This window comes from Gobio gobio (assembly GCF_949357685.1).
Source record: "Gobio gobio genome assembly, chromosome: 8".
Taxonomy (NCBI): Eukaryota; Metazoa; Chordata; class Actinopteri; order Cypriniformes; family Gobionidae; genus Gobio; species Gobio gobio.
In genome coordinates, this window is record NC_137114.1 from 24,332,676 (window position 1) to 24,476,854 (window position 144,179).

Below are 144,179 nucleotides of genomic sequence, written 5' to 3' on the forward strand. Positions count from 1 at the left end.
TTTTGAGTTTCTATTTATTAAACCAATTTCCTTCATTGTATTAACTAAAATGTTTAATTTCAATGAACTAAAAATTTTAAAGCAACCAGGTTAAACCAACAATATTTTTTACAGTGTACAAGTTCATTTCAACTCTCTATATTACAATTTACATTCAACTGACTTACAATTTTGAGTTGAATCTTGTATAACTTAAATTAAAAAGTAGAAATTGTTAATTTAAAAACGTATTTTGATTTTGAGTTAAATTAACTTAAAAAACATATGTTATTGATCCTATAATTTTTTACAGTGTATTAATTTCCTTTAAAAAAAAAAAAAGACTATTTACATTATGAAAAATAAACATTATTATTAACGACAAAACAAACTGGCTAGAACCAACCTGTTAAATAAATTCTTTGAATTTTTAAACATAATTGTTATATTTAAAAATGTATAAATAAAAACTATTTTATATATAAATAATATTTTTTTATATTTTTATTGAAGATAGATAATTAAAGTGAAAAATAAATTTACTTATTTATAAAATAAAAAAAAACGAAATAGTAAATATAAAAAATAAAAAATTTCGTTTTTGATTGTCATAGGTCGACACCTTTTAATATCGCCATCTTGACTTGGTAAAAAAGCGGGACAACTGCAGTGCTGTAAACGCCAGCTAGACTCAAAAAGTTCATGAGGTCGTCTAAATAACATCAAAAACCCATCACCATCTGAAAATCACAGAAGAAACAGCAGTAAACAGGCTCATGGGTAGATGGCCAAATCCATACTGCACTTCCAGGAAAACACTCTCTTACATTATAAAGCCATATCTGCTGTATATGGCAACAACCATACTGCACTTCCCAGAAAACGCTCAATTACAGTATAATTCCGTATCTGCTCAAACAGAGAGTATCATTAATCTCATAATGATCTGACTGTGGTGGCTGATGCGGAGCGTATATTTCTCTCCAGCACACAGGCAGTCCTTTCACATGGATCACCCCGCTTTGCCCTGTTCCAGCCTCTGGGACGTCACCTCTTGGCACTGCTTGTATTTATACAGGACATTTGAGTGATTTAGATTTATTTGTCACGTTGTCCCTCAGTCGTCGTCAGTAAACGTGGTGTTAGGCCACGATATTGTTTTCTAAATGACTCTTTATCCTTATTTCTCTCTCTACACCTAGCGTTCTTGTCCTTAAGCGATGTTTAGCCTGAAGCTGTTTGCGAAAACTCAACCCACAACAAACAGAATGCTGCACAGAAAGAGCTGCCTCACTTCCTTAAAGCTGTTGTGTCTCCTGTGGTTTCATCAGTTCTGGCGCTCAAGCCAAATCCTCCACATTTCAGCCCGAGAAGATGCTGTTTGCACTGTTTCCCATTTACAGTCCAGATTTTTCTCAGGAAAAAAAAAGTTTGTTTTCGATTGCAATTCCTCCTGGATGCGTCAAACATAATTACATCTTACCAAATAAGGTTTTACAGTACCAACTGTTTATCATACAAAAGTAAACATAATATGCAAAATTATGAACACGATATAGACAAAAAAAAAGCTAAATTGACAATGTTGCAAATGTATAAACAACAAAAGTGTGATTTATAGCCTATAGGTGTGGTTACATTAGCAAAATTTCACAGGCAAAAGCAACCAGGGTTTGAAATTAAAACCCGCCAAATTCAGGTGAAAATCCACCGTGGCGGGTAAGGCATATCAACACACTAGCCAATTTGGCAGGTTAGGATTCATAAATTATGTTCAATCACGTGGCATGGCATCACTATCAAAGCCCTTCCCTTAAAAAGAGCCTCAAACATGAGCAAAACAAAGCGTAAAGACGGACGCACACTGAGAGAAACAACGCACAGCGCCACGTCTTTAAAGAACCCCTGTGGTGAAAATCAAGTTTTTAATGTTGTTTGTATGTCTATGTGGTGTTTTTAATATGCTTGAATTATGTATTGATGTATATTATGAACTATATGCCTTTCTCTACTGACGTTATATGATGTTCAAAGCGTGTGTAAGGAGATTGATTTTTAGAAGGCAGACTGAGATGGCGAACGGGAACATGGTTTGTCAAGTCAAGTCAACTTTATTTATATAGCGCTTTTAACAATGTAGATTGTTTCAAAGCAGCTTTACAGTGTTAAACAGGAAAATAATGCAGCATAATTTTATTCAGCTGTATAGCCATTCTGGAAAAATTTCAAGTATCATACAGTGACAGTGTGGGCTTTAGATCAATAATTCGATCAGTAATTTAGTTTAAATGGTTAATTTAGTTTATTATTTAGATGTATTTCGATGTTTAGTTGAAAAATGTAATGTCCCCAACTGAGCACGCCAAGCCAGAGGCAACAGTGGCAAGGAAACCAAAACCCCATCAGGTGACCTAATGGAGAAAAATAAACCTTGGGAGAAACCAGGCTCAGTCGGGGTGCCAGTTCTCCTCCGGGGTGCCAGTTTGTGTAACATTAGCAACACATTATTAGCCGTTTGATAATGTCAAGGCTAATCATATCAATTACCGTTATGTGTCCGATGTTGTAGAGAGCGATACCTTTGTGCAGCGTTTACTATAGTAACTTTAGTAATGTTGTGCAAGTGGGTCTCTAAGCTGGTGAGAGTGAGGGGAGGCGGGGATACTAAATGAAGAAAGGGTGTAGAGTTACATGCAAGCTATTTTAAGGCATGAATAATTTTTTTTCACTGGAAAAAAACTTTAAATATGTCATTTTGGTGATCAAATATATAGTTTAAGGGATAAAATTACTACAGGGACTACAGGGGGACTTTAAAATTTGAACACCTTGTTTTCAAGATCATAAGCATAATGGCGGTACCACTCTGCGTCGATCGAGATGTCCTAGGATACAAGAGACCACTTTTTCTAACCCGTTCTCATAAATTCGTATGTCCAAGACTTTTGGGCAAAAAGCGCCCTAGCGTCTTTATTGCTACATGCTGATAAACTCAAGGCAGTTATTAGAGAAGTCTTTTTTTTATTATTTGAATGGTATACGCAAACAGTGATTGACTGCCGTAAAGCTGAAGGCAATACAATGATTCAGAATCAGATTTAAATCTAAGCTGTGACATTAATACTCTGGTTTATTTCTGATCATTTTGTTTTGGCTAGTAGAAGTTCTGAATGGCCAGTATAACTTAATTTAGTAGCCAAATTGGATGGTGAGTGGAAAGTTCCTTTCAAACCCTAGAAGCAACGTATGACGCACAGCTCACAAAAAGTTTTAAACCTGGTCTGTTGGTCAACATGGCAAATTCTTTGCAAAATTTTCTGTGTGGAGAAATCTTTCTAGCCTGGCTCCGCCCTCCTACGTATTTCCGCTCAATTTTCATTTTCCTTCAGTACTCTGTCTGGGAATGCGGTATATTCTTAGGTTTTCTCCGAACAAATTTTTACCGGACCAATCAGCAAACAGAGGGAGTGGCTGAGAACGATGACGTTGATGTCGTGCGCTAGTTTGAGTTGTAGTTCAGTAATGAGAAAGATGCGAGCGAAGCCATTCATTCCATTGTGGCACCACTGCCGAATATCCAGAAGTTAAAGCCGGAGCAAGAACAATCTTTGCTGAGTTTTTTTCATGGCCATGATTTTGTGTCCTGGGAAAAGTTTGATTTTCCAGCTCGCTCCATTAGTGGTGAAGGAGTTGGCTGAAGCCCCGGTAATTGTTTTGCGTGCGGTCGGAATGTATTGTCATCATTTACTGGGGCTAGTCAGTGATTTTATTGCAGTCCATCTCCCACCACCCGCGTAAAAATCCCCGGCCGAATTACCTACTCTTTTTGACAAACACCAAGGTCGTGTGGTAATTTAATTGCTGTCCGAATCCACATCTCTGAGTTTTCAAGAATATATCACTTCAAAATTCACTGTTTATATCCTTTTTGAACACTGCAGAGCACCGTGCGGTTGCGCTTCGCTGTAATTTGGATGCATTTCTAGAGCAATATATTTCATCACGCTCAAAAAAATAAAAAGAAGAAAAGCACGTAAACATTTGAATTGGGCCATCATTTATGGCAGCATTTATTCTTATCATACCAAGCATATGATATTTTATTTACAGTATACAATCATGTTATGGACCACGTGAGCAGCGCGTTCCCGATCACAAAACTCTCCCCTCCACCGCGAATAATTCACAATCCGAATGCAGAAGGTTTTATCATTGAGGTGGCTGCACATTTACACTGTAAAAAATGTATAATCTTCCCAACTCAATTTTCTAGTGACTGTTTACATCTAAAGTTTTCACTTGGCCCAAGTGAAATTCTGTAAATGTAATTTTATCAATTGTGGCAAGAGCCTGTTAACATGGGCTCAATTGGAAATAATATGTTGAGCCAATGGAAAAAAAATTATAATCTTCCCAACTCAAAATTTTCTAGTGACTGGTCACATTTAAAATTTTCAATTAGCCAAATTGAATTTCTGTGAATTGAATTTTATCCATTGTGGCAACAGCCTGTTAACATGGGCTCAATTAGAAATATGTTGAGCTAATGGAAAAATGTAATTTACCAACACTGTAAAAAATGTCAGACCTCTCCAATCAAAAACTTTCTAGTGACCGATCACATCTAAATTTTTTAGTTGGCCAAATTGAAAAATTTAGATGTGATCAGTCACTAGAAATTTTTGAATTGGAGAAATGTTTTACAGCGAAACTGTGTGGTTGGTCCAATTAAATATTTTAAATTGTAGTAACAATTGTTTATTTCTCACTGTCCCAAAAGACAAAAATGACTAAAAACATAAATATATTAAGCAAAATACAGAAACAGACAACAGGGTTGACATTTTATCACATTACTTTATTAACAAGTAAATTCCAACACAGGATATTTGGGTGAAAATACCTTATTTTCAATAAGGAAAAACTCTGAATACATTCAAGAAGTCTTCTGCATAACAGGATGTCTTGTTGTGGTGAAGAAAACGCAGCACTGCAAGCTAAAAACCTGCAAATAAAAATAAAAACTAACATTAATGACAAAGCTCCCCTGCATCACATCTGGCAAGAGACAGAACAGAAGTTTCTTCATTATATAATGAGGATGAGACGAATGAATGGACATAAGAAAATCACGAGCTTGACGTGTTTGATATTAAAAGGCAATAACTTAAGCCCAGAAAGAGGCCGACGCCAAACGCACCGTGTTCAACAGTCGCATGCCGCACATATCACACAAATGACTTAATTTCCTTATTACCTATTGTTTTAGACACATAAGACATGAGGAAAATAAAACTATTGGCTACAGGCTACCATTAGATAATTATGTGGTAAACGAGAACACACTCATGAAAACAATGAATGCATGAACTCGTGATTCTACAAAATGTCTTTTAAACTTCATACCCGGTCATAAAGCAAAACTCTGGAGAATAATTTCAGTGCTCAATACTCACCAAAGTCTTTGTGAGATGAATATCTCTATTCTCTTGGGAATGTCTGTTTCGGTCTTCAGCACCTGCTGGTTCGGCTCCGCTTGCGCTGCTGCTCCCACGTCTCCGCGTTTGAAATCTCCACACAAACGGTTTTTTTCAAGCGCATTTTGCGCATGCGTATACCGTTTTTCGGACGGAGGACTTGTTCAGCCAACATGGATTTTTCACTTCGACTTCATAGATTGACTGAGCACAATTAAATATGTTCGGTGAATATACAATTTTAATTTTTAGTGAAGACCTTAAGCTATGATTAGTACAATGCATCTTTTTGCATGGCGATAATTATTTGGAAGTCATTTATTGGGCCAATATGTAATGATCAATTTACACAATTTTTCCCCCCAATTTTTTTTTACTGTGTATTTTTACGGACTTCCATTTGAGAAATAAAGGCGAACGGCGCATGACATTCGTCACAACCAAACGTTAGCGATTGGTTATGGTAGATCCAGAGTGGCTCTTGGCAGATCCAATAGTTTTAAACCTCAACAGAGTACCCGCCTTCAAGGAAGTAAACGCTTGTCAATGGAGAGTGGCCAGATTCTATGTACAAATTAAATGGACGAGAGTCTGGTAGGACAAGGCTAAAATCTTTCACCCTCATGCGTAATTCCTATTGAAATGTTTTGCCTCTGAAAACTCACCATAAAGCTCTAAATTTAACCGTATTGGTCTGCCTATGCCTGTATGGATCAAACACTGGGCTACATATTGTAGCAGTATTAGTCAAATTAGCATTAGCTAAAAGTTGAATGTGTCAAAATAGCTGGACGCACTGCTTTTGACATCAACAACAAAAGATTAGCGTTTTCGCCTGGCAGCAACTGCAATGTTATGGTTGGTTGCGTTTTATTATTAGCATTTAGCAATAGAATTTAGAAATAGCAATAGCAACAACAACAAAAAAAGACTTGTGGCACTTTTAAAAGACCTCCAACCTTTTTTTGGGCAATAACCCCCCCCCCCAAAAAAGTAGTCGCTTTGGGCCACTATGTCTCACAGCACTCTCCGAGGAAGTCCCTTTGAATATGCTAAACACAAATGTTGTATGCTAATATTCATGAGGACGTGACAACCAGACTTAGCATTTCTTCTATGTAGCCAGTAGCTATAAAAAAACTCATCCTGAAAGCATTTAATTCCCAAAATGCACACTCATTTCAAGGGGACCAGGTACGTAGCCTATCCTCTCTAGACTGAAGAATTCAGATGTCTCGTGCCCAGCCTCCATGATGTGGCCCTGGGTAACAAAGTTAGTCTTGTTTGAAAAACAGACTCTAGCTTGAGCAATACTTGCTTTAATTCTCATTGAGGCAGCAAATTGACAGACCTCCTTTAAGATCTTGGCAGGTAATGAAGATTTAATGTCAGAATTATGATCATTAAAAACAAATGACTGATTCTTAGGGCAGATGATAAGCTATTAATTTAACCTCCTCTTCCTGTAATAATGCTGGACAGTCTGCCAGTTATTAGATCATAATTAGCTTGTGCAATTTGCATGGAACCAGAGAAGCATGTAGCCAGGCTGTTGTGTCTCAATATTTCTCCAGGGCTCTGTAGTAAAATGTGCTCGTATATCATGATCTGTTAAAAAACGTATGGCCCAAAAAAAGCTATAGTTGTGGTTGAGCTGGTCTATGTTGAACAAGATGGTTGACAAATGACAAAACGCTGATTAAGCGTGTTTGCGCGCGCGTGTGTATCTCTGGGTGAGCGCGTGTAGCTCTCCAAGTGGCAGCCGGCCATATGGAAGCATGCTGAAATGAACTGGCCAGCACTTTGTTGTGACAATATGGCCAAGCAAACATCAAAGTTTACACTAACGCTCTGATTAACAGTGATTTTCTACATGATAAGTGCTTTTATTCTAGATAATTATTTTAGTTAGGAACAAATTTCATGGTTGTGTCCCCCAACTGATCTGTTTCATTTCGCTTGCGTGTTTGGTCATGGGAGCGATGTTTGTGCCAAAATGTTTCTGTGCGGCCCTGAGATTTTATTATTAATGCATATGCATGCTACTGGTATCCATACGGATATACAGGCATGTTTAGTTAACTAAAACTAAAATGGCTAGAGAACAAACTATAATAAAAAACATCAAAAAAGCAAACAAATGCCAAGAACTAAGAAACTGACCTAAAATACATTTTATGAGAATAATTCACCTCAAGGAAGCGCATACATTTTTTAATGCATATTTGGACATTTTTAAGAGTATTTTTAAGCAGACATAAAAATATTACTTATTACACACACGCACACATACTGTATATATTATATATATAAATTAATATTTACATTATACAAACAGAAAGAAGAGGGCCGGATCCGGGTTTTGTTTCCCTGTCTAGTCTACGGAAATACCAATTGTCTAATAACTAAAAACGTAGAAACTAAACTAAAATGCATTTTCATAATCTAAAAAAATATTCACCTCAAGGAAGTGCATACTTTGGAAATTGTATATTTTAACCAGCATTTTTTAAATGTGGCATTCCAATATTTGAATAAAACAGGTTAATGATTATTATTACTTTCCCCTTACGAAGATGTGCTTTATGATTTGTAAAGTTTTTGGTAACATTTTATTTTACAGTGTCCTTGTTATATATGTTACATGTATTTAGTAATAACAATACATTATGTATAATTACATGCAACTAACCCTAAACCTAACCCTATAGTACGTATGTTGTTAATTAATATTACTCAGTACTTAAATATATAATTGCACTGTAATACGGACAACTTAAAATAAAGTGTAACCAGAATTTTTTCTTTTTTTTTTAAACATAAAAATGCAGTCTCCTTTAGGACATTAAACTAAACTAAAAACTAAGTATACAGAACATTTTTAACCAAACTAAAAGAAACATAAATAGTGAGAACATTTGAATAATACCGATATGAAATTTAAAATTCAAAACTATAACTTTGGTACAGTGTAAAGTATTCTGACACTTTCCCAGAAATAAATGCAACTTGGTTTGATATTTTTTGTTATATAAGGCAATGGCATTCATGCGTTTTTAAGTGCTTTTTTCCCAAAGCACTTTTAGTGCCACTGTATATAACTGATCTTTTTGATTGCAGCGTCTGAATGCACGTGTGTATGCAAACGAGTGTGCGCATATGTGAGTGTGTCCTGTGCCAGCGCTGTGCTAAGAATCTGCTCCCTCAGCGGTTTTCTCTCCACTCACACACACGCCGGAGCGAGTCACACTCCTGGCACTCTCCCCCAGCGCCTCGCGGTTCTGCTCCAGGTTCTACCCGTCCACCAACCTATTAATAGGCAACATATTTACTTTTTGCGGCATGCACTGCACTCACTGTGGCATTCTCCAGTATCTTACCCTTCTACTGGAGCGAACAAGTGCACTTCTACAAGAGGAAGTCACTGCTGTGGCAGAGGTGTTGTGGCACCCAGGCGTGCCCGACCACGTCTCCATCTCCTATGGGTGAGAAATGAGAAGCTGAGAACTCCATACACATACTGGCATGGCATCATAGCCGTAAGCCCCCCTGTTTTGAACATGTCACTTCTTGTAATTAAATGCACTTGCTGTTTTTTTTTTTCTTCCTGTCACAGCAGGAATTATACTATTGCAACTTCACCAAATATAGCTAATTACAAAGAAGATGTTACAGCACTTTAGGAGTCATAACAAGGTGATAACCCATCTTTGAAGCTGGAAGTGTACTTTATCACCAAGACTGTCTGTGCATGTGTCGGCTGAATGCTCACTTGGACTGAATAACAGATTTTGTAAACTGGGAAAGCAAGAGGTGATTGGTTTCAAGACTAAATTTGGGCCGACAAAAACTAACTGATGTTTTAAACTAATTACAGAATTCTTGAAGTCATCTGGCCTTTTTCAGAATAACAGTTAAAAATGGAGTTACGGACCTGAAAACTTAATATGCGGTTGGTAATATTTTTATGTTTTTGAAAGAAGACCAAGGATGCATTTATTCTAACAAAAATGAAGTAAAAACAGCAATGTTATGAAATATCATCATTACTCCGGTTTTCAGTGTCACATGATCCTTCATAAATAATTATAATATGCTGATTTGCTGCTTAAAAAGAAAATCGATGTTTTCAACATTATCAATGTTGGAAACAGTTGCGCTGCTTAATATTTTTATGGAAACCGTGATACTTTCTTTCATTCTGGATTTTTTGATGAACAGAAAGTTCAGTGTTTGAAATGTATTTGAAATAGAAATGTGTAACATTATGAAAGTCTTTACAGTCACTTTTTAGCAATTTTATGCGTCCTTGCGAAATAAAAGTATTAATGTCTTTTAAAACGATAATTTTGTCATTATTTAATCACTTGAATGTCATTCCGAATCGTCATTCCATTGCTGTTTTTGTCATGGAAATCAAAAGGAGATTTTGTGTGTGTGTGTGTGTGTGTGTGTGTGTACAACACTTTTAGATAAACAGTCTAGCTCCAAAAAGGACAAAAAACAAACCAAACAAACACTATAACAGAATGATAAAAGTATCCCATAGAAATCATTTCAACTCTTTTGAAGCTATACGAAAGCTTTGTTAGAAGCTGAAATTTGGGTTGTTATACACAGACACTCTTCCCTTCTCAAATCTCATGGTCACCAACTGTTGTTGAAATGATCCGCGGAAAGAAATTCCATTATTGTGTTCCATGAATAAAAACAGCATACAGGTATGGAAAGACATGAGTGTGAGTAAATAATGGCAATTTTCATTTTGGGGTGAACTATTCATTTCATATTCATCTGCCAAATGCACCAAACTGTTACAGCGCATCTGTATGGCCAAGAAAGATGCAACTGCAAAACTTTCCCACTCCTGCGAACATAATTCCTATGAGTGTTTTCTCAGCAGTGCAGAGAGTCATTGTTTAAAATAGCATTGGTGACAGCACTGCGCGCCGTGTCCTGTTGATTGGAGCGCTGATGGCCCACCGTTTGTCAGCGCTCTCTAAAGCCTCATCGGCAAACAGCAGGGCTCCCTGATTATTTAATTGCTTGTAAGAAGCTCATTAAGGCCTCCTATCCATCATAAGTTGTGCAGTGAGGAAGATCTGTGAGAGAAGAGAGAGAGAGGAAGATTAACACAGCCCACTCCGTCCCTCGTCTAGACGGAGTTTCTTTTCAGCCTGCACATCTTACATGAAGCACTTATAGCATCTTGCAGCATAACATCTTCATAAGTGCGAGCGTAGTATTTCACAAATGACTATATAAGTGCATATTTCAAATGTAAAAAACACTCATGTTATGGTGACAGAGAGAAATAGTGCTGGATTTTGAACCGTGAGCTGGGAATGCTCAACGCATTTGGCCGATTTCCAGTTGTACAAATGCAAGCGTGTCATTTGAATATTTTCTTTCACCCTCAAATTTTAATTTGCATTGACCACAGTTTTAACTTCCTAAAATGGCTGACTGGAAATATGTAAATCATTTTATAAGCTCGCGCACAGGTGCTCGTGCTTGAATCCATACTGGTCCCGATTAAACAAGTTCCCAAGATGCCACTAGGCATGCAAGATGATATATTAAAAATGTATATTATGTTTTGTTTCCATGTCTAGGCTATAGAAACCTTGGACTTGGACAAATCGATACAAATCGAAGGCATGTGAACCTTCAGTATATGGTGTAATGCATTTCACAAAGTTTAAACTTGCATGTAAACAGGTGCAGAATAAGCTCTGGATGCTTGGCATATTAATTGCCGATCATTTGCAAAACGGGCTGGAAAAAAGTCTTTTGCCAAAAGCACGTCTTGCAAGCTTCCAGCTGGGATCGTCAGGGGCAGGCTTGTTGGCATCGTGGCAGCATATGTTTGGTGCCAAGAACACCAACGATTTGCATTTTCTTTATATCAATTTTACAAAGCCGAAATGCTCTCTCTTGTGTAAAAATGATCGGGATTTGAGTGTTGCAATTAATCACAAGTGAAATATATTTGCCGATGAAAAGCCCTAATTCTAGTCGAGATTTTTTTTTTTGTTGCCTATGAGAAAGAGAGAGCAATCAGTTACTTGCATTACATCTGCACTGAGCTCGCAGGCGCACTGTGATGAATGTGCCTTTAAGGCTGTATAGTTTGGCTTCATTTAGACTGGCTTGAAAGATAGAAAGAAAAATAGCACTGTGGTGTATGTGGGGTACTGCAAACACAATCAGTCATTCGTGGGGTAAAGCAAAAAAAAAAAAAAGTTCCTTTGTCTCAAAGACTAAAATGCATGTTTTTCCTAAAACCAAAGCTGAATAGGGGATGGCAAAAGGCCACATTTTGACTATGAAACTTGAGTGCTGCCTACAGAACTTTTGCCGTTTTGAAGCTGAAAACTATTCTGGAGCATTTCTCAATGAATTCAAAGGGCACAGGCGTTATTCAGATGGCAGATTTTGTCATTTTTTTATGTAGTATTTAAATGGCAATTACCAAATGATTTCAAACATATATGTAAATTAACTGATATAGTCAATCGGAATGATTTTTATTTCAAGCTAAAGTATGCAATACTGTGTCAAAATGCACTCAGTCTATGGGAAATGCTAGTCAAATTGACTTTTCTGCAAGTTTTTATGATAAAATTATATATATATATATATATATATTTGCCAGAAAAAGTTCTCACTTCATACAGTTTACGGTTAACAATGTAGCTATTCTAATTAAAAAACTAATGCATATTTGTACATTCAAATTGTATTTTTCCTTGAAACTGTATTGTTTAACTTTCTGTGATGTATTCTACATTGTTGGTGAAAATCAGCAAATTCTGCTGACTGGTCAAGATAATGATCTAGTTTGCATAGATGAGGTTTTTATGAATTATAAATTATAAGAATGACTCATGACAGTCTTGAAACCATCATTAATCGTGTTAAAACTACAAAAGAAAAGTGAATTAATGAGTTGCATTACAATATAATTTCCAAGAAATTAAAGATTTTTTTGAAGAATTTTAGAAGAAACTTTACATTTAATTTATATATATATATATATATATATATATATGATGTGGAAATAATATACACTAAAAATATATAATATATAAAATAAAATCAGCAGAGCAAGACTGAACTACTGGCCCGACTATGCCAACATATATTGAGCCTTTTCGTTTAGAGTGCTTAAGGTGTGATGGGGATGTAAACTATATTGCCAAAAGTTTTGGGACGTCTGCCTTTACATGCACATGAACTTTAATGACATCCCATTCTTAATCCGTAGGGTTTAATATGGAGTTGGCCCACCCTTTGCATCTATAACAGCTTCAACTCTTCTGGGAAGGTTTTCCACAAGATTTAGGAGTGTGTTTATGGGAATTTTTGACCATTCTTCTAGAAGCGCATTTGTGAGGTCAGTCAAGTCATGTTGGAACAGGAACGGGCCATCCCCAAACTGTTCCCAGAAAGTTGGGAGCATGAAATTGTCCAAAATGTCTTGGTATGTTGAAACATTAAGAGTTCCTTTCACTGGAACTAAAGCCTAGTTCAGACTGCACGATCTCATCGGATCACAGTTCTTTTCACACTGCATGACTATCTGGGGTAGTAACTGGGAACACTGCTCTGTCCCGTCCGCAAACTACGTTTCACAAGCAAACACACGAGAGAAGTGAGAAGTAAACAACGCGAGATCACACATGCGTCAGACCGGAGTTCTCGCGTGAGACTGGAATTGTTATTAAAAATATAGACTGCAGTGCAGAAACTTGCTATCCAAATTGTCGGTGCACTGATTTGCAGCAAAAAGGAGAAAAATAAAAAAGATTATGGTGGAGGAAATTGTTGGGGAGACACAAGGAGCAATGATTGCGTTCTGCAAAGAGAGTTGGAGGTAAAAAATAATTTTACAATGTGCGGCTGGTCGAGCAAATGTTTGTGCTTTGTTTCTGTTTAATATAACTGTAAATATATCGGATATTCTGGTCTATAACTCCTCCATGAACCTCCCGCTGCCCTGGATCTCACTCTCTCATTGGCTGTCGGTCATCGCAGATGTATTTTTCAGTCAGAACTCATTTCACACAGCAGGAGTTTGAATCGCAGACAGGTCCAGATATTTAGCATGCCAAATATCTCGCGGGTATCGGCGACTCATCGGCGAGTCTCTCTGATCGCGTCTTTGATAATTCACACTGCGTGATTGTCACTCGCGTGAACTAGCACCGATTTGCCTATGATTTCAGGCATTTGTCTGCGATTTCCCAAAACCTGTCGGCGAGTCAAAATCGGGGCTAAAATCGGACAGTGTGAACTTGGCATAAGGGGCCAAGCCCATTTAGTAGTGAGGAAATTTCACGAAATGTGAAGTCCCCATCCCACAAACAATCAAGTGTTTGTGGGATGGGGACTTCAAATTTTCATTTTCCATTTTTTGATAGTACATTCTATGAAGTAGGCTACCCAAGTATCCATGTCGATGAGAGGAACCCTCAAACTTCGCCGAAGGTTCAGCGCTGAAGTTCAGAGTTTGTCTAATTAAGCACTTTGTTTGCAATAAGCTGCATAATGTCTCAACTGAACTCCCATGGTAACACGAAGATACACTCACAATAGACAATAATTAATGTCCCTAAAAAGAAAAACTTTAAATAATGACCCACAACTTTTTCCCCTTACACCTTGCGTTTTCAAGTTTAATGGGCAAAATCGAGAACATTTTTTTTTCTCTTCTTCTTCTTAGGATAATGATTTACAAAATGCCTCTCATCAAAGAATTCATTAACAAAGAACATTAATTAAAAAATAAATGAGTAAACATCAATATCAAAACCTCAGCACTGTGGAAGTGAATACATTATGTGTGGTAATGATGTTTGAAAGGGATCCTAACACCTCAGTGGGACTCTTTTAAACCCCTTACCTCTCAGGCAGTTGCTTATTTTGCAATCCTTTGTTGTTAAACAACAAAGAGAATGGGCTCTCATAATGTTATATTAATCAGCGGATTAATATTTCAATTTGATTTTCTTTATAGTTGAGGTGCTGTTGGCATTTCCATTTTCCCTCCATATGTGCAGCGGTGTTAAGTAGTATCATTACCATTTCTACCTGGGGGTTCTGGAGATAACAGGCAGCCGTGATAGCTCTATTCGACGCAGCGAGAGCAGCGCTGGGTAGCACCTCATGCATTTTTAACGCCGCTGTTTGCTGCCGCTCTGCTGCCATTCTTTTATAACGCGCTGCACAAACAGCTGAGTCACAGACTTTGTGCTTTGCGCAACATCTAATTGGAACCGAGAGCCTCGATAAAGACGCTTGGCCTCCACACTTAAACTATGACGACCGTAGTTTGAACATAGACGATCGAGACCAGGGGAAAGTACCACAACAATAATAATGTTTACCAATGACGTGACATTAAAGGTATAGTTCGGCCAAAAATTTCAATTCATTCGTCGTAGCTGCTTTTTTGCCCAGTGAGCAACGATTTAAGGCAGGATTTTCAGTGAATAATGACTTTACACAAAGCTATCATCTCATATTGCTTCGGAAAACTACTTTTATCATGCTTTTCTGAAGCTTGACTGTCCTGGTCCTATTCGCTTTCATTGCATGGAAAAGAGCAGCTCAAACATTTTGCTAAACATCTTATTCGATAAGTAATACAGGTGTGTATTTTTATTTAAAAAAAATAAATAAACTCACAATTCTGATTTTTTCCCCTTAAAATTGCATGTTTATTTTTTCATAATTCTGACATTTAGATGTAAACTCAGAATTGCGAGAAATAAAGTCTTGAGATTTTGAGAAAAAAAAAGAGAATGGTGGCTAGATATAAACTCACAATTACTATTTTAATTATTTGATTTACCTATTCTTTATTCTATGATGGAAACAAGCTTCCATGGGTAACTTGCAATTACAGAAATTATCACAATTATTGTTTTTGGTTTAACTATTCCTTTAAAAGGAATGAATCTCACAAACTGCCTCAGATCCTAGACTGCTGAGTCGCAATGGCATAGCTGTTCTGGTAACATTTTGCTTTCCAGTGTTCCACACATTAATGGAACTAACTATAATATCAAGGTATTGTTAAAAGTGGTGTCTTAGTTGCATACAGTATAAACATGGTATTCATTTATCCTGTTATTTCCATGATCCTGGGAGTTCAGGAGTCAGTCGGTTCTCAATCACACTGGTGGCTAATTAGACAGAACTCCTCTCAGGTAACTCTCACGGCAATTACATAAGACCGCATTTCTCATAAACATCAGCCAGTTCAGAATAAAAATAGCATAATTGCAAAACACCTTTTTGACTGACAGCTTTTGATTGACAAGTCATTAGGTAATTGTTCACGACAGCTGATTAGTCCATGACAAGTATTATTCAAATATCACAGCATCTCCCAGGAAACCAAAGCAAAGCAAGTTCTTGTCGGCATGCAAAGTGATACCTCTGTGTGACAAATATACGATTAGATTCATTACATGAAGTATTGACAAGTATGGAAATGATTTAACACTTTTTCCACAAATTACACAATGTGTAAATATTTTCCCTGTGGATTACAGGGGTTTGAGTACAAATTCTGCCAATATCAGTGAAAGATGACTGAAATGAAACTGTGAAGTCCTGAAATGAATTTTCCTTGCGTCTATTAATGTTCTCATGAACTTAAAAACGTTATGCCTATGCTTAAATACTAGAAATTTGTTTTGAAGACGAATATAAAATGTGTAAAATAAATCAAATAAAACAAAATTAAATGAATGTCAAGGAAAAGCGGAATTCAACATCAGGGGCCGGTTGCATAAACCGTTAAGACTAGTCTTACAAGTTAGACATACATTTTTTTTCTTTAAGACTGTTCATAATTTTTTTAAATCAGTTACATAAAATCATAGACTGGCCTAATTTGATACGAAAAGTAAGACTGAATGCCACTTGCCTAACTGCTAGTGGCTCATACTAGACCTTAAGACACTGTCTTAACATAATGGCTTAGTTTATGCAACTGGCCCCAGCTGACCTGCAACAATATTGTTTAAAGACATTAAGATTAAAAATAATAATAACAACAAAATGTATTAAAAAAACAAGGTCCAGCATTCATTTGAAATCCCTAAAATCCAATAAAATAAACATGTGGTGAAATCTATAAACAAAGATGGCAGCTTTTAAAAAGCTCCAAAATAAGTGTCACTACATAATTTCCATACATCCACTTGTTTTGATTACGATATTTAATTATTAATAATAAAGAATGTCAGTAATAATAAAGACAGAGTAACAACATTTTGTTGCTGTTGGTGTACTTCAACTATATACAAATTGTCTGCATTCTTCAAAGTATTAGGATTTCCACAATTGTCTCTACATTTTTCACAAACTCGTGAAGACGCACATTTCAAATGAATTAAAATAGATCAGTGGAGCCACTAAGGTGAAATACAAAAAATGACAATGACCGTTTCAGTTATCCAAACAGCAGTTAGCACCTAAATGTTATCAAATCAAATTCAAATCACTCGCTGACCCAGAGTCCACACAAATAATTAGCCTCCAGTGGGACAGTTAGAGCTCTGTACTATCAGTGACCTGCAGCACACTTGCACGCGGTTCACCCTTTAACAAACACACACACACTTACACACTGATAATGCACCCGTGATAAAGACCCATCAGGCTGAATTGCCCACAGCTGCAGGGCCCCTTGTTGCGCTGGCAGCATTGCCCCTGTCATCGAGAGCGTGCGCCTATCTGACCTGCTAATTTGGAGCATATGTAAGTGCTCTTAAAGTGCCGGGCCTTTTGACATGCCACAAACAGCAGCTGCCACAGCTGCCCTCCAGAAGCTTCATTTAATTCAATTACATCTCTGGGAGATATGTAAAAGAGCCCAGGCTCGGAAAGAGGGTGCAGCCGTCAGGGGCAAAAAAACCCTCCCTGAGCCGATCCACCGGAGTCATTCACCCCGATGCTCACCCGTGTTCGCAAACCGTGCGCACCCAACCCCCATCCGAGGTGTCAATGCCCAGGTGGCTTGCTAGGAAAATGACTGGGTGAGGCGGTCGCACCAACCCCCCTCAGAACGTCACCGCCACCTTTGCAGGGGAGGCCTGGCACCGGTGCCGGGGGGGGTGTTTGGATGCGGGTGGGGGGGTTTAATCAGGGTCATGGCGTCTCCTATCACTCTGATCAGTGCGACTCAGCCCCCGGGCAGCCCTGCAATTAATGCAACTTTCAAGAGAAGAAGGGGGAGATGAATATCCACCATCTGGCAATTAGGGTTCACAGGGCTGAACAACCGATTGTGAGACAATTCTTCATGACACTAGCAAGAAACGGTGCTTGATACTGGCCTGAAGCCCACAAACAGCTTTTGAAAGTGGCGTCCTGTAAAAGCTGGGGCTATTGAGGCGCATCTCTCATTCTTTCAATAGAGGTTTGATCATGGTTCTTCTGTAGCATCTTTTTGGCTGCGTTCGGGGCACGGACCCCCTCCAGCTGTTGGCTGTGGTGGCGCGTGGCTGAAAGAAGCCCAGATCGCGGTGATCAAATTAGCTCCCCCTCCTCACGGGGGCACAAAGGTTGTCAATGCGCTCTGCGTCGCATTTCAGCGGCTCATTGATGTTATGATTACTCATTTAACCAAACAATGAGTGCCAAGCAGCCCTCGTTGAATGCCCTCTCGCGTGAATAGAGAGAGCTGCTTGTTGAAAGATAGTGATTTAATAGGAGAACTGATTCTTTTCAGCTGTTTTTTCTCCTTCTCCTCCCCACGTATTGTGAAACACAAATGGAGGGAGAACAAATACAGTGATTAGCGAGACGATTAATCCCAATTATTTGAGTTGCAAATTCAAGACCTTTGGCAACACCAAAATGTGGGAAACAAGAGGTCTGGGCAAAGTCAAGGGTGGCACGGAAAAAAAGAAAAGAAAAGAAAAAAAAAAACAGGAAATAAGAGGACCCCGAGGTTGAGGTCGGATGAAATAAAGCAGCGAAACCTAGAATTACTTTACAAACACATTCCATTACAAAATGCTTTTTTCACAGCCAAAAGTATAGGTAACTGTACTGCTATTTCATGAAGAGGAAACAATATAAAACCTGACCTCAAGATGATAAAAACAGCAATTAATCAAATGTTAAAATGTATTTAAAGACCCCTTGTGGTGAAAATCATGTCAATGTGGTGTTTTTAATATGCTTTAAGACAAACTATGTGCAGATTTATAAGTCAACACCATTGTGGAGTATTTTGTCCTTAAAACTGCAGTGAAAAAAAGACGCGGTTTGAAATCTTCTGGGTTTCTTACGTCGCAAACTACCTTGAACCAATCACGTCAATGTGTGGGCGGGCTTTAGCAAATCATTAACTGGGAAGCAGGGGAGGCTCAAAAGTTGAGGCTACCAGGTTATCCCGGTATGTTTTTCTTTTTGAGAATCTGTGACGTTATTTTTTTATTTATCAAGATATTTTACATAAAAGATGTTTACATGTAGTCCATAAGACAAAAAAATAGCAGAATTTCTAAAAATGTCCCCTTTCAAAGTTTACATGCCCTTGATTCTTAATACTCTGTGTTGTTCCCTGGATGATCCACAGCTGTTTTTTTGTTTAGTTTTGTGATGGTTGTTCATGAGTCTCTTGTTTGTCCTAAGGCCTAAGCAGTTAAACAGTCCAATGTTCATCAGAAAAGTCCTGCACATTCTTCAGTTTTCCAGCATCTTTTGCATATTTGAACCCTTTCCAGCAGTGACTTTATGGTTTTGAGATCCATCTTTTCACACTGAGGACAATTGAGGGACTCAAACACAACTGTTAAAAAAGGTTGAAACATTCACTGATGCTCCAGAAGGAAACATTATGAATTAAGGGGTGGGGGATGAAAACTTTTGAACAGGTCAACATTTTTCTTATTTTGTTTAAATATAATTTTTTTTTCATTTAGTACTTTCCCGGAAGACAAATTAAGTACAATTGACCTTGATCAAATTCAAAAAAGTGTTCACCCCTGGCTAGAGTTTAATTGCTCAGGACAAACAGGAGACTCGTGAACAACCATCACAAAACAAATAAATAGCCATGGATAATCTAGGTAACGATACACAGTATTAAGAATCATTTTGTATTAATTAGCTTTTTTTTGTTCTTGTAGACTATATGTAAACATCTTTCATGTAAAATATCTTATTCAGGATAGTACTGAATAAAACATAACATGCATTTTGTATGATTCTTCTTATTTTGTTAAAATGATTCACATTCTGCAAGGGGTGTGTAAACTTTTGAGCAAGCCAGTATATGATGTTATGATGAACTATCTTTCTCCACTGACGGTCTAAGTTGTTTAAAGCATTTCTAATGATACTGATTTTTAAAAGGCAGCTTTCTGACTCTGAGATGGCGAACGGGAACATGGTTTGTATAACATTAGCAACACATTATTAGCCGTTTGATAACGTAGTCAAGCAAAACGCGAATGATATACATATAATATTAATTACCATTATGTGTCCGATATTGTAGAGAACGATTACCATTCGATACATGGACTTGTGTACGAGCCTGTATGAGTGAGTGGAGGCGGGGCTCATTTGCATATTCATGTATCCGCATATAGTACATGAGGAAAGGATATAGAATTACATTCAGTCTATTTTAAGTAGGGTTGGGTACCGAAATCCGGTTCCAATATGGCACCGGTACTTATATAACCAGTATGTACCGGACGCAGATTTCGGTTCCTCATTTCGGTGCCAAAATTCAAACGTGCTTTCGCGCTTTGGCTGAGCCAGAGACAGATGCTCAGTGCTCGTCACATCACAACTCATGACAACTATTCAGTGTTTTCAACCACATCATGTTTATTTCAGGTTTCAGACATTTAAATGTTCATAAGTAGGCTACTAGCAAAAAACACACTCTGATGTCTATGGAAGCGGCTATGACAATCCTTTCAGACGGTTATAATTTGACTAACGTTACATGTTTTATTCACATCAGATACATGCACATTATATAGTAACTATATAGTTTACTCTATTCTTCTTCCAGTTCACTTGGTCACTTACTTGCATGTATTTCGTGAGACGAGAATGAACTCAAGTGTTGTAAATCCGACAGATCCGATTCTGAGGCGCAAACTAACATGGCGCCGCCCATTGGGCTTTATAGATCAACTAACACACATTCACTCACACATTTGAACATCAGATCAGTTCGTGACACAGTTAAGAAGTTTGTGAATATTTTGAATAAAAAGAAAAAACGAAATAAACCCGATACAGCAATTGCGGCTGCTGTGTGTCATGTGAGAAACATGACGCGTCGCCATGGAAACATTAAGACGATGCGTTCAAAAATATTTAGCCAGAGAATATGATCATATCTCAAAATAAAGCTGAAGCTCGAAGCTGGTTTGTAGCAGAGCAAGAATACAGACGACTGCTGTTATTACTGTAACTGTTAGTTAGAGTTATATTAGGCTTGTTGTAGTTGGGTTAGGTGGCTTAGGTTTTACTGTGAATTTGTAAATAAGTCAATTATAATTTGTAAATATGTAAATTGTGTTTTGTATTTATTTATATTCATACATTTACGTATACATTAAACTTTTAATAAATGGTTCAATTTAAATGACAAATAAATAAATAAAAAGCCATTTAATGTCGTCCAACTCGTTTTGTGGCCTTTTAAAAAAAAAAAGTATCGGTTCAGGCACCGTTTAGGCACCGGAACCGTTTTAAAAGTATCGGTTTGGCACCGGAATCGAAAAAAACCCAAACGATACCCAACCCTAATTTTAAGGCATGAATTAAAAAAAAAAATCGGTAACACTTTTCATTAAGGTGTTCCCTTTGTTAAGGGTTTATAAAGGTGTTTGTCAATGACTAATAACTCATTTATAAATGGATTGTAAATCGTTGATAAGCAGTTATAACTGCATGAATAAAAAGAGTGACGCAATGCCTGCTGAATAGTGAGCCATTTTTAACTCAAACATTTTATAAATGCTTAATAAATCTCTTTATTCACACTTATTTAACTCAATACCAAATTCCTGATTTATTTAAAGATGCAGCTAAAATAGACTATCATCGTGAGACTGAAGGGTGTTGTATTTGTGGTTCTCATTAATATCTCATGACTACCACTTTTCTTAAAATGTTCCTTACCAGAAGTTACTGTTCTTACCCATGATATCCCACAAAAAGCTCATGATACCAATCCACAGCAGTGTATAAAAACTGATTTCTTGTTTATCAAGGTGAAATCAAACTTTATTTTGAAAAAAAAAACAAGAGCACAACGATAACTTGATGAGATATTAATAATGGATATTTTAAATCCAATATTAGTTAATTTTGAACCTTAATGTAGACACTTGCGAACCATTTATTAATGAGTTACAAACATGTATAACCTGTGAAAGCGAACCTTAATGTAAAGGGGAAACCTGTGAACCTGTTCATTTCAGGAATCTGGTAATTGAGTTAAATAAGTGTGAATAAATACATTTATTAAGCATTTATAAAATGCAAGTTAAAAACGATTTACAATGCATTTATAAATGAGTTATTAGTCATTGACAAACACCTTTATAGACCCTTTACAAAGGGAACCTTAATGTAAAGTGTTACCAAAAATTCAGGGGAAAAAACTTTAAATATGTCATTTTGGTGATCAAAGATGAGTTTTAAGGGATAAACCGATTGACTACAGGGGGACTACAGCAGCTTAAACAAACAAACAAAAAAAGAGAAAATAACCCTGAGCTCAAGGTCAGACAAAATAAAGCAGCTAAACTTATAGCATTACTTTACATTCCAAATTAGTTCAAGACAAAAGTAGGTAGTACCGTCTCTCCATGAAGAGGTAACGTCTTGATTTTAAATATTTTAGGAATTAATAAAAATTTAAATTCTTAAAATTGAAAAAAAAAAAAAATTGTGAACAAAATGTAATCTTTAACAATATTTTTTTTAATTAATTGGAAGATTTGAGCAACAATAAATAAAATATCATCCAGAATCCAGTATACATCTGAACTCCCTACATGCAGTTTAAATGGCATCCCAGGATGCACTTCATAATTGGTCGAATTAACACATTTTGCAGCTGAAAAAAAGGAAAAACATTAACTGTACTTTTTACAGGACAAGATTGAAATGTATTCTTCTTAAATGGTCACCCCCTCACCCCTAGCGTCCAGGTCTGATCTGTTGACCTCGATCTTGCTCTAATTGCCAACGTGCCTTCAGCATCCCGCCGCTGTTGTGCTTCCCCATAAAGGGATAATTACACACTTTGAATTATTAAGCATCATTATCAAAACTCGCGCTTAACTTGTTTTGCTCTACTGTACGGTTCCTCTGATCTTCGGCAATCATTACTTATTAAAGGGACTGGATGCTTTTTCCCAGCTGGAATATGTCGAATCGTGGCTAAATAAAGCAGCTATACCGCAAGCCCTCGGATCTAAACTTCAGTTAAGCGACAAGAAAATATTAGGGTTACTCGCCGCCACTGCCGCCCTGAATAACGAGCAAAAGTCTAGTTATTGGTTCAACTGGATTCATTATCATAGTGGCAGATTAATTAAACTAGTATTTTGAATTGGGTGTGTATTTAACGGAGAAGCCCACTGTTTATAAAGTCTGTTTCTCCAGGGCCCGGCGACAACGGGGGCTGCTGAAGCGATCTCGTGTGTATTCATTCATTTATCATGCCGTCAGAAGGAAAACACTCCGTGAAAAGTTTCAGTCGACATTTGACAGGTCTTATTTTTAAAACATCATTTCTGAAAAGTGTTGGAGAAGCTACTTTTAAACTGTAACTACAACAAACACAAGTAATTGAACTAAAGTCAAGCTACCCTTGTAAGTAGTTAACGATAAGCTAGATTAGAAGTGATTACCAACACTGAAACTAATATCGTTCTGGCACAAAAGGGTTTAGCATGAATAAACTCATTTGTGTGATGCCGTCAGCTTAATTTTCCAAATACGATGAATAAATGTCATATCAGATGGATTATTTGATTGAATCCACACAAAATGTCCACACACAAAAAAAATCTCTAAAATTAATCCGATTTCCTAACATATGAGAGCAGCAATTCAGTTCTTACAATTAATGAATGTGAATTTGAATTGAATTAGCCACACCCCACAGGAAACTGAATTGGAATGATAGGAAGAGTCACAAGTCATCTTTTACATAAGTAAAACAATCAACACTGGTAATTCATTCTGGCAAATAAAGTGTTCTTTTTTTGGTCTACAAAACATAATTTATTAAATATAATGAAATATACAAAATACTAATATCTATCTATCCATCTGCCATAGCTCAACCTCTTACTATCATATACACTAACTGCTAAAATGGTTTGGCAACTTTACAAGGCCAAAACGCATTTCACACACTTTTTTCCCTTATTGAATTATCGCTCTCATGATAAAAACGGGTGATAGCTGATCTTGTCCAAATGGAAACCACATTAACAACACTTGCGTCTGTTTTTCTAAACCCACAGGTGGTCATTTGTGGATATGTGGACCGTATGCTATAACAGACACCTGGTCCTAAATTTAGAAACACTTAAAATGCATTTAGTTCTGCAAATACAAAAAAATCTGCCAGCATCAAAACCTGGAGGGAGAGGAGTCTATTTATGACTCTTCTTGTGAGTTTTAGCAATGAGAATAACAAGGCCAAACTCTTAAAAATGATGTTGAAAACAACACAAACCTGTGTTGTTTTTTAACACATCTTTGTGTCTAGATAAGGACAACACATTCTGTGTTACTTTTAACTCAACCAATATGTTATTCCTCTTAACACAATACGTGTATTCTATTATTTTACACACTAAAGGCCCCAATATACTTCAAGCGAAATCGAAGAACGAACTGGTGTGACGTCATTTCAAACAAAATCAAGCCAGGACAACGTTGTTTTGGGAGTTCGAAACAGCTTTCCGGAAGTTTGCTATGGCTGGTAAACACCTTTGTACTATCATTGGTCCGTGGCGATTAATAGGTGTGCGCAGTGGTTCACGCTTCTTTCACGAGGAAATCTTTTCCAGTTAATTTCTCCTGCTCAGTCCATGGAGGTCAGATGTCTGTGAGTGAAAACCTGAACAGACTGGAGAGCTGCTTTATAGTAGAAAATTAAGTTGTACTTTTGATAAATTGACTCAATGATTATGTTTCCATCACCCTGTTTTTATGCGCATCTTGAAGTATCACATCAGAAAAAAAAATCCCTTAATTTGCTTGAACGTTTTTTACGCTCGCTTGAGGTCCCATGTAAACCCATGTGACTAATCGGCTGTTTCCGCTGATGATGTTTTATTTACTGTTGGTTACTAGGTTACCAATACCACCATCATCTGCTCGAACAACTTGATGGAAAAGCACTCAATTCGCTTTCGTTTTTTTTGGGACTTTGCGTCCCAATTCGTATACTTATGCACTATTCAATGCCGTTTAGTAATATAAACAGTTTGAGTAGTGTGTTTACGCTGAAAATTCCAAAAAGATAAAAGTACACATTAAATACACTTAATTAACCGTCAATGTACGGTACACATTATATGATTTTGGGCTGTCCCAGTAATGGCGAGTTCTGTGGTCGTGGCTCCTAAACGGTGGTTCTATGTCATACAGTGAGAGAGGTTCAAAGACGGCCATTGTCACAGTCTTGCGATCATCTCACAGTGTGTTTGCTGCTACGTCCATGTCTACTGAGTTGCCAATTCAAATCCAACATGAAATGGCATATTGATCAACGCGACATGACGCTTAATCTTAAAACTACTCACCTTAAGCTCCATGTGCAAAATTGGCATGCCAAGTTGGCCTCTTTTCCCTGACCATGACCGCTAGGGTGACCATATTCTCCTCTTTCACTTCCTCCTTTTTTTTGAATGACAAAATAATAAAAATTAAAATTATAAAATTCATACACTACACAGTTGAGTACATAGTGTATACATGCATAGTGTATAGTGCATCATTAGGTACACATGTATCTTCTCGTGTATCTTCCTGACTCCGTCATGACTGCTTCAGGGGTATCTTCCATTCAAAGCTGCAAGGGTTCAAATAAAGACACTTTTTTTAATACACATAACGAATATAGCAAGCTAACGTTAGCTAGAAAGCCAAGAAAAATGTATGCGTCAGAGAGCGTTCTTAAGGCATTTTACACAATGCGTGACAATCGTGAGCTCAGGTCATTTTCAATGAGAGAAACGTGAAATTCCCTCATGCGAATCACGGCATGGCTACAAGGTGTCATTGATTAATTAGATGTGATTCAACAATAAATTGAACAAAAGAAACCATAAAGCTCTTTAAAATGAGTTCCCACCACCGAAATCATGTAGTGTTGGCACGGCCGTGGCTCACACTGCCATTCGTGGGGCAGTTTTCCAGCTATACCACAATGTATAAAATACCCCACCTTGACCGTCTACAAATGATCACAAAATGCATTTTGAAAGCCTCTAATGCCAAATACAGACATTTTCTTACCTCCTCGCATCAGAGATATCCACCAATGATGAAAAGTTGAAGCTTGAGGAAACTCTTGAAGTGACACAGCAGCAATGTGATTAGATGATAATTAGCACATATTGTCTTGGACACAACTGTTGCACTTTTTCTTTGTTTTTAAACACACATTTAACACAAAATGACACAAAACGTGTTAAAATAGTCGCAACAAAAAAGTGTAAAAAATTAACACATCCTTTTTACCTTAACCTACCTGCTGAAGAGGCTCCTTTATGAGAGCTCAGAGTCAGCATACAAACACAAGAAGCTGTTTGTGCACGGGTCTGAACATGGGGTTCGTGTGCCATCATCCAATCAACATTTTCCTGTGGCTTTAGAGTACAAAAAATGTTTCATGTGCCATATAAGATCCCATGCCTTCACAGAATCCTTAAAGGGTTAGTTCACCCAAAAATGAAAATTCTGTCATTAATTACTCACCCTTATGTCGTTCGAGACCCGTAAGACCTCCGTTCATATTCGGAACACAAATGAAGATATTTTTGTTGAAAGCTGATGGCTGAGAAAGTCTTCAGTTAGGCCTCCATTGGCATTCAGTACACTTATACTCCCAAGACCGATAAAAGGCACTTAAAATGTCATTACAAAGTCCATCTCACCACAGTGACTCTACAATAATCTTACGATGCGACGACAATAGTTTTTGTGCGCAAAAAAAAATCAAAATAACACCTTTATCCAGCTTGTTATTGCCTTCCGCGTGTGCCTCCACGACGCATGCGCGAGAATATGACGTAGCGCCGGGGCTCGGGATTCCATGAAATGCACACTTAAGCCCCATTTTGAGCACTACGCCGAGACCTAAAGCACGATCAATGTAGAATCCAACAGCTGAGATACGCGCGTCTTCCTCTGATTGTAAACAAATCACTTCTGGGTCATCTGTCTGAACGCCGGATCTGCGTCATATTCTCGCGCATGCGTCGTGGAGGCACACACGGAAGGCAGTAACAAGTTGGATAAAGGTGTTATTTTGATTTTTTTTGCACACAAAAACTATTGTCGTCGCATCGTAAGATTATTGTAGAGTCACTGTGGTGAGATGGACTTTGTAACGATGTTTTGAGTGCCTTTTATCCGTCTTGGGAGTATAAGTGTACTGAATGCCAATGGAGGCCTTTCTCAGCCATCAGCTTTCAACAAAAATATCTTCATTTGTGTTCCGAATATGAACGGAGGTCTTACGGGTCTCGAACAACGTGAGGGTGAGTAATTAATGACAGAATTTTCATTTTTGGGTGAACTAACCCTTTAATGCCTGAACATTTTTATTAATATTCGTTTTTTAACTAATCAATAGAGCTTGCTTTTTCTTAGCCAGTTAGCATTATGCTAAGCTAAAAGGCTAAGCTGTTAACTTCCTTAGTGAAGGCTAACTAATGCTGCCTTCACGTGCTATCGGAATTATCGTAAATACAAGTTTCCTAGGTAAAAATTGCACATGAACACCCTCCCATTTAAAAATTTGAATGCGATGAGCTCGTAATCACGACTTCAGAAGTGGGAATTATCACATTTCCGATAGGCGGCATAAAAACACAAGAGTAAATGTTTAATTTGGCCATTTTAGCTTTGGTAATATCTGGCATTACCAAATAACGTTAATGAACATTTTTATGATTAAGACTAATTAAATGGTAAAACAATGAATGGGAATGCTAATGATCAGCTCTGGGGGGGGGGGGGGGGGGGGTTACGACTATGCCAAAGAAGAACCATTTTTGGTCCCCCAAAGAAACTTTCAGTGATCAGTTCTTAAAAGAACCATTCTTTCTTAGTGTAAAGAGGATTTTAATAACATAAAGAACCTTTTTTTACTTGATGTTAAACAGGGGTGGACTGGCCATCGGGAGAACTGGGAGAATTCCTGGTGTCCTGGCAGCTGATTTGGCCCGCTGCTCTCTATTTTCCCCTGTATTCTGATGTTAAAGGTTCTTCAAGTAACCATAAATGCCAGTAAAGAACTTATTTTTAAGAGTGTACAGCTTCTTTGGCCTGTAGGCCTAATATTACGGCCTATAAAGAACAGAATTCAGTGAATTGAGTGTGCCACAACAATGTGCTTGTGTACTTGTCTATCTCTGAGCCACAGCAAAAGCAAAGGAGGCCCGTGCCATAAACGTGCACTTGCCTACTCACACGTCTCCTTCGGCACGCACCCGTAGCCAAACTAAACACTGTGCTATCCTCAGCCAACACGTGTCAGTCGCCTCACCTGTAGATCAGCGCTTCCATCCGACAAGTAAAAAAAAAAAGAGCACCACTTTGTCCCTCTCTGTCCCTTCCCCTTAAGGAGCGGTGCGTGAGTCAGATTAAATAATCATTGGGACCGGGGTGCGTTTCACCTTGGGGACATATTGTCCCCTGTCAGTGGAACCTTCGGGGACAGAAGGCGGCTCGGCGGGGGAGCGTGGTGGGGAGCGCTCCGCTCTGATGAAATGGAGCTGGCTTAATGAAGGCATGGCCCGTGGCTTCCGCAGCTCTGCCATATGCTTCGCCAAATGCAAATGGCCCCCCAATTCAAACAACTTTTTCATCTTGATCTATGCAAATGTGTTTATAAATACAGGCTTATAAATATGGCATTTCACGTTTTAAAGAGTGAACTAAAAACTTGGATACCCCCCCTCCCTCACCCAATGAAGATGGCCGACGGACGTGGGATGGATTAATGGCGTCCTGGGGGATGGTATGGACACGTGAGCGCATGTTCAAAAGAAACGACAATTCGTTCATAAGTTTGCACAGAAAAAATAGCTTGATAGTTTCGTGCCACACTTACATTTGTTTTGCTTTAATTTTGAGGAAATATTCATAAAATAAAAATGTCTAAAATCCATTTCATAGTCTACAATTTAATAACCATTGTGACAACTTACCCCATACGGTGGGACAACATGCCCCGCTATTGTCGACAGGTTAATGCGTTTAATGAATCTTATTTTCCCCCTGGCCAACAATGATGGGAATGTTCACTAGCCCTTTAGAGCCTATACAGTAGGCTAATTGACTTTCAAAAATAAACCGGAGCAAAAGTGTGACAAGTAGCCTCGGACTGACCTATTTAATTATCAAGCAGCCTGCCATTATGACAACTTTTGCGTACAACTTCTGCACGATGAGCTCCAGTCCGATGCGCAGTGCCTGTGCTTGGTCTGATGGAGTTATTGTAACCTACAGGATCACAGTGAGCTCATTAGCCCGTGTGCTCCGGCGCTAATTTGGGGGGTTACGAACTGGATGTTAATTAATCACAAGGCTGGCAGAAAGCGATGGCCTAGCGTGCGGCTGTGAGCGTGCATATCAAGCAGGCTGCCGCGCGCCCGGACAAGTGTTGTTGTTTGCGCGGAGCGTGAGAGTGCGCGCGCTGCAAGCTGCGAAGTGTTATTTGTGTAGAGCCAGACAGAGAGAGTGAGAGAGGAAAACAAATTGCAGGCTGAGATTATTTGCAAAGTTATCTCATGACATGTGGCCCTGTAATTATTTTTGTTTGGTCACTATTCAGATTTGGTATCATTGTAGGCAAATATAACGAACGAATAATTATATCAAAACGCATTTTATTTCAGTAATCAGCATCAAATCAAGAAGTCACATATAATGCTTTAAGATGTATATAGATACACAAACTACTTTTGCTCGAGTCTGGATTATGTTGTTGGTGGACTACACTTTTGACTCATTTTTGTCAGTTGACGTGACGCTTCCTTTATATACGAGACGCAAGGGCGCCATCTAGCGAATATAATTGTGCAGACGCACTATGGACATGCATTATTTCCTGGTACATGCATCTATCATATTGTTTTTTTTATCATTATTTCTCGGTTTGATATTTAAAAACATACAAAATAAAGAACCAGTCTTTAATAAATAAGGTTCAGCGCACAGTTGCAACACACCCCTTTATTAGAAGTAATGACAACCCTGATTAATATTTGTAAGGGCATTAATTATAACTAAGGATTTTAATAACTTAAAGAGTTTTTTTCATCTGGACCTTTTTTGGTAGTGACATAATTAGTAGTACTTTATGAACGGCAACCTACTCAGAATTTAAAAGAAAAGAAAAAAAACAATTTCTCACCTGATTTGAGGAAGTGTTGCATTGAGAGATTAACACTTGCTGCTTCCAAATGTAGGCTATTTCTGCTCTTTGCATGTCTTTTTTTAAATAAAAGTGGAGAACAATATTAAACATGATGAGGAATATATAGTTTTTTTGCCCCCCTGTCACAAGAAAAAATATTGCTGGTCACAGTTTATAATGTCAACGCAGTATTAAGTCATTGTTATGTGATGCAAAAAAATTTCAAATAGGATTTGAATTTCTTTTTAAATATCAAAAGGTTATGGTCTTAAGAATTAAATGAAAAATAAAAGGGGATTAATTGATACGTATTCATCCCGCTGTGTTTTAGCAACCTAAACTGGGTGAGGAAATCAATTATCATGGGAAGTCACACTAGAAGTTAACAAGATACACCTGGGTGTTCATTTCAAGATCCAGCAATGCTCAATTCATGACTGCACAGTTAATATCACAGTCTCATAACTAAAACAGCGGTTGTTAGAAAGAGAAAGTTGGAGAGAGAGAAAAAAACAGGCACTACAAAGATCCGGCCATATCAGCTGTAATGGGAGAATCTGACACCAGTGGTCACTTCAGAACTTCACAGATTCACCTTCTTTGGAGAGCTAAAAGAAAGCCGCTTAAGCCATGTGGCAAAAATGAAACCATTTGGAAGGCAACTGAAGTTTCATGAGACTAAAGTTGATCTCAATGGCTTGAAGGCAATTGGATTTGGCACAAACTAATTATAGAACAACACTAAGGTAACACCATCCCTGTTAAACGTAGAGCTGCATGTTGATTTTCAGGAGGAGAGCATGGTACATTTACATTTGCATTTATTCATTTAGCAGATGCTTTTATCCAAAGCGACTGAGGGTTACAGGAAGCGATCCATCATGAAGAGGCGAAAAATCACAAAAAAAGTGCCTTAAATACTACGATTTGGACTTTGCTTAGAGTATAGCATAAGCAAGAACAGGGAGCGAATAGAGGAAAATTTTAGATTTTATTTTATTTATTTAAGTGCTCATGAAAGAGATGAGTTTTCAGCTGTCTTTTGAATGTCAGCGATTCTGCATTCCGGATGGAGGTGGGGAGATCGTTCCACCGGCAAGAAACAGTCAACGAAAATGTTCTGGAAAGGGATTTCATGCCTGTCTGTGGTGGTACCACAAGCCGTCGGTAAAGCTTATTGCATCAAGATAAATACAGGAAAATCCTTGGGAACCTTTCGCAATGCTGTTTTGTATGTAGACCTATGTATGTATGTATGTATGTATGTATGTATGTGTATACACTGATCAGGCATAACATTATGAAAGGTGATCTGAATAACACTGATTATCTCTTCATCACAGCACCTGTTAGTGGGGTTAGTGGTGGGTGGGATATATTAGGCAGCAAGTGAACATTTTGTACTCAAATTTGATGTGTTAGAAGCAGGACAAATGGGCAAGCGTAAGGATTTGAGCGAGTTTGACAAGGGCCAAATTGTGATGGCTAGACAACTGGGTCAGAGCATCTCCAAAACTGCAGCTCTTGTGGGGTGTTCCCGGTCTGCAGTGGACAGTATCTATCAAAAGTGCTCCAAGGAAGGAACAGTGGTGAACCGGCGACAGGGTCATGGGCGGTCTAAGCTCATTGATGCACGTGGAGAGCGAAGGCTGGCCCGTGTGGTCCGATCAAACAGACGAGATACTGTAGCTCATATCGCTCAAGAAGTTAATGCTGGTTCTGATAGAAAACTGTCACAATACAGTGCATTGCAGTTTGTTGTGTATGGGGCTAAATAGCCGCAGACCAGTCAGGGTGCCCATGCTGACCCCTGTCCACCTCCGAAAACGGCAACAGTGGGCATGTGAGCATTAGAACTGGAGCAATGGAAGAAGGTGGCCTGGTCTGACGAATCACGTTTTCTTTTTACATCACTAGGATGCGCCAGGTGTGTGTGCGTCGCTTGACCTCCAAATTCCCCAGATCTCAATCCACTCGAGCATCTGTGGGATGTGCTGAACAAACAAGTCTGATCCATGGAGGCCCCACATCGTAACTTACAGGACTTAAAGGATCTGCTGCTAACATCTTGGTGCCAGATACCACAGCACACCTTCAGGGGTCTAGTGGAGTCTATGCCTCGACATGTCAGAGCTGTTTTGGGAGCAAAAGGGGGACCAACACAATGGTTAATTTTTAAAATGTTTTTACTCCAAAACAATAGGCCTTTTACAAACCCACATTTCCCATTTAAAACTGCTGCTTCATACTGTTTGTGCATGTTTTTATTTGAGGTCTAAATAGTATGTAAGGATTTGAAATCAGTAAATAATTAAGTTTACAGCAATTTGAAGAAAGTAATGACAACTTATCACCATTAGAGGGCAATGCAGCTTTCTACAGCAACATATTTGTGTTGTGTATGATTATATCTAACATCACATATGTGTATAGATTCAGTTAAAATGGTCTTATTCATAACATGTCCCACAAAAGCAAGACTAATGGCAGATCAAAGGCCTCAATAGAGATACAAGGTGGACAGACAGATACATTTATTTTAATAAAGCAAGAAATGTGTTGGTATAAATAAAGGCACTTCCTATTAAAACTCCTATTTACAAAAAGTTATTTCTCTCTACTGCGTTGCATCTAGTTTGTGTACTATAGTACACACTCAAAAAAAACTTGCCATTGTGGACTGCAAATATGATAAATAGTTTACAGTGTTTCAAATACGCTGCTTTGGATAAAAGCATGTCAGGATTCTCGGATCTGTTGGAACATTGGTCTTACATAAAAAAAAGCTAATTTTGCTAACACAAGGCTAAACTACAACGTAATGAATGATTAATTATTTTAAACTGGAATGAACTGTGTCCCTTGTGAAATACTATTATTTATTTATTTTACATTTATCAGCTGCATCCTAAAATCAAGCAATATTCTTGATAGCGCAAGGGTCACTTTTATCTTTTATCACAGCATGTGTATACCTATAGTCTTTGGTGTATATTAGATTCAATTAAATAGTTCTCGTATTCACATGAAAATAATTCAATATGTAATCTGCAATGGTCCTGAAAACAAGACTAATGGCAGATGAAAACACTGTCTCAAGAGTACAAGAAAATAATCTTTTGAAAGATAAAAGACAAAAGCCTCTTCTTTGTGCAGGGCTCCAGAGTGCGACTAAATGGTCGCATTTTGCGACTAAAATTTGAGAGTGTGCGACTGAATTTTACATCCAGTCGCACACGTGCGACCAGTAAATTTGCCTGCTGTCGGTACTGGAGAAATTAAGAAAATACACTTACTAATTATAATTGATAGACGTTATGTCTGGCAAATTCTATTTTTGCCAGCAGTTTCTATATGAGATAATATTAAACCATTTGTCCGTGATGCATTTTTGCCATTCGCAATCCAGAAGAGAGAGAGAAAGCGAGCTCTCTCACGTGGAGCTACAGCGCACACAACACCACATGTCAGCTTAATGAGTGACGATGGCCAAGAGAACTACACAGAAGTTTAGTCTGCTTAAACTTTAGGGATGTGCTGTGATATTAATCTAATTTTATTTTCGATTTTGGCTTACAAGAATTATAAAAAGATGGTATGAGGTAAAACTATTCCTATAGCCGTCGAGCTCATCCTTCCCTTCACAGTCATGCGCTGTCATTTCTCCCTAAACCTAATCTAAACGTCAGATTCAGTGATTGTTGTAAACTGCAGTCTCTACTGTTGCTAAACTGCGGGATGTGTTTGATAATAAAGAGCTATTAAATGCACAATAATCCGCGCAAGAGACGCTGTTTCCAACTTCAACGCGGCTTATGTGTGTGTGCTGCGAAATTGACCGACTTGCACTTAATATTTTAGGCTTCGTGTGCGCGTCTAAACCATAAACAACAAATAGCCGGTGTCAAAATGACCGGATTGGAGAGTAGTCATTTTAACAGTTTATATCTTAAATGGGCGTAAATAGTTTGGAGAAATAGGAGAATGATATTATTAGTTCAACATTGATCGCTCTTAAAGGGGCAGCGTCTAATAAACCTGCTGACGATTGAGCCATTAATTCGACTCGAACAAAAGGCAAATAGAAAATATTCACATCTCTTGAATGAATAACTTTAGCTTTTATAAGCATTAATCTATCAATTTATACAGTGAAAACTATGCAGTGTTATTTTACATTTCATTACTTTATTAGATTTCTTTGTAGGTTTGTTCTTTACTGTAGCCTAATATTAATGTTAGCAGACCTTCCGAATGCCTGCACACTGGTCCATTTACACATAGATGTCTTATATTTTTGTTCAAACTTTGCTGTTTCTTTTGCTATAGATATTTTACTTTTCAGATTATAAAGCCATGTTAATTATGTTCTTAATTATGTTTTTTTATTTTTTATAAAAATAAATAAATAAAGTATAATAAAAAGAACAGGTAAGAATACTGTTAAAGTACCGGATCGATAAGCAGTATCGGTAAGAGTAGTAATACCGTTAAAACCTTAACGATACCCATCCCTATTAGTAATACAGTGGACATTAGTAGATTTGGTTAGCATGTTGATTTACGGTGTGCGCCCCTAAAATTTCTGGTTGTGCCCCTAAAATTTTCAGTTGGGGGCCACTGTGCTCCTAGTGAAAAAAGTTAGTCTGGAGCCCTGTTGTGAGGAGGCTGTGAGTGTGGGTTTAGCTGTAATGCAGCAATGACGTTGACAGTCTAATCAGCCAAATTAAGAGGCAAAAGAAGCAGAGAGATGTAATCATTATTAGCATATAGCATAATTGCTGTGCTGTAGGGACTCTGCGGTAACTTTAATCTCTGGAGAACGTCACAGCGCACTGTTGAGACTGGTGAAAATGTTTGCCCACGCTCATGGTTTCAAAGCACATAGCACTAATTACGTCCTGAACAAAATCAACATTTATTACACCAAAACTGCTCACTGTAAACAGGAGACTCAGGTCCCTGGGGGGTCTTTATCAGAGCTGAGGAAACGTTGTTATGTCTGGCTCCTGGTATGGTGCTCGGCGATCAGGCTTTACACTGATTCTGCAGGAAAAAGAACATGCATTTAATTGTTCAGTAAATCTAGAAAACATTTTGATGCCACACCATCTATAAAATAAAGCTATAGCAACAGTTATAACATAGATATGCACAGATCCATATGAGTTTACATGCAGCTAGTGACATGAATAACAACATTCCACTGCATTCTGTGGGAAAGTTTAAGCTGAAGAGATCCCATTTCAGAAAATATGGAGTACTTAGTGTCACAAAGTTATGCCATATGATACATAAGCTGCTTAGGAGTACTGATACAAGAGAAACAGGCCTAATCGGTCACATGAAAATATATTTTTTCCTGTGCTTTTATTTTGTTTTATATGTTAACATTTGTGAACTATAATTATACAAACATTTTACAGAATTGGTCAATGTTCATTTATAAATATATACCATTGCATAGTGTTAGTTCATGTTTATAATGCAACTTTAAATATTAAAAAATGCATTAAATAACATTAACCAATAATACCTTTTTAGATTATATTAACTGTTGTATTCACTGAAAAAAAAAACAGTCCTCAAAATTCCTCAGTATTTTTGTCTTGTTTTCCAGTATAAATATCTACAATGTTCTTAAATCAAGATACATTTACTTGAGAAGCAAAATTACTTAAGACATTAAATCTTGTTTTGTGAAAAAAATACATGTATTTATTTTTCTTACCCCATTGGTAGACATTTTGTTCTTGTTTGAAGCATACATTTATACTACTTTTTTCAGAAAAATTACTTGTCATCTCATTGTAGTCATACTATATGTTTAACCAATGGAGATACAATGTGGATAGACTTATACATTTATTTTTATAAAACAAGAAATGTGGTTGGTATAAATAAAGGTACTTCCTATCAAAACTCCAGAATCTTACATGTACTTTGAGCACCATAGCATGAAACTTGCACCGCAAATATTGCTGGCTCTAATGATAGAGTCGTAGTGCTTCTCATTTTTAAGCTGCTTGGATAAAAGCATAGTGTATTATCTCAGTATTCTGGGATCTGTTGAAACAATATGGCCTTACATAAAAAAAGCATAATTTTAAAAGAATGCTAAACGATCCTTTTGAATATTTTGAGATTAACTTAATGTTAAACTGGAATGTCCTTCTTTTTTTTTTTTTACATTTAGCAGCTGCATCCTCTCCAGCAAGGGGAAAGTATACTGCAGTCACTGTGTACACTGTGGGGCGTCTGACAGAACATCATGTCAGAAGTCTCTTTCCCTTAATTGTATCAGAGTGTGCGAGTGTGTGCATGTGTGCGGCGCTAATCAAGTCATGTTCACCACGTGTAACATCCTCAAAGGAAATGAGTCACTGGTAATGAAGACCTGTTAACATGGCAGGATGTTGCAGAAACGGAGGATCAGAGCCATTAAGTAAAACTGACTGATAGGGATGTTTTCTCTCTTTCTGTTTGTCATTTAGAAAATAGCTTTAAAAATTGTGTTATGTCTACAGATGTTATTGGTCACTGTTATTTTGGCGTTCACGTCTCAGACTGTAGAAAATATGTGTTTGTGGGGTGCAAACTGCTTTCAATATAGATTTTAAAAACTAACAATTTAAAGGGATAGTTCACCCAAAAATGAAAATTCTGTTCCTTTAAGGGGATAAACATACTTTTTACATTTATATTTCCTTCATTTAGCAAATGATTTTATCCAAAGCAACTTACACTCTTGCCCTTAAATGCACATGAACCCTTTCTTAATCCGTAGGGTTTAATATGGAGTTGTCCCACCCTTTGCTGCTATAACAGCTTCAACTCTTCTGGGAAGGCTTTCCACAAGGTTTAGGAGTGTGTTTATGGGAATTTTTGACCATTCCACTAGAAGCGCATTTGTGAGGTCAGGCACTGATGTTGGACGAGAAGGCCTGGATCACAGTCTCCACTCTAATTTATCCTTAATACATGCTGAAGCATTAAGAGTTCCTTTCACTGGAACTAAGGGGCCAACCTAGCCTGACAAGCCAGACCCACATCAAGATGTTGGGTCTGGGAACACACCATTGACAGGGCTCAATCTGAGGGGCGGGACAAACGGTTGTCTTTCAAATTCCCTCTGCACGCAATTGTATAGCGCTACAACCAACCAGAGCAAAGTGGAGCTAGTTGATGGATTAAACGTTCGCCGTATCCGGTCGGCAAAACTCCGAACACATCTTCCTTTCTTAAGAATGACTTCAGTGCCGTTCTTTATTCTTTTCTCAAAGAAAAGCTTAACTCAAAGTCTTCCAGAGTCGCGGCCAAAGCCGATTCGATAGACAGCCGTTTGCCAGCTTCTTTGTTTATGAGTAGCACGCGGAACCTCCGCAACTCTGCCATCATTATGTTAAGCCCGCCCACTGACTCTATATACGATGTGATTGGCCTGCCCAGAGTTTGGTTTTTCCAGCTCGCAGGTCTACCAAGAGTTGCTAGACTACACTCGCCGCAAATTAGATTTGCTGCCGCTAGGGTGCGTCTAGATTTCTAGGCTAGGGCCAACCCCAACCCTTGAAAAAACTCCACCAAACTTTACACTTGGCACAATGCAGTCAGGCAAATACTGTTCTCCTGGCAGCTGCCAAACCCAGACTCGTCCATCGGATTGCCAGACAGAGAAGTGTGATTCGTCACTCCAGATAACACGTCTCCACTGCCCTAGAGTCCAGTGAGGGCGTGCTTTACACCACGACATCCGACGCTTTGCATTGCACTTGGCGATGTAAGGCTTGGATGGAGCTGCTCGACCATGGAAACCCATTCCATGAAGCTCTCTACGCACTGTTCTTGAGCTAATCTGAGTTTGGTAGGTCTCAAGTAGGTCTGTAGCTATTGACTCAGAAAGTTGGCGACTTCTGCGCACTGTGCACCTCAGCATGCGCTGACCCTGCCCTGTGATTTTACATGGCCTATGACTTCATGGCCTATGACTTTCGAGTTGCTGCTGTTCCCAATTGCTTCCACTTTGTTTTAATACCATTAACAGTTGACCGCTTGAATTCACTGAGCTCCTGAGAGCGGCCCATTCTTTCACAGATGTTTGTAGAAGCGTCTGCATGTCTAGGTGCTTAATTTTATACCCCTCTGGCCATGGAAGTGATTGGAACTCCTGAATTCAATGATTTGAAGGGGTGTCCCATATTTTTGGCAATATAGTGTATATACAGTATATAGGCCCTTTATAAGCAAAACAAGTAAAAAAAAAAAAAAAAAGTAACTTGCTATAGTGTTATCAAGAGACCATGAGAACTGGAAGTCATGCAGTAATAACGATTATTATTTTACAAGACAGATCATTTGAAAGTGATATACATGTCTTTATTTACACAGCCCTTGTGACCATTTTGCAATGAACATGACTTCATCCCTGTAACTAGGCAGTTTTAGATAACTTGCCCCAAAGTGCTGATGCAATTCAATATTCTGATATGATATTGAAACTTTGAATCCAGGTAGTGTGAACTGACCTTAGAATGGCGTTTAGGGGAAGTGTGCATCCGACAGAGCAAGATTCCCGTTATCCATGTGACGGCTGTTTTTTCTTCAGAGAGAGTTGCTGATAACACAATGTTGTTCGGGACACCTCCGATTTCCTCAGAAGGAAGCACCTGTAGCCTGTGGAAAAAAGGTTTTGCCACAGCACACAGAAAATCACAACAGTGTCCACGTCACTGCGTCCCCCAAAGGACTCTCGGATTTTGTTTGCACAGGCGAACAAGCTCAAGTAACTCACAGCTCCAGAGGCGAGAACAGCAGTCTGTTGGAAAACACCTGCAAACAGCTGCTGTTTAGAAAGTGACAAAGAAAACATTGGTTTTCACCAACTGAGTGGTCTAGTTAGAAGGAACACCCTTTGAGAATAGTATAACAAACAAAGACACATTACACATTTGGCTATAGTTCCTGCCTTTCCTGTACAAGTACACACTCTACAGTAAGCGCACAAAACCTGTTATGATTTTATAAAGATATCTGCATTAAAATGTATGATAGAGCTACATTATTTACTAAAAAAAGAAAATGAATTCATACTCAACCTCATGTCATTCCAAACTTTCTCTCTTCCGCTTAACACAAAAGATGAATTTCTGGAGAATATCTGCTCTTTTTCTATATTTCCATTTAAATGTATGTATTTGGCAGAAGCTTTTATCCAAAGACGCTTATTCCATATAATGAAAGGGAACTACGGCTGTGAAACTCCAAATGTGGCAGTAAATACATGTATCTTACAAAAGATTTCTATTCATTAAAGAATCCTGAAAAAAGTACCATGGTTTACGCAAAAATAAGCTGTTTTATCAACTGTTTTCAACATTGATAATAATATTAAATGTTTCTTGAGCAGCAAATCATCATATTACAATGATTTCAGAAGGATCATGTGACACTGATGACAGGAGTAATGATGCTGAAAATCCAGCTGAAATCACAGGAATAAATTATATTTGGAGATATATTAGAATAGAAAACATATATTTGAATTGTAATAATATTTCACAGTATTTTTTTAATCAAATAAATGCAGCCTTGATGAACTGAAGATACTTCTTTTAAAAACATTGAAATATCTTACTGATGCCAAACCTTTTAGTATACATAAATGTATTATTCTTATTTTCAATCCACCTGGTGTTCCACAAAGCAGGAGTAAACATGGGGTATAATCACATTCATGATTGCTATCTCAGATGAAAAGAAAAATTGTACAGGCATTCAAAACCCTTTGATGCATACTGTACCTGTAGATTTTTTTTTGACACCACGTTGTGTGAAAAAAGCTGATTGTGTATCAGCATGTTTCAACATGCATGCTGACTCATTCTTAAAGTGAATTTCTATTGCAATATATTGTAAAATACTTGGTATTGCTGAGATCTGTAGAGACCTGTCTATTGAGCAGTTAACAGTCAACAGTTCTTTAGTAATTTTTAAACTGTGGGGAAAACAGGCTGTTTTCCATGGCAAAAGTCCTGAAGTCATTAATCTGTAACTCACTTTTTTTCTTTTCAACTAAACTTCCTGACTTCCCCTGAACTAAAGGTTCAAAACCTGCATTTTTAAAGACTGTCACTTATCAGCTAAACTAATTTTAGCAAAGCATTCTACATAAACAGAGAGGAGGAAAAGAGGGGGAAACTCACACTACAAAAAGCACATTCCTCTGAAAAACAAAACTAGTCTAACTTGACCGAGTTGTTCTTTTAGTAGGTTCTGTTTGCTTAGCTACTCTTTCCCTGACATGCACTATAGTGTACACTAACACATACTTTCCACATATTACAGCTTTAATTAATCAGTTCAATTCTTTTCAGCATTTATGTTGCATGACAGATAAAATAACTCACAGCCTATTATTATTTAGAAACACTTTAGATGGAGCACTGTAAACAACAGAAAAAGCTTGTGACAATGGAAATACTGTAAATCACAGGAAATACTACAATCACTACTCACTGATCGAGATGAAGAGATTGGACTTGAAATGTTTATGCCATATATTTTTGCCATAAGTGAAAGGGGACTGAGGCTGTCAAACTAAAAAAAGTTTGGTCTGAAGCTATATGGTAGATAAAGTTATTATTTACAATAAAAGAAAAAAACTTGCCATCCACTGCGTTCATTAATAAACTCCGGATAAGCAAAAAGTTTGGGGTCAGTAGGATAAAAAACATTTTATTCAGCAAGGACGCAAATGATCGAAAGTGATGGTAAAGACTTTTACACTGTTACAAAAATCCCCAAAAATGTATCATGGTTTCCACAGAAATATTAAGTGCGACAACTATTTATAATCAGAAAATAAATTGATTTCTGAAGGATCATGTGACACTGAAGACTGGAGTAATAATGCGGAAAAATTCAGCTTTCATCACAGAAATGAATTACACTGTAAAAAAAATTGTTGATTTAACTTAAAGTAAGTAACCTGGTTGCCTTAAAATTTTGAGTTAATTGAAATTAAAAATTTGAGTTAATACAATGAAGGAAATTGGTTTAGTAAATAGAAACTCTAAATATTATTGTATCTGAACCACATAAGTTTAAAAAAAAAAATCATGAATAGCACAATTTGGCATGTTTCACTGCATTATTACAAATAAAACACAATTACGCAACATGCTTACAAAATCTTTTAATAATATTTGAATAAAGGGTGATTCTCAAAAACGTTCATTGTATTAACTCAAATTTTTAATTTCAATAAACTAAAAATTTTACAATATTTTTACAAACACTTTTAAAATATTTTTTTTACAGTGTAAATTATATTAATTAAAGTATATTAAAAAGGAAATGGTTATTTTAAATTGTAATAATATTTTACTGGCAAAGCATGCTGGAAAATAGAAATCCCAGCCCAGTTTTGGTTACATTTAAAGGTCCCATGGCATGGCATTTTTCTATTATTTTATAGTGTTTCCTGAGGTGTACTTATATTGTTAGTATGATTTTTACATCATAAAATGTCATAATTTAGAAATAAAATGCATTTTTTCTATACTGCTGTTTGCCCTGTGGCTGAATGCCCTGTTTCAAGAGGCGTGTCTGCTGTGAGACTTCAGTAAAAACGCCCACTGTTGTGATTGGCTGACATCTTTGCATTTGAAATTAGCGGAGGGGGCGTGGTTTAACGAGGTCTACGACGCACGAGCTGCTGCCAGAGAGACGGATGGACCTGAGTTCATTTCTCATCAGTTCTCAGCACGTCTCAGTTCAGGGTGAACTGTTGTAGTTACTAGAATATACTTCAGGTTATTAGTTTATTTCTAGTCGGAGGGACTGTCACTCATGTCAGAAAGTTAGTAACTTTAGTAAATTATGGATCAGCGCTGACTCGAGACGCGAACCGTTTAGAACGATTCAGTCCGATTTGGTGAACTGGTTCGGTTCACTAAAAAGAACCGATTCAAAAGAATGATTCGTTCGCGAACCGGACATCACGGAGACGGAGCGATTGCTAACAAAGTTATTTATAGTAACTACTGAGTTATGAGAGCGCTGTCTGTCAGCGCGAGTTTATTGTGTTTGTATCTGAGAGTTCTGAATAAACACGAGTCCCAGTCACACCGAGTCCGTCTTCATCATTATTCTACCAACTTTGTAACACATGCAATGTACCATTACAGCGAGATGAACGAGTTAGTAAGTTTGATTAAAGCATTATTTCTAGATATGTTCCAATCATATGAAAAGCGTCAGTGAGTAGCGTCAGTGAGCATTGAGTAACTTACACAGCGCAAACAAAGACACAACAGCAGTAATCGAATGTAATCCAGTTTATTGTGGGGAAAGCTGGCTAGCCTAGCCGGATACCCTCACGCTTACCCCCCTTCTGCTTAATCTCACACCGCGTTTGGTGCCTCCGCTGTGGGCCAGATGCAGTACTGGGGGTCGGGGATGTTGAAGGCCAAGCTTCGGCGTGCGTGAGGTTTATCTCTAAAGATGTGGCTCTGCCGATGTTGAGCAGAAACTCCCGACTGTATGCACATTTAAGAACAGATAGACGCGACGAGGACGTACAAAAACACTGACTCACAAGATAGAAAACACGAAAACACCGTTCTGTCGGGAGAGAGAGAAGCCGCAGCGTGTGCACGAATAATAAATAATTAGCTACACATAAGAAATCACTGATCACAGATCAGAAGGAACTGAAAAAAAGACTTCTGTTTTCATTTGTACATCCAAACACTGAGAAACTGCCAGCATTCACTCGTTCACAACCCATGATCTCTCGAGCGCTTGCATGGGCGTGCCAGATTCTCTGGGTGGAGGAAAGGGAGGTAACCGTTCCTGCTTGGACGTCAAACCAGGAGACTTCAGGATTGGCTCGTCTGGCCTGTCATTTTCTCAAAGGCAGACAAAGACAGCCAGAACTCGGTTTTACACCGATCAACATTTCTATCCACTTGGGGACAATATTCAGGCTAGGGGAACTCATATTAATGTTGAAATACCCCATAAAATGAAAATTTCATGCCACGGGACCTTTAAGTTAGTCTAAATTAGTTAATGAAACTCAAAACACTGAAACAATTCAGATTACTGAAAATGTGTCAGAAGAAGAAAGTTCTAAAGACTTATAAAAGTTCAGTTGTTTGAACTAATTTGTTTATTTTGAGTTGGCTCTACTCAAACCAATGAATTATTTGGAGCGTTAGGGTTTACAGTGCAGGTCTTTCATGACCGTGGGAACACAGATACAATGTATCGTTGAAACAAGCACCAGCTAGTTCTCAATGCAGTAATTTATTGCAGAGACTGGATCAGTCACATGGCTGGACCAACAAGCATCAGAATGAATGCACACCTTATGACAACTAAAGCCATAAGGATTAAATGCAAACAGTATTTACAACAAGATTAAGATCTTTGTGGTGATCACATTATCTGTGGCAGCACACACTGATATAAACCAGACATTTGAAATTACAGAACATGATGTTTACTTAGTTCTAAAAGACCAAAACATTACTTATTTAGCCCATAAAGCCTCTTAATCTCATGATGTTTGTCAGAATGAACCCTTGGTCTAATATGAGTGCAACACATTTAAACCCACTGAGAATTATTCTTCAGACAAAAGAACCAGGAAAAACAGCTACTGGACCCCCATCTACCCGAGCTCATCCTTCAAGCTGGAATGAGATGAGAGCAGAGCTGAACAAAAGCAGTCTGCCAACACGCTGTCATCAGATACAGACGGGGGGAGTGAAGGGGGGGCTGCATGGAGAGCCAGGTCACTACACCTCTCTCTTTCCCACAAAATCTCATAGACTGCACTGCAGGGTTTCTGAGATAACTGAACACAAGCTCACAGTTGTCCTTGAAACAATGTCTAAAACTGCTTTTAAAAGCTAGAAAAGTGCCATTACAACAAAAAAAGACTCCTCTTTCTCTGTTACACTCTATTATTTTACAAGCAGTCACATGGTAATCTACTCTTTTTGTCCCGTCCAAACAAGTTTGCAGAAAAATAGGTTTCGCACAATGAACCTAGAGCTAGATAAAGTATAAAAAAAAATTATGAATTCGATACAAAAGTGAATTAGTGAACAAACACAGAAGCAAAATATTAAAGTTTGTTAGGTTTTAAAATTGTAATTATACTGTTCAAAATAAGATTCAGGGCTCTATACACCCGGCGCAATGTTTTTTGCTACTTTCAGCTCAACACAGTTATTTTCACGTCCAGCGCCACATTGTTAAAATAGCAAATGCACTCGTGCCCGTCTGTTCGCCCATGGGCGTGCTAGTCTGAAAACGAAGTGTGTTCAAGCACATTGCTATTTTGAGGCAACTGAAAACGACTGCGCCATTGACCAACAAAAACCTGGTCTGAAGTCAATAGCGCAGTATTTTGTGTGTTATTTAAAGAGTGCGTTAGTAATATGTGCCTATAGGCGGGAGAAGCATTCAGTTTTTCTCCTCACAAATTCTGCCATATAAATAGCCAATCCGCCATGGTGCAAGCGCAACTGGCTTTTAAAGGGAATGGGAGATGAGACTCTGATTGTTTTATTGCACGTTACGCCCAAAACACACCCATGACTCATTAAGAGACGAGGTGCAACACTTTTTTTTCGTCGTTAAACTAGCAAAAGTGGATTCCGACACGCCCTAAGTGCACCTGCACCATTCGCTTCAGACCATGCGTGTTTTTTGTGACACTTTGTGGTTGTCAACTGTTAGTGGAACTACACCTGTGTGAAGATTACTGTAAAATGCCTGTAACTAAATGTGCAGATGCCATTTGGTTTGATGTTTTATCTAATGCAATGAAATTCATACCTTTTAGGTGGAAGTGTACAAAAGTGTTTTTGGGGGCACTACTGGAGAACCAACAGGTTTCCAAAACCTGCAGGTGTGATACTGACCTGACATTCCATATTAGTCTAGCGAAAGTGTGGGAAAGAAAACTGAAGTGCAGATTTTTTCCTGTCCGTCACCATCCCAGCTCAGCATTGCTGACATCAATGGAATGGGGGGGGGAAGAGGCTCTGGATTTATGAGGCAGGACTGGAATTTAGGGAAGCATGTGATACACAGCAGAAAAATCCTATAAATCCCCTCCAGTTGGGCCATTTCTGTGTTTCTGAATCCTGCAGAGGTGAATGCATCATACAGTAGATAAGGGGTCGTTTCTAATCTGATAACATAGAGGGGCCCATGGTCTTATAATTTACGATGTATGGGCGTTTGCTTTCCATTCTCACCTTAGTGTTACTGAAGCAAAGAAGAATGTGGTGGTGCAAGGCTCCAAGTACTCATGCTTTTTAAAGGGATGAGTTAAAGGGATAGTTCACCCAAAAATAACAATTCTGTCATTTACTCGCATCATGTTGTTCCAAACTTGTATGACTTTCTTTCTGCCGTGAAACACAAAAATTCTGAAAGACCATGCAATTACTGTACAATAAACAAGGACAGAAGTTTTCATGCTTTAAAAGTGACACAAAAGCACCATGAAAGTATCATAAAAGCTGTCTATATAAAACTCATGCAGTGCACAGCAAGTTTTCTAAAGCTGTACAATAAGGAATGCACTAATATTACAATTCTGGCCCATACTTATGAGCCAATAACCAGTCAATGTTGAAATTCTTATATATATATATATATATATATATATATAAATCAATTTAGGCATCACTTAATAATGTGTCGTATGAAAAGTGGATATTAATTTTGAGATTTGTTGAAGATTACATTTAACAGTGTTATTAAATTAATTGTTTTTAAAGATTTTATAAATAAGCACAATATAATGGTAATACAATGTAAAAAATAAAGGAAAAGCCATGTACAATTAACTATCCAATATTGATACTAATAAGTTAGATAATTGATATGGTACTGATTACTGCTGTCAAAACGATTAATCGCATCCAAAATAAAAAGTGTTTACATAATATGTGTGTGTACGGTGGGTTTATAATTATTGTGTTCATATAAATACACACACATGCATGTAGCCTATATATTTAAGAAATATATAGGCTACATGCATGTGTGTGTATTTATATGAACACAATAATTATAAACCCACCGTACACACACATATTATGTAATGTATTTTATATATATATATATATATATATATATATATATATATATATATATATATATATATATATATATATAAATATATAAAATACATTACATAATATGTGTGTGTACGGTGGGTTTATAATTATTGTGTTCATATAAATACACACACATGCATGTAGCCTATATATTTAAGAAATATATATATATATATATAGATATAGATATATATATATAAATATATAAAATACATTAAATACACGAATAATGATTTCAATTTCAGTCTGTTCCTCACACAAAGCTATTGCTATTGTACACAATATATCAGTATTGTCAAATCGATTAATCGCATCCAAAATAAAAACGTTTGTGTGCACATAATATATGTGTGTACTGTGTAATTTTTTTTTTTAAAATATACATCATTGTATATTTAATGTATTGTATATTTATGTATTTAAATATACATCATTTTTTTACACAGTACACACATATATTATGTGCACACACATTTTTTTATTTTGGATGCGATTAATCGATTTGACAGTACTGATATATTGTGCATCCCTTCCTACAATAGCTTTGTGTGAGGAACAGACTGAAATTTAAATCATTATTCGGTTAAAAACAACACGTTACATGAACATGAGTAAATGACAGATGTTTCATTGTTAGGTAAGCTATTCCGTGAACGTGATAGTATGATCTGAAAAATGAGCCGACCCTAAAATGACAAAAGACTTGGCAGACAATAAAGTCTCAGTGTGTGCAAGTATTACATGTGACAATTTAGAATAAACATAGAAAGCCCTTTTATTGCAAATAAACATTCTACATAAAACCTACACAACATGAATCATCCTTCAGTGGGATAATTAATAAAACCTTTATATTAAGTTTATATATTTCTAAGTGATCGTAAACAACCAGAGAAGTAAACAACTAAAGTGCATGTTGGCTCTAACCAACTCTGGGCACATAAAAATCAACTGCCATTGTTCTTTTTCCACCCATTTATATATAATACATTTATGGTCTATTTTTCTGTTTTTGCTCTTTGAGCATCTTTCTTCGTTTTAGGATCATGTCATGAAGTCTTTCGAGTCCTTCTTTCAGACCATCACCAATGATGGCGCAGGTGGGCTGCAGGTGCCATGGCGTAGAGGGTCCCAGTTCATTGAGCGCCAGCATGGTCTCTATCTGTGACAGTGACAGAGCCTGTCTCAAGTCCTGCTTGTTAGCAATAATCAGCACAGGCACTCCTTGATTTTCAGAGGAGCGGGCGATTTTGTAAAGCTCCGTCTTAGCCTCTTCCATCCTCTCCCTGTCCAGAGAGTCCACAACAAACATGATGCCATCCGCGCATCGTGTATAGGACTTCCAGAGAGGGCGCAGTTTCTCATGGCCGCCAACGTCCCAAAAGTGAAACGTCACTGTCCGTGAGTCCCCGACAGCTATTCGGACTTTCTCTGCATTGAAACCTCTGGTGGGGACAGTGTTGACAAACTCATTGAACTGCAGACGGTACAGCACCGTTGTTTTGCCTGCAGAGTCCAGACCCAGAATAGAGATGTGAAAAGAAGAACAGAAAGGAAGCTCTGATATTCCGTTCCCCATTTCCCTCAGGACTGTGAGAACAACACAAGTTTAGGACGATGTTCCATAGGTCCAAAATCCAAGTTGCACATCCAATGCGTGCCTAGAAGTTCATAGATAGGCACATGGTGGTTTTAAATGGTGATTAAAGGATCTAATACAATGTGCATGGTTGCATAATGACAATGAATTATTTGTGAGGATCTGTTTTAAATATGGTCACACTTTATCTTTACATGTCAAACAAAATGAGACTTTCAGGTAAAGTGGGTTACTTAAAAAAAAAATAATAATAATCTGACATCCTAAATCATTATATTATGAGCTTTCCTGGCATAGTAGACCATATCAAACAATGGTTTCAATGTAGTTTGTCCAAACAGATTTAAATTAAGACTACCAGCTGGTCAGGGTTAAACTAACATGGTAGACCCTGCTCAAGCTGGTTAGTGCTGGTAAACCATTTTACACAACTAAATTACCAGCATTTATGTTCCATACACCAACTTGACCACCTAAAAGGCACAATATGTAATTGCCGCCGCTAGAGGTCGCTTCAAAACAAAGGCGTAGCTTGATGACGCCTTGAATTCTGGAAATCATGGGAGTTGTTGTCTTCACCTCTTGCCGGTGGAAAAGAATCCGACGGGACTCGGGCAGAAATCATATTCACGGATGAGCTAATGTATATAAGATTTATTAATGTTACTGTAGTATGAAGCAGGGTGTGGCTGAAAGCCGTTGGAGTGGAACGAGGCAGCTGGAGCGATTGCTAATGAGAGAGAGAAGTGGCTCGAGAGAAGTGGAGCTTTCCCACTTCCGCTTCTTCCGCTTATGCGTATGTGGGGTAACGCAGAGCTGTTATCATATTAGATACATTTGAGTGTGTTGAAAGTTATGTTATAAGTTATAATGCAACTAGGATACACTTGTTGCACACTGCAGTAGGGCTGTAATCTCCCAGTCGATTAGTCGTTTTTTAGTCGATACGTTCTGACTCGACCAAAATTCTGATTGGTCGATTTTTGGCCGCATTCATTTCATCAGTTGTGCCGCGTTCATTTCATCAGTTTTGCCGCGTTCATTTCATCCGTTTGGCCGCGTTCATTTCATCAGTTTTGCCGCGTTCATTTCATCAGTTTTGCCGCGTTCATTTCATCAGTTTGGCCGCGTTCATTTCATCCGTTTGGCCGCGTTCATTTCATCCGTTTGGCCGCGTTCATTTCATCCGTTTGGCCGCGTTCATTTCATCCGTTTGGCCGCGTTCATTTCATCCGTTTGGCCGCGTTCATTTCATCCGTTTTGCCGCGTTCATTTCATCAGTTTTGCCGCGTTCATTTCATCAGTTTTGCCGCGTTCATTTCATCAGTTTTGCCGCGTTCATTTCATCAGTTTGGCCGCGTTCATTTCATCCGTTTGGCCGCGTTCATTTCATCCGTTTGGCCGCGTTCATTTCATCCGTTTGGCCGCGTTCATTTCATCCGTTTGGCCGCGTTCATTTCATCCGTTTGGCCGCGTTCATTTCATCCGTTTGGCCGCGTTCATTTCATCCGTTTGGCCGCGTTCATTTCATCCGTTTGGCCGCGTTCATTTCATCAGTTTTGCCGCGTTCATTTCATCAGTTTGGCCGCGTTCATTTCATCCGTTTGGCCGCGTTCATTTCATCAGGTGGAAAGCACTAATTGCTTCAGTTCTGTCTTCAGAACACCCCCCTTGTTTTCACTTATTTTGGATTAGCCCAACCCACTGGAGAAGAGAGATTGAAGTACGCTACTTTGCTGTATAGGTCAATTATTTATTTAATTGTGAAAGCGTTTTCCTAGTCAGTCCTCTTCTACCATGTCAACAAAGACATCGGCAGTGTGGCAGCATTTTTTTTAAATAGAAAAAAGAAAAAATAGAAAAAAGTCGAATGCAAATTTTGCAAGCAACAGTTTGCATATCACAGCTCGACAACAAACATGTCATATCACCTAAAAACGGTAAGCTAACTTGTCTGCGTTAGGTTGCCCCGTCTGTTTTGAGTTGCCCCGTCCCTTTTATTGCTAATTTATTTCTAGTATTATTTATTGGATTTGGGCACTTTATTATTTTATTTTTTATTTGGAGCCTAGTGCGCTGTGCCCACTGTTTATAATAGTTCTGAGCCTATGCTTTATTTTTCAGTTATGCACTTTATTTCGTTTCTGCTCTTGATCTGGCTTGTTTAATAAATATTCCTTTTTTATTAAAGTGGACATGCCTTTTGTGTTTAAGAGTAAAAGCTTTAAGTTAATAGTCTATTCGTGTCTCAGCCACGAAGCTGAGCTGATCCTATGTTCGAGCTGCACAGAGCGGCTGAAATGATAGTGTCTGTCAGTTATTATAATAGCCTACGTATGACAAAAACAATTGTCTAAATTATGTTGAATATTCCTCAAAAGTTATTGTGATGATATCACTAGTTGACAACATAGTAGCCTACTATATTTTGGGAAATCATAGGCTATGATATTGCGCAGGTGCACGTGATGCAAAGCTGTCAGAGCCGACAGACTCGTGTGTCAGACTCATTCCAGTGCAAAATAATTAGGTCAAAAAACTATTTAATATACTGCAAATAGCCTACTAGTTTTTATGTTTATTTATAATTAATTTAGGCAGACAACAAGGCTACCAAGTAGGTAGGCCTACTGCGCACAGTGCGCAGCTAATTCATTTAACTTTTTTTTCCTAACGTCATTTTTTTGTTGATTTTTTGTCAAAAATTTCAGGACTTCAGTCGACCACGATTTTCTATGGTTGATTACAGCCCTACACTGCAGTGAGCTAGATCGATATTACCCATGGTAAAACATGGAAGTCGCAGTAAATCAAGAAAACGTGATTTAAACAATAAGATTAACTGTGTTGAGCTGTATAAATTATTCGTTTTCTCGATTAACGTATCCAAACAGTTGCTCACCTGTCTAATAATAACACATCATATATTAAAGATTCCTTTAGCATGTTTCTATGGTTTCTACGAAACAAAACCGGAAATTGAGGGTAACGTGGATATGATGTCATTGATAGGCGACACACAGACATGGTCTGGATATTTTAATCCAAAAATCGTACATATTGTGCCTTTAAGCTGATATGACATGGCTTTTCGTTGAAATGCAACTCGAATGCTTACCACTTTCATTGCAAAATATTGTTCTAAAGAAATGTTGTAGTATTTCAATAGCAGCTAACATATGTTTAACATTATCTATAAATTATAAACTTCTGTCCCACTTTATGTGAAAGAAAGGGTTAACAGCAGTGTCTAGATGTGTACATTGAAATTACATTAAATATTATGTTGTATATATGTACAGTGCATTTAGGAGAGTATAGTATCATAAACAAACTTAAAGTCTTTATAAAAGTACATGTCAAAAATATATTACGACAAAATCTCGCACATTTCATAGTGCTTCGTCTTAGCTCACCTAACTTGTACACATTTCATTAATGTAAACTAATATGAACATGAGTGTGTAAACCCACAAGATCTCAGTAAGCAATTTTATTATCACATGACGCAATATTTCCTAGAAACTGATAAATAGGGTGGTCCAACAATGAAACAGGGAGCGATAAGAGAGTTCAGCTGAGCTAGTCGTTTCTCTGGAAGTCACTCCACCTGTCGAATCGAAACTTTTCTGAATGCAACCAAAGTCCACGCAGACGTCCTATTTATTCATCCTAGACAGTGACTACATTAGTATATAATGCAAATGTTCCCTTAATCGAAGTGACAGCAGCTCTGGAGAAAATGTGTGGATGTTTAAAACGCATGAATCGTAGCTCGCGCCTGGGGCCAGTATAATGAAATAATCATGACGCGTTGACAAAATTAGCTTGGATAGAAAATACACATGAATCTGTATCCCTTATCTTTAGTTAAAAGTTTAAAAACTAAGCTCACTGTCGCCCATTGAACTTACCTTTCAGACTTCATACTTCGCAAGACAGCGTCATTCATTAACGCCCTAGTAGCTCTGCTTTGCTCTACTGTGCCGACTGACGAAGCGCGCGGCCGCACTCGCGCGCACAAGCAGCAGCTCGTTTGTTTACCTTTAAAATGATTGGTCAATGGAGGTCATGCGGCCATAATGGATACAAAGAGATGGATGAGAAAAATGAGAAAGCTACAATTGCTGCAACAATTGGCTATTAAAACTTAATTTGTTTGTAACATTTTATTTTTATTTCTGCAGTGCTTACATTTTTGTTTGTGCAATAAACACAAACATCTTTGCCTGTTTGTACAGTTTTATTTATAAAAAAAAGAAAACAGAAAGAAAGTGTGTAATAATCATTATAATGGGAGTGACAATAAACAGCAAACTCGTTAGAAAAAACAGCAACCCTCTTTCTTTACTCTTAAAGGTATAGTTTGCCCAAAAGGAAAATTTGGTCATTGTTTAGTCACCCTTAAGTTGTTCTAAACTTTCTTTCTTCTGTTGAACACAAAAGAAGATATTTGAAAGAATGATGGTAATCAAACAGTTGATGGTAGCTAGCATTGACTATTAGGAAAATGGAAGTCAATGTCATCTGTTTGGTTACCAACATTTTTTTTATTTTGTGTTCGACAGAAGAAAGAAGCCCATACAGGTTTGGAACAACATGAGGGTGAGTAAATGACAAAATGTAAATTTTTGGGTGAACTGTCCCTTTAAAACAGATTCATTTCCTCCAAGAGTTGGTCAACTTTTCTTCAATTCGGTCCATTAAGGCACTATATACACCTCTTCTGCGGCGATATCTCTGTAACACAGAAAGTAAAATGTTTCCAAAAAAGTTAATAAATCTGTTAAATGGTAGAAGAGAAATATGGGTGTTCTCTGCATGCTTACTGTATAAGATGCAGATTTTGGAGGCCATGGCGTCTTTGGTAGTATGAGCCTTGGGTCCCATTTAAGCTCTGGTGGTTTGAAAGTGTCTATTTTGCTAACTGAGTCTCTGTGAGAAAGGTTCAGGTCATGATGGCTGTCAGTGACTGTTGAGACATTGCAATAAAATGCAAAGCTTATCAGTACATGTTGGGTTACTGGGTGGTTTTAAAGACCTTTGTTCTATACAATGGTTCTTATAAGATAAGAAATACAAGATTGCTTGTTCAGTGGAAATACAAGAACAATAATATGCAACACAGTTTATACCAAACATATTTCTCTCGGTTTTCAGTCATGATGTCTTAATGAAAAGAATTCACCTGCTTTTAGGCATTGAGACTTTAAGAACAAGCAGTCTGGATCCTTTTCTATAGAAGTCACCATGTCTGGCATTCCCTCAGCACACTGCAATCAGATAATGAGTGTTTAAATGTCTTATAAAGACTGTCATCTAGTGTTGATACAGTGCAGTGCAGATAATGTGGACAATAACCGTTTTAAAAACGTACAGGTCTGAAGTTGTGAGGTTTTGGATTTTTGTAAGGCCCGACAGGATTCGTCCCTGCTCTCACAAACAGCAGTTTTGTCTCTAGCGAGTCTGGTGGTTTGTAGCATGTGATAAATGGTTGTTCTTTATGTCGAGATAATATTGAAGGAGTACCATCCTTGATCTTTTCCAAAACAAAAGATTTTAGATCCACGCTATCATTTGATTTAACCAGGTGAACGGTTTTGTTCTTGATTGGTGGTAAACCGACAGATCTATATAGTTTTGGAGTGAAGTCAGGGGCTTTCTTGTTCCATGGATGAAGGGGAACTACTGGGTGTGATGGGACGGGTCCACAGCTCCGGCTTGAGATCAAGTTCTGACTCACAGAAAAGAGCAGCTTTCTTCTGAGGTCAACAGACGTGGTATCAGGAAAATTCATCGTGAATCAGCCACATCCTTATGTTCAGAGCAGTGATCTGAAACCAAACACGTATAATGCATAAAACTGCTCAAATGCATGCACACATCTTTTCAGTGCACCAACTATTTCATGAATTTCATTTAATATTATTTACAGTTTTTCTCAATCGCTCTGGCTCAATTATCAAGCTCTGAGACTTTTTTTCCTCGAAACAATAAGCTACAAGTTTTTTGTTCAAATCAGATTAGAAATTCTTATTGATTGTTTTGGCACATGTGTGCAAAAGAGGTGTCTACAATTTGTACAATAACTAAATGCATGGTTTGTTGATTCTCGGTGAAACTGTCAAATTCTTCACAACTTCTAAACATGCTTTCATCGTGTGAACCATGTGATCGAAATGATATGTTCAGTGATTAAAATCGGTTAGACATGATATATTCCGGAAATATAATGTTATGTTGTAGTGTACATTGTGTACAAATGGCCTGCCGTTGTAATAAAATAGGAATCATAATCTTATCAATCAACCAATCAAGTTATATGCACTCACCTAAAGGATTATTCGGAACACCTGTTCAATTTCTCATTAATGCACTTATCTAATCAACCAATCACATGGCAGCTGCTTCAATGCATTTAGGGGTGTGGTCCTGGTCAAGACAATCTCCTGAACTCCAAACTGAATGTCAGAATGGGAAAGAAAGGTGATTTAAGCAATTTTGAGCGTGGCATGGTTGTTGGTGCCAGACGGGCCGGTCTGAGTATTTCACAATCTGCTCAGTTACTGGGATTTTCACGCACAACCATTTCTAGGGTTTACAAAGAATGGTGTGAAAAGGGAAAAACATCCATTATGCGGCAGTCCTGTGGCCGAAAATGCCTTGTTGATGCTAGAGGTCAGAGGAGAATGGGCCGACTGATTCAAGCTGATAGAAGAGCAACTTTGACTGAAATAACCGAGGTATGCAGCAAAGCATTTGTGAAGCCACAACACGCACAACCTTGAGGCAGATGGGCTACAACAGCAGAAGACCCCACCGGGTACCACTTGCTGCTATTGCACTTCTGGTTAGACCTAAACTGCATTTCGTTGCCTTGTACTTGTATTTGTGTAATGACAATAAAGTTGAATCTAATCTAATCTAATCTAATCATCTCCACGACAAATAGTAAAAAGAGGCTACAATTTGCAGTAGCCTCTTGAAGACTGGAAAAATGTTGCCTGGTGTGATGAGTCTCGATTTCTGTTGAGACATTCAGATGGTAGAGTCAGAATTTGGCATAAACAGAATGAGAACATGGATCCATCATGCCTTGTTACCACTGTGCAGGCTGGTGGTGGTGGTGTAATGGTGTGGGGGATGTTTTCTTGGCACACTTTAGGCCCCTTAGTGCCAATTGGGAATTGTTTAAATGCCACGGCCTACCTGAGCATTGTTTCTGACCATGTCCATCCCTTTATGACCACCATGTACCCATCCTCTGATGGCTACTTCCAGGATAATGCACCATGTCACAAAGCTTGAATTATTTCAAATTGGTTTCTTGAACATGACAATGAGTTCAATGTACTAAAATGGCCCCCACAGTCACCAGATCTCAACCCAATAGAGCATCTTTGGGATGTGGTGGAATGGGAGCTTCATGCCCTGGATGTGCATCCCACAAATCTCCATCAACTGCAAGATGCTATCCTATCAATATGGGCCAACATTTCTAAAGAATGCTTTCAGCACCTTGCTGAATCAATGCCACGTAGAATTAAGGCAGTTCTGAAGGTGAAAGGGGGTCAAACACAGTATTAGTATGGTGTTCCTAATAATCCTTTAGGTGAGTGTATATGGAGTTTGCTGTCAGCACAATCACCGGCATTTTTGAACATGGAGGAACGTCACAACCTTGCACAGCAGCTACATCAGTACTGTAGCCTATACATACATTTGTATTTGTATTTTTTTTTTTTTTTTTTAAATGTGTTACATGAAAACGTAATGGAAGAGCAATAGGAATGTAAGAAGATATGTATGTGTTAGAGAAAAACATAATAGAATGTGTAAAAATGAACAAGCAGAAGTTTACATGTTACATACATATAATACAAAAACAATGGTTTATTTTCTTTTTGTGTACTAAAAGTGGTTCTTTGGCTCGTAATCATAGGGGAACCACTTTAAGTGCTGTAAAGCACCAAATCTTGGCTTCAGTGGTTCTTCACCGGTTCGACTGAGGTGCTTTAGCACTGCTGACATATACAGAACCTGTTAAGATGTATTGCTCACTTAAAGTGGTTCCCCTATGATTACGAGCCAAGAACCACTTTTAGTGCCATTTAGCACTATTTTTTTAGAGTATACATTATTGACTTTTCCCAGTCAATACTGTCTGAATCTGTAAAAGCTCAGTTTGATCTACAATATAGAATAGCAGTTAGTGTCAACAACAAAAAAGCAATGGTGGAAAAACATCTAAACATGCCAGCAAACAGTTGTGACAATTGCACTTACAGTTTAGAGAATGTTAAGAAAAATGTGCCAAAGTGATTGAGAAAAACTGTAAGATAGATAAATGCCATTATATATGCAAAAGCAGGAGCAAGATGAGGACTTAAGGTGATAGAAATGTAATATATATATATATATATATATATATATATATATATATATATTAAGCTAATATTTTAGCTTTATATATATTTATATATATATATATAAATATATATAAAGCTAAAATATTAGCTTAATATATTAATTATACAGCCTAATGTGAACAGGTCCACAGATTCATCAATTGTGAAAATGTTTCGTAGGGAAAACAGGTAAATATGTACCCATTGGTACTCATCATGGTTTTGCAAACATAAATTCTGTCAGCATTTCCACTAGACAGAAAAGACATCCACTATGAAACAACTCTACAAGGTGCCATTTGAGAGGAATAGTGAAAGAGTGAAGGAGCTGCGGTACCAGTATATGCCCAGGTAAACCATTTGTGTGAACTTAGTATGTTGTACAGGAAGTTTACTATACTTTCTTGAAGTTTTACATATCAGAGAAACCATGTACAAAACTGTCTAGAATAAGCTATATACAGTTTTTTTTATTCGCTTTGGTACTATTTTCACAAGTAAGGTGTACATTTTCAAAACTCATCGTACAAAAATCCAAACTGATCACACTTGTAACACAACAAGTCATTCTTTCAAAATCTGATGTAATGCTTTCATTCACTTGCACATATTTTCAGTCCACATAATCACTGTTTCAAACACAAGATTATTGTAATATGTAATGAGAACATTTGGTTTAATCACCAAAACACAACAGTGTGATCTTCTTTCAATTTAGTACTTTAAACAATCAGTTCATCCAACAGCAAACAATGCAAGATACATGTTTCAAATCTCCCTCGTTGCTGAATTATCTACAGTATCTACAGTAACACAGGCTACATATTCCTCATTAGAAAATACACTTGCATTACCTAACTTATGTAATTGAATCCAATGATGTTTGTAATAGTATTCAGTGTGTTATCAAAAAGGTGTGATACAGTTATGACACAGCCATGAGGTTCTGTGCTATAACAGAGTTTGCTGCCCATACATGTTCTCACATACATGTTCTCACTGTACCATATGACTGAATCTACTGTAGTTGAGCTTTATAAGGGTGAGTTACAGTAATGTGGCAATCTCTACCATGGTAATCTGTTTACAGTATCACATGGCATACATACTGTAATGTAAAATTCTATATTTGATACCATCTGTCTCCCTTCTTCTGATTTCTGATCAATCTGATGTTACACCGTCATTGACTATTTCCACTCCCTTATACTCTATTCTGCTCTATTCACAAATTGAAAATATTTCTGTCCCACTCTCCATAGACATTATGATTTTTATACTGTTCGAAATCTATATTCTTTCCCCTTACACTACACATCAAAGAAACATTTCTGCATTTTCACATTTTCAAAAAAACTCATTCTCTATGATTTATAAGCTTGACCAAAAAATGTCCCTGCAAGGAAAAGGATTTAGGATATTGCTGTCTTTTTGTCCCCATAATGTAGAGTTTACCAGACCACAAACACACACCTTATAATCTAAGGTAAATCGCAGAAAATTTAAAAATAATTCATTTCATATGGTTATCCATTTTGGAAATTGCAAACAAAGTAGAAACTATGTTTATATAATCAATATATATAGAAATCTATTGGTGTACCAAATGATTCATTGATTAACCATTAAGATCAGTTGGATTAAATAAAAGACAAATGTATTAAACTGAACGAGAAGAGATGCAAATCAAAAGTTTGATAGTAAGAGCTTTATGAAAGGCAGTTACTGTGAATGAAACATTTATAAAGATGAAACACTTATTTTGTGTAGTGAAAAGGATACTTTGTGGTTTTGTGTATTGTACTAACACAATTGAAAATATGCTGAAATGTTTGAAAAAAGTGCACTTTTGATGATCTGTTGTGATGTTAGCACTATGAGTTTCGAAAATGTACACATTGCTTGTGAAAATAGTACCAAAGCGAATAAAAAAAACTGTAAAATGATTTTGTTTCTGTGTTTCTTCATAGAGAATAATGGAGCCCGAAGGACATACCCACATTCTTGTTTTTGTGGACGAGGCTGGGTTTATTCTGACCAAAGTCAGGAGACGTGGTTGCAACTTCATCGGGCAAGGAGCCACAATTGGCACACCAGGTCAACGTGTGGGCAATATTATAATGTGTGCTGACATTTCAGAGAATGGCGTAAGCACACACGTTCCAAACTTTGGGACCTATAACACCCAACTTTTTTTGGCCTTCCTAAACACAGAGGTTTAGTTAGACCAGATTTGCCAGTTTATGTTATTGTCTGGGATAATGTCAGCTTCCACCGAACCAACATTGTTAGGGAATGGTTTGCTGCACATGAAAGGATAATAATGGAGTTCCTCCATTATTCCCCATACACCCCATTCCTGAATCCGATAGAAGAGTTTTTTCAGCATGGAGGTGAAAGTATATGACCATCAACCACAAAATCAGATGTCTCTGTTAGATGCCATGAATGCTGCTTGCGAGGACATCCTAGTTGATCAACGCAGGGGGATGGATACGCCACTCAAGGAGATTTCTTCCCCGGGAAAACATCAGTGTTGATGAAAATCTTTGGCCAGACCAACAGGAGGATGTCCACCAAGAATAATTTTGTTTTGTTTTGTTTTGTTTTGTTTTTCATGGATGGCATTTTGGGGTAAATTTCTGTTCAGTATGTGTGACTGTAACATGTAAAACATTTCAAATTGAAATGAGAAATTTCTGTAAGTTTTCAGTTTACATGTTACACATTTCTATAAAATAAATGTACTGTATAAATCTTTTTTTTTTCTTTTTTCTACAGATTTAAAATGTGCTAACTCTTTGCAGAAAATCTTCACCTACTGTAAGCTTTGTAATATATTTGTATTGTACAATAAGCACTCAATGTAATCAAAAATGTAGAAAATCCATAAAATTTGTATATAAAAATTATTTCCACGCTTGACTGCCATGGTGAAAAAAAAATCTAAACATTTTGACCAGTGTGGCTCACATGATGACAAAAACACTTTCTATTTTGATGGCATTGGCCAATTTGGTAAGACAGTTTCAAGAAATGTGCCAAAGCGATTGAGAAAAACTGTAATAAATAAGACATTATGTAGTGTCTGTTTTTCTGTCTATCTGTGATAGATAGATAGATAGATAGATAGATAGATAGATAGATAGATAGATAGATAGATAGATAGATAGATAGATAGATAGATAGATAGATAGATAGATAGATAGATAGATAGATAGATAGATAGATAGATAGATAGATAGATAGATAGATAGATAGATAGATAGATAGATAGATAGATAGATAGATAGATAGATAGATAGATAGATAGATAGATAGATAGATAGATAGATAGATAGATAGATAGATAGATAGATAGATAGATAGATAGATAGATAGATAATCAACCTGACATTTCAAAGGAAAGAATTCTCAAAATCAAGGTCAACTTACTTTACATCAGAGTGGCTGTCATTCAGCAATGACTAAGTAGACAGTGAAGAGTTCGAATGCTGTGCTTGAACAAAAAAATTAAGCAAGCTCAGCATGAAGCACTGGATACAACAAAAAGAGGTTGCCAGGCAGCAAGAGTTTCAAGTTCTCATTCAGAGACTGCATGTGGACAGAACAGTGGGGACATTGTTGAGGAAACAAAGAGACGCCTTAGTAACCATCAAACTATGAATTAAAGTCACTTTGAGTATGAAAGACTTGAGAAACATTATATTGCAAGGAATAGCCTACCTATGAGTTATATCTTCAGTCATGAATTAATAAAAAATAATCCTGACAATAATAATGTGTGCATGGGGAAAAATAGCAGGTTTATATTTATTCTTTTTAAAGTTTTTAGCAATTGCAACAAATTGCAAATGTTTATATTATATTTCTTTCATGTTCATTTGGACTTTTGGGCCTAAATTACTCTCATTTCATTAGTGTTAAATGATTTGGACGTTGCTTGTGTGTTATGAAGCAAGTTGATGCAAAAGTTCAAATTGTACTTTCAAATCAAAACCAGCAGAGGGTAGCCATCAACTCATTTAAAGTCTCTCTCTCTCTCTCTCTCTCTCTCTCTCTCTCTCTCTCTCTCTCTCTCTCTCTCTCTCTCTCTCTCTCTCTCTCTCTCTCTCTCTCTCTCTCTCTCTCTCTCAAACCATATTTCCATTTTTAAACAGATCTAGTTTGTCCTCTTAAACATTTCAACCTAAATATCACATAATTTATGGAATGGTAAAGCACAGACTATAATGTTCTGTCATAAAAGTAGCAGGAAAGTAATTCTCTGTAATAGTATCTTTCCCCTCTTAAGATTTTAGGATGGGGGATAGATGAAGAAAACAGAGGACGCTAAGATATTGTGAAAACAATGAGAACATATCAAATTTAATTAACAATAATAAAAAAGATTCTTAAAGATTGAGCGCTTACAAGGCTTCAGGAAACTGTACCATTAAAGTGGAAGGGTATTGACTTGACTTTGACTATAATTTCTACTCCATATGAATTACATGAACGTTTCAGGCCAGAAGAAGGTTAACAGAGCCAAACTCAAGACTGTTAGTAGTCGAGTCAGTGGGTCAAAGGGCACAGCTGGGTTTTACAGGGGTTATGTTTTAAAAGAGCAGAAGCCCCTAAAACAAACTGTCTATTGCTCATATAACAAGTCAGATGTCCAGCGCTAAGTTAGACAAGCGTTTATAAGCAGCTGATTCGCCCTGATTCGCTAGAACGGGTTGAACAATGGAAATGAGCATAGCTTAAGAGCATGTGACCTCAAAACCCTTGTAAAAGTTCAGACAAATCTATCATTGCTTTTAGTCACATACAAAAAAGTACAGATAATTTCAATTGACAGGTGATTAGATAGACTATTAATTCTTTTAAAGAAAAACTTCCAAAATAATCTTTACATTTGTGTTCTTTTTAAGAATCTTTACACTCTTTTGCTATAAAAATGGAGCATAAAAGTATCCTAAAAGTATAGTCTATACTGCTCATATGCAATATTTCATGTCTTCCGATGCCATAAGACAACTTTTATGGTGCTTTTATGGTATCATTTTTGGCGCATGATCACTGTCATTATATGGGTCGTGTAAAGATTCTTCAAACATGCTCATTTTTATTTTCCAGAACACAAAATAATGTTTTGAATAACTTGAAATTGCATAAAATCATCTAAAAATTCCAATTTTTGGGCAAACTATCCATTTAAAGCATCTACTTTCAAGTTAAGAACACTTTTGTTCAATTTGATACATTTGCAGCTAGACTTTGTGTTATTTGCTAATCACACCTTTAGATCATGGAAAAGTCTTTTGATTGTTTAACAATCTGCTTTTCTCATTAGGCGGGACAGCTGTTGCACTGCATTAACCCCTTTTATCCAAATCAAAGTGAAAACACTGGGAATATGTTGTGGTTTTGTTCTGCCTAATGAGTATCATTCAGTAAAAATATACAGTGTGGAGGAAGAATTTAATTATTTCATACAGTGTCTCAACACCACTTATAACAGATGGCGTTATACCAGTGCTCAATCTTCATCCCGTGAATGTTATTCACATCTTCTTTGAGAAGGAGTGACACGCCCTTGATAAAAACAGTTTAACAGATGGCCTCTGGTTATGCGATTCCTTCACAAAGTCTCGCAGGCATCACACAACAGATTGTGTTTAACTTTCTCAGAGCAGAACTTTGGCTGATTATGGTCATGTTGATATAAGAAATAGACAGTCAGTGAAGAATATAATTCTTATTAATGCTCAGTAAGGTCAGTGTTAAATTAGAAAGCTGTTGCTCATAAGCAACGCCATATATTGTGGATTCTGGTAGCTTGCAACAAGTCTAATTAATCCAACTAACAACAGGGATTTCATGACATTTCTAATTTTGAAGGATAACTTACTATTGCGATTAAATTTACCACTGTAGGTGCATGGTGGACATTCTCTTTTCATTACACTACATGTTGATAAGAGATAATGAGTAGCAAAAACAGCCATATTTCTGGAAAAGATGTATAGACTACAGACAATATTACCATCTGGTTCTCTGTTCAGACTGGAAAGAAGATACACTTTGCACATCACAAAACAATAAAATCAATTCTTATTGGAAGTTTCTTGTGTGCACTTCTGATCCTGTGGACATTTTGAAAACAATTTTCACACAAGAGTCATAACGTGCACTATGTCTCAGATTTTGTAGGCCTATTTTTAGCATATTGTGGTTTTTAGATTACATTTTTAACATTTTTATAAATGGCCTCAAACTTATTTCTCTTGCTACGTTTTAATTTAGGATATTTTGTATTTTTTATGAAATGACTGCTTGATTGAAAATGAAGAAAATGTACGTAGGCTAAATGTGAGTGATTAATAAATAGCTACCAAGTAGCCTAGGCTATTTTAATTTATTTTCTTTATTTTCATCACACATCACACAATGTCTTATTTCATCGTAGCCTACACTCTAAAAAAAAGTCTCGTAATCATAAGGGAACCTTTTTTAGTGCTATATAGCACCAATTTTGGTGCTTCAGTGGTTCTTCAGAGGTGCTATAGCCTAAAGCACCTTAGTCAAAGAACCGGTGAAGAACCTCTGAAGAACCTCTGAAGAACCACTGAAGCACCAAAAATGGTGCTATATATAGTACTAAAAAAGGTTCCCCTATGATTACGAGCCAAGAACTATTTTTGGTGACATATAGAAACTTTTTTTTTTTTAGAGTGTAGTTCTTACTGACTAGCTACATTTACTTGGTTATATACACTCACTTTTTTGGGGGAGTTGGTCGCTGTGGTGGAAATGACGCCACCACTGTGGGACGTTGTTTACAAATGTGAATAAAGTATTAGTAGATTTAACTGAAAAGGTTAGGGTTAAAATATGTAGTGGATTAAACGAGCTGCACTGGAGAATGGGACAGTTGTAGCTCGAGATGCTCCAGCGGGAGGAGGTGTGTGTGGTCTGGACAGCAGCCCGTGAAACACTCGCTGTTCGCCTCAAAGACCGCTGAAGACACATCGGATATTTCTTTGCCAACTTTCATTTCGGGACTTATCGGTCAGGATATTAACCTGAATAGTGTTATCGGTTTGGACACGCTCTTACAGTTTTTCTAAAGAGCATTAAAGACGGAAATGCGTTTGAACATCTGTGTGGAGTGCCTTGCTATTGTATTTATTATGTTAAACAACACTGTTAGTTGTCAAAAAGGTAAGTGGATCGATACTTTGGACTGAATGCTATACAATAGGCTACATTCTTGTTACATATAGAGAAGGTTGGCCAACAGATTTGGTTGCTTTATTTATTTTTTTTATAGCAGTTTGTATTTTTTAGAGCAGTTTGCAATTTATTTGATCACTTTATTATGCAATTCATTATTAATAATTGTATATCAATTTATTAATTACCTTGTATAATGTAGCTATGGTCATCACACTTAAAAGTGCCCTAGGTATTTTTCTATTATTATCTATATTTTTTTTAATTAAAAAGTTTTACTCTTAAAGAAATTAACGGTCATTTTGACAAACAATAATAAAAAGTTTTAATTCCCATGAGATATATCCTGACCCATCCTTCCCAAGGGCGCCTTGACATCACATGACGTGAAGTGACTTGCACTACACTACTAGGCTACTACTATTATATGTTTACTTTATGTGGCTTTTTCACCATGCATAATTTGTTCATCTGAATTTGGTCCTTTCATCGAGTACAGTCAATCAGCATGTCATCTTACCACTGTGCCTTTTTTTTCTTCCCATTTATGCCAGCAAAAGATACAGTATATGTGACTCTGGACCACAAAACCAGTCATACGTCGCACGGGTATATATTTGTGGCAATAGCCAACAATACGGGTCAATAATATGGGTCAAAATTATCGATTTTTCTTTTATGCCAAAAATCATTAGGATATTACAGTTTTTCTCAGTCGCTTTGGTACATTTCTCAGATCAGAATTGAAATTCTCAAAACTACCTGTTCAATCTTCACATCATTGTGTCACTTGTGCACATCAAAAAAGCAGTTTCTAATTTCTTTGAACAAGTTGCAAATGCTTTGGTACATCCATGCAAATGAGTACAATTCTTGGCTGTTTCCTACATTATCAATTTCTTACGTCATGTTGATCAAAATGTATTATAATGGGTCTCTGTTGAATAGTCTCACCCCCCACAACATTTAGCCATTAGTTCATAGCATTCAAAAAAGTCTTTACATGCAAAACGGTTGAACAAGTTGTCATAATATGTCAAGCATATTTCTATACATTTCCATTAGACGTTCACATTTCTACTTTTTTTTTGTTTTTGTTTTTTTCTTTGTGCTATGCAGTGCTGTCTTTTCCTTTCTGTATCGCAATGACATGGTCTGTCAACAAATTACAGTACAAACAGTAAAAGCGTAAATGTGAATCTTGTCCAGTCTCTTGCATTCAAACTCCCACATACACTAAGGTGTAACCTACAATTTACAATAATTGTCATCAAAACTTTAGCCATATTTACATCAGAACATCCCTCCAGTGTACTCGGTTATATTGACAACATGGTGGTTTGCTATTTGTACGAATTGTTTTGAGAAAAGCACTTACTATTTTGCAAATGTCGAGATTCAAGAAATGTACCAAAGCGACTGAGAAAAACTGTAAGTTAAGATTATGTTCATGAAGATATTTTGTAAATTTCCTACTGTAAATATATCAAAAAATTTATAGTAGTAGTAGGCCTAATATATGCATTGCTAAGAATTTGATTTGACAACTTTAAAGGTGATTTTCACAATATTTAGATTTTTTTGCACCTTCAGATTCCAGATTTTCAAATAGTTGACAAAATATTGTCCTATCCTTACAAACCATACATCAGTGGAAAGCTTATTAATTTATCAGCTTTCAGATGATGTAGTAATTACCCCTATGACTGGTTTTGTCACATCAAGCCATCAAGTGCTTGAATTACTCTCAAATTATTGTTGCTTCTTGTCAGAGACATGTTTTCATTCCTTTGGATGTCAAATGGTGATTTCATAAGGAAAGAGACACTTAGTGAATTCTTAGAAAAGAGCATCTTTAATTTGCAGATGCTACTTCGTTTGAATTTTTGTATTTCATGAAATTCATATTTTCATTTGACTATTACAGTAATAAAAATGCATTACATTGTCCACAATAAAAAAATCCACAGTGACAGATAATTACAATGTTAAAAATATTTATTTTTAAAACAAATGCTGTTCTTTTGAACTTTCTATTCCTCAAAGAACCCTAAAATGTTTCCACAAAAACATTTCGCAGAGCACAACTATTTTCAACATTGATAATAAGAAATGTTCCTTGAGCACCAGATCAGCATATTAGAATGATTTCTGAAGGACAAAGGAAAATTCAGCCTTGCAATCACAGGAATAAATTAAATTGTGAAATATAAAGAATTGTAATATTTCACAATTTTCCTGTTTTAACTGTATTATAAGAGACTTCCATCAAAGCCTTTAAAAAATCTTACTGACCCCAGACTTTGAATGGTAGTGTTAATAAAAGACCTGATTTCATACTTGTCTCAATGATGTGGTATTGCATTCCTCTGTGAGTGAAAGTATGCGTTTGTGTGTATTATTGCAGTGGAGCCCCCTGAATGCAGTCGTGGGGGTTATACTGTTCTTCAGAGCCCGTACCGAAGCACCAGGTTCAGCTCACAGCAGCTGCTCCAGTCTGCCCTGCAGGAGCTTGTTTGTGATCATTCACTCTCTCCTGGATGGTATCAGTTCCAGATCTTTGATAAGCCGGCCCGTATGCCCACTAATTGTGTGGAGGTACAGTACAGTACAGTACATCTATGTAATTGGTCCAGCCTGCTGAACAATGGTTCCTTTATGTTATGTTTCTATATGACGGTAACCGCTACAGGTGAATCAGTGTGGAACACAAGCCCCAGTGTGGCTCTCCCTGGCCGAAGGAGAGACTCTCCCACGCCCTCTAGAGGTCAAGCAGATGACGGCCTGTGCTACCTGGCAGTTCCTCGGAAGCGGCAGTAAAGACTGCTGTCTTTTTCGCCTGCCTGTCACCGTACGCAATTGCGGGGACTTTTATGTGTACTTGCTCCAACCGACGCAAGGATGCATGGGATATTGCGCTGAAGGCAAGTCAATGAACCTCACTGGCCTATTTGAAATGTTAGCATGATTATCCACTGGTTCTGCATCATGCATCCCAAAGGTTTTGAAAAATAAGAACATTCAAAGTGTGGTGTTTGAAAAGCAATGGAGGATATGCATTGACGTCACTTTCTCGCCAGAACACTTCCCCTCAGCTGGACTGAGTGGCAAAATAGCTGCTGCATGACTGGATTTAATAGGGGAAACTGCGAAAATCACACATACCAAAAATCCAGTTATCCATGGATATTCACTCTCAAAAAAATTGTGTAGGGACTGTCACTGGGATGGTACTCATAGTGATGGTACTCATAGTGATGGTACTCAACAGTGAGTTGCTCATTTTCCAACTCCCCTAGAGTTAAACAGTTGAGTTTTACCATTTTCGAATCCATTCAGCTGATCTCCGGGTCTGGCGGTAGCACTTTTAGCATAGCTTAGCATAGATCATTGAATCTGATTAGACCGTTAGCATGTCGCTCAAAAAAAATGACCAAAGTTTCAATATTTTTCCTATTTAAAACTTGACTCTTCAGTAGTTACATCATGTAGTAAGACCGACGGAAAATGACAAGATGACAGATGCTAACGGTCTAATCAGATTCAATAAATTATGCTAAGCTATGCTAAAAGTGCTACCGCCAGACCCGGAGATCGGCTGAATGGATTCAAAAGCGGTAAAACTCAACTGTTTAACTCTAGGGGAGTTGGAAAATGACCCTATTATAAAAAAAAAGTGGAGTGTTCCTTTAAAGGGTACATTTTTTTACCACTAAGTAGAGGAAAACATTGGTATAATATTACCCTAAGGACCAATTGTGTACTTTTTAAAGGTACAGTTATACATTTTGTTCCCCAAGGAATGTCAACACTCAGCCAGGAATTGTGTTTCCTGACATTTATATGAGCCTGATTTCGACGCCGGGAAAATGCATAAAGAAAATTTGCAATATAAATACAATATAGGTAGGTCTAAAACCGGGTGATCACTAATATCAATGTTATATATATATCACCATATCGTCCAGCCCCAAAACTTGTATAGTTTTTTCCAATTATGCTGATAATAAGATGGGAATTATTTAATTGATGAGTTGTCAATACAATATATAACAATACAATATATAGGGACAATATATTGACACAAACCAATAACTGCAAACCACATTTCGCTGCCTGGAGTTGTTGTTTCTGTGAACTGCAGCAATCCATTTGCTTCTCTATTCTGTAGCTTTCGACAGTCTAAATTTACCTCAGATTTCTTGTCAAATCTATTTGTACAGTAAATCTGAAAGCTCTTTCCCTTAACCGCAGTCACTCCGCCCGATGGTGTTCAAAAATACACTCATCATTACATTTTATTATATTCGCAGAGATTTCGGAATCCAATCAAACCAGCTGTGATGGGAGACAAAGGAATAGCGATGGAACCTGCAGTGGTAAGTAGTCCATACTTGTCCACCAATATTTTAAAACTGCATCTTCAAAACTAAATCATTTAAAACGGATAGATTTAACACATTCATTTTTCATCACTTTTTTTCCACCAAAGGGTTTTTCAGAGCTTGTGAAATACAGTAAAATGAACTGCTGCATATTATCTGAAAGGTTCCCCAGATTTCTTTGTCACGCAGGCAGTTTAGAGTTGGCAATCATATGATTGGAATGTTCCTGCCCCCATGTTATCCTGCTAATGAATCTAGCAGAAGTTCATGTATTTGTGTTGTTTTTGTGTTTCAACTGTGGCATGGAGCGTCGCCTTGGCAGCTGATCACAATTGTGATCCTTCTCCTGGTCTCAGGCACCCCAACAGAGGCTCTTACCCACTTTTCTTTCTAGTGGAATCCTTTAACACACTTACTTTAGAAGTGTCCTTCATCAGGCATCATAAAGCATGTCTTGGAAGTGAAATAGACATGATAATTAAGAGTTTGGCCTGAAATCCCTGTCCCCGCTCTATTTCACACAAAATGGCTTTAATATTCTCCAAATTCTCTATAGTAATGCAGAAAACATTTTGGTTTTATAAACAGCAATAGACATACAGCAGGGTCACCAAATCTGACAAGGGAGCATAAGAGTTTACAGAAATCTGTTACCTTCTGGCTTTAATGACTTAACCCTTTATGGTACAGAGTTGCCATATGGCTTTAATTAATTTCTACTCATTTTCTTGTTATTCACGAAAAAATACAATATATTGCACTATGGGAATTAAAAGGGCAGGCCTTAAGGTAGCCAATTATGTGCTGTTTTTAAGTAAAATGACATTTGAATGTCCCTCCAAAACTATATTTCCCCCTGTCTTTCCCCCTGCCTCATTTCTAAACATTTCCTATCAAGGGGGATTATTTTTGCAGCATCTTTGGAATGTAAATGAGATATTTTTATTCACAAATCAACTTTGTTTAATATAGCAAAACAAAAAACAATTGCTGTAAATTGAGAAAATATTAATGTTTCCATATGGCAATGCACACTGTACCACTACGGAAAAATAAATATGTTGCCATATGGCAACGCTGTACCACAGTGGAATTGTAGTAATGTATTTCCCCATTGGGATTTTTTAATATATAGTAGCATCAATAATATAAATGCAGTTTATTGTAGTATATTTGTATTTATGTATAAATAACAAAATTATTTCTTTTTTTTAGAAAATTAATACAGCAATATTTTACGGAAAAGGGGCAATAGGAAGAGTGCAGAGTTAGCTCTTCCATGTGAGAGAGTGAGGATGAGTTTTGAAGATGAGTTTTGGCATTTTGAAGGTTTAATGATAGGAATCTACTTATTTTTGGTTTGCATGGGTTCCAAGTATATAAATATAGCAATTTCTAAAATAAATGTGCATTTAAATAGAAAATAAAATTAAGGAAAACTAATTTTGTGACCATTTTTCATTGCGGTACAGCGTTGCCATATAGCAAGTACTTTTTTCCCCCAAAAAATCTGTTTTGATTAGTATGATTAAAGCTATTTAATGTAATACAAACTTTATTAATTTAAAAATTGTAGTTCATGGTTAGAACATAATGCATACCATAGAGGGTTCTACAAATATAAAAACTAATATATATTTAGATATTCACAGTATAGAGTCCAATTCTCACTATTAACTACGACTTTTTATTGGGTATTATATTGGGAGGGGTGTATATGGTAATGCAGAATAAGGCATTAATGTGTGCTTTATAAGGACTAATGAACAGCCAATATCCAAGTAATATGCATGCTATTAAGCAACTGGTTAATAGTGTGAATTGGATCCTAAACTAAATGTCTATGTATATATGCAGTATTTGTAATTTATCCCTCAGAACTCCAGCCTCCCTCTTCTGCAGTACCACTGATTGTTGCTGAGCTCTCTGACAACAGTGTGTACCTGAAATGTACGTTTGATGACCGTAGTGGGAACAGCTCTCTGGGATATGTAGTGACATGGTGGCGACTCTCACCCGAGAGGAACAGAGAAGAGCTCAGGAAAGACACCACAATAGAGACTTTTGCTCTCATCGAGCTGGATGGGATCAACCTGCGACTGGGAGACAGGGTAGTCACTTTGTATTCAGTATTCACGTGAATTTAAATTCATATTTTTGAATCTTAACCTATATATCTATGTCTCAGATCCATTGCAGCTGCACTAGTTTTTTTCTGGAGTCTCCTAATATACAAAGCCTTCCTGTGGAGAGTGAAGAGTTTTATGCAGGGATCCAAGTATGTCTCTATTCTCGTCCAGTGAAATACAGTTTGTTTGTATTAGTTAAGAGTTGTTTTCTGCTAGACTTATAGTTTATGCATATTTTCCAGATGAAACCACAAGCTGTGTCTATTTCAGAAGATGGGCGAGAGTATAAACTGACAGTGGAGAGCACTGTACCTTTACCTTGTTCCTCAGAGAGATGCACTCTGCCTTTGCATCTTACTACCAGTAGTCAAGGTGGAGTCAAAAATTAAAACAAAACAAAACGTATAAAGAAAATATAAGTCATATGTTGAAATATATTTTTAGACTATTAAGATGTCTTGCATTGTCACCCTATTCTCATTACAGTATATGCAAGGGACTTTTATGTGATTCATCCTTTAGCTCAAACTTGTAATTTTTTATTCCTAAATATTAATATGTCAGAAATGTCCCTCATGTAAACTGTAAACAACAACTGCACCATGTCACCCATAACTGAACATTTTACTTAAAAGGTTTGTCTCCAGTGGCAGGTGAGAAGGACCTGGGTGTTGATTTAGTCCTGTCCTCCTGTGAGGTCGAGCTGTTTCAAATCCCTTGTCATAATGGATTCTGTAGCCAAGCATCTGTTCACTACAGCGCAGTGACTGATATATGGAATGATGGAGACAGAAGCACAGAAATACACATCAAACCCATAATCAGCACCAACTTCCTGTGGAATGGGTACGCTCCTCAAAGTGTGCAGGTGGGCCTTATTTGATTATATATGCTGTATATTATATGTGGTTTAGGAAACATACAGTCAAACCAAAATGTATTCAGACACCTTCAACATTTTCTCACATTATCACAGTTTATTCGCTATATTTTTGAAAATGGTAATACAATATGACAAGAACTCAGAGTTAAACTGTGTCAGAACAAATTCATCTTGATAATGTCAGATAACTTTGATAGAAAGGTATGTAATGGATTACAATCAACCAATCAGCTGTCAGCTGTTAGATTTAAGTACACAATTTGATAATACCAATTTTGTTCAGTCTGTGGTGTAAAAGGTCGCATTAGCAATTAAAGAAAAAACACTTAAGCAAAACATGGTCAGGTCAAAGTGTCTGAAAAATGTTGGTCCCAAATTTTTACTGTTAGTCCACTGTATGAAGAATTTTTGGTATGTCACAGTTTACTTTATTTTGCTATCCTCACTTACATAAATTAACTATAGTGTCCTGCACCCACTAGTAAAAAAAATTATCTGGTGTCTGAATAATTTTTGGTTTGACTGTATATATACACCGATTAACATTATGAACACTGACAGGTGAAGTGAAACTGCAGCTCTTGTGGGGTGTTCCCGGTCTGCAGGGGTCAGTATCTGTCAAAAGTGGTCCAAAGAAGGAACAGTGGTGAACCGGCGACAGGGTCATCGGTGGCCAAGGCTCATTGATGCACGTGGGGAGCGAAGGCTGGCCCGTGTGGTCCGATCAAACAGACGAGCTACTGTAGCTCAAATTGGTCAAGAAGTTAATGCTGGTTCTGATAGAAAGGTGTCAGAATACACAGTGCATCGCAGTTTGTTGCGTATGGGGCCCATGGTCACAGCTGCAGACCAGTCAGGGTGCCCATGCTGACCCCTGTCCACCGCCGAAAGCGCCAACAGTGGGCATGTGAGCATCAGAACTGGACCACAGAGCAATGGAAGAAGGTGGCCTGGTCTGATGAATCACGTTTTCTTTTACATCACATGAATGGCCGGGTGCGTGTGCGTCGCTTACCTGGGGAACACATGGCACCAGGATGCACTATGGGAAGAAGGCAAGCTGGCGGAGGCAGTGTGATGCTTTAGGCAATGTTCTGCTGGGAACTGGGTGGTACATGTTCTGCTTTGACATGTACCACCTACCTAAGCATTGTTGCAGACCATGTACACCCTTTCAGGAAACGGTGATGAAGAAGGTTCCCTGGTGGCTGTGGTGGCCCCTAGAGGCTTTCAGCAGGATAATGCACCGCCACAAAGCAAAAATGGCTCCGGAATGGTTTGAGGAGCACAACAACGAGTGTTGACTTGGCCTCCAAATTCCTCAGATCTCAATCCAATCGAGCATTTGTGGGATGTGCTGAACCCACATCGCAAATTACAGGACTTAAAGGATCTGCTGCTAACATCTTGGTGCCAGTTACCACAGCACACCTTCAGGGGTCTAGTGGAGTCCATGCCTTGACGGGTCAGGGCTGTTTTGGCAGCAAAAGGTGGATCACCACAATATTAGTCATAATGTTATGCCTGATCAGTGTATATGTTTGTTCTTCCTCTCAGATTCTTGTGAAGGACGTTCCATCTGCTCACTGTTACACTTTTACGGACCCACACATCATCACATTTGATGGCAGGTAAAAACTCTACACTCAAACTATAGTCCAATATTGAAAGTTGATGTATTGAATGTATTGTTTTTTTGTATTTGAAAAAAAAAAAAGTAATAATATATATGATTATTATTATAAATATAATTATTACTATTTTATATATACTATTCTAGTTTCTTTAGTGCTGTTTGAGCATAAAAAGGTCTGCACAGTTACATAGCATAATGTTCACTACAAAGGGAGTTATTTTCTATATCAGCACTGTTTCTGAAATCCCTGAAATGCTTCGATTGTAGTCTTGAGTTTTCTTCCAGAAACGTTCACGTCACAATATTCCTCATTTAAATAATTTCCGCCCAAGGCATACGGGCAAAAAAAAATTGCCCAAGGCAAAATTCCGCCCAATTTGCATTAGTAGAGTATTGAAACATGAAGTTATGGTAAGGGCCGTGACATTTCCAATACATGCTCCAAGCGGTTGATCAATCACAATGTAACAATGTAAAATATGTGAAAAATAATGTTTTTTGAACATTCAGGCATGAAAAGGTATTCTAGTACACACAAAATCAAGACTTTGTAAAAGGGCATAGTAGGTCCTCTTTAAAGGGTCATCCAAAAAATGTCATCATTTACTCACCCTCAAGTCGTTGCAAACTTGTAATACTTTCATTCTTCTTTGAAACACAAATTAAGTTATTTTAATGAAATCTGAGAGATTTCTGTCCTTCCATATCAGTTGGGGTAAATGGGCGCTTGCATACCACGCAAGAACCAATGAGGTTTGTTCTCGCACGCCAAGCATGTTCGGTTGAGCTTCTGTTTGTGTTTGCTGATTTATATGTAAATAAAAGCCTACATTCAATCTGTTCATTATATAAAGCGACCAAATCTCTTCAGAAACAAAACATTCAATTAGGTTAGTTTTACGAACTCTTTATGAACTTTTTGAAGCATCAAAGTGGTAGCTGGGTGAACTGTCAATGGAGGGACAGAAATTTCTCAGATTTAATTTAAAATGTGTTTTTAAGAGTCTTATGGGTAATTGATCACATTTTTTTATTTTTTTTGGGTGAACTAACCCTTTAAAACCACTTGTTTTTTCGTTCACAGGAGGTATGATAACTACCAGATAGGCACCTTTGTACTGTACAGGAGCACCGCTCGACCATTTGAGGTGCATGTGCGACAGTGGGAATGTGCCAGCATGACCGCACATCCCACCTCGTGTGTCTGTGGCTTTGCAGCCAGGGACGATGGTTATGTGGTCACTTATGACATGTGTAACGGGCTGTTGGGAGAGACAAAGCCACGTCTCTCTGTGAAGAACGGAGATCCGGTAAAGAGTGGCATCCGTGTTACTGAGTCCTACCAGGGCCGCAAAGTCACTGTGAGTGATATTGGGTGTATATTCATTTTTTATTATTTCTTGTAAAGTTTGATAAACATGATGACTAGAACATGTTCAAGATAATAGAGTTGCATTATACATACTGCTTAATCCAGATAAAGTGATAAATATAAGCATTTTCTGTCCAGATTATGTTCTTGTCTGGGGCATTTGTGCGTGCGGATGTGGCTGACTGGGGAATGAGTCTGACTGTAAGGGCTCCAGGCTCTGAACAAGGCCACACTGAAGGCCTGTGTGGAACCTTTGATGGACAGCCAATGAATGACTACCACAAAGAGGGTGGAGAGACTGTAGAGGACAGCATCTCCTTTATAAATGCGTGGAGGTGAGACTCACCCTGTTGAATTAGATCAATATTCGAATTGTAATACTTTTGTGGGGTTTATGATTTATTTACATTCACAAATGTAAGTATGAGCAGTAATTTTAGTGATGCTTGCCTTAGCTTCTTTTTTGGGATGCACAATATCAAAATTACGGGCGATATGAAAATATGTTATGGGCGACAGGTTATTTTTTGTAGTTAAAAATAAAACCAATATAAAAAATAAAAATAAATCGTTTTAAATTACAATATTATTTCTTATTAAATTGTTAGTGCTTTTAAGGATGAACACTAAGGGCCCTATTTAAACGATCTGAGCGCATGGTCTGAAGTGCACTTTTGCTAGTTTAACGACGGAAAAAATAGTCGGCGTGCCAGGCGCATGCCCAAAAGGGTACCTAGTCTCTTAATGAGTCATGGGTGTGTTTTAGGCATAATGTGCAATAAACCAATCACAGTCTCATCTCCCATTCCCTTTAAAAGCCAGTTGCACTTGCACCATGGCAGATTCGCTATTTACATGGACGAATTTGCGAGCGGAAAAACTGAATGCTTCTCTAGAGAGGAATTCTTTTATTTTTAATATTTAAAAATGTTTGTGTGCGCGTCATTGTGTGTAATAGCAGAGTGTACGCTCGTTGCGTACCCACCTATAGGCGGATATTACTAGCGCCCCCTGTAAATAACACAAAAAATACTGCGCTATTGACTTTAGACCAGGCTTTTGTTGGTCAATGGTGCAGTTGATTTCAGTTGTGTAATTTCCGCCCAAGCAAAATAGCAAATTTCCGCTCAAAATAGCAACGCGCCAACAATGCGCCTGAACACGCCTCGTTTTCAGACCAGCACGCCATGGGCGAACAGATGGGTGCGCGTGCTTTTGCTATTTAAACAACGTCGGGCATTTTCAACAAATAAACAGAAGATAAACCTTAACTAAACTTAGCTAGCGCTTTAACGAGAACCGACAATAGAGAGATATTAGGTTTAAAATATGTATCTTACATGTAATAGCCGGTGATATAAATCACAGGCATATAAATACTAAGAGCAAACAAAGATGATTGGATAAACACAGGTGGAGCAAACGAGGGAACTAAAGAGTAACTGTAGTATCAAACAAAAGGGTACCAAAGTAACCAAAGACACTGATGAGAACACAGGCAAACGGGAACTTAGCAGACTGAGTGAAAATTAAACTAAAAAACAACCGTAACGGGGATAGTAAGGTTTTTTTTTTTTTTAAGAAGTCTATCATGCTCACCCAGGCTGCATTTATTTGAGCCAAATTACAGTAAAAATTACAATATTGTGCAATTTTATTACAATTCCAGTTTTCTATGTTTCTAAATTTTCAGAAGCCATTTCTTCAGTCACATGATCCTTCAGAAATCATTCTAATATGCTGATTTGGTGCTCAATAAACTTTTCCTTATTAATAAACCATGTTGAAAACAATGCTGCATAATATTTTTGTAGAAACCATGATAATTATTTTCAGAATTATTTAATGAATAAAGTTCAAAAGAACAACATTTATTTAAAATCGAAATCTTTTGTAAAGATGCAAAAGTCTTTACTGTCACTTTTAATTAATTTAATGCTGAATAAAAAATATTTATATTTATTAGTATTTATAAAAAAAAAAAATACTGTGCCCATACCCTTAAACAGTAGTGTATACCCATTAAAAATGATCTTTTAACCGATATGATGCTGATTTTCTTGTGCATCCCTCCTTAATATGGATTATTATGCTTCCTTGAAACCAGGTTGGCACCCAGTACCAGCTTGTTTGACAAGATCCCCATCTATGAAAGCAACTCCAGTCTCCACGAGTACTGCCAGTGTCAACAAGAGAAACACCAGTCAACCAGCGGAGCATCGCACCAGTCTACTATTTCCTCCAGGTGTTCTTCCTCTATCCGCGTCCAATCTCCCTCCATCATCCCTACGTTGGATGTAACTGCTGAGTATATCAGGTCTATCCCACTTCATAGAGAGACGTCCATTCCTCCCGGCAGGCCCACCCGACACCGTCCAGCTCAGGGAAGCAGAACAAATGCTCAGAGATCCCAAATTCAGAGACGCGTTATGAATCCCCAAAGATCCCAAAGTCAAAGACGTATTCTAAACCCACAGAGATCCCAAACTCAGAGACGTGTCACAAGCCGAAGCAGACGTCAAGGTGGATATTACAACTCCAGAACATCTTCACAGCAGTCAAACCTGGAGGAGTCAACGTATCATTTCCCCGAGGACCATTCTTCATCTAATTCACCTGAACCGCTGGTACCATCCTGGCCTACTGAGTCAGGCCTGATGGAATCCGAGGTCCGCCGGCTCTGCGAGGGAACCCTGAGGAACTCCACGGTGGGGCTGGGTTGTGGCCGTCTCCTGGGCGAGATGCTGGAGCAGGCATTGGAAATGTGTGTGATAGACCAACAACTAAAGGATGACCAGGCCTGGATAAGAGCCACCGTGCCCCTTCTGGAGAATGAGTGTGAGAGGAGGGTGGTAGAGGACGTTGGCAGGAGGATGGAGAACCAGGATGTTCTGGCCTCCCTCAGGTGCCCGAGCCTGTGTAGCGGGAATGGACAGTGCACAGAGTGGGGCTGCTCGTGCTTCCCTGGATTTGGCTCTTATGATTGCAGCCAGGTGTCTGGTGGGTGTGTCTGTAATGTGTATGGGTACTTTATATAATTGAAATATGAGTTCACTTGTTCTGCATTGGGACATGCTACTCTATCTAAAATTATCAATAAATATTGAATTATGAATGCATGGTTTATGAGCCTATATTAATTAAGAGGCTGCATGGAATATTTGTACTTTTTGTTTTAGTATTATTTATTTACTATAGTATTTATTAGTATTTTGAATAAGTTTTTTTTATTTTTTATGTATATATATATATATATATATATATATATATATATATATATATATATATATATATATATATATATATATATATATATATATATATATATATATATTTATTTATTTTTTAATTTAAGTCTTAGTAATTTTGTTAAGTGATATTATCATTTTTATTATATTATATTTTGTTTTGTTTTTATATGACTATTTAGCTTTAATTTATGTTATGTCAGTTTTAGGTTATTTGACAAAAAATGCCTTTTTTTGTGTTTAAGTTTTTCATCTACTATTTACATTTTATTTTATCTCAGGTTTATTTAATTTAACGATTATTATTTATTTAAATATCACTTGATATTTAAAATGAACTAGTGAACTTGGGAAGTCAAAAAGGTTGGCAAAAAATGTGACATGTTACAGCCCCTAAAATATACACTTCCCTTTATACATTCATATAAATTACTGCCTGAAATTATGATTTTTTTTAATTCATGGATGTTATGCTTTAATGACTCATTCTAAGGAGTAAAACTGATCTCAAGTGGGGAAGATAAACAAAAAAATATAAATTATTATCTCTACATAGCCTAAAATGTATTTATTTATTTATTTTATTTTTTTTGTAAAATCATTGCAACATTTGCAAATGAGTAAATGGATATGTGTGTTGATCCAGAAGACTTTAATGTGCACTTCATTTGTTTTTAGCCAGTTATTCTGTTTTCCTGATGCAGATGAGACTCCAGAGATCACAGAATTGGAGAATGGAGGACTGTGTGATGTCCGTTATGGCGTCTGTTCCTCTGTTAGGGTTCTTGGTCAAGGCTTTAAAAAGTCCTACAAGCTCAAGTGTGAAGTTGTGAAGGAAAAGGTGACAGCACATTGCCACCCAAGCATTAAATTGGGCATGAAGATAAATACATATTAACCTGAATACAACCTGTTTTGTCTACATAGATAGTAAATGGTGAATGGTCTTTGGATGATGCTCGATTGGTGCCCGCCTCCTTCCAGAGTTCATCCTCATTAGAGTGCCAGCTCCCTGTGGATGACCCACAATCCTCCACCACTGCACAACAACCAGTCTTGCGCTGGCAAATCAAAGTGAGTTTGTCACTCATTGCTGTGGGATTGATCTATAAACTATTATGTAAAACTAAAATGTATTCAAAAGTATTGAAAATGACATTTATGTGTTTGTTTATCTGTCTTCTAGGTGTCTAATGATGGACACAGCTTCAGCAACGCAAAGATACTGACTCTTTTTGACGGCACATGCCAGATTTGTACAGTCAGCACCTCTGTTATCTGCACCCTAAAGGTCTGTGCTACCCACTCCAGATCCTATTAATCACAAAAGACTGCCAAATTCAAAGATATTTAATTAATAAAGTCCATTTCAAAGATCTTGATGTCCATAACAAGAACACACTCACACAAAGTATAAAGTCTGTATCTGCTGTGTTTCCCATGTAGATACACTGCCATTCTTTTGGGGTCAAAGATGTTTTTTTAGGAGTTAATTTAGAAGGAGTTTTTAAAGAAATTATTATTTTTTCAGCAAGGACACATTCAATTTATTAAAAGTGACTGGAGTAGTGATGCTGAAAATTCATTTTGAAATTCTTTTTGACATCACATGAATACATTTCATTTTAATATATATTATAAAGGAAAATTATATTAATATCATATCATTACTTGTTTCTTTTTACTTTTTTAATCAAATAAATGCAGCTTGGGTGAGCATAAAAGACTTCTTTCAAAAACACTAAAATATCTTATCGACCTCAAATATTTCATGGTAGTGTACATCACTGTAAACCTTTTCACAAGAAGTATAAAAACATACGTTTCACCATGATCTGTTTGTAATTTGTCTAAATGGTGTTTCTTTAAACTTTTTTGATCAGTTGACCCAGATTCAGTGCACGTTTTATCTTGAAATGTTTACACACACTGTTCATCATTTATCATTACATGTACTTAGGCTTTTTAAATACAGGAAACAATTTCACATTCAGCCTTGTAATTATGTACAGCAAAATAATTTCAGGTCAAACAAAACTGGCACTGTTCAGTTCTCTAAAACTGGGGCTCTCTCACACTCTACGGTTTAACTTAAATCCAGCACGAACATTTGTGATAAGCATGTGTAACAATGTCAAAGGTTCAATTCAATTCAGGGGACGGGAACCGACGAACGTTCAACATAACTTTAATAATAATAGAGTTTAAAAACGTTTTTCTTGAATATCCCCTCAGGACAGAACATGTAACATTGATGGACTGTGTTATGAGGAGGGGAATCACAGCCTGAGCAGCCCCTGTCTGACATGCAGACCAGATCTTTCCAAATACGGCTGGTCCATTGCTGAGAGTATGTTCATATCAGTCTTTATTTCCTATTTCCTATATTTACTAAACCTAGAGAACTTACTCGTTTTTTCATATGTTATACATGTATTTTCCAATGTACATAATGACTGATGTTGTCGTGTCAGTCCTTGTTCTGAAGTTCTGAGTGTGTTCATAGAAAATGAGCCACCGGTGTTTCACGCGGGTCAGCTCAGTCTGAAGACATTCTATGGAGAGAATTTCGTCTATCAGTTCTCAGCCACGGATCCAGAGGGCTCTGCAGTTCTCTTCACGCTCCAGTCAGGGCCCGGAGACGCTGTTCTTTCTCCAGCTGGTCTGCTCATCTGGAAAGCTCTGTCCACCACACCAGTGACCTTTGAACTGGTTGTAACTGATGACTGTAACGCAGAGACACGTGCAGCAGTGAAGGTGAGCTTTAGAAACCCTCTGGTAAAATGTTGCTTCTACAAACCTGAAAAGTCTTACAGATCTTTCTGAGATAGACTGCTGATGTACAATTTTGTGCCTCAGGGGGGTGCCAAATGGCTTCCAAAAACATTTCTGTATCATTAAATTGATGTAACTCAGTTTTATAATTACAGTATAATTACAGTAATTATTCATATATATATATATTAATATATAAAGTATTCATTTATAATATATGAAATGCATACTTTCATTCAGCAAGGATACATTGATCAAAATTGACAGCAAAGTCATTTATAATGTCACAAAATATTTCTATTTAAAATAAATGCTGTTCTTTTGAACTTTCTCTTCATTAGATAATCCTTACAAAAATGTATTACAGTTTCTACAAAAATATTAAGCAGCAGAACTGTTTTCAACATTGGTTCTAATAAGAAATGTTACTTGAGCAACAAGTCAGCATACTTGAAAGTTCTGAAGGATCATGTGACCGAAGACTGGAGTAATGATGCTGAACACTCAGCTTTGCATCACAGGAATACATTACATTTTAAAATATATTAAAATAGAAAGTAGTTATTTTCAATTGTAATAATACTACTGTTTTATTGTAATGAAATAACACAATACTACTGTTTTACTGTATTTTGATCAAATAAATGTAGCCTTAATGAGCATAAGAGACTTCTTTCAACAAAACAAAATAAAAACAATACAAAATATTGCCATCCCCAAACTTTAGAAAGCTAGTCTGTTACATATACTTCATATACAGTCATGTGAAAATGTTTGGACACCCTATTGTATTCCATGGTTTTCTGTATCAGGACTAGGCATGTGACGGTATCAAATGTTCATGTTGTGATTAATTGCTGAAGCTTTTATCATGGTATACGGTATTATCACGATATTGAAATAAGTTGCAAAAAAGTGTTGTCATACTATAACAGGTTTAATAACTTTTTCTTATGGCAAAAAGAACCGAACATTTAATCACAATAAAGCAATACACAAAAATGTATAAAGTAAACAAATGTTTCAAACAGGTTAAAGTGAAAAATAATTATAAAGAACAATAGATGACACTTTACAATAAGGTCTCACTAGTAGTTAAAGCATTAACTAACATTAACAAAGAGCGAATAGCTACATTTGTTACAAAGTTATTATTCTTTGATAACGTCAGTTAAAAAATAAAACTGTTAATGTCCATCAAATAATGCAGTAATACAACTTTTGATTTTAATAATGTGTTATTAAATGTTGAAATTTACATTTAACTAAGATTAATAAATGCTTTAGAAGTATTTTTCACTGTCAGTTTGTTAATGAATGAACTAATGTTAAATAATAGAGCCTTATTGTAAAGTGTGTGACTGAACAATAAATAGTCAGAACATATTCAAACAATATCTAGGACATGCAGTCCAGATTCAAATATAAAATGTTTAAGTTTAAACAATGTTAAACAAGCCAAAAATCATCACCCCTCCACCAGCATGCTTGACTTTTTGTATGAAGTGTCGGTGCTGATATGCTCTTTTGGTTTTCACCAAACTTGGCGCTGTGCTTTATGGCCAAAAATCTCCACTTTGGTCTCGTCTGTCCAAAGGACATTGTTCTAGAAGTATTATGGTTTGTTCAGATGCAACTTTGCAAACCTAAGCTGTGCTTCCATGGGGGTTTTTTTAGAGAGAAGAGGCTTTCTCCTGGCAACCCTTCCAAACATGCCATACTTGACCCATCTTTTTATAATTGAACTGTCATGAACTTTAACATGTTAACTGAGGCCTGTAGAGTGTGAGGTGTAGTTCTTGGGCAATTTTTCTGAGCATTACATAGTCTGATCATGAGGTGAAGTTGCTGGGACGTCCACTCATGGGAATATTGGTGTCTGTTTTGAATGTCTTCCACTTGTGAATAGTCTTCCTCACTGTGGAATGAGGGACTTCAAATTGTTTGGAAATAGCCTTGTAACCCTTTGTAGATTGATGGCAGCAACAGTTGCTTCTCTAAGACCATTGCTGATGTCTTTTCTCATTGGCATTGTGTTCACACACCCCTGAATGCTCCAGACCAGCAAACTGCCAGAACTTCAGCTTTTATAGAGGTCATCACACTTGCTGGTGATCAGTTAATCAAAGGCATTTGATTAGCAGTTCCTGACCATTACTTTCCCTTTTAACTCCTGTTAACAGTAAGGGTGTCCTAACTTTGTCACCCATGGCTTTTCCATCTCGGCTTTATTTTTGCTAAATAAATAATGACATGGTGTAATATGTCATGTGTTGTTGTTCATCTGAGGTTTTATTTTCCAAATTAAGACCTGCCAACGACCAGATATTTTTTTTATTATGTCCACTCCTCATGGAGAAAACCATGGAATTCAATAGGGTGTCCTAACATTTTCACATGACTGTATGGTTTCATATTATACTTCCCAGGTGTCAGCTCACCCCTGTGATTGTCAGAACGGAGCGTCCTGTGTGACTAACATTAACTTCCCCCCGGGATCTGGTGAATACCTGTGTGTTTGTCCTGCTGGTTTGGAGGGGGACAGGTGTGAAATCAATGTCGATGACTGCAGGTCAAACCCATGCCTCACAGGAACATGTGTGGATGGACAAAACTCCTATATCTGCCACTGTCCAGAGGGATTCACAGGTCAGTTCACTTGATCACCTAAAACAATATTGTAAAAACAATCATTTAATGTTGAAGTGGATCTGTTATAATATTGGTGTAGTTGTTATTTGTTGATCACCTTTGAGAGCTTCCTGCTGCCATGTTCTACAGGTGTAATCTGCGATGAGGACATTGATGAATGTTTATCAGCTCCGTGTTACCCAGGTGTTTCCTGCAGAAATACGATGGGCTCATTTGTGTGTGGACCCTGTCCTGAATACCTCACTGGAGATGGGACGACCTGCAACCGTATGCCCATATCTCATACTTAGTTTTAGGTTTATGATCAAATAGTCAGTGAGAGAATGTTTTAACATTATGAGGAAATATTACAAAAAGAGTTTTCTTTTTCTTTTTTGGAATAGGATGAATTGTGAATTCAAACCATAAATGTGTTTAAGTCAACTGTGTCAATTTTGACTTTAACCCTTTCTCAAACACCATCCATTTTTGTGGCTGTTGAAAGTAATGTTAACCTGATATTGCACCAAGACAAGTAGCTTACACCTGTTTTAACATTTCTTGTGTACAATAACAGTGTTCACATTGAAATGTCATGCTTTGTATGGGGCTGTCTAGTAATTTGAACCGATTTTAACCAAGATATATATATATGATAGATAATTTAAACATTACCATAAGTATAATAATTGAGTTTGCTGAGTTTATACACATGAGTTTACCGATTCAAAAGGATTGGTACTATGGAAGCCCATTTCTGCCACCACATAAGAAAGAAAAGTCATGCTTTGGTAAATTGTGACAGAGAAAGTCATAATTATGACATAAAATGTATTAGGTATAAGTCAAGATTATGACAAAAAGTCGAAATTGTGAGGTGAAAAGACATAATTATGACAAAACAATTCTAGCTAAAAAGTCGAAATTTGGATTTGACAAAAAATAGTCAGTTGACAAAAAGTAGAAATATTGAGATAGAAAGTGATAATTATGACAAAAAAATTAAATTTGATATACAAAGACAATTATGACATCAAAATAATGACAAATACAGTCAGGGAAAAAACTATTTTGACAAAAAGTGACTTTTTGCATCATTTTTATGACTTTATCTCATAATTTCAATGTTTTATGTACTTGTTTTTTTTTATTTTTTAGAAAAGACAGTGGATAAAATCGATGAAGGCAGTCATAAAATTACCTCAAAAAGTGAGATTATTAACCCCAGCAAACCCGAGCTTGTTCCAGGTGGGAATAATAAATAATTACACAGTTTTTCACCTCTAGTATATGTATCAGTTGTTAGTTTGTGATTACTGTAAATATGTACATTCCGTCTGAAGGGCAGAGCCCGTGTGCCAGTCAGCCCTGTTATCCTGGAGTCCAGTGCTTTGAGAGCACATACACGTCTGCTGGTTACATATGTGGTCCGTGTCCCTCTGGACTCAACGGCAATGGACAAACATGCACATCAAGGACAGCAAACAGTCAGTTGCTTTTCTTTGTACAAACATTATCAACATGAGCAACATTATTACAGAGAAACCAGAATACATAGCTTTTGTGTAGATTTTTCTTCAGGCTCAACCTTCTAACCCTTATTATTTTGCAGGACAGATACTATTGAGGGAGGGTGACAAACTCTCTGATGCCACTTCCTCTTTGGCCAACCCTTCTTCCACTAGGAAGTCAGCGGAACCTTCTGTTGGAGCTGAAAGATCTCCTAGCAACAAGTGGACCTCATCTGTTGATAGGAAGACCACCACACATAGCCTAGGCTGGACCAAAACGAAAGCAATAAGCAGCTCAACCAAAGAGAAGCTGAATGAAGAAGAATTTAACCCTGAACGCGCTGAGGACAACCGAACCTGTGCGGACTCCCCCTGTTTTTCTGGAGTACCATGTGAAGCCACATCTGTCTCCTTCAGATGTGGAAGCTGTCCACACGGCTATAGAGGAAACGGAATTACCTGCAAACGTGAGCTATTTATCCTGATAAATGAGGCATGACAAAATAAAACATTGTTCATTGTAGTAGTTGACACTCATGAAAAAAGCAAGACATTTCTGGGTCATATTTCACACCAAAATCTAAAAATAAATAAATAAATTATAATAAAGTGGGGGAAACAGTTAAATTAAATCCAGTACAATAGCAGATGCATGCTTAAAAATGCATTTGTTAAAATGTATACATATAATACTTTCTTATATAATAAAACAAATAAATACATATAAGTAGATATGCTGCATCTATACACTATATATATTCTTCATTCTTCCTATGAATGTTTATACACACACACACTAGGAAGAGATGCCAGAAAAGTGAGTGTTCGTTGGTTTCATTATATACACGTGTGCGTGCAACCCCACACCATAATCCCCCCTCCACCAAACTTTACAATTGGCACAATGCAGTCAGGCAAGTACTGTTCTCCTGGCAACCGCCAAACCCGACTCGTCCATCGGATTACCAGACAGAGAAGTGTGATTGGTCACTCCAGAGAACACGTCTCCATTGCTCTAGAGTCCAGTTGCGGCGTGCTTTACACCACTACATCCGATGCTTTGTATTGCACTTGGTAATGTACGGCTTGGATGCAGCTGCTCGGTCATGGAAACCCATTCCATGAAGCTCTCTACACACTGTTCTTGAGCTAATCTGAAGGCCACGCGAAGTTTGGAGGTCCGTAACTATTGACTGAAAGTTGGCGACTTCTGTGCGCTGTGTGCCTCAGCATGTGCTGACCCCGCGCTGTGATTTTATGTGACCTACCACTTCATGGCTGAGTTGCTGTTGTTCCCAACTGGTTTGTTATGTTACCACTAACAGTTGACCGTGGAATATTTAGTAGTGAGGAAATGTCACGAATGGACTTATTGCACAGGTGGCAGCCTATCACGGTATCAGGCTTGAATTCACTGAGTTCCTGAGAGCGACCCATTCTTTCACAGATGTTTGTAGAAGCGTCTGCATGTCTAGGTGCTTGATTTTATACACCAGTGGCCATGGAAGTGATTGGGGAATCCCAATACTTTTATATATATATATATATATATATATATATATATATATATATATATATATATATATATATATATATATATATATATATATATATAAATCATAGGATGTTTATAAATCATATATATGGTAACACTTTACAATTTGTTAACATTAGTTAACGTTAGTTAATAAAAATACAGTCATTCATTGTTTAATTTATGTTAGTTCACAGTGCATTAACTAATGTTAACCAATACATTGATTTTAATATATACTGTATGTATATATATATATATATATATATATATATATATATATATATATATATATATATATATATCAAATATTAAAATCATCCTCTTAAGATAATTATATAAGATGCAGAATTTTAGCCCAGACATTTATTCAAATATTATTGTTAGAATGATTATCAAATTGATTGTTTTAACATTTGAACATTTCCTCTGTCTTTGTGTGTGTGTGTGTGTGTGTGTGTGTGTGTGTGTGTGTGTGTGTGTGTGTGTGTGTGTGTGTGTGTGTGTGTGTGTGTGTGTGTGTGTGTGTGTGTGTGTGTGTGTGTGTGTGTGTGTGTGTGTGTGTGTGTGTGTGTGTGTGTGTGTGTGTGTGTGTGTGTGTGTGTGTGTGTGTGTGTGTGTGTGTGTGTGTGTGTGTGTGTGTGTGTGTGTGTGTGTGTGTGTGTGTGTGTGTGTGTGTGTGTGTGTGTGTGTGTGTGTGTGTGTGTGTGTGTGTGTGTGTGTGTGTGTGTGTGTGTGTGTGTGCGCGCAGCTTTGTGTCGTTACCCTTGTGGTCAGAATATGGAGTGCTCACAGCCCAACATTTGTACCTGTAAAGAGGGTTACACTGGATACAACTGCCACATTGGTCAGTCACAACTTGTGACATTCATTTAGCTTGAAAGATATTAAAAAATACTAATTTTAATTCACATTATGACTAATTTCAAACTCACATCTGATAAATCTTGTCCCATCAGCTGTTTGCCGACCAGACTGCAAGAACAAAGGGAAGTGCGTGAAGCCCAATGTGTGTGATTGTCCTGTAGGGTACAACGGTCCCACCTGTGATGAAGGTTAACTCTATCTTTAGTGTCTTACTCCATTCTGACCTTACAAATTCAGAAATGTTTAACCATTTTGCTATATGACTTCAGATGGTTTCAGAGGATATCATGTAAATGTACACATTTTTTATCTTGCCTCTCAGCCAGCTGTGATCCACCTTGTCAACATGGTGGGCGCTGTTTGTCCAGAAATCACTGCACTTGTCCATATGGCTATGTGGGACCAAGATGTGAAACTAGTGAGCAGACATTTCCAAATAATTTCTAAATGTGAAGAAATTGGTTTATAATGATTGTGCGTCATTGCCTTTGTGTTTTCAGTGGTGTGTAACAGACATTGTGAAAACGGTGGAGAGTGTGTGTCGCCTGATGTCTGTAAGTGTAAACCCGGCTGGTACGGACCAACGTGTAACTCAGGTGCGCTTTCATCCTTAAAGTCAGCATGAAACAGAAGTTGCGATAGTCTTTTGTTCCCTATTGTGACACATATCCAAGTGAAACGGCTTCTCAAACAAGAAAAAAAATGTAGGACCAGTCTTGATTCTGTATATCGGGTCGATGTCCATTGGTTGATCTCATGTGAGTGACAGGTTGTAAACACGTCATCAGAGAAGAGATGTAACAATACTGAAAATTGTCAATTTTGACTTTAAATATTGATTATAAATGTATTTAAATACATTCAAACAAATGGGTTTAATTAACGTGATTATAATACATTTCCTAACTGTTTTAATTCTCAGCTGACTGTAAGCCTGTGTGTTTAAATGGAGGGACTTGTATCAAACCAAACATCTGTGCTTGTCCTAGTGGCTTCTATGGTTCACAGTGCCAGATAGGTACAAGTGTTTATTTCATGCTGCACAATTAATAAATGGCCTTAATTATTGATTATTAATTAAGCTGTGTCGTTCTTTGTAGCTCTGTGTAATCCTCCATGTAAAAACAGAGGCCAGTGCATGAGAAACAACGTGTGCTCCTGTCCTGAAGGATACACTGGGAAGAGATGCCAGAAAAGTGAGTGTTCATTTGTGTCATTTTCTCCAGAATCTATTTCTGTTGTTGTGATTTGTTTCAACATCCAGCATGCATTCGAGCATGATATATCTGTTTGGACTATATGCGCTGTGTTTAGGTGTGTGTGACCCCATGTGCATGAACAACGGAAAGTGTGTCGGGCCAAACACCTGTTCCTGTCCTTCTGGATGGAGAGGAGGGATTTGCAACATTCGTAAGAGATTTGAGAAATCCTTAAGGTCACCAAGGCTGCATTTATTGGATCAAAATACAGTAAAAACAGTTATATTGTGAAATATTTTTGTACAATGTAAAATAACTTTTCTATGTTAATATATATTAAAGTGAAATGTATTCATGTGATGGTATATGAAGCTGAATTTTCAGCATCATTACTCCAGTCTTCAGTGTCACATGATCAGAAATCATTCTAATATTATGATTTGATGCTCAAGAAAAGATTTGTATAATCAGTGTTGAAAATAGTTTTTTCAGGATTATTTGATGGATGAAAGTTCAAAAGAACAGCATTTATTTGAAATAGGAATCTTTTGCGACATTATAAATGTCTTTACTGTCACTTTTGATCCATTCAGTGCATCATTGCCGAATAAAAGTATCAATTCCTTTCAAAACAATATTACTGACCCCAAACTTTTGAACAAACTACATAAATGTAACAGTTTCTGTTAGTACACATTTTAACGTTTACCAAAGCTTTGTCTTGTAATATCAAATACATGCAACATAACATATAGTATTGTCTGTATGTGTAGCGTCATGTTTACAGAAATGTAAAAATGGTGGTGAGTGTGTGGGGCCGAACACCTGCCACTGTCCAGCTGGATGGGAGGGTCTGCAGTGCCAAACTCGTAAGTCCTGATGAATCCTAAATGCTCCTAAAGGGGTCCTATTAAGCTTTTTTTTACATTTTAAACTGTTTAGTGTATAATGTTGCTGTGTGAGCAAGAAAATGGAATGCAAAGCTAAAATGCATAAAGTCCTCTCTATATATCAGTAAACGCTGTTTGTGAACTCCATGAAACACCTCGATTGTAGTCTTGAGTTTCCTTCCGGAAACATTCATGTCACAATATTCCTCATTTAAAAAATTCCAGCCCATGGCAAATGAAAAATAAAAGTTGCGAGGCCTGGTTGATTTGCGTTAGTAGTGTGTTGAAACTCAAAGTTATGGTAAGGGACTTGGCATTTCCAAAACACGGTCGAAGCAGTTGACCAATCACAACACACTGGCCCAGCCGACCAATCAGATAACTTTGAGTGTTACTGACAGACTGTGAAGAGAGGTGCTGCAATGTGAAAAAGAATGTATTTTGAACGTTCAGGCATGAAAACCTATTCTAGTAGACCTCAAAAACAAAATCAAGACTTTGAAAAAGAGCATAATAGGTCCTCTTTAATGAATTTTCACTTTTTGTCAGTGTATTGAGGTCACCTTTGATGATGAACATTGATGCTTACTGTTAAAGTAGATTGATATTTGGCTTATACACTGATCAGGCATAACATTATGACAGGTGAAGTGAATAACACTGATTATCTCTTTATCACGGCACCTGTTAGTGGGTGGGATATATTAGGCAGCAAGTGAACATTTTGGCCTCAATGTTGATGTGTAAGAAGCAGGAAAAATGGGCAATCGTAAGGATTTTAGCGAGTTTGACAAGGGACAAATTGTGATGGCTAGACGACTGGGTCAGAGCATCTCCAAAACTGCAGCTCTTGTGGGGTGGAAAACCTTGAGTCCTGCCATCCACGTGGATGTTACTTTGACACGTACCACCTACCTAAGCATTGTTGCTCACCTTGTACACCCTTTCATGGAAACGGTATTCCCTGCTGGCTGTGGCCTCTTTCAGCAGGATAATGCCCCTGCCACAAAGCAAAAATGGTTCAGGAATGGTTTGAGGAGCACAACAACGAATTTGAGGTGTTGACTTGACCTCCAAATTCCCCAGATCTCAATCCAATCGAGCATCTGTGGGATGTGCTGAACAAACAAATCCGATCCATGGAGGGCCCACCTCACAACTTGCAGGACTTAAAGGATCTGCTGCTAACATTTTGGTGCCAGATACCACAGCAGACCTTTAGGGGTCTAGTAGAGTCCATGCATCGATGGGTCAGGGCTGTTTTGGCAGCAAAAGGGGGACGAACACAATATTAGGTCATAATGTTATGCCTGATCGATGTATATACTGTACATTATTTATATGATTTAATTGAATTTAATTTAAATGTATTGAATATCTTCCCTTACAGCCATCTGTACACAAACGTGCCTCAATGGGGGGAGGTGTGTTTTCCCAAATTTCTGCCACTGTCGTCAAGGTTACACTGGACCTTCTTGTGGTACTAAAGTAAGCATTTCACAAACGCATTGCCATCATTGATTTTATCTTTAAAATGATCTTTGTTAAAACATTTTTGACGTAATTTATGGCCAAAAGATGAACTGATTATAAACTTTGTATTTACAGACTAGGTGATGACGATCGAAGACAACTTTCGATCACTCTGTAAAAAATAAATGCTGTGTGTGAGCGTGTTGGTGTGTGTGTAAGCATCAGTGCCCTAAAAGTGAGGTAAACGTTATACTTCTATATAATATATACTTTTATTAGACTGTCTGATTACTATAGTATTTCAGGAGTGTTACAGTATGTGTATGTTGGTGTTGTTTTACACTGCTCTTACAATGACTATTTTTGTTTGACATTTGCAATGTATGTACTACAGTGTGTACATTTTATAGTCTTGATAAACAATATTTCTGTCATTTTCTTTTAAGTAAATTGCTTTTAAAGAAACAAAACAGTACATTTGAAATTATACAAATACATCTTAGTGTCATTTCTCAATAAAAAGAAGTCGACAACAACAAAAACTGGAATTAAACATATTTTTGATCTGTAAAAACAAGTTGCACAATTTTAAATGTAATTCTTTATTTAATTAGTACTGTACGCTAAAGGAAATTCATTAGTTCTTAAACACACTACTTAATAATACAAAAGTCATTATTGTACAATGTTAACGTAGAGAAAACATCACACTTCACACATGTTCAGTTTGGGTTTAACTAACAAACAAGAAACTTTAGCACCAATTTGAGGGAGCGATGGGGTCAGAGGTCAGACTGTTCTGACATCAGAAGAGCTTCTTCCTCTCTTCACACTGCGGGCCTGAGAACGGAGCTCGACAGCGACAGGTGTTAGGAGACACACACTTCCCCCCGTTCATACACCGCTTTTCACACACAGCTGCAGACAGAAGGAGGAGGTATCACTGCCTTAATTTGTTCAATTTTGAGTAAACGTATGGATTTACACACATACAACAGCATATAGTAACTGCACAGCAAACATTTAATTCTAGAGCAACAGTCTTGCATATAGATGTTTGTGCCGTCACCCACCTGTGTGGCAGGCTCCGCCTATCCATCCATCTGGACAGCTGCAGATTCCAGGAGCCACACAGCTGCCCCCGTTCCTACATCCCTGCGGACAGATCGCTACGGAAACAGAGATAAATGATCACCATGTGACCCAGATCCTGCACTGACATCTAGACACAACAACTCAAGAGAGTGTACATGTAAATGATGATTAATTCATGGAAAATAACAAAAAAAACACATGGGTTCATGAGTGTTTTATGTGGTTTATCATTTCAATAACATTAAATTAACTGGTTGCACTGGCCGGATCAGAGACTACATTAGGTTACACCAGGGGAAATTATATATCAGTTAGAATAAAACGGTATTATTTATATACTTTTATAGTATTTTGAATTGCCTTTTTTTGTCTTAGTAATTTTGTTATACGCTTTTGTCTTTTTTATTCATTTTCTTAATATTTCTGTTTAGTTATCATTTTTAATTTCAGTTTTAGTTATAGCTATTTTAGTATTTCAACTATTTTATTTTAGTTATTTGCCAAAACAACTATTTTAATTTTGTTTTAATTTGTTATGTTTAAGTTTTCAATGTGAAATTTAAAGATCCACTTTATTTCAAATGACAAAAACAGGTTTTTTTAATAGTTTTAGAGCACAATATGTAAGAATTTTGGATTCAAATATCCAAAAAACCACCATATATTTTGTTGACTTGTGTACTTACATTATCCCAAATGTTTAAATCCAGATAAATAAGCAATTTTAAACAGGACACGGACCGTGTCCGTGCATCGCTTATCAATGTCATCATACCCACGTGACCCTTGATTTCCGGTTTTCTTTTGTAGAAAGTAACCACACCAAAGACGCTTTAATATATCGTGTGTTTTATTAGACAGTTAAGCAACTGTTTGGATGCATTCATCGACAGAAAACGAATCCTTGTTATATAGCTCAACACAGTCTTATAGTTAAATCACATTTTCTTGATTTACAACGACTACCATGTTTTACCATGCCTAATATTGATCTAGCTCACTGCAGTGTGCAACAAGTATCTCATAGTTGCCACCGGACGCACAGAGCAGCATTATAACATACCTTTCAACACACTCAAATGTATCAAATGTGATACGTTTAACAGCGATGCGTTACCCAACATACGCATGAGCAGAACAAGCGGAAGCGGATCGTCTGCGGCATAATAAAAGCTCCGCAAAATCAAGGCGTCATCAAGTTACGACCTCTAGCGGCGAAAAATTACATATTGTGGCTTTAATTGACCAGGGTGGTGCTATATTTAATTTTCGGCATGATTGAAAACGAGGCTGTGAGGCATAGAATTACAATACATTCAATGGATAGTACGGTTGTTTAACAACATACCGATTGTTTAGCTGACGAAACATCTTTACAGAAAAAAAAAACTTTCAGTAGACAAAACCTCCATAAAATAGTTGTAAAAGTTGTGTGTTGTGAAAATTGCCAACCCGGAAAACTAATTCACCAGTGATTCTCTCAAATTTTCTTTTGGGTTTGTATAATGGTGCGTTTCAATTTATGTGTAAAATAAGGTCAGTGGTAAACATAACATGACGATACAATGTAAATTACATACACACCCATATGGAAAACACACATTTAGAAGCTATGTTTAAATAATAATGTTTAGGGTCATTTATGTTGTAGAGCAAAACGTTCAAGTATCGTCAAGTTATGTTTTACCAGAGACTTTATTTTACTCAAATTGAAAAACCCCATTGGAAAATCTCGAGGGAACCACTGGCAAAGTAATCTTTCGGGTTGCAGCACTCCATTGTAAAGACTTTAAGGCTGCGTCCGAAATTGCATACATCCCTACTATATAGTAGGCGAAAAACAGTATGTGACAAGAGTAGTATGTCTGAATTCACAGAACTCATAAAAGAGTAGGCAAAAAGTACCCAGATGACCTACTTCTTCCGGCAAGATTCTGAAGTGTGCATACAATGGACACTTTACTATCCCATGAGTCCACAGGAGAGGATTTGTGATTGGCAGTTAAGCGACAAAACTCATGCTGGTAGATCACATGATAAGGGCAACATGGCGGATGTAGTACATTCACACTACACACATTCATAGAACATACTTTTTTAGCATTGTGAAGTAATTACTTAGTTAAAATAAGTATACTTGCGAGAGTATGTGATTTTGGACGCAGCCTACAGCCTCGTTTTCATCCGTGTAAAATTCAGTATGGCATCTAATCATACTTCGGAACCACATACTAGTATACTACTCGTACATCTTTTGCCACATCTTTCTATGGCAGAAATAGTAGTAGGCTATGCTAGAATGCGGTTCCAAATTCAGCCAACATAACTACAAGCAGACCAAGCAGAAGCGCTATTGCTTTGGCAATGGGCGGAACTAACGCAAAATCCGTAATCTCATTGGTTAGCGCTCACATCAAGTGACAATTGAAAGCTAATGCCGTTAAGAAACTGTTAACATTTAGTGAGTTTTTAATCTTGGTGTGTTTCACAACTTTCAATGTCAGAACCAATTGATATTTATGATACATTTTCTGTTTACGAAAATTTGCCACATTATATTTATTAAAGTTATATAAAAATGCTTAATTGATATGACATATTCTGTCATATTGTGAAGAGAGGCTGATGAGATTTATATTGTCTTTGATAACATGTTTTCCCCCCACTTTTCAGATTGTTCACCCTGTCTCAATGCAACAACTTACATTATGGATTTGTGAAATATAAATAAAACAAAATGGGATCAACAAACCATCTTGGCATCTGGAGCCGGTCCAGCTGGAGGGACAGATGCATTTTGCTTCTCCATTCACAGCAATACATTCACCACCGTTCCAACAGCCACTGTCACACACCACTGACAAATACAAAGTTTTTTAGTGTTCAACTTGCAAGCAACCTTTAAAAACATAATGTAAGCTAATTCACAGTTACCTTTGTGACAGTATTTTCCTCCAAATGCTGAAGGGCATCTGCATTTTCCAGGTCGAAGGCATACTCCACCATTTTTACACTTTGGATAACAATTTGCTGAAATCAACATGCAAATCGTGTGAGTTGTGGCCCCTTAAATATATAAAGCATAAGTTTGACACTCACACATACACACTGCATAGCAAGTAACTTGAAACATCACCATATTGGCAGGTTTCTCCCTCGTATCCTTTTGAGCAGAAGCAGGTGTTGTTTCGGATGCAAATCCCAGCATGTTTGCAAGGTGGGTCGCATGTCGCTTTGAGGTCAAAGACAAAAGGAAGAGCCACCCCACGGGGCCCGTCGGACCCTCCCAGACAGATCCCAGCCAGAGCGGCAAGTGCCACCAGCAAGAGCTGCATGGACGTACAGCAAAGCACTGCCATTTTCATATCCACACTCTTACAAGGAACCAGAAAGACTGAGAGTACTGGTGAACGTCTGTTTGAACAGCATATTACACTGTGAATCACCTACTGGACAGACGTGGTAAAGCAGGGAGCCACAGCTGGAAAAGCACTAACTGAGGAATGTGTGAGACAGGATTAAGAGACAGACAAGCTCAGAGTGTGTGTTTATGGTTGTCTGTGCTTTATAGCCATCCTTTGTGAGGTTTTTGAACCCGAAAGTCCATCAACGAGTGGTCCCTAAAGGTACTTTGTGACCAAGCGGAATTTATTTCAAAGAAAGATTTCACAAAAAATTTGGTTGTTTTCATTTTAATTACTGATATATTGAACAGTTAGTGGAAAATGTGCCTAGTTAATGTGATGGGAATGATCCCATCACGGATACATTTTTTTGATCTAAAATACAGTAAGAACAGTAGCATTTTAAAATATTATTATAGTTTAAAATAACTGTTTTCTATTTTAATATATTTTAAAATTACATTTATTCCTGGCTGTGATGGTAAAGCTGGATTTTCAGCATCATTACTCCAGCCTTCAGTGTCACATGATCCTTCAGAAATCATTTTAATGTGCTGATTTGAGTATATAATATATTTATGTATTATAAAAAAAATGTATCAATCTTTTGTAAGATACTTTACTCACTTTTGATCATGTATGTATAACATAGGCTAGGCCTATAGCATATTTAAGTGTGCCCAGATGTTTTGAGGCAAAAGTAGAATCAAAAATCTCTTTAAAAATTGCAAGACAACGACACATTACAATTGAATCTGTTAGTGGGTATCTGCGGCCATTTATGTAGTCCAAAATGTGTCTTGTTTATGCCTATGTTAACGTCGTTTAACATAATTTGCTCCTATATTCACTTTGCTGATCCCAGGAAATGTGAGGAAATGGATTCTGCAGATGTCTTGAGAATTTCCCTCCTCCTCAATGAAATTCCAGCAGAGCTTTCAGACCACAGCTAATGTATTTCCCTCTCTGAATGACATGTATTTATGAACTAAACATGGGTTGATAGATAATAGGTATATTTTTGATCAGTATTTGTATTTTATTTGCAATTGTTTAAATGCTTTTTTTTTTTTTTTTGCAAGCTTGACTCCATCATGTGACAGATTTCAAACTTACAGGAAAGGGGTTATAATGTATCTCAATCTGACTGAAAGCAGAGGTTCATTCACGGTAAAGGCATGAAGAAACATTACATGGTCTTTGTTTCTGAGGCCCATTAAAGTGGAACCAGAGGGATCTGTCTCGAAACATGAGAGGAAGTGAGCAGAAACTTTAATGACATCAACAGATGTGCAGAATCCTCCTTTCTTCAGAAGAAAACGTAAACACGGCACATATTACCCACAGCACTGAAAACACAAATGCCATACGGATAACATTTGTGCCTGGACATTTTAGCTTATGGCAATACTGCCCCCAATATTAGTGGTCAGCAATTATGACTTCTTCCATGCCTGTTACTTAACACGCACAAATTTAAGTAGGCTAGTTACAACACTTAAGCTATTTTATCATTGATAACCTTAAACCATTTCAGCCCGCCAAAACATCTGATGGTTTTACCTCACACACGTCTGTATTGAAGTAGCGTATCTTGTATGCGCCATCTTGTGGAATATTTTGACAGTCACACTTTTCTCCACAAAATGAATGAACAGTTATTAATGGGGTTTTGAGCATAAGAGACCCAGTTTGACAATATTAATAATACGAATACCAACAAGGCGTTATTTCACAAAGTAATGAGATTACACTGCTAATTTGTTAGCTACTCAACATGAACATCAACATCACCATAACATGAACACCAGGAAAACATATTAAAATATTGTATATTATCTCATTTGACTTTAAATGCCCACAAAATATTTCAGGAAAAAAATACAAATGGACACAAATTTCATCAAAGAAAGTCTATTTAATGATAAATCCTTCCAACATTGAAATGAAATACCATTCAAATACATTGATGTAAAAGTACTATTCCAACAAAACAAAATAAAAAAGGTTAAATTGAATGAGAAACATCTAAGTTATCCATTATCTACATCAACACCAAGAGAAAAAGGTTGAATTTAGCGATCAAAATATGACACCAGAAATGCATCAATTAACAGAAGTTTGATTACCTTCCTTTCTTTTTTTCTATTCCCTTTTTTCTAATATACTCCATTGCTTCCTGCTGAGGTAAATAATATTGTATTTTATTGACACCTGATTTATGTAACGGGTTGCCTTAATTTTATTAAATTTTTTTCTTCATAATTTCAAAAGTAGTTTAGACATTCATTCTAAACATTCCCTTTGAACATAATTTGTGGAAATAAGATATTTAAACCAAACAACAATAAGAGTTGCAATAAGAGTTTGAAAAATCCACAATATGGAGTTTATTCCCATAGACTCACGTTGGAGTGTGGTTTCAAGCGAAAAACATCCCATCAAAAATGAAAGCATCTGTTAATGGTTTTGTTGATATATGTTAATAACATACTCAAAAAAAATCTACGGAATAGCTGCTTAACAAAGAGCTAAATAACAGAATGATATGAGCAGGACTTCATGTTTAAAATGACAACAACAAAAAAACACACCAAAAGAATAACGGAGTAAAGTCAAAGTGGTTTAAGTGTTTGCAGCTCTATGTAGAATATTCTGCTGTTGTCATTCCTTCTCCCAAAATATACTAAAGTGCTTCTGTCTATTCAAGCGAAATCTCTGGAGCTGTGCTAAAGAATCAGTAATGATGTGGTAGAAAGCATCAACTGTCTGAACAATGCATCAGCATTCTGATGTTGCCACCCTACAGTACAGACTTCATTTTCAGACATTCGTAACACTCAAGACAAGTGGTTTTTGTATCACCACATGAGAACATTAAGGATTGTGGGTCATACGGAGGGGCGTCACTGTATCACACTCATGCGTCCGCGTGAAGAGGTGGTGTTTGCGCCGCAGTCCACATACAGGTATTTTTCCTGAGACACCTGCTCAGCATGGCCAAAGTACACCGTGGTTACAGTCATTCTGGAGAGACATATTACCTTTGTTAGTTGAAGTGGAGAACACAGGCATTTTAGGCAATTAAGGAATTATATTTTGCTCTTAGTGTATATAATGCATGCAAACCAACCCGCAAATGTTAAAAAAAAAATTTGGTTAAAGGTGCAGTAAGCGATTTCTGAGAAACACTGCTTATATTTGAAATCAACCCAAGCAAACACACCCCTTCCTTCATTGCCCTGCCCCAAAAATGCACACCATGCATTCCAGCGCTGGAAACCGTTTCTAATATTAACACTGATGGGCTCACTCTCTCTCCTCCCCCATCATGTGTGGACATGCCCCATAGAGACAGAGCGCATTTAGGCCACGCCCACACCAATCCAACACTCTCCATTGACTTTGTATTGCGTAAGGCCTTGTCATTTCTGACTTGTTACAAAAACAGAATCGAGAACCCAGAACTAAGTTTTTTATAAGCTACCGAATAGTAAAAGCCAGCCTTTAAGGAGAAAAAAGTGGATAAAGGCAATAAGACGTGAAGCATCAGCAGGAAGAATGGGTAAACTTTGGGATATTGACACTGGGATACTGACACAAGTATGCCTACGTGTGCAGTAAACATTTTGTCACTGTTAAGTCAAATATCCAAATGCAAGATTTATACATTATATTTTAGCATATCTCAATTGCCTGTATCCACTGTTGTGTCCATAAACGCTCGTTTTTTGGGTCGACAGCTTATAAAAACTTCTGCGTTTTTGGTTCTGGATTTCTTTTGCTTGTTTGCTGTACACCTTGTCACATAGCAGCTTTTAGACATTGTTCTGTTTTTGTTATAAGTCAAATGACAAGGAGGCAACCTTACGCAATACAAAGTCAATGGAGGTTGGATTGTTTTCCCCGCAGTGGGTGTGGTTTTCAGATTATGACGCATGTCACTCTGTCTCTATACTGCTTATTGGCTCCCTCTTTCTCCTCGCTCATCATGAGTGGATGCCCCCTACAGCTGATTGGCTCACTCTCTCTCCTCCCCCATCATGAGTGGACACACGTCCTACAGCTGATTGGCTCACTCTCTCTCCTCCCAAATCATGAGTGGACATGCCCCCTACAGCTGATTGGCTCACTCTCTCTCCTCCCAAATCATGAGTGGACACACGTCCTACAGCTGATTGGCTCACTCTCTCTCCTCCCAAATCATGAGTGGACATGCCCCCTACTGCTGATTGGCTCACTCTCTCTCCTCCCAAATCATGAGTGGACACACGTCCTACAGCTGATTGGCTCACTCTCTCTCCTCCCAAATCATGAGTGGACATGCCCCCTACTGCTGATTGGCAACAAGTAGGGATGAAACGATTACCGGTTTCACGATAAACCACGGTAAAATGTACTGACAGTTATTAATTTCGTTTAAAATTTAATTATCATTAAAATTAATTATCATCGCGTTGCGCATTATAACCAATCACACGTGTTTCTATTGAGTTTATGAATGCAATGTCTAATAATCAGAGGCGTTCAGATTAGCCGGAGTTTTGTTCAGAGCGCGCTCTCACTCGCTGAAATCTGCACTCAAAGCAGAGATGTGTGCGATGTACAGGAGGTTTATTCATCATACAATGGTTGACTGGTTTTGTTCTATTTCAGCAGCGAAAATAGTTTCAAACAAACACAGCAGAACCACAGTGCATCTGATATGACGTTCGAGATTCCAGAATTTAGGGACCATCTCTAGAGTTACTTACAACATTGATATATACGTTTCTAACTTCAATAGCATTTGAAGAGAATGACTTAGTCATAAAACTGACTGTAAAGTGTTCATCTAGGTGCCAGGTATGATGCACACCTTTTGATATTTAATAAAATAAACTGTCAAATCATATGAAAATATGGATATGCATTATTTCACTAGGATACTGTTTGGGCTCTTACACAAAAAATGCTAGATATAAATGTGTCTTAGCTGATAGAACACTGATGAGAATATTGCTTAAGAATATATTTACAGAGATAATATTAGAGATTATATTTACACCAATTATTTATATTTACCAATTATATTTACACCATTATTATTTATGAGTTATGCGTTGCTATTGACGACGGCCATTATAAGGAAGGAAATCCCACAGAATAGAATCTAGATTAAAAAAGTGCATAGAGCTGCTTGATTTATTTGTTGTTTGTTGATCAAAACCGTGATAATATTGATAACCATGATAATTTGAAATTTCCATATAGTTTCATCCCTAGCTACAATTTTGTTGTGCTGCTCAGTCCGATCCGCTTTTTGATTATATTATCTAATAAAGAGCTACCATTCTTTACTAAACTTGAACACTAAAATAAACACAAATACTAAATACAACTACAAAAAAAAAGATTTTACTAAACTTTTTATCAAATCTATTGAAATACTTTTATTAATCTGCTAATAAACATTAACTGCTTAAGCACACCGATTCACTAAAAGGAATCAGATTGTCCATTAAAGAATACTTACTGCATCATGACAACAATGTTATGCACTTTAATTGACGGCATGGTACAGTAGTCACTGTAAAAACAGATATGCAATCATCACAATATGCAATTTAGAATACTGCAAGACAAATTTTCTTCATGAAAGTTTTATTGAGGTAAGCCAGACTGGCAAATACTCACAATATGTAGTCTATCTCATTGGCTATGATAGTGGGAACAGTGTAATCAATCTAAAAATGAGACAATTACATTGATAACAGAGTTGTTAACTAAGTAATTACAGACATGGAGAGAAACTCAAATTGCAAAGTCATGTGACTAAATGAAACTGCTTTATTGGCAGGATACAGGTCATTTCCTTTCTGTTATCTTAATGTGTGGCTTTTTTTTATAACTGTTTAAAATAATGGTTTAGTACAGTTGCCTTATACTGTACAGCAAAGATTCCTTAACTAATAATTTTCTATTAATACATATTTAAATATGTATTTATATTTTTCATACATACAGCTATTTACATACACAAAGTATGAAGACTGGAGTAATGATGCTGAAAATTCAGCTTTGCTTCACAGGAATAAATTCCATTTTATAATATATTCACATAGAAAACAGTTATTTTAAATTGTAATATATTTCACAGTATTACAGTTTTTTTTAAATAAAATAAATGCAGTTTTGGTGAGTACCGATCCCAAACTTTTGAACAGCTGTGTGTGTGTTTGTTTATATATGAAAAAAATATGAATTATTTAAATATGAACTAACATAAAATAATTAGTCAAGTAATGTTTGCTGAAGCATATAAAATTTATTATAATAAATAGTTAAAGAATTTAATTTTTTTTCATATATTAACACACAATATAGTCACTGGTACAGTGTAGTAAACCTAAAAATACTGTTTTATACCACTGATCTTAATGTATTACTACGCACCTGTCGCATATCCAGGGGGAGGATAGTGGTCACATTACTGACGACAGACTTTCCAATGACAGTCTTGTAGAATTGCACCTGGGCTGTGATGTTGGCCACGTGTATTGGGAAGTAATTATTGTTGGTGATGTTAAGGGTATTCTGTGAAAAACAAAAATACTGCTATTAAAAATTGAACAAACACATGAGAAAATACCCTGGCAAAAGTCTGATCTGATCTCATTAGCAAGTCCAATCCCTCCATTACACAAAAAATAGAAACATAAATTAAACCGGTAATATTCGCTTAACAATCCTGAAATATTAGGGTAATTAAAAGGGTGTGATATTACCGTGATATTTAAGTATATTATCCGTTGATCTTTGTCATAAGTGACATAGGCTGACTTCACTCCAACATAAGAGACGTCAATAGTCCGGGGGAACAGGAAGAACACAGCCAGACCAGACAGCAGCAGACACAGAAAGACTGATACAAACACGTACAATGTCCTGGGACAGTGCAAGAATACAGAGTCAGTCATAAAATATATAGTATGTATACACAATACTAATGTTACAAATGTTATATAACAAATGCTGATGTGAAATAGATATTTAAACAAACTTACGTTCGTCTTGGCTTCAGCCTCTGGTCGCTGTATGGTATCAAAGCAACTAGCTGGTTTTCTTGGTCTATGAGAATGTCCAGGATAGGAAGTACACATGAATTACAATAATAATAATTTATACTAGGGTGACCATATTTTGATTACCGAAAACCAGGACACTCTGCACGGCAATGAGATACTCAAATGACACTTGAAGTTTACTCAAAGATTCCTTATTAATTTCAATACATTTAAAGTATGCCCCCTCTGTATTAATAGAAAATTGTTATATTAGGGACAGGACAGGACATGTCCTGGGAAAACAGGACGTTTGGTCACGCTAATTTATACATTATTGATGCCCTTCATTAGAGAACAGTTTATTCAATATTAAACATTTAGATTTGCACGTTACTTTTTGTGATACAATGTAATGCGTAGATGGATGGATGAATGGATGATACAGATCTGTTCTTACCTCTTGGTATTCTCCCTGTCCCTTGACAAGTAGGACAGGTGACACTGTCTCTGCCTGTGAATTCAACATATGGAAACTGTGATACATCTTCTTTATTGTCCTCAGTGTGGGACTCTGAGTCTTCGATCAGGTTCTCCTGATCCTCTTTTTGCTTTGGCAAGGAAAATAGAGACTTCCCCATGGTTGTGCGTGCCTTTTTAAAAAAAAAGAGAAATCATTTGTTATATTTAATCCATTACAATGCAAGCCATGAAAGATCATACAATTCTAGATCTTCATGTTGTGGGGAACTTCTACCTGCACACATCTTCTACCTGACTTAAAATATGCAGCTGCAGGCTGTTTTATAATGTAATTCTGTCTAAATAAAATATACATTATGTTAATGTCTCATTATGCAATCAAACTATTCTGACTCTCTTCAAGTAAACAATATTATTTCCAGTGCCTGATAAACATGCTTAATGTGTGGGGTTGTATGCAAATGATAACACAGCTGATATGAGAACACAATGTACTGTAGGGCCAACATCTCGTGTTTTAGATACTGTATAACAATAACATTAATAGCATTAACAAAAGAATGCAATTAGTGCGATGCATTTAAAAGCATTTAACACGCAGTCACGCACGCGGCGAACAAAACATGGCTTATTGTGATCAAATGGGCCTAAAAACTGATCAAGCATACGAAATTACTCTTATTTCAAGGTACGATATAAAAATATAGTGGATAGGATATGAATTAAGGTATGTTTACCTTTTTTTTGAAGGGCCGTGCCTTCGGTTTGTATAAAATTACAGTTGCTTCAATGCCGTTCCTCTGTCCCAACCGTGTTGTTCTTTTCCCAACCCGACCGTGTTGTGTTCCAACGGATCCAACAAGCCCCGCCTCCTATTTTAATCAGCGACATGACGATACATTGTTAACGTCGCCTGATTGGAGGATAGTTACGTTCGACACTGCTACAAGCCAATCATATTGTATAAGGCGGGATTTGTTGGACTAACACTCTCTAGCCACGCCTCTCTGTTGATGGTTGCAGTGCAAGATTCAAGGCCGTTGTGTATTGTGTACATGTGGAATGTTTTGCTTTGGTTCTCATTTCCTGTTTAGTCTAAAACTATTGTTGAATCCAGGGGCACGTTCAAAACTCAAACCGGTGCGCAACGTTTTGCTACGGTTTCCGGTTGAACGTCATGTTTCCTGGAAACGGTTTGTAACGGTGTTTAACGGGTTTTGAGATGCGTTTTTTCTTGTTTGGTGGGTGTGTCAAATATGACAGCCCAATCAGCAGCAGCATGAATATAAACCACGCGGTATTAAAGAGATAGCTCACACAATGGGTCCAAGTAAAGATGTTTACAAATGTGTCCGCTGCAGGTCGGTATACACAACAATTGAAGATATTAGAAGACATGATTGTCGTAAGAGTATTTTATATATATATATATATATATATATATATATATATATATATATATATATATATATATATATATATATATATATATATATATATATATATATATATATATGTTTATATATATAATTTTGTTATATATATATATATATATATATATATATATATATATATATATATATATATATATATATATATATATATATATATATATATATATATATATATATATAATATATATATATATATATATATATATATATATATATATATATATATATATATATATATATATCAGTGATGCGCGGGTTGATCCAAAATGAGCGGGTGCCCGCGGCCACCCGCGGTTACCCGCGGTTACGAGTCATCCAAAAATATTTTTAATGATATTCGGGTCACGGTCGGTCGGATCGTCAATAAATCCTTATTTACCTTTTGAATGTTGAGCGTTATTAACTTTTGAATAAATGCTGACGCGGGACAAAATGCCCGATTTCCCAAAACGTTGAACTGAGCAATGCCATTGTACCATTTTAATAGGCTACTTTTAAACGCATTTAAAGTCAGTTTTATGTATTTTCTGAGAGGGGGCGGGATTTTTGTTGGGAAAGTCGGGGGAGAGACGCACACTTCGATTAGACTGGATAAACACATGCAGCATCTTAATTGTTAAGAAAATTAAACGAAATAAATGAATAAATCAAGCCTGTATTACATAACACTAGGCTATATCATACAGCATTCAGAAAAATAACAGTTTGCGCTCCTAAGGGCTTTCACACTTTTCCAAATGTTTTCCAAATGTGGGCTGATGAATTCTTCAAGCCGGGTCGAAACATAAACATCGCGTTCATCAATAATATGCATCTGGAGCTGAAATGGAAAATGATGGGCCGCCGCAAGAACTTCCTGCTCTCGCTGCTGCACCTCTGAGCACACCACGTCAGGGCCTGAAACATTTTCTCAATGGCCCAATGAGCTACGATGAGCATTTACTACTTTTAAGAAATGCGGGTCAGGAAGCGGGTCGGGTACAATATTTTCTTCTTTTTTTTTTGCGGTCCGAGTTGCGGGCGGGTTAGTTGAAAACGTCGGTCGGGTGCGGGTTGTTTATACATTGACCCGCGCATCACTGATATATATATATATATATATATATATATATAATATATAATATATATATATATAATATATATATATATATATATATATATATATATATATATATAATCAACATGATGATGTATTTATATATTTAGCTTCATTGCAAGGCAAGTTTATTTATATACCGAATTTCATATATGGTAATTGCTATGTGTGTATATGTATATATATATATATATATATATATATATATATATATATATATATATATATATATATATATATATATATATATATATATATATATATATATATATATATATATATATATATATATATATATATATATATATATATATATATGTGTGTGTATATGTATATATATATATATATATATATATATATATATATATATATATATATATGTGTGTGTATATGTATATATGTATATATATATATATATATATATATATATATATATATATATATATATATATATATATATATATATATATATATATATATATATATATATATATATATATATATATATATATATATATATATATATATATATATATATATATATATATAATCAACATGATGATGTATTTATATATTTAGCTTCATTGCAAGGCAAGTTTATTTATATACCGAATTTCATATATGGTAATTGCTTGACATAAAGTGAGAAAGAAAATACAAGCTATTAAAAAAAGTAAGAACTAGAAATAAAATGATTTAAATTAGAATTGATTACCAGGAGATAAAAAAGTTAAATAAATGTGATTGGGGTGTTGTCATTTATTCTGGACAGCAAGGGAAGTGATTGCATGTATTTTGCAGTATTAAACACGTATTTATATCGATTTTATCAGGCTCCGAAAATTCCTCAAAAACAACACAAAGAATGGCCTTCTCGGCTGCCATAGTTACAACTCTTGGGTCAACAGAACAGGGTGTTCAACGCTGCACCGTTGCCGTTTAAAAAACGTTTTGCAACGTTTTGTCGGGGCTGAACGCAGCCCTGATGGGCTCATGACTCCTACTTTTATCTTAAAAGTTTTACCTTTCTTAAAAGTAAAATAAATAATAAATATAATCAACAACTACTTATCACTTACCCATTACATGAATGTAGGCGTGTGTGTAAGAGAAACATAGATATGATATGTATCTGTTTATTTAATTTTCTCTTTCAAGTGTAATGATTGACAGAGTCATGGGACAGTGCAGGAAAGGAAGAATGGTTGGGCAAGTAGAAAGGAGAAATGCTTACATCCATTTTTTAATACAAATACATAAAAAATAAAAAACATAAATGACTTAGGCTGTTGTGGAGTTGTTTGTGCAACCAGAGAAAGGAAAAAAACGTGTCCACCCATCAAGTAGGCATGTGGTTAACACTTCTCAAAATGGTTTCCGATGTTTCAAGCTCTGCAAAGATATCATCAGACAACATAATGAACATAAAAGTGACATACTGACACAGAAAAAATGGAAGTTAAAATTTTGGCCTACGTATAATATTATTTATTCTGTTTTACTAACAACATAATATCAGAAGTTAACCATGAAACCTTTTAATTCAATTTGAGAATCTACACTCCAAAAAATTATACGTTGGATTTACTTAATTTTTTAATGTCAACAGGTTCCACGTAATTGGGTTATGTTGAATTTAATTAACATTTTTTATTTTAGTAAAACATACTGCCATTTAGTTAAATCAGGTTAACATTCTTCATTTTGTCCAAAACTATTCAATTTAATTATTCTAAAATGCATATTAAAAACAAACCAAAAAAAGTAATCCAGTTTAATTGATGATTTTTACAACCCCAAATCAGAAAAAGTTGGGACAGTATGGAAAACGCTAATTTAAAAAAAATATATATAAAAAAAAAGTGATTTCTAAATTTACTTTGACTTGTATTTCATTGCAGACAATATGAACAAAAAATATTTCATGTTTTGTCTGGTCAACTTCATGTCATTTGTAAATATGCATCCTTTCCTGTCATTCAGACCTGCAACACATTTAAAAAAAAGTTGGGACAGGAGCAATTTAGGGCTAGTAATGAGGTAAAATGGTTAAATAATGATGTGATTTGAAACAGGTGATGTCAACAGGTGATTGTAATTATGGTTTGGTACAAAAGCAGCATCCAAGAAAGGTCTAATCCTTTAGGAGCAAAGATGGGCCGAAGATCGCCAGTTTGCCAACAAATACGTGAGAAAATTATTGAAATGTTTAAAAACAATGTTCCTCAAAGAAAGATAGGAAGAGATTTGGATATTTCACATTCAACAGTGCATAACATTATTAAAAGATTCAAGGAATCTGGAGGAATTTCAGTGCGTAAAAGACAAGGACGCAAGCCTAAGCTGAACAACCGTGATCTCCGATCCCTCAGGCGCCACTGCATCAAGAATCGTCATTCATCTAGAAGCGATATCACCACATGGGCTCAGGACTACTTTGGCAAACCTTTGTCAAGTACCACAATACGTAGTTACATCCACAAATGCCAGTTAAAACTGTACTGTGCCAAAAGGAAGCCCTATGTTAACAGTGTCCAGAAGCGCCGTCGACTTCTCTGGGCTCGGAGGCATCTGGGATGGACCATCACACAGTGGAAACGTGTACTGTGGTCAGATGAATCAGTATTTGAGGTATTTTTTGGGAGGAATGGACGCCGTGTGCTCCGGACCAAAGAAGAAAAGGATCATCCAGACTGTTACCAGCAACAAGTCCAAAAGCCAGGGTCTGTCATGGTATGGGGTTGTGTCAGTGCCCTTGGCAAAGGTAACTTGCACTTCTGTGAAGGCACCATTAATGCTGAAAAGTACATAGAGATTTTGGAGCATAATATGCTGCCTTCAAGAAGACATCTTTTCCAGGGACGTCCATGCATATTTCAACAAGACAATGCAAAACCACATTCTGCACACATTACAAAGTCCTGGCTGCGGAGGAAGAGGGTACGGGTACTTGACTGGCCTGCCTGCAGTCCCGACCTGTCTCCAATAGAGAATGTGTGGCGCATTTTGAAGTGCAAAATGCGACAACGAAGATCCCGTACTGTTGCCCACCTTAAGACTTGTTTGCAGGAAGAACGGGACAAAATTACACCTGAAACACTTCATCACTTGGTGTCTTCAGTCCCTAAACGTCTTTTAAGTGTTGTGAAAAGGAATGGCAACATTACAAAGTGGTAAATGCTTTACTGTCCCAACTTTTTTTGAAATGTGTTGCAGGTCTGAATGACAGGAAAGGATGCATATTTACAAATGACATGAAGTTGACCAGACAAAACATTAAATATTTTGTGTTCATATTGACTGCAATGAAATACAAGTTTAAGTAAATTTAGATATAATTTCTTTTTATTTGCGTTTTCCATACTGTCCCAACTTTTTCTGATTTAGGATTGTACTTGGTGAAATATTATTTTTACACAAATACTTACAAAACCTTCTACAAGGTCTTATTGGCTAGTCAGACTATGGTTATATTTATGACATTCCCAAATTTAATTGTTTATAATTATTTGAACAGCTTTAATATTTATTAGCAAGTCCTCACCCCAAGCACATGCTCTACACTTCACCACAATGGTAACCAAAACACTAACATAACAAAAACTTTTAAATACCAACATAACAAAACATTAAGCTTTAAAAAGTCTCTCCATTTTCTCATCTTGTGAAAAATGCATCAAGTAGCACTTTATTTTAACATTTACTCTCCGAATTCAGCCCCTTTGCAAAGCATGATGGGAAGTGAAAGTCTTGTTTGATTGGGTTACTTGATTGAAACATGTTATTTCAAAATAAAAACATCAAGTTATGTCAAATAGTAACGGTTGTAAGTCAGTTTAACCAATTACATTAATCAATTACATTTGAACCAGAAACCTGATATAATTGTGTTAAATTGAGTGTAGGTTACTTGGAAAATATATGCAAAGTATCAATGCAGTACGAGGTTAACCCTCTATGGGACTAAATATGAAATCACAGCTAGAAAAAAACAAATGACTTTATATTTTACATATATTTAGGGCTAAAATCATTTACAAAATTCGTTTTTAACATCTGACCTTTGACCTTTTTTAGGGCGGCATCATTTATAACTGGCTTTGTCCTATTAGGGTAAATACTTTTTGGCAAATTGTCTGAAACTTCACACATTCAAATGCATTTTCACTATCTTAAAGTAGTGAAAAGGTCTTAGTTTCAAAAAACATTAAAAAGCTTTATTAATATTCCATTTCATCTTGTGATACTATATTTCATTTGGAACTCGCATGACCCAAATTCAGATGCAACTTCACTTGTCTTAGTGTTTCAAAAAAACATTAAAATGATCTTTAGAATTGTTTCTTTCTTGGAATTCCAAATCAATGATTGCAGCACAAGTGACAGCCAACAAGACTCTTCTTTTTCAGTGTAGCCCACACTTTCCAAACATTACTCTATTTTGACCTGTTTAGTTTAGTCATTATTTTTGGAGCATCCCTGCATGTGAAGGCTAATAGGCAGTGGGATCTTTCCTGACCTCTGGTTGTAATTGGATCACATCTTCCAAACTGGAATAGGATAATGTACCCAAATGCCTGACTTCCACAACAATCTATGACTTATATTCTTCATCTCTGCCATCACCCTCGCTGCTTCTATTCTCCTTAATCTTCAACTTCTTCCATTCTTATACTACAATCTTTCTGATGCTCTGTGACTATCATCAATACTGTCTGGAAAAGGTACTTTTTCTCTCTGTCTTCTATACAACTTACTAACATTAACCTATAAATCACAGGCAAAAAAGGATATTGCCAGTAAGGAACAATGCATCTACAGATGTATACCCTAAAAGGACTTTGTCATTTATGCATAACACACAGATTTCGAGTTATTGATTTTACAGAATTAAAAATGACAAAAAAACGAAATACATTTTTGTACACTAATATTTATGTATTTCCTTGTCTAAAACGACCTCACAATTGAGCATTGACAGAATGTAACCTAACACAAAGCTAACATGTTTTTTTATTCATATACTTGAACAAAAACAGAAAGGCAGTCATAACTCAAAGATTTACAAAGACTGAGATTAAATTCAAATGTCATATCACACATATGCACCAAACAAAACAATTTTTATATTATAAAACCAAAATCTTCCAATAAAGAATACAAATACATTGCCTTGGGACTCAGTGCCTCCAAATATATTAGAAATTCCTCTTTAAAAATCAATAATCGTCGAATTGAAAAATGCACATTTGTGTATACAATTTCAGTAAAAGCAACAAATTATTTATTACATAAGATACCTTTTTATCCTTAATTACAGTTTTTCCTCAATTGTTTGCACACAAAAACTGTTACTTGAGACACAATGACCACAACATGCACCAACCCCCTGAACCAGTTCTGCTAAACTACAAGCACAATTCCTGCTTTACATCTCAAATTTCAGTTCTAAAACACACTTTTTTCAAAACACTACACACAATTCTCTGCATGTGGCACAATTTTCATGCAGAAAATCTCTTGTTTTCACAAGGAACACTCTGCCATTCAAATATGCACACTAACTCATCACATTGGCAAACACCTGTCACACACTTTTACAATTAGCAAACAGAGCTTTAGCATAAAAGGGCAACAGGTGAGCTCTTCCGTTTTGGAGCGCATAGTTTTTTTGTTTTGTTTTTTAGTTTTACTGTAACTGTATACAGTAAAATATTCTGTTGTTTTGTATGTGTATGTGCAACTTTGTGTTGATTGGGATGTACACTGTGTACATTGTTTTTGTGGGGAAAATAAAATATATTTGTTACCGTGTATTTGGGTGTTCTGAGTATAAAAGCAATATTCTCAAATATTTTACAACACACTTATGTATGTACTGTCTGTGTGTAACACCGAACCAAAAAAAAAAAGACCTAAGTCATTATGATGAATGGAGAAGAAGTGTTCCCTTTCGTTCAGTCACTACGACGTACGTTAGTGACTAACGAATGGGGGTTTCGCTTAGAAGCCAATCATCTTCATCGTATTCAACAGCGCCCAATGGCAGTGCCAATGCCATGGGCATGCGGAATTTGCATGCGTAACTCCGCCCCACCTCGTGGGTATATAAGGAAGTACGCTGCGAACATCGCATTATGTTTTCTGCTTTGGAGCCAAGAGGATCTCTTCACTCCTACAAGCCTGATCTGAGTCATCGACAGCTTTCGAGACGAGCAGCTTTCCAGAGGCGTTGGTGTTACGGCGCGTTCCAGTGATCATCATACTGCCTGCCTGCTGATCTGCGCAGTGGTCCGCTAGACAGCTGGTGTGTGGTCCCTGGGCGCTTCGGCGTTCTCTGCGAAGCTTCCTCTCATAAAAGAGCTTACACGTGACGCGTCCTTTTCAGGATGTCTCGTCCGTGTACTTCTGGGTGTGGTCGGTTGCTTTCCTCTTCTGATGGGCACGAACACTGTCTGATATGTTTGGGCTTTCAGCATGCTCAGACAGCGTTCGCGGATGAGTCATGTTCTCACTGCGGGAACATGACCATCGCAATGTTGCGGTCAAGACTCCATGACCTTCGTACTGAAGTGAGAGTCCCCTCTACCACACCCCGATCTACTGAGTCCCAGAGGCCCAGTACTTCGGCTGGTGGTCAGGGTGACTTGACGGTTACGGTGTGGAACAAAGCCCCGACGCTCATGCCTCGGGCCACACCCCCGTCTTGCACATTGCAACCCGCGAGTGTTCAGATGCAGATCGCGGGGCCGGCTCCGGCCCCCCCGCGCATCTCATTTGGCGCTCCAGAGGAGGATGCGATGTCGATCACCGCATCACAAGGTGGGCTCGAGTCCTCTGGAGATGACGACTCGGCTGTGCTGCCGCCCTCGGGCGTGCCAGCATTGCCCGAGTCAGATCCAGAGCTGACAGCCATGTTGTCTCGGGCAGCCGCGAGTTTAGGGATCGAGTGGAACCCTCCACCCTGTCCCGAACGCTCAAGGCTCGATGATTGGTTTTTGGGGGCTCGCGCTGACACCCGTCAGTCCTTGCCCTCAATACCTTTCTTTCCCGAGCTGCATGAGGAACTCACGCGGTCCTGGAAGTCCCCGTTGTCTTCCCGTGACCGTTCACTGACTTCCTCCGCCTTCTCCGTCCTCGATGGGGCGGCAGCTAAAGGGTACACTGGGGTCCCTCCAGTTGAACGTTCTGTTGCGATGCAACTGTGTCCTCAGAGCGCTTCAACCTGGCGTGGTGATCCTAAGCACCCCTCCAAAGCCTGTCGATTCACATCAACCTTGGTGTCGAAATCGCACAGAGCCGCGGGGCAGGCTGCCGCTTCGCTGCATGCCATGGCGATCCTCCAGGTCTACCAGGCCAGGATCCTCAAGGACATGCACGAGGGTGGAGTTGATCCGGGGCTCTTAAATGAGCTGCGTGCCGCCACCGACCTCGCTCTCCGGGCGACGAAGGTGACCGCACGCTCCCTGGGTCAAGTGATGTCCACAAATGTGGTCCAGGAGCGTCACCTATGGCTGAACCTGGCCGATATGCGGGACACCGAGCGAACCCGGTTCCTCGATGCCCCCATATCCCAGGCCGGCCTCTTCGGCGGGGCGGTTGAGGACTTCGCCCAACAGTTCTCAATCGCCCAGAAGCAGACTGAGGCTATTAAGCATGTACTGCCCCGGCGGCCAGCTGCTGCCTCCACCCCGCCGCCGGCGCAGTCAACTCAGTCTGCTCCACGCCGAGGACGCCCTCCTAAGGCTCCCGCCCCTCCCACCCGGTCCAAGCAGCAGCCTTCACCCGGGCCGGGTCGCGGAGGAAGCCGTAGGAAGGCGTCCAAGTCCCCTCAGGCCGCCCCGCGCCCCGCTAAACGCCAGGCCAAGCGGCGCTCCTGAGACGGACGGCTCAGGGATGGGAAATTCTTTCGAGGAGATGGTAGCAGGACCACTCCTTCCCCCGGTGGAGGGCCGGGGGAGAATCCTTTGTTCAGCTGCTGGCCCCCGGGTCAGCAGCACCCTATGTTGGTCAAAGAAAGAATTAACACTCCCATCCCTGAGCCCACAGAGTCCGGTGATGACGGTGCGCGCCACCCACGGGTCCCGCCACTCGCATCCCACTCTGTCGCCAGCCTCCTGGCAGAGCAGACCCCAGTGGAACGCTGGTCCTTCCCTGGTCTCCTCTGTCAGGACGCAGCTGTCAACCGTGCCCCCGCACCGGGACGCCCCACAGCCTCCCATGTCCGGGCCGGTGACGCTGCATCGCTGCAAGCCCACACCGGGTACGTCTGTACACCGTATGACCCCGCTGGTGCAGTTTCTGGATGTCTGGCTTCAGCTTCCAGGGCTGTCCCGCTGGGTCGAGCGGACCGTCAGGCGCGGCTATGCGATTCAGTTCGCACGGGTTCCTCCCTGCTTCCAGGGAGTCCGTTCCACCATGATCGGGGCCAACGCCCCCGTCATGCGAGCGGAGATTGCCACCCTACTGGCGAAGGGTGCGATCGAACCTGTCCCTCCAGCCGAGATGAATTGCGGGTTTTACAGCCCGTACTTCATTGTACCCAAAAAGACCGGTGGGCTACGGCCAATCCTGGACCTGCGCATCTTGAACCGTTACCTTCACCGGTTTCCGTTCAAGATGTTGACAGCGAAACGCCTTTTCGAATGCGTTCGTCCTCTCGATTGGTTTGCAGCGATCGACCTGAAGGACGCCTACTTCCATGTCTCCATTTTGCCTCGACACAGACCGTTCCTACGGTTTGCTTTCGAGGGGCGGGCATATCAGTACGCAGTTCTACCATTCGGGCTATCTCTGTCCCCTCGCGTCTTTACGAAGATTGCCGAGGCAGCCCTTGCGCCCCTTCGGCAGCACGGGGTCCGCATCCTGAACTACCTCGACGACTGGCTCATACTGGGTCCCTCTCGAGAGCAGGTTTGCGGACACAGAGATCTGGTGCTCCATCACCTAGCCCGTCTGGGCCTTCGGGTCAACTGGGAGAAGAGCAAACTTTGCCCCGCGCAGAGGATCTCTTTTCTCGGTATGGATATCGACTCGGTCGCCATGTGCGCGCAGCTTTCGAGCGAGCGCGCGCAGTCTCTGCTGACTGCCCTTCGACAAGTCGAGGGCCAGAGTGCGGTTCCACTGAAACATTTTCAGAGGCTCCTGGGGCATATGGCATCTGCAGCCGCGGTAACGCCGCTCGGATTGCTTCATATGAGACCGCTTCAGCACTGGCTACGCGATCGAGTCCCGAGATGGGCATGGCGGTCTGGCACGCTCCGGGTCCCAGTGACTCGGGCCTGCTTACAGACACTCACCCCGTGGTCGAACCTCAAGTTTCTACGGACCGGAGTGTCCTTAGAACGAGCTTCCAGGCATGTTGTTGTGACAACAGATGCATCATCCACGGGCTGGGGTGCCATGTGCAATGGACAAGCAGCCGCGGGCTCCTGGACAGGACCCCAGCGTCTTCTGCATGTCAATTGCCTCGAGTTACTGGCTGTACGGTTCGCCCTGCACCGCTTCCGAGCGTTGCTGAAGGGTCAACATGTGCTAGTCAGGACAGACAACACGGCCGTAGTAGCGTACATCAACCACCAGGGCGGTCTACGCTCCCACCGTATGTCTCAACTCGCCCGCCATCTCGTTTTGTGGAGTCAGAAGCGCCTGAGGTCCCTTCGTGCTGTCCACATCCCTGGAGACCTGAACTGTGCAGCCGACGAGCTGTCACGGTTTCAGCCTCTCTCCGGAGAGTGGAGACTCCACCCCCAGACGATCCAGCTGATATGGGAACGGTTCGGCGACGCACAGGTAGATCTGTTTGCCTCCCAGGACTCTTCCCATTGCTCCCTGTATTATTCCCTGACCGAGGGCACCCTCGGCACGGATGCACTGGCGCACAGCTGGCCGTCCGGGCTACGCAAGTATGCGTTTCCCCCAGTGAGCCTTCTTGCACGGGTACTGTGCAAGATCAGGGAGGACAAGGAGCAGGTCGTCTTGGTCGCCCCGCTTTGGCACGGCCAGACCTGGTTCCCAGAACTCTTACTCCTTGCGACAGCCCCTCCCTGGCCTATCCCTCTGAGACCAGACCTTCTGACTCAGAGACGGGGCACCTTTTGGCACCCGCGTCCAGCGTTCTGGAAGCTCCACGTGTGGCTTCTGGACGGGACACGGCAGGTTTGAGTAGCCTTCCACCTGCGGTGGTCGCTACCATCACTTCCGCTAGAGCTGAGTCTACGCGACGTCTCTACGCGTTGAAGTGGAACCTCTTCGTCACATGGTGCTCTTCCCGCCAAGAAGAAGCCCCTGGAAATGCCCGATCGGGTCCGTGCTATCGTTTCTCCAGGAGGGGGTGGAGCGAAGGCTGTCTCCCTCCACCCTGAAAGTGTACGTGGCCGCAATATCTGCCTACCACGATCTCCTGGGAGACAAAAAGGTAAGTCAGCACGACCTGGTCATCAGGTTCCTGAGGGGAGCGAGGAGACTGAATCCTCCTCGCTCTCCTCTCGTTCCCTCTTGGGACCTCTCAGTAGTCTTAAGTGCTCTGCAGAGGCCTCCCTTTGAGCCTTTGCGGTCGGCCGAGATTAAGTTCTTGTCTATGAAGACGGCTCTGCTGACCGCATTGGCCTCGCTTAAGAGGGTCGGGGACCTGCAAGCATTTTCGGTTGACGAAGCGTGCCTTGAGTTCGGGCCGGCTAACTCTCACGTGATCCTGAGACCCCGGCCCGGATATGTGCCCAAGGTTCCTACCACTCCGTTCCGAGATCAGGTGGTGAACCTGCAAGCGCTGCCTTTGGAGGAGGCAGACCCAGCCTTGGCATTGCTCTGTCCAGTACGCGCTCTCCGCGCCTACGTAGACATGACGCAGTGTTTCAGGACCTCAGACCAGCTCTTTGTCTGTTATGGTGGAGAGCGGAAGGGAAGTGCTCTCTCAAAGCAGAGGTTGTCTCACTGGGTGGTGGACACCATTGTTTTGGCTTACCAGCAGCAAGGTCGACCATGTCCCCTTGGTGTGAGGGCACACTCCACCCGGAGTGTGGCCTCCTCTTGGGCTCTAGCGCATGGCGCCTCGCTAACAGACATCTGCAGAGCTGCAGGCTGGGCGACACCCAACACATTCGCCAGATTCTACAATCTCCGAGTGGAGCCAGTGTCCGACTTTGTACTCGCCCCCCCGAGGGGCCGGTAATGGACCACGCTCAGGTGTCTTCGCTTGCTCGCCATTCCACTCCCATGACTGGATACGTGCGATATTTTCCTCAGGTGAGCTCCCCGAGAGCCCTGAGCTCCTCCAGCACTGTCGACGCCGACATCAGTTCAGTCTGCCCTTTCGAGCCCAGACCCTCATGTCCGGCCAGGTGCTCCGTGTGCATGGTTCCCCTCTGGCGACCCCCACACGAGTATTCCCACCGTAAGCCTCCTCAGTGAGCAGGTGTCTTTCCCTTGGCAAGTCCCTGCCACCCCTAGGGTTAAAAATCCACCTTCGGCTGGTACCCTAGAGATCTTCCATATGCAACCCTCAGCGGGTCATATGTGTATTCTCTAAGTCCTCCCTACGGTAGGCATCTTGGCATTCCCTCACTGGGATATGCTTCCCAGTGTACCTTGGTAATCCTGTGATAAGTGGGAGTCCTAGGGCCTTAAGTGGCGGGATCTCACACTTACGCAGGGCACTGGATGACAGCTGAGTGGCGCTGTTTTACAGGTTCCCCCATTCGTTAGTCACTAACGTACGTCGTAGTGACTGAACGAAAGGGAACGTCCGGTTACGTATGTAACCCTCGTTCCCTGAGGAGGGAACGGAGACGTACGTTTCCTTAGCCACGTCAGCTGTGCTGCCTGGAACGCGAGGAGTTCAGTCTTGGCTCCTGCAGCAGTAACATAATGCGATGTTCGCAGCGTACTTCCTTATATACCCACGAGGTGGGGCGGAGTTACGCATGCAAATTCCGCATGCCCATGGCATTGGCACTGCCATTGGGCGCTGTTGAATACGATGAAGATGATTGGCTTCTAAGCGAAACCCCCATTCGTTAGTCACTAACGTACGTCTCCGTTCCCTCCTCAGGGAACGAGGGTTACATACGTAACCGGACGTTTTCCATTCATTATAGTGTTTTACATTGAGCACATCAGTTTTCAACTTGTTCTTAAATGTCTATTCATATGATGGTTTGTGTGTGTCATTTGAAAACAAAATACCATTTTGAGAAGAAATAACATTGATTTGAATGTAAAGTTTCATTTTGCAGGAGAATTGAGGGGTTTTGCCCATTATGTGTGTGTTTGTGTTTGATTTGTGTGTAGAGTTCTGAGATTAAGAGGCGTGTTTTCAGAAAATGTGTGTAAACAATCGAGAAAAACTGTAATAGAAATGATTTAACAATTTTTTACGATTGCTTAACTTTTCCCACAATTAGCAAAACCTTACACTCAAGGAGTAAAACACAAGGCTAGATTTGCACAACTGTAAGCACATTGTCAGCTTCACACTATTTGCAAAACATTACACACAGTGATTTGCAAAACACTAAACACACTTGGATACATCAGACACAGAAGTATATCATGATGTCACTTCCTTGCAATTCCTAAGCACTGACTGTCAAATTACCACACCTAGCCAATCTGTTAAACACAGCCATCAGGTGCACAAACACATGATTGCTAAATTGTAGACACACCAATCAGGTTTAAGCACTATAAAAAGGCAACAGGTAAGTTCACCTGTTTTCAACAAAAATGGAAGGCAACGTCGCAGTAAGAGGAAGCGTGAGGATGAGAGGGGGAGCCCGTGGATGAAGAGGGGATGAGAGGGGGAGCCCGGGGATGAGAGGGGAAGGGGGTAGAGAAGGGATGAGATGGGAAGAGGTGGGTAGGAAGAGGTACACCTGGAGTAGGATGTGGCCAAAGAAGACAGGGACCAAATTTATCAGATGCGATTCGGGCAACCTTGGTACCCATGGCCATGGGTACTACTGAGTAGTACCCAGTCTCTGTCTCTGTCCAGCCTCTCTCAATGTCAACCCATGGGTACTACTGAGAGAGGCTGGACAGAGACTTCAGCCCAACCTCAGCAGATATACTGTAAAAAACAAACCTTTGAAAATGCATGAATGAATCGAATGATTTTACAATGTGGAGAGAAATAAATATTTTCATCAATATGCAGCATGGGTCTTGTGTAGTGTTTGGTGAACTATTGTATAGTTGCCCTTTCTCTGTGTAGGCCTACTTCATTTACAGTACTCCAATCACTGAGAAGTAGACTTGCTAAAAGTGTTTTAGGTTAGCAACTGCAGTGTGTAACTGCTTCAAAGAGATTGAAGTCCTATTACAGTTTTTTACAATCGCTATGACAATTTTTTCAACACTTTTAACACATTTCCTAAACTGTTAACGCACCAACACACCTACCACACACAATTGGCAAAACGGTTAATTTCATGTTCAAAATCCCACATTGTAAACTAAACTCTAACTAATTTTCTAAATAAAATAATACACTAACACAATACACTAACACATGTTCTCTTCCAACAGGAACATTTAGTCAACCATAGCACAATGTTATAAAAACACAAACACTAGATGGAATTACAGAAACTGCATTATTTTTTGTCAGGTCTGCCCTTATAGACTGTATATTTTATTGATCATAGATTGTGTGTCGTTTGAAGACTCTCCACATTTGTGTTTTGTTGGGTTTAGTAAATGCATGCATTTTGTTTCTTTTGCTGCAGAAATTCAATACAAAAAAATGAATAACCCATCTCAGGGTAGTTTTATAGAATGCCCTTCAGTTTTATTTAATTATCAGCAATCACCATGTTGACAATAGCAAGTTCATGTTCTTCATTTAGGAGCTTTCCTCTGCCCCCCGAGGGAGGTAGATGTTGAATCCTTAGAGGGACAAAATACAGTTACATATTAGAGACCAGAGGCATACAGTCACTGAAATACATGGTAAAAGTATTTACACTTTGAAGAAGCAGAAGCCCTTATACGATATCATACCTGTTGGTTTCTGGAAAAAATTCTGGATAATGGATGCCACTGTGTCCCGGCTGAGATTTGGCTGTGCTCGTTCACCTGCCTCTCTGTATAGCCTGTGATTTATGACATGGTCTATGATAGTAGCTCTTATTTCATCAGTTACCCCAATTCTGGCCCTTCTTTGAGTGTCACCATGCATTCACCCTCCTCAATCCCTTGTCCAGGCATTCCTCTCCCTTGCCCTTGTCCCACTCCTCTCCCTTGTCCTGGTACTCATCTTCCTCTCCCTCATAAAGGCATTTTTCTTACTTTCTTTGTGTTGCTCTGTATTCCTTTTCCACACAAGATCAGCCCAAAGATGTCCTCTTTTACTGTATACCATATGGTCATGTGATTGAAAGAACATTAACACCTGTACAATTCCCAGAAGGGAATCAGCTGGAATTTATATATTTGCACAACTTCAATCAGCTGTTTCTCAGTAACAATGGAGGGGATATATTTGTGTTTCAACTCTCAATATAAACAGCTGTTCACTTTTACTTTAGTCTATAAGGTTAGGGTTTAGAACATGGTGTTATCTGTTCTGACATACAGTGTTAAAGCATTGGTAAATTTGGCAGTGAAAATCCATTGTTTTGGTCTTGGTTGAGCTTGTGTGTAAAAGAAGCATTTTAAATTTGTGTTAACTGCATTTTGTGTAAAAGCAACAATAAATCTGTAACAGTTTTTCTTGATTGCTTTGACCTGGTTAAAGAAACTAGGGTCCACTCAGTTTTCATCATCACTATCTCAGCAGAGCAGAAGACACATCTTGCAAATGTGTTCACCCTTTCTCATTGGATAGACACATTTCCCCCACCCTTTTGCAAAACATTTAACACGGATGTCATTCAAACAGTCCAAACTCCATTGTTTTAGCTATGGTAACCAAACAGAAACCATTTATTCCTAACTATTAGAAACTACCTAGATCAGTATGAAATCACTGAAGCACCTGTTTGACACTCCTTTACAAAAATCTTCAATTAGCAATCAGTCTGCAGGCCACGTCTGTGTTGTTCTTTGCCAGCATAGATGGAGGAGGTCTAAGGCAGATGAGAGTGAGAGGAAGAGGTATAGGGGTCCGAGGAAGAGGAGTCTGTGTGTGAGGTGGATGACATATTCCCCATTTTCAATCCCATAGAGAAGTTCTTCAGTGCTTGGAGGTGGAAGGTTTATGATCACCACCCCTATGAGCAAATGCCCTTGCTGAATGCAATGACTGCAGCTGCCCAAGAAATAGGTGCAGAGGAATATCAAGGTTGGATAAGGCATGCAAGAAGATTTTCCCTGGGTGCATTGCAAGAGAGGATATTGAATGTGATGTGGATGAGGCCATGTGGGCCCATCATCACGACAGAAGAGACTGAGTATCAATAGTGGCTATGTCTTATACTCCAATAGAGTTACAACTACAAGCAATGGTGCACTGATTCGCACTGAGTTCTGTATTTTATATTTTGTTGTCAATTGTGTAATGATTGACTGAAAGAGTTCATATACTTGTTTGCAAGTTGTGTTGTTTGAAGGCAAAATTAGCTTTTGTTGCATATTTTAAATGTTTAGGTGCGGTTACTGCCTTTTGCAAACAAAATGTGTCATTTTGACCATGAGTGCCACTGTTTAGGCCTGTGTGTTAACTAATTGGAAAATGTGGAGTTTGAGCTGATGGCTGCATCAAAGCAATCAAGATAAACTGTAATTGTATAGCCAACACAGACAGATGTTATGCTAACTGCGTTAAGAGTTTAGGAAATTTGTTAAAAGTATTGAAAAAATTGTCATAGTGATTGTAAAAAACTGTAAATGTGTGTGTTTCGTATGGTAACAAAATATTGTTTTTATAAAGTTGTGTATAGTTTTGACAAGTGTTCCATTTTGCAAATGATCTGAAGTGTTGTGCTACTTTGGTGTAGGGTTGTGTTAATTGTGTGTAGTGTTTTGACAAACCGGGCCCTGGTTTCAAAATTGTGCTTAAGCAATTGAGAAAAACTGTAAGCCTACATCTCTTTACATTTAGGGTTAACAGGAAATTAAAGGAAATTGGTCCTGATATTTTTTATTGACCGTTTTCATATATTTTCAGTTGGGATGTATTTTTATTTGTGTCATGCTTTCATATCAGAGGACAGATGACAGGTTAGTTTGAAATAAAAGTTTAAAAGTGGAAACTGAGTCTCACATTATTTAAATTGTATTCACACACAAACCATTAATGGTGAACATTTCGATCGGCCCCCATTAAACAATAAACAAAGTAAGACATCTTTTTCTTATAGTAGTAGTAGCCTATTATTTCTGGCAGAATTTATCATTATAATCAACTTAATTATTTCCTGGATTTTGTATCACCATAGTCCCTAAATGTAATGTGTGTAAATGTAATGTATATGTATATGCAGCAGGAAATGTGATTTCAAATCGAAAACATTTCCCCTTAACAGCACACACCAAAACCTCTAACCTCGGCGATCATTAACTCGGCCTTCATACTATGTGGATTGTCAGTGGACTAAACCATTTCTCTCATCAAAGGTGGATTACAGGGCGTTGTATTATTAAACGTTTTGGTTGAATCTCGTCAAACCGGATCTGCAATCACGAAATACTGTTCTTCAATATGGTGTCCGATTGTTCAAGTAGCAAAATAACTGTATAAAAGTTCTTATTTTTACACACTCAAACTATTGTTCTCTTGTGGACCCCTATGATTTTACGCGCTTTGTGTTTGCAGTGGCCCGCCGATCTCACCTGAGTTTCGGGTTACACTTTCATACCTCGCTTCACGAGGAAATGGAGGACGCACCACCTGCCTGAGAAGAACACAGCTGCATTATCGACATCAACTCGGACTTTCTTTACCTACTTTTGAGGAATTTAATGTTGGGTGTGTTTTAAAAGAAAAAAAATATGCGGCAGGGTATAATCGTTACCCTCTTCTTGTTCACAGGTAAGTCAAGTGCGTTATTTATTCTTCGCCGGTGACAGTTTATGCTTTACTGTTTTCACTTCTTTGTAGATAATTTTTTCTTTGTATAGGACAAAAATCAATAGATTATGAGTTTATTAAAGCACTCGATCACATGTAACGTTAGGCCATATGGATCTTTTCGTAGTTAACGTAACGTTACAGGATGTCTCAATTAAGTGGCCATGCTATAATGATCATTACGCAGGCATTATTTTTCATCACATTATACACTAATGGAAATCGATCTAAATATCAGGTGTGTGTACGTCCATTTTGAAATAGACCTCAGGTATGTACACATATTTTGCAATGGTTTCACTTTGTCTTATTTGGATTTTCTTAAGTGTTTGTTGTTCAGGGCATGAGTAAGTTAGTGTGTGGGAGGTGGTGGCCATGTCCCCTCATACTGAAATAGTTTCGGTCAGTCAGACACATGAGTCACATCCTCTGATAATCTTTTTTTAAACTAACAAACATACAGCCTGATGTGATGTCACCTGTGTGAAAACTTTGTATACCCTTTGTATATCCCAAGCGTTGGTTAAAATGGCCTTTTGGAGTGAATGGCTTTTTAGAGGCCATCCATCTGTCACGCTATCCGTTTTAAGGTATCATTAAACAGTTGAGCATGAAAAGACTGTTTAATTATAGCTTTTGTGAAAGGCTATTGTTCATTGAACTGTATGTCAGGGGTTTTCTTTATTTTAGAACTATCAGAGGAGGACTAACAACAGGAATAATGAGGCATGAAATCAATGTCATAGTGTTTGTTTACATGTTAGTTAGGCCTATACTATGTAGGAAGTAGTGCTACAATAACATTAAAGGGTTAATTCACCCAAAAATACAAATTCTGTCATTAATTACTAACCCTCATGTCGTTTCAATCCCGTTCATCTTCGGAAACCCAAATTAAGATATTGTTGATGAAATCCGAGAGCTCTTTGACACCGGATACCGTTAAAATCGTCCATGTGAATACAGTGGTTACATTTTATGAAGTGACGACAATACTTTTGGTGCGCAAAAAACGAACAAAAATAACTTGATTCAACAATTTCTTCCCGTCTGCTTCCTAGCTCTACACCAGAACGCCGGTTCGCCATTGGCTAACTCCTGCATCAGCATCACGCGCATGCTTCGTGGTGCTCGCGGCCAATGGTGAGCCGGCGTTCTGACGTAGAACTAGGAAGCGCTGCACTGCGGTAAAAACGTAAACTGCATAGGAGACTGGCACCGATGAGAAGAAATTGTTGAATAAAGTTATTTTTGTTTGTTTTTTGCACACAAAAATTATTCTTGTCGCTTCATGAAATTAAAGTTGAACCTCTGGAGTCAATGGACTATTTTAACAAGCTGTCTATGGAGGACTCAGAAAGCTCTCGGAATTCATCAGAAATTTCTTAATTTGTGTTCCGAAGATGAATGAAGGTTTTATGGGTTTGGAACGACATGAGGGTGAAATTAAATTTTTGGGTGAACTAACCCTTTTAACCCTCAGAGAGCCAAGTGTGATCCTTACAGAAAAAACTACGATGTGGAGTTCCAAAACCACATCCTCCTCATTACCCTACGGACAAAGATTGTAAAAATAAAGAAATTCAGAAAAGATATGCATAAATGTAAAATAAAGAAATGTAGAAATGAATAAATATGGAAAAAAAATAAATTAATGTATACATAAATAAAAGAATAAATAAATAAATGTGGGAAAAATAAATATATACATAAATGAGGAAATAAATGTATAAATATTTATTTTAGTTTTTTTGCTTTTCTATGCATATTTATTTATATATTTATTTTTGCTTTTTTTATATTTATTTGTATATTTATGTATTTATTTATTTTTAATTTTGGCAGACTTGACATTCCATAATTTTGCGCATATGAAATTTCACATGTAAAAACATGTTAAAGCACATGTGAAATAGTTAGATCACATGTGAAACCCATTGGAATTCACATGTGAAATGTATATTCCAATGTGATTACATGTGAAACCCATGAGATCTCATATGAGGTTTTCTTCTTCAAAGGTGTTTTTAGGAAGCCACCAATTATAATACAGTTTAAATGAATATAAATAGGTTCCTGGAAAAATGCTAATAATTTTCAGAGTTGTAGCAGATGTAACTTGTTTGTAGTTTTAACCCATATACAGTTTAAAAATACTAAAGATATTTCTCTAAACATTTGTTGCAAGTTCAGGGCTAATAAATATTACAGTGCAATCTATCTCCTGAAAGCTGCTTTGAAGGACCATTTTCAAGAGGATCACTTGCTTCCTGTGCATTCAAAACATTTTCAATAGATCTAAGCCTAAGAGAAGTCACTTTATTATTTGAACACATTAAATATGAGTTTTGCATGTGGTTTACCTGACTCTTTGTTTCCTTGTGTTTTTTTTAAAGATATTTTCACAGAAAGTCTGTGATGTCTTTAAGACTTTTCATAAGAGAGGCCCTTTTAATGTACTGCCTTTTGACATAACTTGAGTCTTTGTTATTGCCTGAAGGAACTTTCAATCCTTTCCTTTTGATCTATATTTTATTCTTAATTCCTGTCCAAGTTAATGGGAATGTCTTAAACCTCCCTGTTTCATCTATTTGTGGATACTGTTATATTCAACTGTGTCTCCTCTCCCACAGGCTTCACCACAGCCATCAATGTGATCTGCAATAACCCACGCTATGTGGTCATATTATTCCAGCCGGTCACGCTCAGCTGTGATTTCAGTACCTCAGCTACATCCCTTCCACTGATCACCTGGAAGTACAAGTCCTACTGCAGAGACCCGATCCAAGCTGCTCTAAACCCCAGCAGTGCTGACAATGCCATCTCTCAGTCCAACCCAAACTACAACCCCAACATAGAGTGTGCAGACAGTCTCAGGACCGTTCGCATAGTGGCTTCCAAACAAAATGCAGTCACACTTGGGAACGAGTACCAGGGCCGTCAGATCAGCATCACCAATAGTAAGTCATCTTAGTTGACTACATTGTGGAAGTATTTTGTGTTTTTAAATTTTATTTATTTTATTCCTTTATTTATTTATTTATATATAAATCACGTATATAAATTATATAAAAAGTTTTCTATTTCCGATAAATACTGTTCTTTTGAACTTTCTATTCATCAAAGAATAATTATTTTCAACATTGATAATAATCATAAATAGGGGTGCACCGATCTGACTTTTTCAGTACCGATACCGATGCCTGGGCTTTGTGTATCTGTCGATACCCGATACCGATCCGATACTATTGTTGAATTAATAATAAACTGTATATCTTCCACCTTATACTTTCCTTAAAGAGACTAAAGGCACCAGACTTTACTAACTAAACATAACTAAGACAAAATAACAGATGTATATAAAGTGTTGAATTCTTATTTATTTAAAAAACAATTGTGCATTCAAATCTAAAATAGAATGTAATCAAACTTCTTTAAATAAATAAAATGTAGCAGTGGAAACAAATAACAGTGTATTGGTCAAACATACAATAGTAATCTGACAGTTACCAAACATTTTTTACACTACAGATAATTGTTTTGGTATATAATCATATCAATATTAAAAAGTAGCATTAAAATAACAAATAGCCTAATTTTCTGCCATATGCAATTTAATAAAAATTATCAGCTAGCTAATAACCAAGTCTGGTTTCACCTCACTCCAGTCTAAATGATTGTAGGCTAGGCCTATTTATTTTACTACACATTGTCAACAGAAATAAGATGAAATACTGTTGATAATTAAAACTAACTCTTACACCCAATCTTGCTAAATTGGGTAAGCACACTTGTGTTCTCATTTCAGATGCATTCTGAGTAAATTCATAAACTGATTCGTGAGTTCAGTGTTGGACAGATCAGTTGTTCTAACCAGTCGTTAAAATGATTCGGTTCAAAGGAGTCATATAGGTCGCGAATCGGACATTAGCAGACGCGTTGTGTGTGAATCCCGTCTGTTAGAACATCGCGAAAGATGTCAACACACAGAAAACACTTCATAACTGAATATAATTTGTTTCCCGTTTATTGAAAGTATGCTTTATGTCAGCTGGTCAGAGAAATAAGACCCAGCATGTGCGCGGGGGAGGAGCTCTCTGTCATAGCATCTATTCTACATCACTCGTAAATCACAATAACTCCTCAAATTAGGCTTTGGCGGGACAAAAATTTGTTTTGGCGGCCACCAAAAAATGTTCAATGCAGGAAAAACCCTGACTTTGAGGTAATACCACCTCCCCTCAAAACATTTAAGTTACTTTGCAGACATTGCAAACAGCCAACGAACTAGTTGGCGTGGCAAGCATGAAATATCTCCTCCACACAGCCGACTCTCTGGCTCGCTCCATGTTGCTTTCATGCGACACACGTGAAGCTGACGAATGACCTAGGTTTTGCTGCAACAAAAAACAAAAAACACCCAATCCAGCTATTTTGTCAGTATCGCGACCGATATCCGATCCTAATATCGGATCGGTGCACCCCTAATCATAAAATGTTTCTTTAGCAGAAAATCATCATATTATAATGATTTCTGAAGGATCATGTGACACTGGAGTAATAATGCTGAAAATTCTGCTTTGCATCACAGAAATTAATTACATTTTAAAATGTATTCAAATAGAAAACAGTTATTTTACATTTTAATAATATTTCACAATATTACTGTTTTTTGTTGTTGTTGTATTTTTAATAAAATAAATGCAGCCTTGGTGAGCATAAGAGACTTCTTCTAAAAACATAAAAAAAATCTTACCAAAAACTTTTGACCGGTAGTGTATATATTAGTGCTGTCAAACGATTAAAATATTTAATCGCGATTAATCGCATTAATGTCATAGTTAACTCACAATTAATCACAATTAATCGCACATTTTTATTTATTCTAAATGTCCCTTGATTTCTTTTTGTCCCATTATTTTTTCTTATTTTAATGCTCTTATCAACATAGAAAAGTGGATCGGCTTGCTTTGTTCAAATGTTTGTTTTATTGAAAACAACATTGGCATACTTTAGTGTTCGATTTCACACCAACATTCTCACTTGGAGCAAATAATCTCACACAATGTAACACTGCCCATCAATAAAAGGGTGAAACAAATACTTTGTTGCACAAACAGCCCCTTCAACAGCCCTTTCTAAGGGATCAAAACAGGGTGATACAAAATAAAATTACAAAGTGCACATGCAAGGTAAACTAGGACTCCGCCTATAGTGAAGTTAAACCAGGGGTCGCCAACTAGTGAACTCCGGTCCGAATCCGGACCGCGAGATGCGTCCATCCGGACCGCGAAGCCTTTTGACATAATGAAACAGTTAACGTTGCAATGCTCACTGTTACTACGTTCAGACCCAGACGCGCGGTCAAGCATGCAGTGAAGAAGAGACTGATGGTGCGCTCACACCGGACGCGAATGACGCGACATGCACGCCGCTTAATCCGCGCCGCAGAATGTCTATTTGCGTCTTTGCATTGACTTGAATCACTCGCGCAAAACGCTTCATTCGCGTCTGGTGTGTAGGCTACGCACCATCAGAGCAGAAAGCAGCGCTCAAGACAAGCACTTTTAGTTGAAGACCCCTGAGTTAAACCATGGCTTAATACGTTTCTCATTTCGGCGTCTCACGCTTGCCATCCACGTCTACTCTTTTAATGGCCCAAACAAGTGTGGGCAGCCGCAGCGTGCCTGATGTTTTGTTTCCGGTCTAGCTACATCCGGAGTGGTGTTGTAGTTTTTCTAACGTTACTAGTTGTTGCAACAGCATGTGAAAAAACTACAAAGTTTGTTAGACCAAAAAGAACGTTAATCTCGCGATAAAAAAATTGACGCCGTTAAAATAGGTTTGCGTTAACGCCGTTAATAACGCGTTTAACTGACAGCACTAGTATATATATTAGGGATACGACGGTAAGGACATTTTCCCACCGGTTTGTGACAATACCAGTATCACCAGCGGGGGCTTTTAAATCACTGTATGCGTCTGTCTGGGCATTCATAACGATGCGTAGCGAGCATTTTCAATTAATTTCTGTGGAAATTGAGCTTCCATAGGAATGACCTGAAAACGCTTGTTCTGCCAAACACTTTATATATATATATATATATATATATATATATATATATATATATATATATATATATATATATATATATATATATATATATATATATATATATATATATATATATATATATATATATATATATATATATATATATATATATATATATATATATATATATATATATATATATATATATATATATATATATATATATATATATATATATATATTAGTCTTAAAGGGCTCTGCTCCGCTCGCTCTGCGCGCTGTTATGAATACCCGTGTGGCATTCAAACTAGCGCCAATTTGGGGGCAGATTGTGTTTTTTTTATAAATGTATCAGAAATAATTGTATTACTATAAAATAAACATAATAAAAACTACATTGAGGACGGTGCCGCGGTGGGCAAGTGATGCAACCGGTGTTGTGGCTGAACAACACTGTCAACACAGACTATTGCATATATATATATAATTATAAATAATATATATAATGTATATATAAAATATATATTATATATAATATTTATTTGAATTTCTTTTTTTTTTCCATTAACACTAATGTGACAAGTTTAGCCTGGCTACATTTTATCTGCTAAGATTTAATATATGTACCTTTATGATTTGATTTAAGCAACTCTGAACCCTCAGCTATTCTTACTTTTTTTTCCCTTTTCAATATATAGAAGCAGATCTTAACTTTGCTCAGACCGCTTGGGGAGACAGCGGTGTGTATGTCTGTACAGTCGCCTCAGCCCAGGACCTTTCAGGGAATGGCGAGTGTTACACAGAGCTCATTGTGCTTGGTAAGTGTTTACCTTCTGTCAAACTATCTCATAATGAGAGACACCCAAACAATTGCATAAACGCATGCATTGCACACTTGTTCAGTTGTTCAAATTTTGTTGTGTTTGACAGATATTTGTGCATGTGAGGAATTAGGGCCATGTTAGATGATATCTTGGAAGTTGGTTGTTGTTATTGTTGTTTCTTTTTTTCCCAAAATATTTTACTGTATTTTATTAACTTAAATTATTATTTTCATTAATTTCCACCTAGAAGGTCACAGTTTGCTTGTGAAGGATTCAAGAGGATTTATTTAATGTTTTAGAGAACAATAATATATTGATAAATCCTAATATTAATAATTAGAGTAGTAACAGTAGTAGTAACTTAAACGCTATTATTTTCTCCTAGGGCCGATGCCGAAAGGGCCTTTTTCAGTAATTATGGCTTTGTCTTTCTTTCACAGAGAGAAAGTCAAATACTACAGACCTGCTGCCTGGCATTGATTTACTGATCATGGAAGGTAGAATAAGTGCTTCTCTCTAGAGGTCTGGTTAGGTTTGGAGCTGTACTTGAATCCTTCACCAGCCACAGTCAGGTCTCCGCAATTATTACAAATTTCTAGAGGTCACCAGGTAATACTATCCCGTGCGAATAGGGCTTTAGGCTAGAAACTATAGATCTTAAGGCCTTTGCACACACAGTCCGAAATTTTCGCATGCGTTTTTTCGTATTCGTGATCCGAAAAATTTGTCACGCACAGAGACCTTGCACACTGAGTCCGATGCGTATTTATGAATGCGCAACACAAAATGCCGTCTTCCACCTCCTTATCAAGGAGCTGCGGGATTATCCAGACCGATTTGCGGGCACCCTATCTTTAAAGGGTAACTTCAGTGATTTAGCATTAAGCTTTGTATTTAAACTGGGTCATTTATGTAGTAGAAATGTGAAATTATTTTTGAATTTGGTGCCTTCTAGACTGAGAAAAGACAGAAAATTAATTTGTCTCATGTGGATGAAAGACAACAACTCCCAGAATGCACTTGCTTCGCTGCCCTACGAGGCCACTCCGTACACCGTCGTTTTGATCTTCATAGTAATACAATCATTTCGTTCAGTTAGAGAATAAACACTACAATTAAAAACTGAACGTGTGTTTTCAATAAAGTGTGAGTGAGCCGAATGAAAGTCACGGCACAGACGCAGCAGTGTCAGATTTCATTCCTCACGAAGAGCTGAGCAGAACTAAGGTAACGTTAAGCGCCAGTCTGTCACGTTTTCAGATCGCATATGGAAGCTAAACTATCACAGGAATTCATTGAAAAGTTGAAACACTCACTTTGGTCTGCACCGCGCTCCGATATTATGATTGTCCGTGCGGTCGTCTGTGTCTACATTCTGTGCGTGAGATCTCTCCCCTATGGTTGGGTTGATAACATGCGGAACAGCTTCATCTAGTGACTGTAGTCTTTGCCTCTGGCTAAAAAATCCTCCGATGACGCAAATATCGTCATTTTGCGTCATCGGAGGAATTTTTCCAGAAATAAAATGCATAATTCTCTCGTCTCAGGGGGATATGAGGGGGGAAAGTACCATAATTTGAATATACTACTGGGTTTCTACTGATACAAAGCCTAATGCTATGCTAAACCACTGAAGTTACCCTTTAATTATGTGATGTCGTCGGTTATTTTATTCTTTTAATGAAGTTTTGCAACCGACTTGTCTTGAATCAAGAGGCAGTGCAGGACCAATAAGTTCAAACCTAATAACTTATTATAAACAGATTTCCTTAAATAAAAGTTAGTCCACACAAGTCAGCACGTCTTTGTTGTTCGTGGCCATGACAACCACTTGCGTGTCCGGGTTTGTACGCGCTTCTTGTATATGAAAAGTATCTGTACACATGACGGGCGGCAAGAATCACAAGAAAATCCTGACGTGTACTGACAACTGCATTATTTAACCGTATCTGATAGCATTTATCTTGGTGCTGAAGCTTCCAGTGAACATATGCATATACAAATACAACAAGAATATACTAATACAAATTCTAAGAATACTAAACGCTGAACAAACAAACTAAAACAACACAATAACTGGAGAGCTCCACACTCTGCGGCGCCATCTTGATATCTAGTTTCATATGTCTCTTTTTTTCTCACGTAATAAACCAATTTCAGTTCAAATCAATATTAAACATCCATTAATTTATTAATTTGGTTAGTAGCTATGGAATAAGTGGGGTAATTTTTTACAGTTAGATGACTGACTGTACATGATGCCTTCTTAGATTTGCACAAAAGTAATTTGGTGGAGATGATATGGATATTCTAACTGAACAAATAATGAACTTGTATTTGATTTTGATAGTTGGTTTTCTCTGTCAGATTGTGGAATACTTTCTAAGATCTGCACATGAGTCATGTTGTGTCTGTGCATGTAGGATGTTGTTATGGTGCATGCTGGAATCAAGCCCTGGCAGTGTATTGTGAGGCAAAACTTGCCCAGCTGGTTTTTCTTTATGTGCGTCAAATACGTCTTTTTTTCTTTTTTCTTTTTTCTTTTTTTTGCTTGCCAGCAGCATGAACTGACAGACATGTGCACACATGAAGATAAAAGCACTCCTCTCATGACATACCAAAATAAAAGTGTGTAAACTATATAAATGTTTACACACTTTTATTTTATATATATAAAGTACTGTGTAAGAGTCTTGGCTATTAGTTATTTATATCTTTTGCTGTAGTGTGTCAGTACGAAGTATTGGTTTACATTTCCAAACATTCATTTTGCCATTGATTGTAATAATCCAGAGAGATTTTTGTATGCACAAGAATTCTGACAACAGCCGGTATGATCTGATCTCACCATCATCGAGTCCGTCTGGGATTACATGAAGAAACAGAAAAACTGAGACTAAATCCAGAAGAACAGTGGCAACATCTCCTTGAAGAAACCTACCCTCAAAGCTAGCTGAAAAACTAATGTGCAAGTGTACCTTGGACAAAAGCGTGTGGTCACACCAAATATCGATTTGATTTAGTTGATAGAAGTTAATTGATTAATAAAATCTATGCATGACATTATTTTTGAAAGCAACCTCATTTTACAGAATTTTTACACAAGTGCCTAATTTTTCTTAGCACTGTAGTTTTGCTGGTAGGTTTCTTCAAGCGTTTAGAGATGTTGCCACAGTTCTGGATTTAGTCTGTCTCAGTTTTTTCTGTTTCTTCATGTAATCCCAGACAGACTTGATGATGGTGAGATCAGATCTCCATGTGGAGCATACTGGCTGTTGTCAGACTCCTTGTGCATACAAAAATCTCACTGGATTACAATTAATGGCAAAAGGAATGTTTGGGAATATAAACTGATATTTCCTACTGACACACGCTACAGCACAAGATATAAATAACTGGCTTAACCATTTTTTGGGGTGAAAATACTAGCGTGCCTAGACTTTTGCAGTTTTATTTGTTTTTTAGTAACTAATACTCCAGTCATATCCCACTTTTATGACTTCTGAGTAGTCTTCTCATGAAACGGAAATGAAACCAATATTGCATTTACATTTCTTTTTTGTTTGATTCCTGATTCCTCTTTTTAGTATCTGAAGCAAGCGATTTGTCTCTTGTTGTTCCCCAGACTGGTTGTTAGTGTTGTTGGTGGTCCTGGGCTTCTTGTTGCTGTTGCTCCTGTTTGGTATCTGCTGGTGTCAGTGTTGCCCTCACACCTGCTGCTGTTACGTCAGCTGCCCCTGCTGCCCGGAGCGCTGCTGCTGTCCCCGAGCCTGTGAGTCCACACCACCTTCACTTCCACTTCCCCCTTTAGCCAGAAATGGCCTGTTCCTCATTTAGGAAGGTGAAAGTAAATCAAAATGAATGAAAAGGCAGTAAAAAATGATGAAGTGGTCAGTGTTATTTGTGTATTATTTATATACTGTTATAGTCTTTATATAGCTTTTATATTTTCATTTAAATTTTAGTTTAATTTTTAGTCATCTATTACCAGTCTTTTTATTTTTTATTTTTTATACTATTTGGGTATAATTAATTATTTCATTTTTAGTTTTAGCTTTAGCGTTTAGTTTGTTTCTTTTATTTAATTCTATTACTTCAATCTCAGTTGTCTCTCTAGTTATCTCTAGTTGCAAAGGCAATAATTAAGTTTTTCATCTTTTATTTAAGCTTTGTTAACATATGTTTTTAATAGTTTTACTTTTAGCTAACAATAATAATAAGTAATAAGGATTTTATTAGTGCTGTCAGTAGATTGAAAATAATCTAATTAATTACATGATATGCTGATGAATTAATCAGATCAATTGTAAAAAATTGGCATGCATGAATATTTGCAGAGAAAAGCCTCTAAATGTTAACACACATTTTATTGCATTATTGGTTTAAAATAATAACTTGCACTAAATGAACATGTTAAATTAAAAATGTTTGCAGTATACGAGGCTGGTAAAATGGTGAAGTCTGGTGTACCCAGCCATTACGCACCCACCGTCTATGACCCAAGCATGTATATGACACCGGCACCAGGCATACCCATGCTCCCTATGCCGATGGGCCTCGCTGGTCCCCCCTCCAATGGCTACGGTAGAGACTATGACGGGGCCAGCTCAGGTCGATTCATCCTCTTATTGCCTTAAATATTGCAGTTTAAAAAAATAGTTTTTTACATTAATGTAATTAGTTGATAATTTGTTATTCCCGCTACAGTTGGTCAAGGATCTCAAGTGCCGTTGCTGCAAGCCCATGATGGTGGAGGAAGTATGTGTATTTTGGATTCATTTTATATTACATTACATTACAATATTATATATTTTTTAAATTAAAATATGACTTTTTCTTCATTAAATTACATTGCAGAGCATGTGCAATTTATTTGCTATATATTTACTATCAAGTAGTTTTTTCTATTCATTTATTAATCCATCTTTTTTAATCCATGTATTTTTAAGTGATTTTGAACCTTCCAAATGTTCTGTTTCACATCTGATGTTGGTGATGTTTTTCAGACCGTAGTGGATACCGTGTTCAGGCTGACCAAGATGGAAACCCAACACGGGTGCTTTACTATATGGAGCGAGAGCTGGCCAACCTCGACCCCAGTCGCCCAGGGAACACTACAGGCAAATACAGTCGTTGTGAGTTCTAGAGATGGGCACTATCTTTCACTGAGGGTTGGGTTATATCAAAGTGGTGCTTAAAGGGGCTATATGTAGAATTCAGAAACCCTTGTTATTAGACACACCGGTAGGCGTTAAGTCAACTGTGGTCAGCAACTTAATGCTTGTGCACATGTAGTGTACAAGAGACTGAAAGTGAACACAGCATTGATTGGTATTCATTTTCATTCTTTGCTTGGAAGTAAAAATAAGTTTTATGAAATACCCTTTGTAGTGATATACTGTTAACAAATATCCAGATACTGTCCACGCTGCTGAGAGCGACGTTACATGAATATGTAAATAATAAGATAAGAAAGCATCTGATCGCAGTGATGTGGATATGTTTGCACCAGCTCTGCAATTCACTGGCATCATGTCGACAGATGAGGTCATTAAAATGACACTGTTATGATTGTTTGGTTATAAAGTATTTTTGAGACTATATAGATCTGACTATGTGAAACTATAGTTTGGCTTAATCTCTTTTCTTTGCATGACTCATTGACATTACAGTACAGAATGTCTTTTTCAGAACATATAAGCATTAATTTCATGCCTCATAGAACGGAGGAGAGGCTCTCGGGAGTGTGTGTGAATGTCACATCCATTTGATTTTTTTCCTTTGTCCTTAAAAAAAATCAATCTACAGGCTTTCAAAGACATTCTAGGAAGTCAGGGAAGGTCTCGTTTTTCAAGTTTCATTACAAGCTGTTCACACATGGCAATAAAAAAAGGGATTAATACATTACATTTTTTACATATGGCCCCTTTAATATGACTTAAGTAGGACATGTTCCTGGATCAAGATCCTCTGCTTGTCCATGAACAACATTCAAATCAACCAATTTTTCATAGGGTTAGTAAGGATTCACAAACATGGTCTAGAATGTGTGTGTGTGTGTGTGTGTGGAAGTCCACAGGAAATCTAAAGGAAACAAATTCAGTTTCAACTTTGTTTTCTGTAGATTATTTGTTATCGTTTTTTTATTCAAAATAAAATAAATTTTCTGTTTTTCTCACCTGTCCTCCAGTGGATGGTATGAGCGAGGTGAGCTCACTTCATGATGGTCCAGACTCTCGAAATCGTGGTCGGGCCAGACCCCCTCAGCTTACCACAGTGTACGATGATGTGGACGAGAATATGAGTACCATCAGTAGCGTCTCTCAGCACATCCGGCGGGACGAGAACAGGCAGGGAGCTGACAGTCGAGGACGCGCACGCTCCATGGAACACTTAGACGATATTGGGCGCAATTACAGAGACAGAGATGACTATCCACCCACTCGTCGAGATGGGGGCGGGAGGGGCGGTGGAAGAGGGTGAGTGAATTAATTGTAGCAATGATGAATAATGATAATTAATAATTGCATTCTGTCATTCTTAAAACATGAATTTACTCTGTCTAGTTCGGATGACGAGTGGAGCAGCAGCGGACGAGGGTACGACCGTGTCCCAGATGACCGCCGGCGCCGTGATTACTCTCCTGATGCTCGTCCTCGTCGTGGAGACTCCTTCCGTGGGGCCGGTTTCCAGGGCCGCCGCAGCCGTAGTCGTGATGACCTGATGGATCTGGAGCGTGATCGTGGCCGCGGAGGCCGGGACGCATACGATGACAGCTTCCTGAGAGAGGCCATGGAAAAGAAGAAGTTAGGCGAACAGCAGAGAGGCCGAAGCCGCGAGAGGCTCGACAGCGAGAGCGACCGCTCTGACCGCTACAGGGGGCCGCAAGGAGGACCGCCACCGCTGCCGCTCGCCCCGCCCTCTGGAAACCCTGATCGCCGTGGCAACCATAGCAACTTCCAACCTCTTCCCCCTCCCTACGCTGAGGACAGTGACAGTTTGCCATCATCCAAAAAGAGCAACTTAAAAAAGGTAAGAGCTGGTTTCAAAAGTGCCTATTAAAGGCACAATACAGGTGCTGGTCATATAATTAGAATATCATCAAAAAGTTAATATATTTCACTAATTCTATGCAAAAAGTGAAACTTGTATATTATATTCATTCATTACACACAGACTGATATATTTAAAATGTTTATTTCTTTTAATTTTGATGATTTTAACTGACAACTAAGGAAAATCCCAAATTCAGTGTCTCAGAAAATTAAAATATTACTTAAGACCAATACAAAGAAAGGATTTTTAGAAATCTTGGCCAACTGAAAAGTATGAACATGAAAAGTATGAGCATGTCCAGCACTCAATACTTAGTTGGGGCTCCTTTTGCCTGAATTACTGCAGTGATGCGGTGTGGCATGGAGTCGATCAGTCTGAGGCACTGCTCAGGTGTTATGAGAGCCCAGGTTGCTCTGATAGTGGCCTTCAGCTCTTCTGCCTTGTTGGGTTTGGCATATCGCATCTTCCTCTTCACAATATCCCATAGATTTTCTGTGGGGTTAAGGTCAGGCGAGTTTGCTGGCCAATTAAGAACAGGGATACCATGGTCCTTAAACCAGGCACTGGTTGCTTTGGCACTGTGTGCAGGTGCCAAGTCCTGTTGGAAAATGAAATCTGCATCTCCATAAAGTTGGTCAGCAGTAGGAAGCATGAAGTGCTCTAAAACTTCCTGGTATACGGCTGCGTTGACCTTGGACCTCAGAAAACACAGTGGACCAACACCAGCAGATGACATGGCACCCCAAACCATCACTTACTGTGGAAACTTTACACTGGACCTCAAGAAACGTGGACTGTGTGCCTCTCCTCTCTTTTTCCAGACTCTGGGACCCTGATTTCGAAAGGAAATGCAAAATTTACTTTCATCAGAGAACATAACTTTGGACCACTCAGCAGCAGTCCAGTCCTTTTTGTCTTTAGCCCAGGCGAGACGCTTCTGACGCTGTCTGTTGTTCAAGAGTGGCTTGACACAAGGAATGCGACAGCTGAAACCCATGTCTCGCATACGTCTGTGCATAGTGGTTCTTGAAGCACTGACTCCAGCTGCAGTCCGCTCTTTGTGAATCTCCCCCACATTTTTTAATGGGTTTTGTTTCACAATCCTCTCCAGGGTGCGGTTATCCCTATTGCCTGTACACTTTTTTTCCACCACATCTTTTCCTTCCCTTTGCCTCTCTATTAATGTGCTTGAACACAGAGCTCTGTGAACAGCCAGCCTCTTTTGCAATGACCTTTTGTGTCTTGCCCTCCTTGTGGAAGGTGTCAATGGTCGTCTTTTGGACAACTGTCAAGTCAGCAGTCTTCCCCATGATTGTGTAGCCTACAGATCTAGACTGAGAGACCATTCAAAGGCCTTTGCAGGTGTTTTGAGTTAATAAGTTGATTAGAGTGTGGCACCAGGTGTCTTCAATATTGAACCTTTTTACAATATTCTAATTTTCTGAGATACTGAATTTGGGATTTTCCTTAGTTGTCAGTTATAATCATCAAAATGAAAAGAAATAAACATTTGAAATATATCAGTCTGTGTGTAATGAAAGAATATAATATACAAGGTTCACTTTTTGAATGGAATTAGTGAAATAAATCAACTTTTTGATAATATTCTAATTATATGACCAGCACCTGTACATAAGATTTTTGCATTAAAATATCCAATAGAGACAGAGCGTATTTAGGCAGTGTTGGGCACGTTACTTTAAAAAAGTAATTAGTTATAGTTACTAGTTACTTCTTACAAATAGTAACTGAGTTAGTAACTGAGTTACATCATTATAAAAGTAACTAATTACCAGGGAAAGTAATTACTGCGTTACTTTTTTTTCTTCTTTCCAAATGTTCAAATATGTCACAACTTGGATGCCCCCAATATTAGATATGTTAAATGAATGAATTGGACACTAAATAGAATAAATTATTATTATAAAACATTGTACATTAATGTGCACTATTGTAATGTGGCTGTGGGACAATGTGAGACAAATATTGTGTAAATATTATCAGTACTATACTTTCCTTTGGTAGTGGATCTCACGTTATCACCTGGGTTTTTAGCCACTAATTTTGTGGCATATGATGATGTGAGGCGGTTCAGAATCACTTGCCACCGGCGTGGAGAGACTCTTTCTTCCTGGGCATAAGTTGCACGTTACTTAAATATCCTTACCTTTCACCTCAACGAGGGAAGAGTAGCGCTTATACTTCCAGTTTGCGAAAGCTACCTTTGAAGTCGTTGGACCATCGCTGAATGTGCATATGCGTGTGCGTCATAGGTTTGTGTGTGAATGTGTGTGTCTGTGAACCATAGACCGTGAAAAAAATAGGTGTGAACTCAACCTATCAACTTCAACCTTGTCTCCCACCCACCAATCATCATCAGTTATGTGTACCACCGCACCCACCCCCAACACGCATGGCTGGTGCGCACGCACACACACGTTGAAGGTCCGACTGACAGAGAGCCTTTTCGGATGAAAAGCGCTTCAGTGAGCTCAATTATAATAACGCGACTAACGCCACATTTTTTTCCCTCAGTAACGCTAACGGCGTTGTAACGGGAGAAACAGTAATTCATTTGATTACTCGTTACTGAAAAAAATTATTCCGTTAGTAACGCCGTTTATCTGTAACGCCGTTATTCCCATCACTGTATTTAGGCCACGCCCACACCGGGGGGGAAAACAATCCAACGCTCTCCATTGACTTTGCATTGCGTGAGGCTGCCTCATTGTCATTTTGGACTTGTAACAAAAAACAGAACAATGTCTAAAAGCTGATATGTGATAAGGTGTACAGCAAACAAGCTAAAAAACACAGAAATACGTTTTTATAAGCTGTCGACCCAAAAAAACGATAAAAGTGGATAAAAGTGGATACAGGCAATACGAAGCAGGGCTCTGAACCGGTTCAAGGAACGAAAACGAAAACCGGAAACGAACAAAATTTTAAGAGGAACAAAAACGGAAACGAAATCAAAATCAATTCTGAACAGAAACGTTAATTTGAAATGACCATTAACCGGTTAATAACGTTATTTTATCGTTCTCTTTAATATTTTAATTTGGCAGTGACCAATCATGAACAGCATGTGACGTTGACGGATCAAGTGTGAGTGAAATGCCCGCACCATCATCTATGAATCTACCGGTAACGCAAGTCAGTGTAGAGCGCGCGCATTTTCATGCCTCAAGCACATTTCTTTCCCCGCTGAGGTCTACAATGAATGTGCAGGTATTGGAGGACATTCTTTTCGAACGTTTAAATAAGCAGTACGGACTTTAAACTCAAATAGTCTGATTTAGGCTGATTTAGTTTATGGATTTTGTTTAAGCCTGTCCAAGTAGGTTACTATCATCTATCAAACATTTTTCCTATAGTCTTTCAGATTGCCAATACAGGACGGGTCAATGTTTTCTATATAGACGGTTGATGCTTCGTATTAAATGGTATGTTATATTGCATTAAATGATCAAGCTTTATTAGCTGACTGAATTTGATTATGTGATGCAAGGATGTGTTGCGCAGTGTTTGCTTTGAAATTAGCAGTTGACGGTGCATTAAAAGAGCAATGGTTATCCAGTTTATTTATTCTTTATTCATGCATTTTTTTTAAAACAAGTCGTGTTGAAAAAAAGTTATGTACAAAGAATGTTATCACTCTTCTGAAAATAATTAGGCATTAGAGGCCACTTTAGATTGTCTAACGCTCCATTAAAACAGGTCCGCTGTTTATGCCTTGTAATTAATGCATGTATTTCTGGTTTTAAAAATGTTATTAAATAAATATTCAAGTTTAATTACCATGTGTTATATTATTATTGAGTGAAAATAAGTCTATTTATACATATTTGTTTAAAGTATAGGCTTAATTAAAATAACGTTATTAACCGGTATTTTTCAAATCAAACCGTTTTCGGAACAGTAATGTTTATTGAGGAACGCAAAAACGGAAACGCTATAATATCGATTCTGCTCGGAGTGAACCGATTGATATTTTTTTCCGTTTTTAAAGGAACTGTATGTAAGAAATGTATTTCAATTAATCATAAAATGGCCCTGATATGTCACTAGACATTAAGAAATCATGTTAATTTCAAATACTTATATCACTGACAACAGTTGTCAGGCCAAGATATTGTCATTTTAAAAGTGAAGTTGCAGCCCTCAACTGATGTTGATGTTGACATGTTGTGTCATGCCTGAAGCGCCACCCTCCACCTATCTACCAATCACGAAGTCAGTAGTGTTTCTGCATTCGGGTTGCCAGCTCTGCTCTAGTTACCACAGCTGCAGCTACAAACTTTTTGGATAAACAATGTCTAACTTTACGAAACCTAAACGGCCTCGTTATGAATCAGAAAAACGTTGTGACAGTGTCCGAGATAAAACAAGGATTTGTATAAGAGATGCCTTTGAAAGATAGAGACGGCTGAAAACGGAGAATAATTTGAAGACTGATGCCAACGTTGCTAATTTTCTCCTGGACAGGTAAGGTTCATCTATGTTTGGCTAACTTGTACTTAATGTAAATGGACATTTCAAATATTCATGACAGTCGAACAAAGTTATGCATGTTCGTGCAAAGTAACGTTAGGTTAGCGCAGATGGAGGAGGTGGGTCATTGAATTGAAAAGGTAACGTTAAGGAATTGTTTGGTAAATAAAAACGGCGAGTCGTCATTGCTAACATTAGTAATGCATTATCAGAGCCCGTTTCTCTGTCATTATGCTGGGACGCTGAGGAAAACAACATTAGCACGCTTATTATGGCAATGTGAAAACGTATTTGAGACTGTAGCCTAACGTTACCTCAGTAAAAATTATTCCTCATTCGTTCTTCGCATATATAGTGGACAAAACATGCTGCAAGTGGACCCGTATGACCATTGCTAATGTTATTTAGCTTTGCTGTAATTTTACTATAGTATTTTTTCATGTGGGAATGTACTGTCACATACGAGCGTTCATATTTACGATTATATTTGGCTAATCGCCATTAGTAAATTTTTGCGATTCATAATTACTTCACAAAACATCGCTCTTGAAGCATAAACATAATTAACAGAAAGAAAAAAAACTTACTGTGTACGACTCGTCACTTGCCATTGAAAGCTCCTAGCAGCCTACCTTCCTGCTGGATCCTGCAGCCTAGCTGGCAACCTCGAGTCAGGGGAGGGGGAGAGGGGATACACCGCTCAACAGTAATTTGAAAGTGATTGCAGTACCAGTTTTGGCCACAGTCCTACATACAGCTCCTTTAAGCCCTGATACGAAGTGAAGCTTCAGCAGGAAGAATGGGTCAATTTTGGGATCCTGACACTCAGTATGCCTCAATATGTCTATGTGTGCAGTAAACATTTTGTCACTGTTAAGTCAAATATCCAAATGTCCGTTTTATATATCATATTTACTGTCGTAGTTCTCAGTGTAATATGACCCAATCTCAGTGGCCTGAATCCACTTTTTGTCCTTAAACGCTCGTTTTTTGGGTCAACAGCTTATAAAAACGTCTGGGTTTTTGCTTCTGGGTTTTGTTTAGCTTGTTTGCTGTACACTTTGTCACATATCAGCTTTTATACATTGTTCAGTTTTTTGTTATAAGTCCGAAATGACAAGGAGGCAGCCTCACGCAATGCAAAGTCAATGGAGACGGTTTGATTGTTTTCCCCCCCGGTGGGCGTGGTCTTCAGATTATGACCCGTGTCGCTCTGTCTCTATAACCACTAGCACATTTTAGCCAGTGGAATGGTCCATGTCACTGCGTTGCCTTTCAATGATGTTGTATCCACACTACCCTCGATTTCCGGTCCTACTTTCTGTAAAAACCATGGAAACACCAATGACGCTGTAATATATTGTGTGTTTTAGTAGACCGGTGAAAAAAAACTGTTTGGATATAGCTCAAAACTGTAAGGCCCTGTTTACACCTGGTATTAAGATCATGCGGACGTGTCGAGTATAAACAAGGCTTAAAGAATGCTTTAAAGTGTCCAAGAAAGACGCAGAAATGGCCGTTTGCAGACACTGTTCTGCTGAATTGTCTAAGCACCCTCAAATGCAAGCAAGAGCACCCTCAGTTGATACTGTAATAATATATTGGCAAATGATCCCGTGCATATTTGTGTCTGTAGAACGTCAAATGTATTCATTGACAACGTGTTTCTGCAGCGGTGACAAAGTTGTTGATCTCTTGTAAGCAATGGCCAATATGTTTTAAGTTAGTCAGACTCCACTCACTGCTCAAACCGCCAGAGTTTTTATTCAGTGCTGAGTTATACAGGCTTGCAAAACCTCTGAACAAACAAACAAAATTTGATTATGATACCTGTAGGCATAATGGGCCTAAGATAAGATGGCCAAATAAAAATATTTCCACCCCTTTGAGAAACTTGTTTTATTCTGTTGAAGTAAATCCAAATTTAATTTTGAGGATTTTAGAAAAAATTATCTTAAACATCTTTTGAATTGCTAAACCTTGCTCTCACCATGAACATAGCCATAGAAGCTGGAATGGCATTAAAGAAAAGGGGGAAAAAAGAAGGAAAAAAAAAACATTAAGAGCTTGTCCACTTTCGACCTCTTCCAGAGGTAGTTGAAAACGCATTCGACTGGATTGCTTTCCGGATTGTGGTCGAATGTGTTAAAACTGGCACTAAAGACCGCCTAAACTCTGCAAACTTAATTTGTGGGAAGAATTATGGAAATTCCTGATTTCTGACACACACGCACAGCGTTTGTCGTGGCCTTGCGGCTGTCAGAGCAAAAACAAAAGCCGCTGCTCTCTGTATGTTTTTCTGTCGTCTCCAGGCGTGTTCATATGTAAATTGCTTGAGCTTATTTTGTTCAGTAGATTGAAAGCTCTGAAAAAAAACGATACATTTACCCACATACATAGACCCTGCCCTTGAAGAAATCTGGACAGAAGGTCCAGTGGTCGAAAGTGGACAAAAGAGACGGAATAAAATATCAGGGGTAAACGGGTATGTGTCTTATTTGCTTTATTTGTGGTAACAGTAATACAGCATTTTTTCCACCATACAATATATTTTAAATGTAACTGCATACCATTTAGCAACATAAGCCATCCAGCTTTATGATATTTTAGTAGAATTGTTTTGATCAGGCTGGCCCTGATAAATTTTTTTATTTAATTTTATTGTTGTTGTTTTATAGGTTGGTTGTGTTAAAAAAAAAATTGTACCCTGAGTCTATTACTAGAGTACTAGCTGGGCGGAGGGGGATTAATGCGGCAGACCCGGGAAAAGTCAGTTTTTTTTTTTTTTTTTTTTTTCTGTTGTTGCTTTATTCAGTAATATTTCTAATTAATATTAATAAAATAGTACCAGTAATAAAACGGGAAAAAATCACTCATTTTGGCACCTCTGTGGATGAGTGGCACCCCTAGCATTTGCCTATTCCACCTATGCTGCGGGCTGGCCCTGGTTTTGACCAAGTAAAACAGCACTGCATTAACCCACAATTTTTATTTGTCAAATAAAGTGACCTGTACGAGTAGTAATACTGCACTCACAGCCATTTCATTAGAATGAGATAAAATAATGTACATATTGAGTGATTAAATGTAACCGTAACAAAGTTCAAATTGGTAGGAGGCAGGAACTGGCAAACTTGAACATAACTTTAAAAGTGCAGTGTGTAATATTTATGAGGATCTATTGACAGAAATGCAATATAATATACATAACTATGTTTTCAGTGGTGTATAAAGACCTTACATAATAAACCGTTATGTTTTCATTACCTTAGAATGCCCTTACAGTGAAGTCACCATTTTGCGCCATCATGTTTCTACAGTAGCCCTAAATGGACAAACTTCTCTACTAAGAGAGAAGCTAGTCACTCTCTGCTCTCTCTCTCTCCGATGACATCTTCGTCCTGTATCGGCCCCCATAGCTTCTCTAAGTGCTTCGAAAGGGAGGGGTGGGCGGTGGGCGATTGCAATTCACAACCTCACCGCTAGATGCTGCTAAAATTTACACACTGCACCTTTAATTATAATAGACATAAACAACATAAAGAAAGAAGCGACAGCAGCCAACTATGGCATATATGCATAACAAAACAACAACATAAAATGTCTCATGGCTGGTCCTCTGTCGCCTTTCACTGCTGTCATTCCTTCTTATATCCTCCTGGAGCTCCTCCATGGGTCTCGAGGCCAGTGCGTCACTCAGGCCCCGCCTCTCGGTCCCGCACTGCTTCACACTACAGTAATGTTAATAAAACTTGAATACATTAGCTCATCCATGAAGATTTCTGCCAAAGTCCCGTTGGATTGCTTTCCATTGGCTGTGGAGGTGAAGGCAACTCCCATGATTCCACGCTCATTCATCATCATCAAGCAACGCCTTTTTTATTGTTTTGAAAAAGCGACCTCTAGCGGCGAAACGTACAATACTGTGCCTTTAAAATGTATGAATTAAGTATTGTTCACTCTTTTTTTTTTTATTTTGGTCAAACTGAAAGCTTTTTGAAAATCCAGCTAAAACCAGATATAGCTTTACTACAGGCAAGCTGTTCAGCACCAGCTGAAATACCAGTTTCTTGCAATGTTGCTATTGTTAACTAAATCTAAACCTATTAAAATAGTTTTGATGTAAAC

At 38.0% G+C, this 144,179-nt stretch overlaps 6 protein-coding genes across 9 annotated transcripts in view; 2 read left to right on the forward strand and 4 right to left on the reverse strand.

The window, feature by feature from the left end:
• Positions 1-32,313: 32,313 nt before the first annotated feature.
• Positions 32,314-51,891, reverse strand: arl4aa (ADP-ribosylation factor-like 4aa). 3 transcript variants are annotated; one of them, XM_079823198.1, is made up of 5 exons: positions 51,795-51,888; positions 38,924-38,971; positions 38,658-38,805; positions 34,789-35,181; positions 32,314-33,281 (listed from the first exon to the last, which is right to left on the reverse strand). In XM_079823198.1, the coding sequence occupies exons 1-4, from the start codon at positions 51,830-51,832 to the stop codon at positions 35,164-35,166; spliced, it is 252 nt and encodes an 83-aa protein (XP_079679324.1). In that variant the 5' UTR covers positions 51,833-51,888; the 3' UTR covers positions 32,314-33,281; positions 34,789-35,163. The 3 variants fall into 3 exon arrangements, with proteins under 3 accessions (XP_079679324.1, XP_079679323.1, XP_079679322.1); XM_079823197.1 differs by having other exon boundaries at positions 38,924-38,974; positions 51,795-51,862; XM_079823196.1 differs by lacking the exons at positions 32,314-33,281; positions 34,789-35,181; positions 38,658-38,805; positions 38,924-38,971 and adding an exon at positions 47,164-47,941 and having other exon boundaries at positions 51,795-51,891.
• A 648-nt stretch (positions 51,892-52,539) lies between these two features.
• Positions 52,540-53,677, reverse strand: cUnh7orf78 (chromosome Un C7orf78 homolog; the record flags this gene model as incomplete). The annotated part of the gene is made up of 4 exons (XM_079823309.1): positions 52,540-52,620; positions 52,710-52,852; positions 53,069-53,153; positions 53,258-53,677. The coding sequence occupies 4 exons, from the start codon at positions 53,675-53,677 to the stop codon at positions 52,540-52,542; spliced, it is 729 nt and encodes a 242-aa protein (XP_079679435.1).
• A 9,741-nt stretch (positions 53,678-63,418) lies between these two features.
• vwde (von Willebrand factor D and EGF domains) lies at positions 63,419-90,571 on the forward strand (the record flags this gene model as incomplete). Its single annotated transcript, XM_079823807.1, has 32 exons — positions 63,419-63,494; positions 65,914-66,104; positions 66,199-66,430; positions 67,820-67,885; positions 69,770-70,002; positions 70,080-70,169; positions 70,263-70,392; positions 70,674-70,888; positions 72,461-72,534; positions 73,624-73,900; positions 74,050-74,246; positions 76,019-76,911; positions 77,864-78,000; positions 78,087-78,233; positions 78,346-78,450; positions 79,395-79,509; positions 79,666-79,916; positions 82,364-82,583; positions 82,716-82,853; positions 83,724-83,813; positions 83,909-84,052; positions 84,178-84,543; positions 86,362-86,457; positions 86,570-86,665; positions 86,800-86,895; positions 86,978-87,073; positions 87,400-87,495; positions 87,578-87,673; positions 87,792-87,887; positions 88,450-88,545; positions 89,957-90,054; positions 90,175-90,571. The coding sequence occupies 32 exons, from the start codon at positions 63,419-63,421 to the stop codon at positions 90,181-90,183; spliced, it is 5,262 nt and encodes a 1,753-aa protein (XP_079679933.1). The 3' UTR covers positions 90,184-90,571.
• Positions 90,572-90,629: 58 nt separating this feature from the next.
• Positions 90,630-94,524, reverse strand: seraf (Schwann cell-specific EGF-like repeat autocrine factor). Its single transcript, XM_079823808.1, has 5 exons — positions 94,271-94,524; positions 94,069-94,164; positions 93,887-93,991; positions 91,113-91,208; positions 90,630-90,957 (listed from the first exon to the last, which is right to left on the reverse strand). The coding sequence occupies exons 1-5, from the start codon at positions 94,497-94,499 to the stop codon at positions 90,845-90,847; spliced, it is 639 nt and encodes a 212-aa protein (XP_079679934.1). The 5' UTR covers positions 94,500-94,524; the 3' UTR covers positions 90,630-90,844.
• Positions 94,525-96,438: 1,914 nt separating this feature from the next.
• Positions 96,439-102,926, reverse strand: tmem106ba (transmembrane protein 106Ba). The gene is made up of 8 exons (XM_079824337.1): positions 102,802-102,926; positions 102,042-102,234; positions 101,585-101,648; positions 101,306-101,465; positions 100,974-101,114; positions 100,215-100,264; positions 100,054-100,107; positions 96,439-97,565 (listed from the first exon to the last, which is right to left on the reverse strand). The coding sequence occupies exons 2-8, from the start codon at positions 102,220-102,222 to the stop codon at positions 97,445-97,447; spliced, it is 771 nt and encodes a 256-aa protein (XP_079680463.1). The 5' UTR covers positions 102,223-102,234; positions 102,802-102,926; the 3' UTR covers positions 96,439-97,444.
• Positions 102,927-121,229: 18,303 nt separating this feature from the next.
• Positions 121,230-144,179, forward strand: part of lsr (lipolysis stimulated lipoprotein receptor) — a 24,508-nt gene continuing 1,558 nt past the window's right edge. The window contains exons 1-10 of one of the 2 annotated variants that reach the window (XM_079823203.1): positions 121,409-121,583; positions 124,256-124,582; positions 128,376-128,495; positions 128,942-128,998; positions 132,127-132,273; positions 132,936-133,112; positions 133,209-133,259; positions 133,508-133,636; positions 134,692-134,980; positions 135,068-135,533. In XM_079823203.1, coding sequence (XP_079679329.1) covers positions 121,544-121,583; positions 124,256-124,582; positions 128,376-128,495; positions 128,942-128,998; positions 132,127-132,273; positions 132,936-133,112; positions 133,209-133,259; positions 133,508-133,636; positions 134,692-134,980; positions 135,068-135,533 — 1,803 coding nt within the window. In that variant the 5' untranslated portion in view covers positions 121,409-121,543. Of the gene's footprint in view, positions 121,584-124,255; positions 124,583-128,375; positions 128,496-128,941; positions 128,999-132,126; positions 132,274-132,935; positions 133,113-133,208; positions 133,260-133,507; positions 133,637-134,691; positions 134,981-135,067; positions 135,534-144,179 lie in introns of both variants that reach the window. The other variant, XM_079823204.1, reaches the window with a different exon arrangement.

What these genes read in the sequence shown, in the direction of transcription:
- tmem106ba (XM_079824337.1), bottom strand. Translation starts at nt 102,222, where the DNA reads ATGGGGAAGTCTCTATTTTCCTTGCCAAAGCAAAAAGAGGATCAGGAG. An exon ending in TAATATACTTAAATATCACG is followed by an intron (nt 101,115 to 101,305) that starts GTAATATCACAC and finishes TGTTTTTCACAG; the next exon opens with AATACCCTTAACATCACCAA. An exon ending in AATGAGATAGACTACATATT is followed by an intron (nt 100,108 to 100,214) that starts GTGAGTATTTGC and finishes CTGTTTTTACAG; the next exon opens with TGACTACTGTACCATGCCGT.
- seraf (XM_079823808.1), bottom strand. Translation starts at nt 94,499, where the DNA reads ATGAAAATGGCAGTGCTTTGCTGTACGTCCATGCAGCTCTTGCTGGTG. An exon ending in CGGCTCCAGATGCCAAGATG is followed by an intron (nt 91,209 to 93,886) that starts GTTTGTTGATCC and finishes CTGTTTCCGTAG; the next exon opens with CGATCTGTCCGCAGGGATGT. An exon ending in AGGCGGAGCCTGCCACACAG is followed by an intron (nt 90,958 to 91,112) that starts GTGGGTGACGGC and finishes TTCTGTCTGCAG; the next exon opens with CTGTGTGTGAAAAGCGGTGT.
- arl4aa (XM_079823196.1), bottom strand. Translation starts at nt 47,859, where the DNA reads ATGGGGAACGGAATATCAGAGCTTCCTTTCTGTTCTTCTTTTCACATC.